Source organism: Phyllobates terribilis, unplaced genomic scaffold (assembly GCF_046119375.1).
Source record: "Phyllobates terribilis strain yellow unplaced genomic scaffold, ASM4611937v1 Scaffold_11__3_contigs__length_659146591, whole genome shotgun sequence".
Classification (NCBI taxonomy): domain Eukaryota; kingdom Metazoa; phylum Chordata; class Amphibia; order Anura; family Dendrobatidae; genus Phyllobates; species Phyllobates terribilis.
Window position 1 is genome coordinate 225,564,070 of NW_027362771.1, and position 144,179 is coordinate 225,708,248.

Sequence of the window (144,179 nt, forward strand, 5' to 3'; positions counted from 1 at the left end):
CATCCCTCCAAGTGTAAAGTGAGAGACTCTGGAGCATCCCTCCAAGTGTAAATTATGAGACCCAGGAGCATCCCTCCAAGTGTAAAGTGAGAGACCCTGGAGCATCCCTCCAAGTGTAAAGTGAGAGACCTAGGAGAATCCCTCCAAGTGTAAAGTGAGAGACCCAGGAGCATCCCTCCAAGTGTAAACTAAGAGACCCTGGAGCATCCCTCCAAGTGTAAAGTGAGAGACCCAGGAGCATCCCTCCCTGTGTAAAGTGAGAGTCCCTGGAGCATCCCTCCAAGTGTAAAGTGAGAGACCCAGGAGCATCCCTCCCTGCATAAAGTGAGAGTCCCAGGAGCATTCCTCCAAGTGTAAAGTGAGAGACCCAGGAGCATTCCTCCAAGTGTAAACTATGAGACTCAGGAGCATCCCTCCAAGTGTAAACTAAGAGACCCAGGAGCATTCCTCCAAGTGTAAACTATGAGACTCAGGAGCATCCCTTCAAGTGTAAACTATGAGACCCAGGAGCATTCCTCCAAGTGTAAACTATGAGACCCAGGAGCATCCCTCCAAGTGTAAAGTGAGACTCAGGAGCATTCCTCCAAGTGTAAACTAAGAGACCCAGGAGCATCCATCCAAGTGTAAACTAAGAGACCCAGGAGCATCCCTCCAAGTGTAAACTATGAGACTCAGGAGCATCCCTCCAAGTGTAAACTAAGAGACCCAGGAGCATTCCTCCAAGTGTAAACTATGAGACCCTGGAGCATCCCTCCAAGTGTAAACTATGATACCCAGGAGCATCCCTCCAAGTGTAAACTATGATACCCAGGAGCATCCCTGCAAGTATAAATTATGAGACCCAGGAGCATCCCTCCAAGAGTAAAGTGAGAGACCCAGGAGCATCCCTCCAAGTGTAAATTATGGGACCCTGGAGCATCCCTCCAAGTGTAAAGTGAGAGACCCAGGAGCATCCAAGTGTAAACTAAGATGCCCAGGAGCATTCCTCCAAGTGTAAACTATGAGACTCAGGAGTATTCCTCCAAGTGTAAACTAAGAGACCCAGGAGCATTCCTCCAAGTGTAAACTATGAGACCCAGGAGCATTCCTCCAAGCATAAAGTGAGAGACCCAGGAGCATCCCTCCAAGTGTAAACTAAGAGACCCTGGAGCATCCCTCCAAGTGTAAAGTGAGAGACCCTGGAGCATCCCTCCAAGTGTAAATTATGAGACCCAGGAGCATCCCTCCAAGTGTAAAGTGAGAGACCCTGGAGCATCCCTCCAAGTGTAATGTGAGAGACCGAGGAGCATCCCTCCAAGTGTAAACTAAGAGATCCTGGAGCATCCCTCCAAGTGTAAAGTGAGAGACCCTGGAGCATCCCTCCAAGTGTAAAGTGAGAGACCCTGGAGCATCCCTCCAAGTGTAAAGTGAGAGACCCAGGAGCATCCCTCCCTGTATAAAGTGAGAGACCCAGGAGCATCCCTCCAAGTGTAAAGTGAGAGACGCAGGAGCATCCCTCCAAGTGTAAATTATGAGACCCAGGAGCATCCCTCCAAGTGTAAATTATGAGACCAGGAGCATCCCTCCAAGTGTAAACTGAGAGACCCAGGAGCATCCCTCCAAGTGTAAACTAAGAGACCCTGGAGCATCCCTCCAAGTGTAAAGTGAGAGACCCTGGAGCATCCCTCCCTGTATATAGTGAGAGACCCAGGAGCATTCATCCAAGTGTAAAGTGAGAGACCCAGGAGCATTCCTCCAAGTGTAAAGTGAGAGACCCAGGAGCATCCATCCAAGTGTAAATTATGAGACCCAGGAGCATCCCTCCAAGTGTAAAGTGAGAGACCCTGGAGCATCCCTCCAAATGTAAAGTGAGAGACCCAGGAGCATCCCTCCAAGTGTAAACTAAGAGACCCTGGAGCATCCCTCCAAGTGAAAAGTGAGAGACCCTGGAGCATCCCTCGCTGTATAAAGTGAGAGACCCAGGAGCATTCATCCAAGTGTAAAGTGAGAGACCCAGGAGCATTCCTCCAAGTGTAAAGTGAGAGACCCAGGAGCATCCATCCAAGTGTAAACTAAGAGACCCTGGAGCATCCCTCCAAGTGTAAAGTGAGATACCCAGGAGCATTCCTCCAAGTGTAAAGTGAGAGACCCAGGAGCATTCCTCCAAGTGTAAAGTGAGAAACCCAGGAGCATTCCTCCAAGTGTAAATTATGAGACCCAGGAGCATGCCTCCAAGTGTAAAGTGAGAGACCCTGGAGCATCCCACCAAGTGTAAAGTGAGAGACCCAGGAGCATCCCTCCAAGTGTAAACTAAGAGACCCAGGAGCATCCCTCCAAGTGTAAACTAAGAGACCCTGGAGCATCCCTCCAAGTGTAAAGTGAGAGACCCAGGATCATCCCTCCCTGTGTAAAGTGAGAGACTCAGGAGCATCCCTCCAAGTGTAAAGTGAGAGACCGAGGAGCATCCCTCCAAGTGTAAACTAAGAGACCCTGGAGCATCCCTCCAAGTGTAAAGTGAGAGACCCTGGAGCATCCCTCCAAGTGTAAAGTGAGAGACCCAGGAGCATCCCTCCCTGTATAAAGTGAGAGACCCAGGAGCATTCCTCCAAGTGTAAAGTGAGAGACCCAGGAGCATCCCTCCAAGTATAAAGTGAGAGACCCAGGAGCATTCCTCCAAGTGTAAACTATGAGACTCAGGAGCATCACTCCAAGTGTAAACTAAGAGACCCGGGAGCATCCCTCCAAGTGTAAACTATGAGACCCAGGAGCATCCCTCCAAGTGTAAATTATGAGACCCAGGAGCATCCCTCCAAGTGTAAAGAGAGAGACCCAGGAGCATCCCTCCAAGTGTAAAGTGAGAGACCCAGGAGCATCCCTCCAAGTGTAAAGTGAGAGACGCAGGAGCATCCCTCCAAGTGTAAATTATGAGACCCAGGAGCATCCCTCCAAGTGTAAATTATGAGACCAGGAGCATCCCTCCAAGTGTAAACTGAGAGACCCAGGAGCATCCCTCCAAGTGTAAACTAAGAGACCCTGGAGCATCCCTCCAAGTGTAAAGTGAGATACCCAGGAGCATTCCTCCAAGTGTAAATTATGAGACCCAGGAGCATCCCTCCAAGTGTAAAGTGAGAGACCCTGGAGCATCCCTCCAAGTGTAAACTAAGAGACCCTGGAGCATCCCTCCAAGTGTAAAGTGAGAGACCCTGGAGCATCCCTCCCTGTATAAATTGAGAGACCCAGGAGCATTCCTCCAAGTGTAAAGTGAGAGTCCCAGGAGCATTCCTCCAAGTGTAAAGTGAGAGACCCAGAAGCATTCCTCCAAGTGTAAAGTGAGAGACCCAGGAGCATTCCTCCAAGTGTAAACTAAGAGACCCAGGAGCATCCCTCCAAGTGTAAACTAAGAGACCCTGGAGCATCCCTCCAAGTGTAAAGTGAGAGACCCAGGAGCATTCCTATAAGTGTAAAGTGAGAGACCCAGGAGCATTCCTCCAAGTGTAAATTAAGAGACCCAGGAGCATCCCTCCAAGTGCAAACTAAGAGACCCTGGAGCATCCCTCCAAGTGTAAAGTGAGAGACCCAGGAGCATCCCTCCCTGTGTAAAGTGAGAGACTCAGGAGTATCCCTCCAAGTGTAAAGTGGGAGACCCAGGAGCATCCCTCCAAGTGTAAACTAAGAGACCCAGGAGCATCCCTCCAAGTGTAAACTAAGAGACCCAGGAGCATCCCTCCAAGTGTAAAGTGAGAGACCCAGGAGCATCCCTCCCTGTGTAAAGTGAGAGACTCAGGAGCATCCCTCTAAGTGTAAAGTGAGAGACCCAGGAGCATCCCTCCCTGTGTAAAGTGAGAGACTCAGGAGCATCCCTCTAAGTGTAAAGTGAGAGACCCAGGAGCATCCCTCCCTGTGTAAAGTGAGAGACCCAGTAGCATCCCTCCCTGTGTAAATTGAGAGACTCAGGAGCATCCCTCTAAGTGTAAAGTGAGAGACCAAGGAGCATCCCTCCCTGTGTAAAGTGAGAGACTCAGGAGCATCCCTCTAAGTGTAAAGTGAGAGACCCAGGAGCAACCCTCCCTGTGTAAAGTGAGAGACCCAGGAGCATCCCTCCCTGTGTAAAGTGAGAGACTCAGGAGCATCCCTCTAAGTGTAAAGTGAGAGACCCAGGAGCATCCCTCTAAGAGTAAAGTGAGAGACCCAGGAGCATTCCTCCAAGTGTAAAGTGAGAGACCCAGGAGCATCCCTCCAAGTGTAAAGTGAGAGACCCTGGAGCATCCCTCCAAGTGTAAATTATGAGACCCAGGAGCATCCCTCCAAGTGTAAAGTGAGAGACCCAGGAGCATCCCTCCAAGTGTAAAGTGAGAGACCCAGGAGCATCCCTCCAAGTGTAAAGTGAGAGACCCTGGAGCATCCCTCCAAGTGTAAAGTGAGAGACCCTGGAGCATCCCTTCAAGTGTAAATTATAAGACCCAGGAGCATCCCTCCAAGTGTAAAGTGAGAGACCCTGGAGCATCCCTCCAAGTGTAAAGTGAGAGACCCAGGAGCATCCCTCCAAGTGTAAAGTGAGAGACCCAGGAGCATCCCTCCAAGTGTAAACTAAGAGACCCTGGAGCATCCCTCCAAGTGTAAAGTGAGAGACCCTGGAGCATCCCTCCAAGTGTAAATTATGAGACCCAGGAGCATCCCTCCAAGTGTAAAGTGAGAGACCCTGGAGCATCCCTCCAAGTGTAAAGTGAGAGACCTAGGAGAATCCCTCCAAGTGTAAAGTGAGAGACCCAGAAGCCTCCCTCCAAGTGTAAACTAAGAGACCCTGGAGCATCCCTCCAAGTGTAGAGTGAGAGACCCAGGAGCATCCCTCCCTGTGTAAAGTGAGAGTCCCTGGAGCATCCCTCCAAGTGTAAAGTGAGAGACCCAGGAGCATCCCTCCCTGCATAAAGTGAGAGTCCCAGGAGCATTCCTCCAAGTGTAAAGTGAGAGACCCAGGAGCATTCCTCCAAGTGTAAACTATGAGACTCAGGAGCATCCCTCCAAGTGTAAACTAAGAGACCCAGGAGCATTCCTCCAAGTGTAAACTATGAGACTCAGGAGCATCCCTTCAAGTGTAAACTATGAGACCCAGGAGCATTCCTCCAAGTGTAAACTATGAGACCCAGGAGCATCCCTCCAAGTGTAAAGTGAGACTCAGGAGCATTCCTCCAAGTGTAAACTAAGAGACCCAGGAGCATCCATCCAAGTGTAAACTAAGAGACCCAGGAGCATCCCTCCAAGTGTAAACTATGAGACTCAGGAGCATCCCTCCAAGTGTAAACTAAGAGACCCAGGAGCATTCCTCCAAGTGTAAACTATGAGACCCTGGAGCATCCCTCCAAGTGTAAACTATGATACCCAGGAGCATCCCTCCAAGTGTAAACTATGAGACTCAGGAGCATCCCTCCAAGTATAAAGTGAGAGACCCAGGAGCATCCCTCCAAGTGTAAAGTGAGAGACCCAGGAGCATCCCTGCAAGTGTAAATTATGAGACCCAGGAGCATCCCTCCAAGAGTAAAGCGAGAGACCCAGGAGCATCCCTCCAAGTGTAAATTATGGGACCCTGGAGCATCCCTCCAAGTGTAAAGTGAGAGACCCAGGAGCATCCAAGTGTAAACTAAGATGCCCAGGAGCATTCCTCCAAGTGTAAACTATGAGACTCAGGAGTATTCCTCCAAGTGTAAACTAAGAGACCCAGGAGCATTCCTCCAAGTGTAAACTATGAGACCCAGGAGCATTCCTCCAAGCATAAAGTGAGAGACCCAGGAGCATCCCTCCAAGTGTAAACTAAGAGACCCTGGAGCATCCCTCCAAGTGTAAAGTGAGAGACCCTGGAGCATCCCTCCAAGTGTAAATTATGAGACCCAGGAGCATCCCTCCAAGTGTAAAGTGAGAGACCCTGGAGCATCCCTCCAAGTGTAATGTGAGAGACCGAGGAGCATCCCTCCAAGTGTAAACTAAGAGACCCTGGAGCATCCCTCCAAGTGTAAAGTGAGAGACCCTGGAGCATCCCTCCAAGTGTAAAGTGAGAGACCCTGGAGCATCCCTCCAAGTGTAAAGTGAGAGACCCAGGAGCATCCCTCCCTGTATAAAGTGAGAGACCCAGGAGCATCCCTCCAAGTGTAAAGTGAGAGACGCAGGAGCATCCCTCCAAGTGTAAATTATGAGACCCAGGAGCATCCCTCCAAGTGTAAATTATGAGACCAGGAGCATCCCTCCAAGTGTAAACTGAGAGACCCAGGAGCATCCCTCCAAGTGTAAACTAAGAGACCCTGGAGCATCCCTCCAAGTGTAAAGTGAGAGACCCTGGAGCATCCCTCCCTGTATATAGTGAGAGACCCAGGAGCATTCATCCAAGTGTAAAGTGAGAGACCCAGGAGCATTCCTCCAAGTGTAAAGTGAGAGACCCAGGAGCATCCATCCAAGTGTAAATTATGAGACCCAGGAGCATCCCTCCAAGTGTAAAGTGAGAGACCCTGGAGCATCCCTCCAAATGTAAAGTGAGAGACCCAGGAGCATCCCTCCAAGTGTAAACTAAGAGACCCTGGAGCATCCCTCCAAGTGAAAAGTGAGAGACCCTGGAGCATCCCTCCCTGTATAAAGTGAGAGACCCAGGAGCATTCATCCAAGTGTAAAGTGAGAGACCCAGGAGCATTCCTCCAAGTGTAAAGTGAGAGACCCAGGAGCATCCCTCCAAGTGTAAACTAAGAGACCCTGGAGCATCCCTCCAAGTGTAAAGTGAGATACCCTGGAGCATCCCTCCAAGTGTAAAGTGAGATACCCAGGAGCATTCCTCCAAGTGTAAACTAAGAGACCCAGGAGCATTCCTCCAAGTGTAAACTAAGAGACCCTGGAGCATCCCTCCAAGTGTAAAGTGAGAGACCCAGGAGCATTCCTCCAAGTGTAAAGTGAGAGACCCAGGAGCATTCCTCCAAGTGTAAACTAAGAGACCCAGGAGCATCCCTCCAAGTGTAAACTAAGAGACCCTGGAGCATCCCTCCAAGTGTAAAGTGAGAGACCCAGGAGCATCCCTCCCTGTGTAAAGTGAGAGACTCAGGAGCATCCCTCCAAGTGTAAAGTGGGAGACCCAGGAGCATCCCTCCAAGTGTAAACTAAGAGACCCAGGAGCATCCCTCCAAGTGTAAACTAAGAGACCCTGGAGCATCCCTCCAAGTGTAAAGTGAGAGACCCAGGAGCATCCCTCCCTGTGTAAAGTGAGAGACTCAGGAGCATCCCTCTAAGTGTAAAGTGAGAGACCCAGGAGCATCCCTCCCTGTGTAAAGTGAGAGACTCAGGAGCATCCCTCCAAGTGTAAAGTGAGAGACCCTGGAGCATCCCTCCCTGTATAAAGTGAGAGACCCAGGAGCATTCCTCCAAGTGTAAAGTGAGAGACCCAGGAGCATTCCTCCAAGTGTAAAGTGAGAGACCCAGTAGCATTCCTCCAAGTGTAAAGTGAGAGACCCAGGAGCATCCCTCCAAGTGTAAACTAAGAGACCCTGGAGCATCCCTCCAAGTGTAAAGTGAGATACCCAGGAGCATTCCTCCAAGTGTAAAGTGAGAGACCCAGGAGCATTCCTCCAAGTGTAAACTAAGAGACCCAGGAGCATCCCTCCAAGTGTAAACTAAGAGACCCTGAAGCATCCCTCCAAGTGTAAAGTGAGAGACCCAGGAGCATTCCTCCAAGTGTAAAGTGAGAGACCCAGGAGCATTCCTCCAAGTGTAAACTAAGAGACTCAGGAGCATCCCTCCAAGTGTAAACTAAGAGACATTGGAGCATCCCTCCAAGTGTAAAGTGAGAGACCCAGGAGCATCCCTCCCTGTGTAAAGTGAGAGACTCAGGAGCATCCCTCCAAGTGTAAAGTGGGAGACCCAGGAGCATCCCTCCAAGTGTAAACTAAGAGACCCAGGAGCATCCCTCCAAGTGTAAACTAAGAGACCCTGGAGCATCCCTCCAAGTGTAAAGTGAGAGACCCAGGAGCATCCCTCCCTGTGTAAAGTGAGAGACTCAGGAGCATCCCTCTAAGTGTAAAGTGAGAGACCCAGGAGCATCCCTCCCTGTGTAAAGTGAGAGACTCAGGAGCATCCCTCTAAGTGTAAAGTGAGAGACCCAGGAGCATCCCTCCCTGTGTAAAGTGAGAGACCCAGGAGCATCCCTCCCTGTGTAAAGTGAGAGACTCAGGAGCATCCCTCTAAGTGTAAAGTGAGAGACCCAGGAGCATCCCTCCCTGTGTAAAATGAGAGACTCAGGAGCATCCCTCTAAGTGTAAAGTGAGAGACCCAGGAGCATCCCTCTAAGTGTAAAGTGAGAGACCCAGGAGCATCCCTCCAAGTGTAAAGTGAGAGACCCAGGAGCATCCCTCCCTGTGTAAAGTGAGAGACTCAGGAGCATCCCTCCCTGTGTAAAGTGAGAGACCCAGGAGCATCCCTCCTTGTGTAAAGTGAGAGACTCAGGAGCATCCCTCTAAGTGTAAAGTGAGAGACCCAGGAGCATCCCTCTAAGTGTAAAGTGAGAGACCCAGGAGCATCCCTCTAAGTGTAAAGTGAGAGACCCAGGAGCATTCCTCCAAGTGTAAAGTGAGAGACCCAGGAGCATCCCTCCAAGTGTAAAGTGAGAGACCCTGGAGCATCCCTCCAAGTGTAAATTATGAGACCCAGGAGCATCCCTCCAAGTGTAAAGTGAGAGACCCAGGAGCATCCCTCCAAGTGTAAAGTGAGAGACCCAGGAGCATCCCTCCAAGTGTAAAGTGAGAGACCCTGGAGCATCCCTCCAAGTGTAAAGTGAGAGACCCTGGAGCATCCCTTCAAGTGTAAATTATAAGACCCAGGAGCATCCCTCCAAGTGTAAAGTGAGAGACCCTGGAGCATCCCTCCAAGTGTAAAGTGAGAGACCCAGGAGCATCCCTCCAAGTGTAAAGTGAGAGACCCAGGAGCATCCCTCCAAGTGTAAACTAAGAGACCCTGGAGCATCCCTCCAAATGTAAAGTGAGAGACCCTGGAGCATCCCTCCAAGTGTAAATTATGAGACCCAGGAGCATCCCTCCAAGAGTAAAGTGAGAGACCCAGGAGCATCCCTCCAAGTGTAAATTATGGGACCCTGGAGCATCCCTCCAAGTGTAAAGTGAGAGACCCAGGAGCATCCAAGTGTAAACTAAGATGCCCAGGAGCATTCCTCCAAGTGTAAACTATGAGACTCAGGAGTATTCCTCCAAGTGTAAACTAAGAGACCCAGGAGCATTCCTCCAAGTGTAAACTATGAGACCCAGGAGCATTCCTCCAAGCATAAAGTGAGAGACCCAGGAGCATCCCTCCAAGTGTAAACTAAGAGACCCTGGAGCATCCCTCCAAGTGTAAAGTGAGAGACCCTGGAGCATCCCTCCAAGTGTAAATTATGAGACCCAGGAGCATCCCTCCAAATGTAAAGTGAGAGACCCTGGAGCATCCCTCCAAGTGTAATGTGAGAGACCGAGGAGCATCCCTCCAAGTGTAAACTAAGAGACCCTGGAGCATCCCTCCAAGTGTAAAGTGAGAGACCCTGGAGCATCCCTCCAAGTGTAAAGTGAGAGACCCTGGAGCATCCCTCCAAGTGTAAAGTGAGAGACTCAGGAGCATCCCTCCCTGTATAAAGTGAGAGTCCCAGGAGCATTCCTCCAAGTGTAAAGTGAGAGACCCAGGAGCATCCCTCCAAGTATAAAATGAGAGACCCAGGAGCATTCCTCCAAGTGTAAACTATGAGACTCAGGAGCATCACTCCAAGTGTAAACTAAGAGACCCGGGAGCATCCCTCCAAGTGTAAACTATGAGACCCAGGAGCATCCCTCCAAGTGTAAATTATGAGACCCAGGAGCATCCCTCCAAGTGTAAAGAGAGAGACCCAGGAGCATCCCTCCAAGTGTAAAGTGAGAGATCCAGGAGCATCCCTCCAAGTGTAAAGTGAGAGACGCAGGAGCATCCCTCCAAGTGTAAATTATGAGACCCAGGAGCATCCCTCCAAGTGTAAATTATGAGACCAGGAGCATCCCTCCAAGTGTAAACTGAGAGACCCAGGAGCATCCCTCCAAGTGTAAACTAAGAGACCCTGGAGCATCCCTCCAAGTGTAAAGTGAGAGACCCTGGAGCATCCCTCCCTGTATATAGTGAGAGACCCAGGAGCATTCATCCAAGTGTAAAGTGAGAGACCCAGGAGCATTCCTCCAAGTGTAAAGTGAGAGACCCAGGAGCATCCATCCAAGTGTAAATTATGAGACCCAGGAGCATCCCTCCAAGTGTAAAGTGAGAGACCCTGGAGCATCCCTCCAAATGTAAAGTGAGAGACCCAGGAGCATCCCTCCAAGTGTAAACTAAGAGACCCTGGAGCATCCCTCCAAGTGAAAAGTGAGAGACCCTGGAGCATCCCTCCCTGTATAAAGTGAGAGACCCAGGAGCATTCATCCAAGTGTAAAGTGAGAGACCCAGGAGCATTCCTCCAAGTGTAAAGTGAGAGACCCAGGAGCATCCCTCCAAGTGTAAACTAAGAGACCCTGAAGCATCCCTCCAAGTGTAAAGTGAGATACCCAGGAGCATTCCTCCAAGTGTAAAGTGAGAGACCCAGGAGCATTCCTCCAAGTGTAAACTAAGAGACCCAGGAGCATTCCTCCAAGTGTAAACTAAGAGACCCTGGAGCATCCCTCCAAGTGTAAAGTGAGAGACCCAGGAGCATTCCTCCAAGTGTAAAGTGAGAGACCCAGGAGCATTCCTCCAAGTGTAAACTAAGAGACCCAGGAGCATCCCTCCAAGTGTAAACTAAGAGACCCTGGAGCATCCCTCCAAGTGTAAAGTGAGAGACCCAGGAGCATCCCTCCCTGTGTAAAGTGAGAGACTCAGGAGCATCCCTCCAAGTGTAAAGTGGGAGACCCAGGAGCATCCCTCCAAGTGTAAACTAAGAGACCCAGGAGCATCCCTCCAAGTGTAAACTAAGAGACCCTGGAGCATCCCTCCAAGTGTAAAGTGAGAGACCCAGGAGCATCCCTCCCTGTGTAAAGTGAGAGACTCAGGAGCATCCCTCTAAGTGTAAAGTGAGAGACCCAGGAGCATGCCTCCCTGTGTAAAGTGAGAGACTCAGGAGCATCCCTCTAAGTGTAAAGTGAGAGACCCAGGAGCATCCCTCCCTGTGTAAAGTGAGAGACCCAGGAGCATCCCTCCCTGTGTAAAGTGAGAGACTCAGGAGCATCCCTCTAAGTGTAAAGTGAGAGACCCAGGAGCATCCCTCCCTGTGTAAAGTGAGAGACTCAGGAGCATCCCTCTAAGTGTAAAGTGAGAGACCCAGGAGCATCCCTCTAAGTGTAAAGTGAGAGACCCAGGAGCATCCCTCCAAGTGTAAAGTGAGAGACCCAGGAGCATCCCTCCCTGTGTAAAGTGAGAGACTCAGGAGCATCCCTCTAAGTGTAAAGTGAGAGACCCAGGAGCATCCCTCCCTGTGTAAAGTGAGAGACTCAGGAGCATCCCTCTAAGTGTAAAGTGAGAGACCCAGGAGCATCCCTCCAAGTGTAAAGTGAGAGACCCAGGAGCATCCCTGCAAGTGTAAATTATGAGACCCAGGAGCATCCCTCCAAGAGTAAAGTGAGAGACCCAGGAGCATCCCTCCAAGTGTAAATTATGGGACCCTGGAGCATCCCTCCAAGTGTAAAGTGAGAGACCCAGGAGCATCCAAGTGTAAACTAAGATGCCCAGGAGCATTCCTCCAAGTGTAAACTATGAGACTCAGGAGTATTCCTCCAAGTGTAAACTAAGAGACCTAGGAGCATTCCTCCAAGTGTAAACTATGAGACCCAGGAGCATTCCTCCAAGCATAAAGTGACAGACCCAGGAGCATCCCTCCAAGAGTAAACTAAGAAACCCAGGAGCATCTCCCCAAGTGTAAACTAAGAGACCCAGGAGCATTCCTCCAAGTGTAAACTAAGAGACCCAGGAGCATCCATCCAAGTGTAAACTAAGAGACCCAGGAGCATCCCTCCAAGTGTAAAGTGAGAGATCCGGGAGCATGCCTCCAAGTGTAAACTAAAGAGACCAAGGAGCATCTGTAACATACCTGGCGGCGTCCTTGCATAGTGGTCCATCTCCCACTGTGCAAGAGCGCGCACTTGATCTCCTGTCCAGAATGTCTCTCTGGCTTCCCTCCATGCTGTCTGTTTGTGTCTGTTTCTGCTGCTTAAGGGCGGCTCCCGATCACTTCCTGCTTTTTGTACCTGCTGTGGGTCACACCCCTTGTGCGTCCTCAGCCTATTGCTGTCTGTCACCTGGTATATAGCTCAGCTGCTCCCATCTATCCCTGCCTGAGCATAGTGTTTCATTCAGTGTGTGCTTGCACTCTGAAGGTGCCAGGTCCCGTTCTGTGTTCTCTTGTCTGCCTATCCTGGAGGCTGTATTTCCATGCCTGTCTGAACACGCTCCTAGCCTGTTCCTCCTGCCTTCTAGGGGCCGATTACCTAGACCCGTTCCTGTATCTTGTCTGACCTGTCTGAACACGCTCCTAGCCTGTTCCTCCTGCCTTCTAGGGGCCGATTACCTAGACCTGCTCCTGTATCTTGTCTGTCCTGTCTGAACACGCACCTTGCCTGTTCGTCCTGCCTCTCTGGGGGCCGTATTCCCAGACCCGCTCCTGTATTCCGCTGCAGTGTCGGTCTCCTCCGTACACTCAGTTCCAGTCTGAACTCTCTCCTATCCTTTACCTGTTTTGCCTCTCTGTCCGTTCCCTTCCTTTTTCTGCAGAGTCTGAACTTGTACCTAACTCCTGCTTGTTGTCTCTGTACTCCCGTTTGTGAGTTTGTGGTCCACTCGCTACTTCTCTGCTAGTACCCTGTGGGTGTCTGGCTCTGCCTTTCCCTTCCTGTCTGTTCCGTGTGAACAGAGCCCTGTCCCCCCTACTCAGCCTAGCCTGCTCTGACTCCTTTGCTCACCGCTCCTGCGGTTCTAGCCTGCCCTGCTTCTGCCCACTGCTCCGGCAGTCCTGTCCTGCCCTGCTTCTGCCCGCTGCTCCGGCAGTCCTGTCCTGCCCTGCTTCTGCCCGCTGCTCCGGCAGTCCTGTCCTGCTTCTGCCCGCTGCTCCGGCAGTCCTGTCCTGCCCTGCTTCTGCCCGCTGATCCGGCAGTCCTGTCCTGCCCTGCTTCTGCCCGCTGCTCCGGCAGTCCTGTCCTGCCCTGCTTCTGCCCGCTGCTCCGGCAGTCCTGTCCTGCCCTGCTTCTGCCCGCTGCTCCGGCAGTCCTGTCCTGCCCTGCTTCTGCCCGCTGCTCCGGCAGTCCTGTCCTGCCCTGCTTGTGCTCGCTGCTCCTGCAGCCCCGTCCTGCTCTGTTCTTGCCCACCGCTTCGGGCGTTCCCTCTCTGCTGTGGTTGTCTACCGCATCTGCGGTTCTGTGACCCAGTCTGTACTGGGTCTTAACCTTTCTGTGCTCCAGCCCGTCCTTTCGGCCAGTACCTCCCTGCCTGCATACTCGCCTGTATCCACCCATCTGCATACCTGCCGTGTTTGCTTATATCCACCAGTCTGTGCCAGCCTAACCTGCCTGTTCCTGAGTCCCAGTGTGTACTGGGTCCTATCCCGCCTGTGTTCCTACCTGCTAGTGCCTCCCTGTCTGCACTCTAGCTGTGCTTGCCTGTACCCCTCTACCTGTATTGTTCCTGAGTCCCAGTGTGTACTGGGTCCTATCCCGCCTGTGTTCCTACCTGCTAGTGCCTCCCTGTCTGCACTCTAGCTGCACTTGCCTTTACCCGCCTGCCTGCATACCAGTCGTGCCTGCCTATACCCTCCAGTCTGTGCGCCAGCCTAACCAGCCTGATCAAGTAATCCCTGTGTGGGTCAACCCCCGTGTCCGGAGTTTGACCTGGAGTAGCACCTGGTCCCTCTGCCCGGTTTCTCCCTGGTGCACTGGCGTCGTATGCCGTCGTGCCATCTTGGTCGGATCGGCCAGATACTTAGTCACGCCCCTCCAGGCACTCTCCGGTTCATGGTCCAGTGGAATCACTACAATCACACGCACACGCCGCTCAGCCCGGGCGTGTGCATAACAGCATGCTCAGGCCATGGTTCCCGTTGAGCCCCACGGCCTTCGCTCTCTGAGAAGTTTTCCAGCGAATACATGCATTAAAATAAATAAATAAATATTTTTTTTTTCCTTTAGCTGAGTTCCAGGCGAATTACGCACCCGTCCAGATGGATCTATCTGCTCTCGTTCCCGCGGATCCGCTACGTTATTATGGGGATCCTAGACAAAGTCGTGCATTTGTGGAGCAATGCATGCTACACTTCAAGTTCTACCCTCTATGTTTTCCCACCGATCGGGTTAAGGTGGCATTCATTATGTCTTACCTGGCGGGTGATGCCTTGGAATGGATCAACCCCCTATATGAAACACAGGATCCGATCCTCCTGGACCTAATGGCCTTCCTGGTGGCCTTTCTAATGGTCTTCGATGATCCTAACCCGGAGGCTCCTGCTGAAGCTTCACTTCCCAATATCCCGGAGCAGCCCCAATGGGTAATGTGTGTGGGTAGCGCAATAGTCCTCCAGCCCAATGAGACTACTGCCCACCCAGAATCCTCACAGGGTGACTACGCTTTCCGGAATACTTCTCCCAACCTCAAGAGGCAGTCCAGACGTGCTAGACGTAGAGGCAAGCCGTCACGCCAGGGTCTGTCCTCCCTGAGACCTCCTGACCCCAACCTTGAAGTCCCTACTGAAGCTTCATCTCCCTGTATCCCGGAGAAGCCCCAACGGGTAATGTGCGTGGGTAGTGCACCAGTTCTCCTGCCCGAAGAGACTTCTGCCCATCCAGACTCCACACAGGAGAACTTCCTGCACCCGGCATCAGATGCTTCACCCACTTTAACCGGTGTGCATGTCCAAGGATGCTCCAAAGCTGTGGTTACCTCAGAGTCTGTGCACCTCTACTACCCGGCGGAGGACCCCCTGTTGCCTCCTGAATCCTCCGGGATACCACTCGATGACAAATGGAGAGAGAATTCTCTACACCCGGTACTCGATACTTTGTCCGCTTCGTCCTGTGAGCCTGACAATGGGTACCCCAAAGTGGTAGTTACCTCCGAGTCTCTACACCCCTCCGACCAGGCGGAGGACCTCCAGTTGTCTCCTGAACCCTTCGGGGTGCTACCTGGTAGCGAAAGGACAGAGACTCTCCTATACTCTGTACCTGATACCTCGCTCGCTTCGTCCAGTGAGTCCAACCTAGTGTACTCCGAAGCAGAGGTTACTCCCGAGTCTCTACACCCCTCCGACCAGGCGGAGGACCTCCAGTTGTCTCCTGAACCCTTCGGGGTGCTACCTGGTAGCGAAAGGACAGAGACTCTCCTATACTCTGTACCTGATACCTCGCTCGCTTCGTCCAGTGAGTCCAACCTAGTGTACTCTGAAGCAGTGGTTACTCCCGAGTCTCTACACTCCTCTGACCAGGCGGAGGACCTCCAGTTGTCTCCAGAACCCTTCGGGGTGCCACCTGGTGGTAAATGGACAGAGACTTTCCTATATCCTGGATCTGATACCTCGCTTGCTTCGTCCAGTGAGTCCGACCTAGTGTACTCTGAAGCAGAGGTTACCCGTGAGTCTCTACACCCCTCTGACCAGGCGGAGGACCGCCAGTTGTCTCCAGAACCCTTCGGGGTGCCACCTGGTGGAGAATGGACAGAGACTTTCCTATACTCGGTACCCGATACCTCGCCTGCTTCGTCCAGTGAGTCCGACCTAGTGTACTCTGAAGCAGATGTTTTCTCTGAGCCTCTGCACTCTTCTGACCCGGCGGAGGACCTCCAGTTGTTTCCTGAATCCTCCGGGGTACCACCAGAAAACAAAGAGACAGTGACTTTTCCTCATTATGTACCTGATAACCCGTCTATTTCTTCCTGTGAGCTTGACAAGATGTACCTCGAAGCAGAGATTACCCCCAAGTCTCTGTCCCCCTCCAACCCGGTGGAGGACTTCCAGTTGTCTCCTGTACCCTCTGGGGTGCCACCTGAAAATATGTGGAGAGAGACTTCCTTGTGTGCTGTTCCTGGTACTCCACCCGTTTCGTCTGTTGCTAAGGGTGGCTGGATGGGAGTTAGCATCCTAGCTACCCAGAGGAGACCAGTTTTTCCGGTGGACAGGGGAAGTGATCTCTTCGAAGTGAAGAATTGGCCCTCGAATTCCCTGCGGAAGATTCTGGCAGGCCTGAAGAAGAGGGGGCGTAAGGGGGGGGGTACTGTAACATACCTGGCGGCGTCCTTGCATAGTGGTCCATCTCCCACTGTGCAAGAGCGCGCACTTGATCTCCTGTCCAGAATGTCTCTCTGGCTTCCCTCCATGCTGTTTGTGTCTGTTTCTGCTGCTTAAGGGCGGCGCCCGATCACTTCCTGCTTTTTGTACCTGCTGTGGGTCACACCCCTTGTGCGTCCTCAGCCTATTGCTGTCTGTCACCTGGTATATAGCTCAGCTGCTCCCATCTATCCCTGCCTGAGCATAGTGTTTCATTCAGTGTGTGCTTGCACTCTGAAGGTGCCAGGTCCCGTTCTGTGTTCTCTTGTCTGCCTATCCTGGAGGCTGTATTTCCATGCCTGTCTGAACACGCTCCTAGCCTGTTCCTCCTGCCTTCTAGGGGCCGATTACCTAGACCCGTTCCTGTATCTTGTCTGACCTGTCTGAACACGCTCCTAGCCTGTTCCTCCTGCCTTCTAGGGGCCGATTACCTAGACCTGCTCCTGTATCTTGTCTGTCCTGTCTGAACACGCACCTTGCCTGTTCGTCCTGCCTCTCTGGGGGCCGTATTCCCAGACCCGCTCCTGTATTCCGCTGCAGTGTCGGTCTCCTCCGTACACTCAGTTCCAGTCTGAACTCTCTCCTATCCTTTACCTGTTTTGCCTCTCTGTCCGTTCCCTTCCTTTTTCTGCAGAGTCTGAACTTGTACCTAACTCCTGCTTGTTGTCTCTGTACTTCCGTTTGTGAGTTTGTGGTCCACTCGCTACTTCTCTGCTAGTACCCTGTGGGTGTCTGGCTCTGCCTTTCCCTTCCTGTCTGTTCCGTGTGAACAGAGCCCTGTCCCCCCTACTCAGCCTAGCCTGCTCTGACTCCTTTGCTCACCGCTCCTGCGGTTCTAGCCTGCCCTGCTTCTGCCCACTGCTCCGGCAGTCCTGTCCTGCTTCTGCCCGCTGCTCCTGCAGTCCTGTCCTGCCCTGCTTCTGCCCGCTGCTCCGGCAGTCCTGTCCTGCCCTGCTTCTGCCCGCTGCTCCGGCAGTCCTGTCCTGCCCTGCTTCTGCCCGCTGCTCCGGCAGTCCTGTCCTGCCCTGCTTCTGCCCGCTGCTCCGGCAGTCCTGTCCTGCCCTGCTTCTGCCCGCTGCTCCGGCAGTCCTGTCCTGCCCTGCTTCTGCCCGCTGCTCCGGCAGTCCTGTCCTGCCCTGCTTCTGCCCGCTGCTCCGGCAGTCCTGTCCTGCCCTGCTTGTGCTCGCTGCTCCTGCAGCCCCGTCCTGCTCTGTTCTTGCCCACCGCTTCGGGCGTTCCCTCTCTGCTGTGGTTGTCTACCGCATCTGCGGTTCTGTGACCCAGTCTGTACTGGGTCTTAACCTTTCTGTGCTCCAGCCCGTCCTTTCGGCCAGTACCTCCCTGCCTGCATACTCGCCTGTATCCACCCATCTGCATACCTGCCGTGTTTGCTTATATCCACCAGTCTGTGCCAGCCTAACCTGCCTGTTCCTGAGTCCCAGTGTGTACTGGGTCCTATCCCGCCTGTGTTCCTACCTGCTAGTGCCTCCCTGTCTGCACTCTAGCTGTGCTTGCCTGTACCCCTCTACCTGTATTGTTCCTGAGTCCCAGTGTGTACTGGGTCCTATCCCGCCTGTGTTCCTACCTGCTAGTGCCTCCCTGTCTGCACTCTAGCTGCACTTGCCTTTACCCGCCTGCCTGCATACCAGTCGTGCCTGCCTATACCCTCCAGTCTGTGCGCCAGCCTAACCAGCCTGATCCAGTAATCCCTGTGTGGGTCAACCCCCGTGTCCGGAGTTTGACCTGGAGTAGCACCTGGTCCCTCTGCCCGGTTTCTCCCTGGTGCACTGGCGTCGTATGCCGTCGTGCCATCTTGGTCGGATCGGCCAGGTACTTAGTCACGCCCCTCCAGGCACTCTCCGGTTCATGGTCCAGTGGAATCACTACAATCACACGCACACGCCGCTCAGCCCGGGCGTGTGCATAACAGCATCCCTCCAAGTGTAAACTAAGAGACCCAGGAGCATCCCTCCAAGTGTAAAGTGAGAGACCCGGGAGCATCCCTCCAAGTGTAAAGTGAGAGACCCTGGAGCATGCCTCTAAGTGTAAAGTGAGAGACCCAGGAGCATCCCTCCAAATGTAAATTATGAGACCCAGGGGCATTCCTCCAAGTGTAAATTATGAGACCCAGGAGCATCCCTCCAAGTGTAAAGTGAGAGACCCAGGAGCATCCCTCCAAGTGTAAACTAAGAGACCCAAGAGCATTCCTCCAAGTGTAAAGTGAGAGACCCAGGAGCATTCCTCCAAGTGTAAACTAAGAGACCCAGGAGCATCCCTCCAAGTGTAAAGTGAGAGACCCAGGAGCATCCCTCCAAGTGTAAAGTGAGAGACCTGGGAGCATCCCTCCAAGTGTAAACTAAGAGACCCTGGAGCATCCCTCCAAGTGTAAAGTGAGAGACCCTGGAGCATCCCTCCAAGTGTAAATTATGAGACCCAGGAGCATGCCTCCAAGTGTAAAGTGAGAGACCCTGGAGCATCCCTCCAAGTGTAAAGTGAGAGACCCAGGAGCATCCCTCCAAGTGTAAACTAAGAGACCCTGGAGCATCCCTCCAAGTGTAAAGTGAGAGACCCTGGAGCATCCCTCCAAGTGTAAATTATGAGACCCAGGAGCATCCCTCCAAGTGTAAAGTGAGAGACCCTGGAGCATCCCTCCAAGTGTAAAGTGAGAGACCGAGGAGCATCCCTCCAAGTGTAAACTAAGAGACCCTGGAGCATCCCTCCAAGTGTAAAGTGAGAGACCCTGGAGCATTCCTCCAAGTGTAAAGTGAGAGACCCTGGAGCATCCCTCCAAGTGTAAAGTGAGAGACCCAGGAGCATCCCTCCCTGTATAAAGTGAGAGACCCAGGAGCATTCCTCCAAGTGTAAAGTGAGAGACCCAGGAGCATCCCTCCAAGTATAAAGTGAGAGACCCAGGAGCATTCCTCCAAGTGTAAACTATGAGACTCAGGAGCATCACTCCAAGTGTAAACTAAGAGACCCGGGAGCATCCCTCCAAGTGTAAACTATGAGACCCAGGAGCATCCCTCCAAGTGTAAATTATGAGACCCAGGAGCATCCCTCCAAGTGTAAAGAGAGAGACCCAGGAGCATCCCTCCAAGTGTAAAGTGAGAGACCCAGGAGCATCCCTCCAAGTGTAAAGTGAGAGACGCAGGAGCATCCCTCCAAGTGTAAATTATGAGACCCAGGAGCATCCCTCCAAGTGTAAATTATGAGACCAGGAGCATCCCTCCAAGTGTAAAGTGAGAGACCCAGGAGCATTCCTCCAAGTGTAAACTAAGAGACCCAGGAGCATCCCTCCAAGTGTAAAGTGAGAGACCCAGGAGCATCCCTCCAAGTGTAAAGTGAGAGACCTGGGAGCATCCCTCCAAGTGTAAACTAAGAGACCCTGGAACATCCCTCCAAGTGTAAAGTGAGAGACCCTGGAGCATCCCTCCAAGTGTAAATTATGAGACCCAGGAGCATGCCTCCAAGTGTAAAGTGAGAGACCCTGGAGCATCTCTCCAAGTGTAAAGTGAGAGACCCAGGAGCATCCCTCCAAGTGTAAACTAAGAGACCCTGGAGCATCCCTCCAAGTGTAAAGTGAGAGACCCTGGAGCATCCCTCCAAGTGTAAATTATGAGACCCAGGAGCATCCCTCCAAGTGTAAAGTGAGAGACCCTGGAGCATCCCTCCAAGTGTAAAGTGAGAGACCGAGGAGCATCCCTCCAAGTGTAAACTAAGAGACCCTGGAGCATCCCTCCAAGTGTAAAGTGAGAGACCCTGGAGCATTCCTCCAAGTGTAAAGTGAGAGACCCTGGAGCATCCCTCCAAGTGTAAAGTGAGAGACCCAGGAGCATCCCTCCCTGTATAAAGTGAGAGACCCAGGAGCATTCCTCCAAGTGTAAAGTGAGAGACCCAGGAGCATCCCTCCAAGTATAAAGTGAGAGACCCAGGAGCATCCCTCCAAGTGTAAACTAAGAGACCCTGGAGCATCCCTCCAAGTGTAAAGTGAGAGACCCTGGAGCATCCCTCCCTGTATAAAGTGAGAGACCGAGGAGCATTCCTCCAAGTGTAAAGTGAGAGACCCAGGAGCATTCCTCCAAGTGTAAAGTGAGAGACCCAGGAGCATCCCTCCAAGTGTAAACTAAGAGACCCTGGAGCATCCCTCCAAGTGTAAAGTGAGATACCCAGGAGCATTCCTCCAAGTGTAAAGTGAGAGACCCAGGAGCATTCCTCCAAGTGCAAACTAAGAGACCCAGGAGCATCCCTCCAAGTGTAAACTAAGAGACCTTGGAGCATCCCTCCAAGTGTAAAGTGAGAGACCCAGGAGCATCCCTCCCTGTGTAAAGTGAGAGACTCAGGAGCATCCCTCCAAGTGTAAAGTGGGAGACCCAGGAGCATCCCTCCAAGTGTAAACTAAGAGACCCAGGAGCATCCCTCCAAGTGTAAACTAAGAGACCCTGGAGCATCCCTCCAAGTGTAAAGTGAGAGACCCAGGAGCATCCCTCCCTGTGTAAAGTGAGAGACTCAGGAGCATCCCTCTAAGTGTAAAGTGAGAGACCCAGGAGCATCCCTCCCTGTGTAAAGTGAGAGACTCAGGAGCATCCCTCTAAGTGTAAAGTGAGAGACCCAGGAGCATCCCTCCCTGTGTAAAGTGAGAGACCCAGGAGCATCCCTCCCTGTGTAAAGTGAGAGACTCAGGAGCATCCCTCTAAGTCTAAAGTGAGAGACCCAGGAGCATCCCTCCAATTGTAAACTAAGAGACCCTGGAGCATCCCTCCAAGTGTAAAGTGAGATACCCAGGAGCATTCCTCCAAGTGTAAAGTGAGAGACCCAGGAGCATTCCTTCAAGTGTAAACTAAGAGACCCAGGAGCATCCCTCCAAGTGTAAACTAAGAGACCCGGGAGCATCCCTCCAAGTGTAAAGTGAGAGACCCAGGAGCATCCCTCCCTGTGTAAAGTGAGAGACTCAGGAGCATCCCTCCAAGTGTAAAGTGGGAGACTCAGGAGCATCCCTCCAAGTGTAAACTAAGAGACCCAGGAGCATCCCTCCAAGTGTAAACTAAGAGACCCTGGAGCATCCCTCCAAGTGTAAAGTGAGAGACCCAGGAGCATCCCTCCCTGTGTAAAGTGAGAGACTCAGGAGCATCCCTCTAAGTGTAAAGTGAGAGACCCAGGAGCATCCCTCCCTGTGTAAAGTGAGAGACTCAGGAGCATCCCTCTAAGTGTAAAGTGAGAGACCCAGGAGCATCCCTCCCTGTGTAAAGTGAGAGACCCAGGAGCATCCCTCCCTGTGTAAAGTGAGAGACTCAGGAGCATCCCTCTAAGTGTAAAGTGAGAGACCCAGGAGCATCCCTCCCTGTGTAAAGTGAGAGACTCAGGAGCATCCCTCTAAGTGTAAAGTGAGAGACCCAGGAGCATCCCTCTAAGTGTAAAGTGAGAGACCCAGGAGCATCCCTCCAAGTGTAAAGTGAGAGACCCAGGAGCATCCCTCCCTGTGTAAAGTGAGAGACTCAGGAGCATCCCTCCCTGTGTAAAGTGAGAGACCCAGGAGCATCCCTCCCTGTGTAAAGTGAGAGACCCAGGAGCATCCCTCCCTGTGTAAAGTGAGAGACTCAGGAGCATCCCTCTAAGTGTAAAGTGAGAGACCCAGGAGCATCCCTCTAAGTGTAAAGTGAGAGACCCAGGAGCATCCCTCTAAGTGTAAAGTGAGAGACCCAGGAGCATTCCTCCAAGTGTAAAGTGAGAGACCCAGGAGCATCCCTCCAAGTGTAAAGTGAGAGACCCTGGAGCATCCCTCCAAGTGTAAATTATGAGACCCAGGAGCATCCCTCCAAGTGTAAAGTGAGAGACCCAGGAGCATCCCTCCAAGTGTAAAGTGAGAGACCCAGGAGCATCCCTCCAAGTGTAAAGTGAGAGACCCTGGAGCATCCCTCCAAGTGTAAAGTGAGAGACCCTGGAGCATCCCTTCAAGTGTAAATTATAAGACCCAGGAGCATCCCTCCAAGTGTAAAGTGAGAGACCCTGGAGCATCCCTCCAAGTGTAAAGTGAGAGACCCAGGAGCATCCCTCCAAGTGTAAAGTGAGAGACCCAGGAGCATCCCTCCAAGTGTAAACTAAGAGACCCTGGAGCATCCCTCCAAGTGTAAAGTGAGAGACCCTGGAGCATCCCTCCAAGTGTAAATTATGAGACCCAGGAGCATCCCTCCAAGTGTAAAGTGAGAGACCCTGGAGCATCCCTCCAAGTGTAAAGTGAGAGACCTAGGAGCATCCCTCCAAGTGTAAAGTGAGAGACCCAGGAGCATCCCTCCAAGTGTAAACTAAGAGACCCTGGAGCATCCCTCCAAGTGTAAAGTGAGAGACCCAGGAGCATCCCTCCCTGTGTAAAGTGAGAGTCCCTGGAGCATCCCTCCAAGTGTAAAGTGAGAGACCCAGGAGCATCCCTCCCTGCATAAAGTGAGAGACCCAGGAGCATTCCTCCAAGTGTAAAGTGAGAGACCCAGGAGCATTCCTCCAAGTGTAAACTATGAGACTCAGGAGCATCCCTCCAAGTGTAAACTAAGAGACCCAGGAGCATTCCTCCAAGTGTAAACTATGAGACCCAGGAGCATTCCTCCAAGTGTAAACTATGAGACCCAGGAGCATCCCTCCAAGTGTAAAGTGAGACTCAGGAGCATTCCTCCAAGTGTAAACTAAGAGACCCAGGAGCATCCATCCAAGTGTAAACTAAGGGACCCAGGAGCATCCCTCCAAGTGTAAACTATGAGACTCAGGAGCATCCCTCCAAGTGTAAACTAAGAGACCCAGGAGCATTCCTCCAAGTGTAAACTATGAGACCCTGGAGCATCCCTCCAAGTGTAAACTATGATACCCAGGAGCATCCCTCCAAGTGTAAACTATGATACCCAGGAGCATCCCTCCAAGTGTAAACTATGAGACTCAGGAGCATCCCTCCAAGTATAAAGTGAGAGACCCAGGAGCATCCCTCCAAGTGTAAAGTGAGAGACCCAGGAGCATCCCTGCAAGTGTAAATTATGAGACCCAGGAGCATCCCTCCAAGAGTAAAGTGAGAGACCCAGGAGCATCCCTCCAAGTGTAAATTATGGGACCCTGGAGCATCCCTCCAAGTGTAAAGTGAGAGACCCAGGAGCATCCAAGTGTAAACTAAGATGCCCAGGAGCATTCCTCCAAGTGTAAACTATGAGACTCAGGAGTATTCCTCCAAGTGTAAACTAAGAGACCCAGGAGCATTCCTCCAAGTGTAAACTATGAGACCCAGGAGCATTCCTCCAAGCATAAAGTGAGAGACCCAGGAGCATCCCTCCAAGTGTAAACTAAGAGACCCTGGAGCATCCCTCCAAGTGTAAAGTGAGAGACCCTGGAGCATCCCTCCAAGTGTATACTATGAGACCCAGGAGCATCCCTCCAAGTGTAAAGTGAGAGACCCTGGAGCATCCCTCCAAGTGTAATGTGAGAGACCGAGGAGCATCCCTCCAAGTGTATACTATGAGACCCAGGAGCATCCCTCCAAGTGTAAAGTGAGAGACCCTGGAGCATCCCTCCAAGTGTAAAGTGAGAGACCCTGGAGCATCCCTCCAAGTGTAAAGTGAGAGACCCAGGAGCATCCCTCCCTGTATAAAGTGAGAGACCCAGGAGCATCCCTCCAAGTGTAAAGTGAGAGACGCAGGAGCATCCCTCCAAGTGTAAATTATGAGACCCAGGAGCATCCCTCCAAGTGTAAATTATGAGACCAGGAGCATCCCTCCAAGTGTAAACTGAGAGACCCAGGAGCATCCCTCCAAGTGTAAACTAAGAGACCCTGGAGCATCCCTCCAAGTGTAAAGTGAGAGACCCTGGAGCATCCCTCCCTGTATATAGTGAGAGACCCAGGAGCATTCATCCAAGTGTAAAGTGAGAGACCCAGGAGCATTCCTCCAAGTGTAAAGTGAGAGACCCAGGAGCATCCATCCAAGTGTAAATTATGAGACCCAGGAGCATCCCTCCAAGTGTAAAGTGAGAGACCCTGGAGCATCCCTCCAAATGTAAAGTGAGAGACCCAGGAGCATCCCTCCAAGTGTAAACTAAGAGACCCTGGAGCATCCCTCCAAGTGAAAAGTGAGAGACCCTGGAGCATCCCTCCCTGTATAAAGTGAGAGACCCAGGAGCATTCATCCAAGTGTAAAGTGAGAGACCCAGGAGCATTCCTCCAAGTGTAAAGTGAGAGACCCAGGAGCATCCCTCCAAGTGTAAACTAAGAGACCCTGGAGCATCCCTCCAAGTGTAAAGTGAGATACCCAGGAGCATTCCTCCAAGTGTAAAGTGAGATACCCAGGAGCATTCCTCCAAGTGTAAACTAAGAGACCCAGGAGCATTCCTCCAAGTGTAAACTAAGAGACCCTGGAGCATCCCTCCAAGTGTAAAGTGAGAGACCCAGGAGCATTCCACCAAGTGTAAAGTGAGAGACCCAGGAGCATTCCTCCAAGTGTAAACTAAGAGACGCAGGAGCATCCCTCCAAGTGTAAACTAAGAGACCCTGGAGCATCCCTCCAAGTGTAAAGTGAGAGACCCAGGAGCATCCCTCCCTGTGTAAAGTGAGAGACTCAGGAGCATCCCTCCAAGTGTAAAGTGGGAGACCCAGGAGCATCCCTCCAAGTGTAAACTAAGAGACCCAGGAGCATCCCTCCAAGTGTAAACTAAGAGACCCTGGAGCATCCCTCCAAGTGTAAAGTGAGAGACCCAGGAGCATCCCTCCCTGTGTAAAGTGAGAGACTCAGGAGCATCCCTCTAAGTGTAAAGTGAGAGACCCAGGAGCATCCCTCCCTGTGTAAAGTGAGAGACTCAGGAGCATCCCTCCAAGTGTAAAGTGAGAGACCCTGGAGCATCCCTCCCTGTATAAAGTGAGAGACCCAGGAGCATTCCTCCAAGTGTAAAGTGAGAGACCCAGGAGCATTCCTCCAAGTGTAAAGTGAGAGACCCAGGAGCATTCCTCCAAGTGTAAAGTGAGAGACCCAGGAGCATCCCTCCAAGTGTAAACTAAGAGACCCTGGAGCATCCCTCCAAGTGTAAAGTGAGATACCCAGGAGCATTCCTCCAAGTGTAAAGTGAGAGACCCAGGAGCATTTCTCCAAGTGTAAACTAAGAGACCCAGGAGCATCCCTCCAAGTGTAAACTAAGAGACCTTGGAGCATCCCTCCAAGTGTAAAGTGAGAGACCCAGGAGCATTCCTCCAAGTGTAAAGTGAGAGACCCAGGAGCATTCCTCCAAGTGTAAACTAAGAGACCCAGGAGCATCCCTCCAAGTGTAAACTAAGAGACCCTGGAGCATCCCTCCAAGTGTAAAGTGAGAGACCCAGGAGCATCCCTCCCTGTGTAAAGTGAGAGACTCAGGAGCATCCCTCCAAGTGTAAAGTGGGAGACCCAGGAGCATCCCTCCAAGTGTAAACTAAGAGACCCAGGAGCATCCCTCCAAGTGTAAACTAAGAGACCCTGGAGCATCCCTCCAAGTGTAAAGTGAGAGACCCAGGAGCATCCCTCCCTGTGTAAAGTGAGAGACTCAGGAGCATCCCTCTAAGTGTAAAGTGAGAGACCCAGGAGCATCCCTCCCTGTGTAAAGTGAGAGACTCAAGAGCATCCCTCTAAGTGTAAAGTGAGAGACCCAGGAGCATCCCTCCCTGTGTAAAGTGAGAGACCCAGGAGCATCCCTCCCTGTGTAAAGTGAGAGACTCAGGAGCATTCCTCTAAGTGTAAAGTGAGAGACCCAGGAGCATCCCTCCCTGTGTAAAGTGAGAGACTCAGGAGCATCCCTCTAAGTGTAAAGTGAGAGACCCAGGAGCATCCCTCTAAGTGTAAAGTGAGAGACCCAGGAGCATCCCTCCAAGTGTAAAGTGAGAGACCCAGGAGCATCCCTCCCTGTGTAAAGTGAGAGACTCAGGAGCATCCCTCCCTGTGTAAAGTGAGAGACCCAGGAGCATCCCTCCCTGTGTAAAGTGAGAGACCCAGGAGCATCCCTCCCTGTGTAAAGTGAGAGACTCAGGAGCATCCCTCTAAGTGTAAAGTGAGAGACCCAGGAGCATCCCTCTAAGTGTAAAGTGAGAGACCCAGGAGCTTCCCTCTAAGTGTAAAGTGAGAGACCTAGGAGCATTCCTCCAAGTGTAAAGTGAGAGACCCAGGAGCATCCCTCCAAGTGTAAAGTGAGAGACCCTGGAGCATCCCTCCAAGTGTAAATTATGAGACCCAGGAGCATCCCTCCAAGTGTAAAGTGAGAGACCCTGGAGCATCCCTCCAAGTGTAAAGTGAGAGACCCAGGAGCATCCCTCCAAGTGTAAACTAAGAGACCCTGGAGCATCCCTCCAAGTGTAAAGTGAGAGACCCTGGAGCATCCCTCCAAGTGTAAATTATGAGACCCAGGAGCATCCCTCCAAGTGTAAAGTGAGAGACCCTGGAGCATCCCTCCAAGTGTAAAGTGAGAGACCTAGGAGCATCCCTCCAAGTGTAAAGTGAGAGACCCAGGAGCATCCCTCCAAGTGTAAACTAAGAGACCCTGGAGCATCCCTCCAAGTGTAAAGTGAGAGACCCAGGAGCATCCCTCCCTGTGTAAAGTGAGAGTCCCTGGAGCATCCCTCCAAGTGTAAAGTGAGAGACCCAGGAGCATCCCTCCCTGCATAAAGTGAGAGACCCAGGAGCATTCCTCCAAGTGTAAAGTGAGAGACCCAGGAGCATTCCTCCAAGTGTAAACTATGAGACTCAGGAGCATCCCTCCAAGTGTAAACTAAGAGACCCAGGAGCATTCCTCCAAGTGTAAACTATGAGACTCAGGAGCATCCCTTCAAGTGTAAACTATGAGACCCAGGAGCATTCCTCCAAGTGTAAACTATGAGACCCAGGAGCATCCCTCCAAGTGTAAAGTGAGACTCAGGAGCATTCCTCCAAGTGTAAACTAAGAGACCCAGGAGCATCCATCCAAGTGTAAACTAAGAGACCCAGGAGCATCCCTCCAAGTGTAAACTATGAGACTCAGGAGCATCCCTCCAAGTGTAAACTAAGAGACCCAGGAGCATTCCTCCAAGTGTAAACTATGAGACCCTGGAGCATCCCTCCAAGTGTAAACTATGATACCCAGGAGCATCCCTCCAAGTGTAAACTATGAGACTCAGGAGCATCCCTCCAAGTATAAAGTGAGAGACCCAGGAGCATCCCTCCAAGTGTAAAGTGAGAGACCCAGGAGCATCCCTGCAAGTGTAAATTATGAGACCCAGGAGCATCCCTCCAAGAGTAAAGTGAGAGACCCAGGAGCATCCCTCCAAGTGTAAATTATGGGACCCTGGAGCATCCCTCCAAGTGTAAAGTGAGAGACCCAGGAGCATCCAAGTGTAAACTAAGATGCCCAGGAGCATTCCTCCAAGTGTAAACTATGAGACTCAGGAGTATTCCTCCAAGTGTAAACTAAGAGACCCAGGAGCATTCCTCCAAGTGTAAACTATGAGACCCAGGAGTATTCCTCCAAGCATAAAGTGAGAGACCCAGGAGCATCCCTCCAAGTGTAAACTAAGAGACCCTGGAGCATCCCTCCAAGTGTAAACTAAGAGACCCTGGAGCATCCCTCCAACTGTAAAGTGAGAGACCCTGGAGCATCCCTCCAAGTGTAAACTATGAGACCCAGGAGCATCCCTCCAAGTGTAAAGTGAGAGACCCTGGAGCATCCCTCCAAGTGTAATGTGAGAGACCGAGGAGCATCCCTCCAAGTGTAAACTAAGAGACCCTGGAGCATCCCTCCAAGTGTAAAGTGAGAGACCCTGGAGCATCCCTCCAAGTGTAAAGTGAGAGACCCTGGAGCATCCCTCCAAGTGTAAAGTGAGAGACCCAGGAGCATCCCTCCCTGTATAAAGTGAGAGTCCCAGGAGCATTCCTCCAAGTGTAAAGTGAGAGACCCAGGAGCATCCCTCCAAGTATAAAATGAGAGACCCAGGAGCATTCCTCCAAGTGTAAACTATGAGACTCAGGAGCATCACTCCAAGTGTAAACTAAGAGACCCGGGAGCATCCCTCCAAGTGTAAACTATGAGACCCAGGAGCATCCCTCCAAGTGTAAATTATGAGACCCAGGAGCATCCCTCCAAGTGTAAAGAGAGAGACCCAGGAGCATCCCTCCAAGTGTAAAGTGAGAGACCCAGGAGCATCCCTCCAAGTGTAAAGTGAGAGACGCAGGAGCATCCCTCCAAGTGTAAATTATGAGACCCAGGAGCATCCCTCCAAGTGTAAATTATGAGACCAGGAGCATCCCTCCAAGTGTAAACTGAGAGACCCAGGAGCATCCCTCCAAGTGTAAACTAAGAGACCCTGGAGCATCCCTCCAAGTGTAAAGTGAGAGACCCTGGAGCATCCCTCCCTGTATATAGTGAGAGACCCAGGAGCATTCATCCAAGTGTAAAGTGAGAGACCCAGGAGCATTCCTCCAAGTGTAAAGTGAGAGACCCAGGAGCATCCATCCAAGTGTAAATTATGAGACCCAGGAGCATCCCTCCAAGTGTAAAGTGAGAGACCCTGGAGCATCCCTCCAAATGTAAAGTGAGAGACCCAGGAGCATCCCTCCAAGTGTAAACTAAGAGACCCTGGAGCATCCCTCCAAGTGAAAAGTGAGAGACCCTGGAGCATCCCTCCCTGTATAAAGTGAGAGACCCAGGAGCATTCATCCAAGTGTAAAGTGAGAGACCCAGGAACATTCCTCCAAGTGTAAAGTGAGAGACCCAGGAGCATCCCTCCAAGTGTAAACTAAGAGACCCTGGAGCATCCCTCCAAGTGTAAGTGAGATACCCAGGAGCATTCCTCCAAGTGTAAAGTGAGAGACCCAGGAGCATTCCTCCAAGTGTAAACTAAGAGACCCAGGAGCATTCCTCCAAGTGTAAACTAAGAGACCCTGGAGCATCCCTCCAAGTGTAAAGTGAGAGACCCAGGAGCATTCCTCCAAGTGTAAAGTGAGAGACCCAGGAGCATTCCTCCAAGTGTAAACTAAGAGACCCAGGAGCATCCCTCCAAGTGTAAACTAAGAGACCCTGGAGCATCCCTCCAAGTGTAAAGTGAGAGACCCAGGAGCATCCCTCCCTGTGTAAAGTGAGAGACTCAGGAGCATCCCTCCAAGTGTAAAGTGGGAGACCCAGGAGCATCCCTCCAAGTGTAAACTAAGAGACCCAGGAGAATCCCTCCAAGTGTAAACTAAGAGACCCTGGAGCATCCCTCCAAGTGTAAAGTGAGAGACCCAGGAGCATCCCTCCCTGTGTAAAGTGAGAGACTCAGGAGCATCCCTCTAAGTGTAAAGTGAGAGACCCAGGAGCATCCCTCCCTGTGTAAAGTGAGAGACTCAGGAGCATCCCTCTAAGTGTAAAGTGAGAGACCCAGGAGCATCCCTCCCTGTGTAAAGTGAGAGACCCAGGAGCATCCCTCCCTGTGTAAAGTGAGAGACTCAGGAGCATCCCTCTAAGTGTAAAGTGAGAGACCCAGGAGCATCCCTCCCTGTGTAAAGTGAGAGACTCAGGAGCATCCCTCTAAGTGTAAAGTGAGATACCCAGGAGCATCCCTCTAAGTGTAAAGTGAGAGACCCAGGAGCATCCCTCCCTGTGTAAAGTGAGAGACTCAGGAGCATCCCTCTAAGTGTAAAGTGAGAGACCCAGGAGCATCCCTCCAAGTGTAAAGTGAGAGACCCAGGAGCATCCCTGCAAGTGTAAATTATGAGACCCAGGAGCATCCCTCCAAGAGTAAAGTGAGAGACCCAGGAGCATCCCTCCAAGTGTAAATTATGGGACCCTGGAGCATCCCTCCAAGTGTAAGGTGAGAGACCCAGGAGCATCCAAGTGTAAACTAAGATGCCCAGGAGCATTCCTCCAAGTGTAAACTATGAGACTCTGGAGTATTCCTCCAAGTGTAAACTAAGAGACCCAGGAGCATTCCTCCAAGTGTAAACTATGAGACCCAGGAGCATTCCTCCAAGCATAAAGTGAGAGACCCAGGAGCATCCCTCCAAGAGTAAACTAAGAAACCCAGGAGCATCTCCCCAAGTGTAAACTAAGAGACCCAGGACCATTCCTCCAAGTGTAAACTAAGAGACCCAGGAGCATCCATCCAAGTGTAAACTAAGAGACCCAGGAGCATCCCTCCAAGTGTAAAGTGAGAGACCCGGGAGCATGCCTCCAAGTGTAAACTAAAGAGACCAAGGAGCATCCCTCCAAGTGTAAACTAAGAGACCCAGGAGCATCCCTCCAATTGTAAATTATGAGACCCAGGGGCATTGCTCCAAGTGTAAATTATGAGACCCAGGAGCATCCCTCCAAGTGTAAAGTGAGAGACCCAGGAGCATCCCTACAAGTGTAAACTAAGAGACCCAAGAGCATTCCTCCAAGTGTAAAGTGAGAGACCCAGGAGCATTCCTCCAAGTGTAAACTAAGAGACCCAGGAACATCCCTCCAAGTGTAAAGTGAGAGACCCAGGAGCATCCCTCCAAGTGTAAAGTGAGAGACCCGGGAGCATCCCTCCAAGTGTAAAGTAAGAGACCCTGGAGCATCCCTCCAAGTGTAAAGTGAGAGACCTGGGAGCATCCCTCCAAGTGTAAACTAAGAGACCCTGGAGCATCCCTCCAAGTGTAAAGTGAGAGACCCTGGAGCATCCCTCCAAGTGTAAATTATGAGACCCAGGAGCATGCCTCCAAGTGTAAAGTGAGAGACCCTGGAGCATCCCTCCAAGTGTAAAGTGAGAGACCCAGGAGCATCCCTCCAAGTGTAAACTAAGAGACCCTGGAGCATCCCTCCAAGTGTAAAGTGAGAGACCCTGGAGCATCCCTCCAAGTGTAAATTATGAGACCCAGGAGCATCCCTCCAAGTGTAAAGTGAGAGACCCTGGAGCATCCCTCCAAGTGTAAAGTGAGAGACCGAGGAGCATCCCTCCAAGTGTAAACTAAGAGACCCTGGAGCATCCCTCCAAGTGTAAAGTGAGAGACCCTGGAGCATTCCTCCAAGTGTAAAGTGAGAGACCCTGGAGCATCCCTCCAAGTGTAAAGTGAGAGACCCAGGAGCATCCCTCCCTGTATAAAGTGAGAGACCCAGGAGCATTCCTCCAAGTGTAAAGTGAGAGACCCAGGAGCATCCCTCCAAGTATAAAGTGAGAGACCCAGGAGCATTCCTCCAAGTGTAAACTATGAGACTCAGGAGCATCACTCCAAGTGTAAAGTAAGAGACCCGGGAGCATCCCTCCAAGTGTAAACTATGAGACCCAGGAGCATCCCTCCAAGTGTAAATTATGAGACCCAGGAGCATCCCTCCAAGTGTAAAGAGAGAGACCCAGGAGCATCCCTCCAAGTGTAAAGTGAGAGACGCAGGAGCATCCCTCCAAGTGTAAATTATGAGACCCAGGAGCATCCCTCCAAGTGTAAACTGAGAGACCCAGGAGCATCCCTCCAAGTGTAAATTATGAGACCCAGGAGCATCCCTCCAAGTGTAAACTGAGAGACCCAGGAGCATCCCTCCAAGTGTAAATTATGAGACCCAGGAGCATCCCTCCAAGTGTAAACTAAGAGACCCAGGAGCATCCCTCCAAGTGTAAACTAGGAGACCCTGGAGCATCCCTCCAAGTGTAAAGTGAGAGACCCAGGAGCATCCCTCCCTGTGTAAAGTGAGAGACTCAGGAGCATCCCTCCAAGTGTAAAGTGGGAGACCCAGGAGCATCCCTCCAAGTGTAAACTAAGAGACCCAGGAGCATCCCTCCAAGTGTAAACTAAGAGACCCTGGAGCATCCCTCCAAGTGTAAAGTGAGAGACCCAGGAGCATCCCTCCCTGTGTAAAGTGAGAGACTCAGGAGCATCCCTCTAAGTGTAAAGTGAGAGACCCAGGAGCATCCCTCCCTGTGTAAAGTGAGAGACTCAGGAGCATCCCTCTAAGTGTAAAGTGAGAGACCCAGGAGCATCCCTCCCTGTGTAAAGTGAGAGACCCAGGAGCATCCCTCCCTGTGTAAAGTGAGAGACTCAGGAGCATCCCTCTAAGTGTAAAGTGAGAGACCCAGGAGCATCCCTCCCTGTGTAAAGTGAGAGACTCAGGAGCATCCCTCTAAGTGTAAAGTGAGAGACCCAGGAGCATCCCTCTAAGTGTAAAGTGAGAGACCCAGGAGCATCCCTCTAAGTGTAAAGTGAGAGACCCAGGAGCATTCCTCCAAGTGTAAAGTGAGAGACCTAGGAGCATCCCTCCAAGTGTAAACTAAGAGACCCTGGAGCATCCCTCCAAGCGTAAAGTGAGATACCCAGGAGCATTCCTCCAAGTGTAAAGTGAGAGACCCAGGAGCATTCCTCCAAGTGTAAACTAAGAGACCCAGGAGCATCCCTCCAAGTGTAAACTAAGAGACCCTGGAGCATCCCTCCAAGTGTAAAGTGAGAGACCCAGGAGCATCCCTCCCTGTGTAAAGTGAGAGACTCAGGAGCATCCCTCCAAGTGTAAAGTGGGAGACCAAGGAGCATCCCTCCAAGTGTAAACTAAGAGACCCAGGAGCATCCCTCCAAGTGTAAACTAAGAGACCCTGGAGCATCCCTCCAAGTGTAAAGTGAGAGACCCAGGAGCATCCCTCCCTGTGTAAAGTGAGAGACTCAGGAGCATCCCTCTAAGTGTAAAGTGAGAGACCCAGGAGCATCCCTCCCTGTGTAAAGTGAGAGACTCAGGAGCATCCCTCTAAGTGTAAAGTGAGAGACCCAGGAGCATCCCTCCCTGTGTAAAGTGAGAGACCCAGGAGCATCCCTCCAAGTGTAAAGTGAGAGACTCAGGAGCATCCCTCTAAGTGTAAAGTGAGAGACCCAGGAGCATCCCTCCCTGTGTAAAGTGAGAGACTCAGGAGCATCCCTCTAAGTGTAAAGTGAGAGACCCAGGAGCATCCCTCCCTGTGTAAAGTGAGAGACTCAGGAGCATCCCTCTAAGTGTAAAGTGAGAGACCCAGGAGCATCCCTCCCTGTGTAAAGTGAGAGACTCAGGAGCATCCCTCTAAGTGTAAAGTGAGAGACCCAGGAGCATCCCTCCCTGTGTAAAGTGAGAGACTCAGGAGCATCCCTCTAAGTGTAAAGTGAGAGACTCAGGAGCATCCCTCTAAGTGTAAAGTGAGAGACCCAGGAGCATCCCTCCCTGTGTAAAGTGAGAGACCCAGGAGCATCCCTCCCTGTGTAAAGTGAGAGACTCAGGAGCATCCCTCCCTGTGTAAAGTGAGAGACCCAGGAGCATCCCTCCCTGTGTAAAGTGAGAGACTCAGGAGCATCCCTCCAAGTGTAAAGTGAGAGACCCAGGAGCATCCCTCCAAGTGTAAAGTGAGAGACCCAGGAGCATTCCTCTAAGTGTAAAGTGAGAGACCCAGGAGCATTCCTCCAATTGTAAAGTGAGAGACCCAGGAGCATCCCTCTAAGTGTAAAGTGAGAGACCCAGGAGCATCCCTCCAAGTGTAAAGTGAGAGACCCAGGAGCATCCCTCCAAGTGTAAAGTGAGAGACCCAGGAGCATCCCTCCCTGTATAAAGTGAGAGACTCCAGGTACTATGGTGAAGTTGGGCACAGATTATGCCGCTATTGGCGCTGCTCCTTCAGCGCTAACCACAATAGAAGGAGCCACCAGTTACAGCACTCAGCTAGTGTCCCTCCCTCAGTCCTCGGCTCGCTCTCACATGACTAACCCACATTGGAGTCACCCTAATCCCGCCCTTTCGCTCGCTTAGCATCATGTGATGGTGCAATCACGTGACTGCATCATGTGCCTCCCCGCGCTCCTAACTTCCCATTACGAAGCCGGGGCTGTGACGTCACGCGTGTCATATGACTTGCGGCGGCGCAGCAGCTTTGTACAATAGCCGTCGGTTCCGGGAGTCGGAGCGGTAAGGGCTGCGTCCTGCTCTCCTCAGCGCACCGCTCTGTACGGTAGTCCCACGGCGGCACCATGCTGGCACTCATCAACAAGCTGCTCGACTGGTTCAAGTCCCTGTTCTGGAAGGAGGAGATGGAGCTGACGCTGGTCGGGCTGCAGTACTCCGGGAAGACCACCTTCGTGAACGTGATCGCGGTGAGTGCAGAGCCCCCTCCTGTGTGGCCCGGGCGCTGCCGCCATCCCTGTGACCTGTGCTCGGCCTGCCAGCAGTTGGCTCTTGTGCAATGATCGCTTTGTACCTTCCTCTTTCTTGCAGTCCGGTCAGTTCACGGAAGACATGATCCCTACTGTGGGCTTCAATATGAGGAAAGTCACTAAAGGCAACGTCACCATCAAGGTAACTGCTGGTCCTGTCTGCAGCTGCGGCTCCAGGCTGCTGTCACTTCTGATTAGAGTGCTGGATTCTGCTGTCAGTCACCGCCCGCTTGTGATAATTATGCGTGCACTGACTAGCCAAAACGGCAAACAGCGATGGCATTATACACTTGAAATTGACCCCCCCCCCCAATTGGTGGCACCAGAGGTCCTGTCTGCTTCCTCTGAAGAGGCTATTTGGATATTTAAATTCAGAGTAGCATTGCATGGCCTATAAGTCTCCTTACTCGGCCTTGGCACTCTCTGCAAGGAAAACGGTCTCTCACGTGTCAAAGGCCTCACACCCAGCCAAACCAGATCTCCTGCTTGCCACTGATGAGGGGCAAACACCCTGAAACCAATGTCTGTGTATGGGGTTTCCAGTTTGGCTTCTTAGGGTGCAGTCAGATGGCCGTATAAATCGGACTGAGATCAGTAAGCAATGCTCGGCCTGGACGGCGGCTCTCCTGACAAATGCATAGAAATACATGAAGCTGCCACACTTGGGTCTGGAGAGCCCACCGGCCAGTCCACGCGCTGCTTTCTTTTTTACATGGCCGTCTGGCTGCGCCCTTATCCTAAGTCATGTGACAAGGGTCGATATTGAATTTTAGTTTTTCTACATCCAAAAGGTGGCACTAGAGTTCCTGTTTTCCTCTCTGAAGACGCTATTTGCCATTATAAACTCAGTAAATCTTGGATGCTGCCAGACTAGTCGTTAGTAGATTATGTCCCCTACATCAGGGTTTCCCAACTCCAGTCCTCAAGGCCCACCAACAGGTCATGTTTTCAGGATTTCCTTAGTATTGCTCAGGGAATAATTCCATCACCTGCACAGGGAATAATTCCATCACCTGTGTAATAGTAAGGAAATCCTGACAACATGATCTGTTGTTGGGGCTTGAGGACTGGAGTTGGGGAGCACTGCCGTACATGTTTCCTCCTGGTCTCGGCCTCTGGGTAGCAGCTTGCTGCATGTCCACGTTTAATAATATATAGGCATTGGGAAGCGTTTAGTCAGCCCTGACTGCTGTGGGCACTGGACCGTAAATAATCTCTGCAGATCGGTGTAGTCACTTTTGAGACAGTTGCTGTTTTGCCTTGAGACAGCAGTACGCTGGTACAGACTTCCTGAGCGTAATGTTTCTAATTACACTTAATGACTCACATGCAATGATGCAATGCACATAGGGGGCATTTTCTTTTTCTACTACTTAGTCTGTCCGGGGAGGGGTGGGAATTTATTTATTTATTTTTTTTAAAGGGTAAAATTACCTTGTTACTTAGTAAAGCAGTGTTTAGAATTATATTGAAATGTATTTTTTTTTCTATTTGCTATTTGGGCTAAGTGCCCACGAAGCAGAAATGCTACAGATTTTACATGCATTTTTCCTGCCAGGTAGAAGCGTTTGTCCAGCGTTTTTGCATGAATTTCCGCTTTTCCAAGTGATTTTAGCATCACTTCGAAAAGTGCTTGACAACTTGGTCACACTATACAAATCCATGCAACCGGCATGAATTTATAAAGTGTGACCAAGTTAATAGTTAAAAAAAGAATAAAAATGGTAAAAAGTAAAAAAAAAACATTATACTCACCTTCCGATGGCCCCCGGTCTCCTCAGCGATGCGTCCTGGCTCCCCGGCAGTTCGCGGTGGTCTAAAAGGACCTTCCATGATGTCATTTAGTCAGGTGACAGGTCATACTATGGGTATTTTTTTTTTTTTCCCTCCTACTCCTTGTGTGTTACACAGACAAAATAATTTTGCCATTTTTATGTTAAAAGTTGATTTTTTTTTTTTTTTTTTTTTTAAGCTGAGAATATCTAGAATCCCAAAGTTCCAGTGATTTGCCTAATTTAACGTTGTACTCGCAACAGACGCACTATTTTATTGTTTCGGTAATGAGTGAGAATCTGTCACTAGTTTTCACAATATAGCCTGTATACCATAAGTAGATCTTAGATCTGATGAGGCTGACATACTTACTCTGAAAAGCCATGTCAGAGTGACTGATATTTGTTATGTTTAGCTCATATAGCATAATCATATTCCGCAGCGCTTTATAGACATTATCACTGTTCCCATTGGGGCTCACAATCTAAATTCACTATATAAAATCAGTATGTCTGGAGTGTGGGCAGAAACCGCAGTACCCAGAGGAAACCCCCCGCAAACACGGGGAGAACATACAAACTCCTTGCACATGTTGTTCTTGGTGGAATTTTAACCCAGGACCCCAGTGCTGCAAAGTGCTAACCACTGACCTACTGTGCTGCTATATAGAACGAATTGACTCATGAATCCAAGTGTATGCAAACTGCCTCCACTGCTTGTACTGTGCGGTGTGAGATCTCAACAGGAAGGAGGACAGTGAGCAGCTGTCAGTAAGGCTAGGTAGGTGGAGAATGAGTTAGGCTGTATAATACTTTAGAAAAGTTTTTCTGTCATGGATTTTGAAGTTAGTACAGCCTCCTTACAGGTCCATCAACCATTTAGTAATGTATTCGGTTTGTATTGTGAAATCTGTTGACTAATCCAGTCTAAATCTCTGACTTGTTTTTGATCCTTTTTGCTTACGATGTCATTGAGGTTAATAACGCTGTTATAACATTAGTCTGTTTTTTTTTTTTTTGATCAATTAATATTGCTCACCTGTCAAGAGGATAGTTGATGTCTGATCCCTTGGCACCCACTGCTGAAGACCAATTGATCACAAGAGCAGGGCTACAGAGACATTGTTGCCTTTGCATGCATGACCATAGTTAAAAGTTAAATGGAGCCGTGGAACATTTACCATCTTTGCGGCAGACTAAGACAGCTGAGAACACGTATTATCTTTCTTCTTCCCTATATACTTAGAAAGGAATAGCGTGGTGCATGCTTGACCACCTCTCCACTCATAGTTCTAGCTGGTCATGCAGTTGGGACAAACCTGGAGCCCCCGGCCTCCTGTTCTAGTGATAATGGGCTCCGTCTTTTATGCAGAAAAAAAAAAAAATACTAGTAAACTTCCAATTTTCACACTATTGTTTTTTAAACTCCTACTGCAGGAAGCATTTTCAGCAGGCTCCTTATCAGAGGCAGCTTTACAACGACAGGCTGTAGCCCGTCTATACACAGCCAATAACACAGGATCCATCAATAGGCGATGTTACACCTGACCTGCTCCCCTCCCTTCACAATGGCATTAGCACAGGCTCATTAGATGCTTCAATACAAAAGAGTTCATTGTGACAAATTCACATGTGGGGTTTCCTGAAATGGGATGTTAGTTTAAAAAGGCCCAGTAGCTTTTAATTATTTAAGTTTCTGATCTGAGCATAAAAACCCAAATAATAAAACATAGCAAAAAAATATTTAACACAAAAACCTGATTTAAGCAATAGGTAAATTTCCTGATGGTTTCTGTATGAAAGGGGTTGTACCAAGTTATCATTAGATGGTGGGCTATTTTTTAAGTCTGATTCACTTCACCAAAAACCTGTTAGTAGGATCAACACTTTTAAGCCATCTATATGGACACGTAGGTCATAGAAAGTTGTATAAAATGACACCTTGATATGTGATCTGATGTCTTATTCCAGAGAAATCCATGTTTTTCTGATATGTAGATGAGCTATTCAGGACTATGGGCCGGACACTGATCTGTATGAGAATCTCCCTCCAGAGAATATTTTACATGAAGGGGCCATTACCTGTGTGATCTCATTGCAGAGCTGTGTGTGATTATAAGGCCAGCGTCACACTAGCGTATAACACAGCTGAGTGCACTGCCATAAAACATTGCATAGCACTTGGCCCAGTGTTATACTATGGGGCAGTGCAGATCTGCAATTGTCCTCTCATGCTGAATCAGCATGAGAACAATCGCAGCATACTGCGATTGGCAGAGAGTCAGATCACACTCCTCCCATACAAGTCTATGGGTGTGTGAGAAAAATCGGACTGCACTCGGATGCCATCCCAGTGCAATCCGATAGACGCTGAGACAGGCAATGGAGGAGATGGAGAAATTACTTTCTCCATTTCCTCTGAACATGTGCTGCGATTCTCTCTTGCAAGAGGATCAGAGCACTGACACTCGGCTCATGCTCACAGCAGAGCTGGAGCCGAGTGTCCTTAGCATATTGCATCCGATGCCATATGCTGGTGTGATTCCAGCCTAACTGAATCATCTGCAGGTTCCTCTCAGCTTCCATCTCACAGGCAGACAGGGTTGTAATATTATTGCAGTACAGCAGAGCTGTGAGAGCTGCAGCTGCTAACATGTTTCTTATGAGACAGTTCAGTTCTTCTTTTCTGTCTTAGTTACATGTCTCACACTGGTAACGTCCCCCTTTTATTTAAAATAAGCTCTGGAGACCGATTCTCATGTAGACCAGTGTCCTGAACTGCTCATTTACATACAAGAAAAAAGTGGATTTCTCATTGGATCGGAGATATCAAGGTGTCATTAATGACCTTTTGTCCATTTTTTTTGTTTCTTGTAATGTTTTGCTTGGGAGCCTCTGAACATCACTGTATGTGATATTTCCCCATCCTCTTCTGATTTGTTCTGTGCAATAAGTAATAATTCCCAGCAGGGTGTAAGTTATTAAGCTCTGAGCTCAGCTTCAAATCAGTCATATGATAGTGATTTCTGATCATGTGCGAGGTTCAGATGTCTCTGGCATCAGATAGCTGGCTCGGGTAACGAATGTGCAGATTATTTTAGGAAGTATAAACTGTCTGTTTTTGCTATAGGCAAAGCGTTTATTGCCCCCCAAAAAAATGCTGCTGAAAAAAAACACCACTCTGTTTCTAAATACCTGATCCTCGACCTTCAGGCAGCACAAAGATATCAAGCTGATATGCCAGCCATTGTCTTGTGCATGGCCAGTGTTGACTTCGCTGTACAACACAATTTGTTTATTTTTATTACATGTTTTTGATGATAAAAAAATAATTTCTGACCCCTATAGAGAAGCCTAACAGGAAATTGTCAGATTGCGCTTCATACCCAGAGCATGCAGCATTTTGAAAACACCACAAGCATAAACTACTATGTGTAAATCCAAAAACAAGGCCCAGCACACTTGTTGATATACAGGTGCATCTCACTAAATTAGAATATCATCAAAAAATTAACTTATTTCAGTTTTTCAACTCAAAAATTGAAACTCGTATATTATATAGTCATTACAAACAGTGATCTATTTCCAGTGTTTACTTCTGTTAATGTTGATGATTATGGCTTCCAGCCAATGAAAACGCAAAAGTCATTATCTCAGTAAATTAGAATACTTGAGAAATATTTTTAAAATCCGAACTGTTGGCCTACTGAAATGTATGTTCAGTAAATGCACTCAATACTTGATCAAGGCTTTTTTTGCATCAATTACTGCATCAATGCGGCGTGGCATGGTGGCGAGCAGCCTGTGGCACTGCTGAGGTGTTATGGAAGCCCAGGTTGCTTTGATAGCAGCCTTCCCCTCGTCTGCATTGGTGTTCTTGTCTCTCATCTTCCTCTTGACAATTCCCCATAGATTCTCTATGGTGTTAAGGTCAGGCGAGTTTGCTGGCCAATCAAGCACAGTGATACTGTTGTGTGTAAACCAGGTATTGGTACTTTTGGCAGTGTGGACAGGTGCCAAGTCCTGCTGGAGAATGAAATTTCCTTCTCCATAAAGCTTGTCGGCAGAGGGAAGCATGAAGTGCTGTAAAGCTTCCTGGTAGACGGCTGCGCTGACTTTGGTCTTGATAAAACACAGTGGACCTACACCAGCAGATGACATGGCTCCCCAAACCATCACTGATTGTGGAAACTTCACACTAGACCTCAAGCAGCTTGGATTGTGTGCCTCTCCACTCTACCTCCAAACTCTTGGACCTTGATTTCTAAATGAAAATTGGAACTCTGGGACCTTGTAGAGCGTCAGTGACTGCCTTCTGGACATCTGTCAAGTCAGCAGTCTTCCCCATGATCGTGAAGCCTACTGAAACAGACTAAGTGACCTTTTTAAACGCTTAGGAAGCCTTTGCAGGTGTTTTTTGTTAATTATTTTAATTTACTGAGATAATGACTTTTGTGTTTTCATTGGCTGTAAGCCATAATCATCAACATTAACAGAAATAAACACTTGAAATAGATCACTCTGTAATGACTCTACAATATATAATGAGTTTCACTTTTTGTATTGAAGAACTGAAATTAACTTTTTGATGATATTCTAATTTAGTGAGATGCACCTGTAAGTGCAATTTGCAGGAGCACATGTATACTGTGGCTGTTCACAAACGTAATGTAGAATACAAACATAATGCATAGGCACACTGCAGATGGTAAGTAAATAGTAAGATGGGCTACTTGGTTTACTTTTTTTGTTTTGTAAGGTGTGCAGGGCGGTAGTTATGGACGAGGGGCTGCTTTCCCACACCCTGTCACCCCACAAATAAACAATGTCCCTGTCCATCAATGTTGTGCTGAGTACAGTGCAGTGTACTCACATTCAGGACAGAGGCCTCCGCTGTCTCCAGGCTTCTGGATCCGGGAAGAGCCGCACAAAAAATCAGGGCACGCTCTCTTAAAAACCAGTTCAACTTTACTTAACAGTGTGAGTTCAGTTGATGATACAGCACAGTATGTTTCCGTGTTCTCCATTAATTCAGCTGGAGCTATCCCTTCTCTTGATGGCTCCTTAAGCCCACAGGATACTCAATCCGGCCTTGCAGTATTCACAAGACCCGTCCCGTCTCCCTTACAGGTTTCTCTGTCCGGGTTCCACTTGTTGGAAGGGAATAAGGCACACTTCCCAGTGTCTAGTTCGGGCGGTAGGACCCAGACTTTACAAGAATGTTGCTGACGTTCTCCTACTGCCAAAACAATGTGTACTTCTTGTGTCTCCAGCCTTCTGGCCTTGAACTATTACTAAACCTTTATCTATCTCTCAATCTCCAACTGGCCTAACCAGGAAGTGGTCCACTTTTTCTATGACCAACCCCTCCCTTGTTGGGCTGGTCCCAAACATTTCAACAATATCTAACCCTGTGCAGTAATTCCTGCAACTAATATGCCCACCACTGCATATTTCCCTTTCCTAATCTAAACTATAAGCCATATACTATACTTTATGTTCTCAACCTATCTCTTCCCTATTCACTACACATTAATAACATTATACATTAATCACTATACATTAGGAGGACCGCATGCATTGGTGCCTATAAGGTTCTATGCACTTTACATTTTTGCACTCCTATAAAAATACAATAAAATCACATTTTAATACACATATTGCCAATGCTGTTTTAAAGGGGGACAGGCATATGACAGTCCCTGTCACCCCCTTACAGTTTTATCAAAAATGCTTAAAATTCATCCCAATGCGACAAGGTGTACCCAATCTGGATGGTCTCTAACTCTAGTAACTCGCCTTGCTATGTGCTGTAACATGGATTTGAAATATAGCGCTATCAGATATATACTTAAACTTTATTTGGTATCTCGACTTCTGTAAAAGTGCTATATATGAAAATAGTTATTTGACCCATACAGTAAATGCCATTAACGCTGTAATCCTACTTACCAGACATCATCTTGTTAGTTAATTTTTACTGCTCTTGCAATGCAATAAAAAATGAACTACAAGAAACACTAGTGCAATTGCATTAATTTCACACCGATATATTTTTACCATTTTTCAGTGTATTACATGGTTAAGTGAATGATGTAATTCAATACTAACACCCTCCCAAAAAAACAAGCCCTCATATATCTATAAAGGGAAAAATAAAGCTAATGCTCTTGGAAGAAATGGAAGGTATGGAAATGGTCTCAATAAAAGGTTGAAGATGAATTCCCGGCCCATTGATTAGTTCCTCATTGTAATGTGCTTAGTGAGACATGACATTTGTCTGTAATGTAACAATCACGGTGCATCACTTGCTGCGTTCTGCTTGGCTAATGCCACGTGGTGGACAAGGATCATGCTGTGCTGGGGTGTAGTATAGAATATTTTGTGCCGTCCTTCTAATACAAGAGGTATAACATTGTGTACAATGGACCTGACATGCAGAGCTTTAAAGGCCTCCACTACTTGCTTGGTCTACCGATGGGGAAAAATAGTCAATGTTACAGACTGAGGTTTAGATATAATTTATAAAGAAATAATCTAATATATTGTGCCTACGAAATTCATCCCTTATTGCTGTGTTCATTTATTTGTAGGTTTGGGACATTGGAGGTCAGCCAAGGTTTCGCAGTATGTGGGAGCGCTACTGTAGAGGTGTTAATGCAGTTGTGTAAGTAAGACACTATAGTTGATGTATAATATTTGTCAATGGTGTTAGTATGTTTGTGGTGTTTATTTTTTTTTTTTTCTTTTATGCTGTGTTGGATTTGAGTTTTGGCACTTTGAGTCTTTTGAAGAAAACACCCGAGAGCTCAAACATCTTGATTTGGAGTATTCCTTGATCTCAAACATTACTCCAAGATGCTGCAAGTCAAAGTGGACCTGCCTATTGTAAGATGCTATAGCAGCAGGGGAAGGGGCGAATTCTCCTATTACACAAGCTGTGATTGATGTAGGTTTAGTTATGATTTTCCCTCCGCCTACAGGGCCCATCATGCTTCATAAGAGCACTGCACAAAGCAGATACTTAGTAGATTGAAGAGTAAACTCCTACATATACATTTTCTATAACTTTTGCTGTACTATGACTGAAAGTTTACTCCTCTATATGAAGGGGAACGCTAGAGTATCCTTAACTCCTTCACGACATATGATGTGTATTTATGTCATGTCCCTGCCTTTGATGCGGGCTCACACACTGAGTCTGCATCTTGCCTCGCACATGACAGCTGTATGTTAAATCCCGCTGTTAATCTATGACAGTGGCATATAACACACGCCAACAGAGACGCTCGTCATTCCACGCTCTCATTGGCGCGCCCGTAACAAAATCGTGAGTCACCATTGGGTTGTCATGACAGCCGGGGGTCTTCTGCACTGCTGTGTATAGAGCAAGTGATCGGATGATTGCTGCGTCAAGCTGCCTGAGGGGACTCTTAAATACGGTAAAAAAAAAAAAAAAAACTGTACTTGTACTGACTTGGAGAATCATATTTTCATATAAAAAAAATAATAATAAAAAATAAAATATAGAATTGCACTTTTTTTTTGGAATTTTTTTTCTTGTTCTCCAATGCTATATGGTAAAATGGATGGTGTCATTCAAAAGTGCAACTCATCCCGCAAAAAAAGCAAGCCCTCATATGGCTATATTGATGGAAAAATAAAGTTATGGCTCTTGGAAGAAGGGTGGGGGTGGAAACTTAAATGGAAAATTGCCTGGGGGGTGAATTTAAAAAGTAGTTCTGGTTAGATATGTAAATTATTCCCCCCTCCCCCTTCCTTTATCTTAATGCTGACTGGTGCTTGGTAGGTACTTGATGTCCCATGCATATGCCGGTTCACTATATTCTAATTTTACCAGATGCCAGGGTTTTTCTTAAAACCTACATTTACCGCCTGTAGGTGATAAATATCTGATCATGGAGGCTCCAATCATGATGTCACAGACTTCCCGTTCCTCCATACTGCAGAGCTACTAATAATCTCCGTTGGACCTCATTTAGACTTATGAATTGCATGTACGTGTTCTATCCGTGTTCTTCACAGCTAGAACACATATCCATTAAAATTTATGCTATTATTCACATGTCCGTGTCTTTTTTTTCTTTCTCCTTTCCATGGACCATGTTTTCTTCTAAAGATCATGGAAGCATGTCCGTTTTTTTTTTTTCCCTCTATCGTTGATGGGAAGTGCTAATACAAGTCTATGGGTCTGTGAAAATCTTGGACCGCTCACAGGTGGCATCAGTGTGCAGTCCGTATTTAACATCGCAATGAGTAGGAGAAAGTTTGTAATTTATCCATAAGTGGCAAATGTTGATGACACTGGGATCCAAAACACTGATGACACGAGTACCATTTGTACTGGATGTCACACGCATACTATAGCTGAGAATCTGCTGGAACGACTGCAATCGGTGCTACTACTACTCGTGGTCCACTGTCCATAGCGGAGTCTAGATCGGTGTTTCCCAAATCCAGTCCTCCCAGCCCCCCAACACATCATGTTTTCAGGATTTCCTTAGTGTTGCACAGGTGGTGGAATTGTTATCAAGGTATCAGAACTGGCCTCAGGTTCTCACCTGTACAAGAGTTATGACTATTTGGTTTAAAGATATAATCATTCATGAAACTTGCTTATTTTTCAAAATATCAAATTTTCAATACATTTTTCTTTATTTATAAAAAATATAGACCTAAGTTGATCACTAACATAAAGCACGGCGTGCCAGGAAAAATATCATCAGAATCACTGGGATATGTAGAAGATGTATCACAATTCCCATAACATTATTTATTCTCCTCCCTCCCCCTTTCCTCTCTAGGTACATGGTAGATGCTGCAGACTTGGATAAAGTGGAAGCATCAAAATACGAATTGCACAACCTGCTTGACAAACCCCAGTTGCATGGAATCCCGGTAAGTGTGTGCAGTAGAAATAATGGCCTATATGTGTCTGTTCTCATCTGGTATAAGGCCACCATTCAGAATATATGTAGAAGAATGCACTCTTGGATCATAGTTATGTATACATGCTGTAAAATATGCATGATCAGATCCTGTTCTCATGACACATCCACAATTTTGTCCAGGCGAATTATCAAAAACTAACTTGTAAAACCACTGTTTCAATACAGGGAACAATGCACGCGAGTCACTCAGTTGTCGACACCCCGCTTCAGTTCCCGTAGACCTATCCTGAACTCGCGTTATGTCCACATGCAAACAGAACCTGATCCTGTATATTTTACAGTGACTATGTAGATGGCTTTACATTGATCTTATCCTCTGGTTTTCTTAAAGTTTTTTTATTTTCTTAATATATTGCAGTCACCATCTTATATAGCACTGTGTATTTACAATTGCTCAGTTTACCCTTCTACCCAATTAATTCTTCTCTTTTCCATTAGGTCTGACATCATGTGATTAAAAACTAACTAGCTGTATTCTTCTAAGCCAATATTTCCCGCGCTTGCACAATGACGCTCAGCTTTCCGGGCATGCGCACTAAATCTGGGTGTACATCCCAGCTTCATATACTATATGCGCATGCTCTTGAGCTGTTGAGCGACAGCGCGGTGAGCGGGAAGACAAGTGTGCATACGCGCTCACAAACTGTCATGTGGCCACTGACACTCAGCAGCTCTGGAGCATGCACACATAGTATATGAAGCTGGGATGTACACCCAGATTCAGTGCGCATGCCCGGAAAGCTGAGCGTCATTGTGCAGGCGTGCGATCTCCTGGGTGATTGCGGTGACGTAGGGAGCAGTGACTTGAAGGAAACTTAATGGGATAGGCGGGGAGAATTTCAAAACACGGTGACTGAAAAGTTACAGCTTCCCACGCCTATGACTGAATCTGAAAGTATGTGGGGCAATCATCAAAGTGTAAAGTGATTTGTGCGTTAAATAGTGGGACATTTTGCTTGAGACAAACATGTTAGTGATGCATTGTGCATCATTAACAAGACACTGGGGGCAGTTTAATAGCCATAAAGGACATGACCGGTTCCCTTTTAAAAGGTAAAATGAGCAATTGTAAGTACACAGTGCTATATAATATGATGACTGCAATATATTAAAAGGATAAAAACTTTTATGGGAGGAGTGCCTCTTTAAGTTAGCTTGACAGTTGCAATGATGATGATGGGGATGGGCTAGAAGGTAAAGGTGGAGCCTATTACCAATGCTATATAACTAGCTGTAATTTATAGAGCAAAATGTTACAAAATAAAATGCACACGTACAACGCAGGTTTTTTTTTTTTCTTTCATTGATGAGAAGTTTAAGAAAAAAAATTCTACATCTTGGACTTTTGAATGCTAATTAGAATAGGGGGAGGTGGAGATATGCAAATAAGAGGTAAAACGGTGCGTGGAGTCTCGCAGCCATGGCAAGAGTGCACGGAGCACCCTCATTTCATATGTAAATAGGGCAAGATGCAAACTATTTTATAGGGGCTAAGTCACTATAAGATTGTGTGGTTATCTTGGGAGCTGACAGACTCCATTTATTGATTAGATGTACTGTTTGTCTGACTTTGGGGCACAGCGCAGTGATAAGTCATAAGGCCTATCCTTCATCCTTGTCACAGAAATTTGCCACCATGTGTCTGCAACTGCATATGTCCATTATTCTGAATTGTGATGTTTTAGGTGAATGGGACAGATGCAGAGCTTTCTCCACAATGAAACTCCTAGCTTAGTAATTTACCTGAAGAGCTGTTCCCATGTTGGACGTGCCATAAATGTCGATCAGATATGCCATAAATATCTGCGCTGTTCTAGTTCTACCTCTGGCACATGGACATGCCTATTGAAAAGGGGGTCCTAACCCTCGTCTAGCGGCGACTGTGACTCTAGAGAGGTGGCCGAGCTTCCACAGAAATGAATAAATGGCACATGATGAGGTCATCTCTCTTCACTACTGACATCGACAATGAGACCTCATTCATATATTTTTGGGATATACAAAGATGCTGATAACCTTACAGCATTACAGTCAAAATGATGTCTGAACAACTGTTCATTTGTTCTAGTAATTTGGAATCTGCTTGTCCCCAATTAAACGTGAAATTACAAAGTGAGTGGTAAAGTTGATCTTTCCTCTGCATGTTCTCTTGGAAGTAAACCATAGCTTAATTAGGTACATGAACATCTTCTTTTCATGTCGGATATGGTTATGCGCACATACGCAGCAGTTCACCTATCCTGCCGTAAACGTCAGGAGCTTTTCCGAATGTATACTGTGACGTGCACATAGGTCTCCATTGACCACATAAACCAGAAGTACACTGGAAGTGTGGCGTTTCGGCCTCCGTCTGGCCGATATCTGCCTGCATAGAGTTTGACTGTATAGGAAAGATTAGCTGGCTGCATTGCAAACAAACATATAATGTGCAGTATAAGTATTATTTTGTTTGATTTTTTTTTTTTACAATGGATCCCTATGGTGAACAGATGGCTCATAATTAGCGATGAGTGCAATTGCTCGCTACTAGAGTTTGCATTGGGTGCTCGGGTATGCACTGAGTATTACGGGTGCTCCAGTGACATGTCCACATCCCCCGCAGCTGCATGTTTTGTGGCTGTTAGGCAATTCCCGCATTTTTTGTGGTTGTCTGACAAACACTGGCAATCCCCTCATGCTTTGGCCCTGTCCAACAGCCACGAAACATTCAGCTGCATGGACGCGAACATATCACTCAAGCACCCGTAATACTCTGTGCATACCCGAGCACCCTAGAGTAACGAGCACTTAAGCTCATCGTTGACCCAGCCTGGACTTTTTTTCTACCACGGTCATCAATTTATACTGCCCCACAACACTAAGCACACCGTGCTGGTCATCACCTTACAAATTTATTTATTAAAGGGGTTGGCCGCTTTTTTTTTTTTTTTTGTGTCAAACTCTTTTAATAAAAATGAAATAAATAAAGTTAGTCTTTAGCCGAATTCAGACGACAATGTGCATCTCCTGAGCCAAACTAAACCGCTTCATTTGTCTGTGACTGAAATATGGTGCAGGAGACCTGCTGTCAGTCTGGGCAGTTCATGCAGAACTGAGCTCAGGTCTGAATTAAGTTCTTTTACGAAGGTCGTATCGTGATGACTGCAACCAACAATTTCCTGACAAGCAAGCAAAGGGCTTGGTCGTTTGGTGAAGTGGCGGTCTGTGCTGCAGAACTGGTAATGATTCTCGGCAGCACATCATCCTGTATAAAAAGGCTCTACGTTGCCAAGAACAATGGCTGCTTATGTGCATTGATTGATTACCGATTGCTCAGCGCACATCTGAAGTATGGTTGTCTAATGTAAATACATGGTTATGTTAATGGAGAAATGGCAAATGATGGATGAAAAGTGACCGGAAATTGTGGTTACTAGGATAATAAATCAGGATGGGGTATGAATCATGAGACTGTAAAGCCCATAAGGAACCTGTCAGCTGCTCATACCACGGCTAGACTACTGTAGCCCATACGCTAAAGAGACCAGACTAGTCCGGCTCTGCCCTTGGCCGGTTCTTCTGGGCACTGCTCCTGATGATTGCAATTTTGTCAGGCTGGAACTTTAAGGTATACTTTCTCTTAAATGCTCCGGCATTGCAGAGCAAAACTATACCTGGGTGCAATTGTGCAGTCACCCTGATTCGTGGCTTGGGCAGCATGAAGCAGAAGTCAGGTACTCCCTTTAAAGAGACTCTATCAGCACAAAATGACTGTTCAATCCAAGTACAGGCGCTCTGTGCTTCATAGCGGGGCCATTCATTTATATATGACTGCCCACCTGCTTGTTTTCCCCTCAGCAATCTGCTTGTTCTGGCAGTCCCATAGACTATGAATGGGACTGTGGTTGATCATGCGCATTGCCGCTCCACTCATTTTTAATGGGAGTGCCAGAGACAAACTAAGTGCAATGCTTGGCTATCTGCAGTGGTCACAAAGAGACTGCATGGTGTGGCAGTGTGCATAATCGACCATTGCTCCATTCACACAGGCTCTTCAGAGCACCAGTTCTCGGGATCTCTGAGGGTCACAGTAGTTTACTATCTGGGATCGAGAAATGATACCCTATCCTATGGAAAGGGATAACTTTACAACTTGGTACAACCTCTCAAGCATTTTTTTTATTTGTGGCACCCTAATTGTAAGGCCTTGTGAACTCTGATAGCCGACCCCCACTAATCAGAGCCCCTAGAATATGAGAACTCTTTGCTTGCTTCCATTATATTGGATTGTATACGGTAGTGACCATCACTACATGGGATTGTGAATATAGGCTCTTACAATGGAGTACACTCTATTATTTCTAATTATAAAAGTAATATTGGTTTAGATTCTCCTCCGTTCATGAACTCATTATTATAAGGTATATTGGTATTTTCATGTATAAATAGTGAGTTCTTACCATTACATAGATCTACAGTTTTTATGACCTATATGGGCCGTTGTCAGTTATGTACTCGCACATACCCTATTTTACCCTTCTGTTAAAAATGTAGTGTTAATGTCAGCAGTTCACTGGTATTGCTGGACTTGTCTTTAAAAGATCTACATGCGCACAAATATTAGTTTGAAATGGTGCTGATAGATTCCCTGTAAGAAAATGAGGCCTTGTATGACAAAATACAAAAGTACCCACATGATGGTGCACAGGTCCCATGCTGGTTTCAATAAATAAAATCATGTTATGTGACCACTGCTGCCAATCACAGACTGCAGTTATGTGAGTCTGTTCTGAGTTCTTAGATTCCACTTTCAAAACGAGCTCTTGTTTGCTTATAACTTATTTTACTTTTTTTTCTGCTGTATTTACTCCAGATTAACAGTCTGCCAGTGCTTGTTTTGAAGTCTACACTGTTCTCACTATATTTGCATATGGAGAGAACAGCGCTTTTTTTAAACAAGCACAATGGCATAGGAAAGTTAGAGATGTGATTAGGAGAACTGCTCTGGAAACTGCCGATGCTGGTGGCCAGGGAATCAGGATTATGCAGGACTGATGAGTTTAGATCAGTCAAGAGCGGATAGGGAGATGGGGAAGGTGAATAGCTAACTGGTGTATAGAAATCAATGACCTGTAGAGAGCTGTCTGGGATCTTATGAGTTAACTCTTCACTCTTGTGGTCGATCTCTTTACTAGCAAATTGTCCATGTTGTAAGAAAAGAGCTTTTTCAGCAGGATAATGAGAGAAAATAGAAAAAGCTGAAAGCATGCTGGTTAGCAATAATCTTTCATGTAAATGTAGCTGAGCTATAACAATTTCATAACATGAGAATAACTTTAGGATACTTGCAAGTTTTGCATGGCTCTTACACTTCCAGTCAAAAAAGGGTTTTTGCTCTCAGTATGGAAACTGAGGCAGCAGAATGGACCCTTTTTAAAGGGTCCATACCAAGAGAAGTTGTCTTCCCTCCCTTCCTCCCCCACCCCCTGCCAGTGATCCTTACAACAGGGCTCTGCAGGGCCCTATATTGAGCAGAATAGAGGTGTACGTGCTCAGCCCCTGCTCAATTTATTGTCTATTGGATTGCTGTCTCCAGTGCTCCCATTTAGAGTGAATGGAGTGGCGGTGCACTTGCTCAGCCTCCGTAGAGCCCCGTTCTTGGGGTTGGTGAAGGTCCCGGCGGTTGGACTTTATTTGGTCAGGAAGTCGTCTATCCTGTGCGTGGAGGATAACTTCTCATCTTGGCAAAGTTGAAATAAACTCTCTTATATCATAGGTTGTAGTGAATGGCCACAGGCAGATTTCTACAGAACAAAACCAGTTATTGCAGCTTTTACATCAGCCAGGTTAATGTCCAGGTATTTCATTTTGCTTGTAGGTCTAAAACAATATTTGCTGCTTTTGCATAAATGATGAATTCATGAAACGTTTGTTTTTCGCAGTGTATCGTAAATGTTATTTAATGGTAGCGTGGCGCTAAATACTCGGGCAGTTTTATTTAAACTGGTGTTTATATTGCTCCAAATTCATTCAACGGCGCATGCCCCTATAAGTTTGCCATATTTTGGACTATATCTTCAAATCGCAATATGAAGTTTTGTGCATCTGCTGTTCTTAATGCAAGTTTTTCACACATTTAGCGCTAAGGTTTAATAATTATTTTTCAAAGCTGATGATCATGTCTCAGCCCCTTCCCTGGTACAATACACTCACTTCTGGCAAACAGTGTAAAAAGTAAAACTTTTAAGTTTGCAACTTTTTAGGGCTTTTTAATGCTTCTATTGAATATACTTGCCTGGTAATAACCCCAGTGCAGGCCTACACCTGGTGAGGATGAAACGATCCATTTTGACACTTGATCAGTGATCATCCATCTGCTCTGCCTATGATTTCACAAAACTCTATCCCTGAGACTATAACACTGGGCTCCTGTTTAAACCTTTATAAGAAAAATCCCCCAAATCATGTTATACTTGGGCACATCAACACACATAAGCGAGTGTGTGTGCCCATACAACTCCAAAAAAACCTATAAAGAACTGGAGAAAACTAGGAGTTTTCATGCAAAAATATGACAATCTTTACTAATACATATTACATGTATAGAACCAACATGAAAATAAAATCAATATGCAAGAGTAGACGCTGGGAATAAGACCCCCTGTAGATAGAAAAACTAGGGGTAATGGGGTAACTTGCGTGTGATGTGGACTGGAAGGTCAGAATGCGTGCAGCCAATGACAGGTGGTTTAAACTGAGGATACTGTGTGAACCCTAGAATAATAGTATAAACACAGAAATTTCAAGCATAGTGCCAAGTAAAAAGGGTTAGCTGACAAAAACCATCCGTACCATACTAGAAAACTAAGGGACCAGAACCACTTACCCACAAGTGGATGCCCCCCCCCCCCCAGAGGGGAATGAATAGGGTTGTAAGAGATGTTCCCAAGCCGCGCACAAGAAATGCGAAACGCACATTGGGAAGATTTCTTACAACCCTATTCATTCCCCTCTGGGGGGGGGGGGGGGACATCCACTTGTGGGTAAGTGGTTCTGGTCCCTTAGTTTTCTAGTATGGTACGGATGGTTTTTGGCAGCTAACCCTTTTTACTTGGCACTATGCTTGAAATTTCTGTGTTTATACTATTATTCTAGGGTTCACACAGTATCCTCAGTTTAAACCACCTGTCATTGGATGCACGCATTCTGACCTTCCAGTCCACATCACATGCATCTATCTACAGGGGTCTTATTCCCGGCACCTACTCTTGCATATTGATTTTATTTTCATGTTGGTTCTATCTATGCATGTAATATGTATTAGTAAAGATTTTGTCATATTTTTGCATGAAAACTCCTACTTTCTCCAGTTTTTTCCTATGTAAACCTATATGAAACTGCTGTGTATGTAAAAGTGCCCTTGAAGGAAATCTGTCAGTTTAAAGAGCATTTATAGTAAGTGAGTGCATGTGAACTCCAGAAGCCTCCCTGGCACAATTGTCCAAGAGACATTGCAGAGATGAGGCCACAACACTGTGCTGAAACGAGCCTCTCTGCCATGAAGGCATAATCTGCACACTGAGCATAGTGTTAATCAGGGCCTCATGCAGAACTCTGGGCTCCTGTTCAGAAGGTACAATGAAGAAAATGAAACTGAAATAAGCAATTTTACAAGTAGTGTTGAGCCACCCCCGTAGTGTTCGAGTTCGGTTCGGTTCGTCGAACACCCGTGTGTTCGCCGAACTGTTCGTCGAACTGTTCGTCGAACACCTTCGAACACCGTTAAAACCAATGGCAGGCAAACAAAAACACATAGAAACACATAGAAAACACCTTCAAAGGTGTCCAAAAGCTGACAAACTGCTCAGAAGACAAAACTAACACATGGAAAAGTGACAAGTACATATAGTCATGCGAAAAGAAAAGAGGTGGAGGAGTAAAAGGAGGGGGAGACACAGATATAGGCATGTCATGCCCTTCTAAAATCCAAAAAGTGAGAAGCCGAGACGGCCAGTCCGCTCCTGCCCGTGCCACCTCCGTGTCGCCGGGTTTGTGCCAGAGCCGCGGTGAACCCTGACGGCCAGCCCCCCTCTCCCAATACTGGTGCCTGTCCGCTGGTGGGTCGAGAGAGCCCCCCTGTGGTGGAGGCAGCTCTAAGCTTTTTAATTTAAATTGTCCCTCTAATTTGAATGAATACACTTTAAATCCATTTACAAGGATCTATTGGAGGGCAAGTCTCATGCCAGCAGCCGCGTAATTCCAGCTCCAGTAGCGTCCACTAAAGCTGCTGCAGTTAAAAAGCTTTTATAAGGATCGAGCTCGGCTGTCCACCGCAAGGCATCCTAGTGCCAGTCCCAGCCCCTATGCCTTGGGGTGCCTCCTGATGCTCTTCACTAAGTATCCCGTGGTCCCGAAGCATTTCCTTTGAAAAAATTAAGTGTCCAAACTACAGGTGGTGTAGCTTGCTTAACAGCCGGGATAATCCGCTGACTAGCAGACACTGCTACTAGGCACAAAGTATTTCCTGGGCTAGATGCAGTTAAAAATTTGTAAGTAGATACTCTCGTTGGATGCTGAGAAAGCATTCCATAGAGTCTCCTGGCACGCCATATATGATTCTCTTAAAAAGCTTGGGGTAGGGGTCTAGGGGACCCTTTTATAGCCAAAATCACGGCCCTGTATCACAATACGTCACCTAGGCTGAAGATAAATGGAACTGTAGCACCGAGGGCTCGGTTGCTACAGACGTATTGCACCTCACCCAGAGGTGTGATATCTCACTCTCCGATAAGGATGGAGTGTGGATCAGGACCCGACACCTGCATGCATTACACCACATTGCCGTGGGGCAGGGCGACCAATATGCCCCTGAGATGGGCACGACAGTCCCTGTCCCTGGCTGGAGTGGGGGGAGGGAACACTGAGGAAGGGGAACCCTGCAGTGCAGGAGCAGGGAGGAAGCAGTTCCTGGGTGCATTGAGAAGGGAGTATAAAAGGTGGGCACCATCTTAGTTCAGTGCAGAGAAGTCTGAGCAGAAGTGGCAGGGAGCAGGGGCTCTGCATGAGCTCTGCTCCGGAGGCGGGCCTAGTAACAGAGGCCCAGGCCTGCAAGAGGGAGAAGGAAGGAAGAGGAGCGGAGAAGGCTCCAGGAACGAGGAATGAAGGGATCCCAGGGGTGCGGACGGGCGAGTCGCCACCGCACGCCCGAATCCACCTGCGTGGAGGGGTCAGGCCAAAGGGGGAGACCGGTCCCCGAACTAGTGGAGGCAGGAAACGACCCTCAGCTAGAAACCGGAGGCTCTGACATTTTATGTGGCGCAGCCCCTTGCTCCACCCGCTAGGAAGGCACCACATAGGGTCAGGGAAACTGGCGCCAAGTTTACCAAGAGGAGGCCCGAGGCAGCCGGACAGAAGTGTTGGTAAGAAAGGCCAGACAAAGGACACACAAAGGGGGTCCTGTGAAGCGCTCCAAAGTTATCTGGGAGTTGTCTGAGCCCCTCACCTGGTGAGCACAGTACGACGTGGGCAGCCGTTACCTGCAGACGTGGTCTGGATAATAAGAACTGTGAGTAAAGGCCCTGAACTGCATCACTGACTCCGTGTCGTTACTGCTGCTGCCCTGCACCATCACCCCCATCCTCCGCATACACTGCCCTGAGGCTATACTCCTCCCGTGGGGAGTTATGCTACGCTCTGCTGCACCCACAACACCAGCCTTAGCGGTCTGCCCTGTAGCGGCGGTTCACTCTGACCGCAATCCACGGGTGGCGTAGTCGGACATTTAAACATCAAAACCACATAAATAGTTCCGCCACTGGTTTGACCGCCCTGAGCCACGGAACCGGATCGCCGCCACGAAGACTACAACCACCAGCATCCACCAAAAAGGGTCCGGCTCCGGGTGTCCCAAGGCCCAGGGGGTGCGTCAGAACATTTTCATCACCTTTCACAATCACCAATGGGACAAGGCAGGGATGTCCTCTGTCCCCTCTCTTATACATCCTAGTGACGGAGCACCTGCTCTCATCAATTCGCCATAACCCCAATATTAGGTGGATTGAGGTGGGAGGCACCGAGTACAAGTGCTCTCTATTTGCTGATGATGTCCTAGTATATATCACTCAATCACATATATCCATCCCTGCTGTTATGGCTGAAATAGATCACTTTGTTACATGGTAAAATTTTAAAATCAATGCAGCGAAGTCTGAGGCCCTCGATGTCTCCCTCCCTAAATCCATATAGGATTCCATCCAGTCCAACTTTCCCTTTGCCTGGCCCTCACAGGGTATCAAATACTTAGGAATTCCTATTCATAGAGACCTCTCCCATCTATGTTATCTTAATTTTGGGCCCTTTATTGAACAATTCCATACAGACCACGGTTGGCAAGTTAGAACTGTAAGATTCACTACGTGAACCACTGGTGTTTTGTGGAAAAGCACATGTACACCGCGTTCCAAATTATTATGCAAAAAGTGTTTAGGAGTGATAAGGGAAGAATTTGTTTGTTTGTCAGTTAAACTCATTGATGGTGATGTGTGTCAGGGCTCTTTATATCACTGTAAGCAATTGCAGACACCTGTGCTAATTAGTTTGGCAGGTGTGTCCAATGAAAGGCAAGACTACTTAAGAAGGCTCTCTCACATTATTAAGCAGCCTACATTTTCTGCCAAAATGGGAAAGAAAAAGGATGTGTCGGCTGCTGAGAAGCAACAAATTGTGGAGTGTTTAGGTCAAGGCATGACTACAATCAACATTGTGCGATGATCAGGATGAAGTGTCTTGGCAATCAAGAAGTATGTAGCTGATTCACAGTACACACGTGTGCGTGCTGATAAGGGCAAATTGAGGACTCTTTCCTACAGGCAATTACGTCAGGTTGAAACAGCAGCGGCAAAAAAGCCTTGTCATAGCAGCAGACAAGTTTTTGAAGCTGCTTGTGCCTCCAACGTCCCCCGAACAACAAGATGCAGGGTCCTTCAGAGGTTTGCAGCTGTGCATATGCCATCCTGTCGACCTCCTCTATCCACTTCACACAAGCAGAAACGGCTCCAGTGGGCCAAACATTACAGGAAGACTGATTTCAAAACTGTTTTGTTCACGGATGAGTGCCGTGCAGCGCTCGATGGTCCAGATGAATGGAGTGGAGGATGGCTGGTTGATGGACACCCCACGCAAACACGGCTACAGCGCCAACAAGGAGGAGGTGGAGTAATGTTTTGGGCTGGAATCATGGGGAGAGAGATTGTTGGCCCCTTTAGGATCCCTGAAGGCGCTAAAGATGAACTCCATAATGTATGTGGATTTTCTCAAACAGCACTTCCTGCCATGGTTCAAGAAGAAGAACCGTGTATTTCACAGCAAGATCATTTTTCTGCATGATAATGCACCATCTCATGCTGCACATAAAACATCTGCATCTCTGGCTGATATGGGCATAAAAGGGGACAAACTTATGGTGTGACCCCCATGCTCCCCTGACCTCTACCCCATTCAGAACCTTTGGAGCATCATTAAAAGGAGTGTCTATGATGGCGGGAGGCAGTTCACATCTAAGCAACAGCTCTGGGAGGGTATTCTGTCCTCATGCAAAACAATTGAAGCAGAAACCATCCAAAACCTGACAAATTCAATGGACGAGAGAGTTCAGAAGCTCCTTTCGAACAAGGGGTCCTATGTGAAAATGTAACATCACCTAGAATAAAGTTTTGAGTTGAAAACTGTTTGATTTCAGTTTCTAACAACCTGCTAATGCTTATAATTTCAAAAATGACCATTTTTTTGGTCTTTATTAAAATGAAAAGGTTGATCGAAAAGTTTGGGGGATCTAAGAGTGTGGCAACCCAGTAGTCATGATTACTTCGAATTCTGACAATATGAGGGTCATGCTGCAGGTAGTGCAGCAAGAAGGCACTTATGTGTCTTGCGCATCTCGGAGCCCCAAAATTATTTTCCGGGCTAGATGCAGCTAAAAATTATTTTTAATTTTAAATCTGGTGAAGCTTATTATAGATGGCCTAATAGGATCAGTGCTGCACACTGCTACAAAGCCCAAATTATTTTCCAGTCAAGATACAGATAAACATGATTAGTAATTTGAAAGCTTAAAACGGTTGGTAGGGTGATTTTAACCAATCATCAAGCTTTTACTCTCCCTAGGATGACACAGGGGTAGAAAAGTCGTTTCGGATCCATGATTTGTTCATCTTTATGAACGTGAGTCTGTCTACATTATCAGTGGAGAGCCGCGTGCGCTTATCTGTCAGCACACCACCAGCAGCGCTGAACACACGTTCAGACAGAACGCTGGCTGCGGGGCATGACAAGATCTCCAAGGCGTAAGTGGCTAGCTCCGGCCATTTATCCAGATTGGAAGCCCAAAAAGAGCAAGGGTCCAGTGACACAGTCGTGGCTTCAATGTTTACTTGGAGATACTCCTGTACCATCGTCTCTAGGCGTTGACTATGTGTCAGACTTCTTGTCTCCTGTGGCCTTGCAAAAGGTGGGCTAAAAAAGTGGTGAAATGATTCCGCAAAATTGATGTTACCAGCAGATACTGTGGTTCTGTTACGGTTTGAGTGCTGAACACTTGACGGTCCCACGGTTGGCAAGTTGGAACTGTGACATTCACTACGTGCACCACTGGTATTTTGTGGAAAAGCACATGTAAGATTCTGCAACAGTCTCTGCTGATACTCCTGCATGCGTGCATCCCTTTCTATGGCAGGAATAATTTCTGCAAATTTACTTTTGTACCGGGGATCTAACAGTGTGGCAACCCAGTAGTCAGGATTATTTCTAATTCTCACAATTCGAGGGTCATGTTGCAGGTAGTGCAGCAAGAAGGCACTCATGTGTGTTGCGCATCCAGGAGCACCAAGTCCCTGTTGTGTTGGTGGCGAGGTAACAATCATGCTTCCTTCCTCTGTCCTCTCCCCCCAACCTCGCACAACAGAAATGTGATCAAGGTCTCCCTCATCTGATGAGTCTTCCATCAGTTCGTCCTCCACTTCTTCCTGGGCTCCTGCACCTTCCTCACTAGTTTGGCTGCTACCATGCGCCCTGGTAAAACCATCTCCCCCACCCTCACATGCCTGCCGCCTTGGTGCTGCCGACCGTCTGGACCTTGCAGATGTTAGCCCTTCCGCATACAACTCCTCCTCCTCTACTTCCTCCACCTCCTCTTGTGCCACCACCTGACTCCGAATTCTGTTTAACATGTGCTCCAGCATGTAAATCACCGGAATAGTCATGCTGATAATGGCATCGTCAGCACTAAACATCTTCGTCGCCATTTCAAAACTGTGCAGAAGGGTGCATAGGTCCCTGATCTGAGACCACTCCTCCAGCGTGATTTGCCCCACCTCTGAATCTCGTTGGCCCAGGCTATACGTCAGAACGTATTGCACCAGGGCTTGTCGGTGCTGCCACAGTCGCTGCAACATGTGCAGAGTTGAATTCCACCGGGTAGGCACATCGCATTTTAGCCGGTGAAGTGGCAGGCCCAACGACTTCTGTAGAGATGTAAGTCGCTGAGCTGCGGGATGCGAACGGCGGAAGTGAGCACACAGCGACCGTGCCCTCTGCAGAAGGCCATCTAGTCTGGGATAGTGGGCTAAAAATTGCTGGACAACCAGGTTCAACACGTGAGCCATACAAGGCACGTGTGTGACATTGCCCCGGCGAAGGGCCGCACCCAGGTTTGCAGCATTGTCGCACACGGCCTTCCCTGGTTTCAGGTCCAGTGGAGACAACCATTCATGAAATTGGTTCTCCAGAGCTGACCACAACTCCTCAGCTGTGTGACTCACATTTCCCAGACATTTCAATGTAAAAACCGCCTGATGACGTTGAGCCCTACTGCCAGCATAGTAAGGAGGTGTGCAGGATCCCTTCTGCGCAGTTAGAAAGCTTGTGGCATGACCAGACAGGCTTTGGGTGCAGGTGGAAGACCGAGAGGAGGTTGAGGAGGCAGAAGCAGTGGAGGAACTTTGACATAAAGAGGATTGACGCACAACTCGTGGGGACGGCAAGACTTGGACAGCAGCCCCTTGTCCTGCTGTCACCATAGTTACCCAGTGCCCAGTCAGCGACATGTAACGCCCCTGTCCATGCCTACTCGTCCAAGTGTCTGTGGTGAAATGCACCCTGTCACACACAGAGTTTCTCAAAGAAGCGGTGATGTTGTGTGCGACATGCTGGTGGAGCGCAGGCACACCTTTCTTTGAGAAGTAGTGCCGACTGGGCATCTGGTACTGGGGCACTGCGACGGACATAAGGTCTCGAAAATCCTCTGTGTCCACCAGGCGGAAAGGCAGCATTTCTGTAGCCAAGAGCTTGCAGATGGTGAAATTCAACCTCTTAGCTTTCTCATGGCTAGGAGGAAATGGTCTTTTACTTGTACACATCTGAGGGACCGAGGGCTGGCTATTGTGCTTAGACGGGGTTGATAAGGGTGTCCCCGGCAAACTGCCGGTCTGTGAGGAAGATGCAGGCGGACATGTTAGGTTGCCTTGATCCAAAGGTGGTGCTATCGATGTCGGACAGCGCTGAAGACCAGCTGGTGTTACCACCTCCAAAGAAAATGATGACCTGCCAATCACGCTGGCTGTTGCGGGTAAAGAGGTGGCAGGTCTGCGCCCCAAAACAGGTGTGACTGCTGTCCCCCCAGTCACAGAGGATGAAGAGGCCGCGGATGCACAAGATATGGCAGACGGTGGTTGGCCCGGCCGGCTAGACCGCATTGTAGCACACTGAGCTTCCCACTGCAACTTATGCTTCATGTCCATGTGCCGGTTCATGCATGAAGTACTCAAACTATGTATTTTTTGGCCTCTACTTAGCTTTTGCTGACAAATGTTACAGATAACACGAGTTGGGTCATCTTTATCGATCTGAAAAAATGCCCAGGCTATGCAAGGCTTAGCACCCATGCGACCTGAAGAGCCACCACGACTTGTGGTGAGAGGCAGAGTTGTGTTTGAGGATGCAGTTGTTGACGTGCTTCCAGTACTACGTCTCTGTCCAGGAAGGCGCAACCTGACCTCGTCGTCACTAGCATCTTCCTCCACCTCCTCTGCTGACCTCATCTCTTGGCTGACTGTGGGTTGACAGTAAGTGGGATCTCCGACCTCATCATCATCACCCTGTGCGTTATCACACCCGTCGTCCTCAGAGCCAACCTGTTCCTGCCCTGACAAAAAACTAAAGTTGTCGCTCCAATCAGGTATTTGAGTCTTATCATCGTCTTCCTCATTGTCTCCACCAACAGGAGTTACAGTTTGGGAATGAGGGTCTACATTATGGTCAGAACCTTCTGCGTCTGGTCCTGGATCCGACTCATAAAGATTCTGGGCATCAGTGCAGATCATTTCCTCGTCTGGATTCACAGAAGCGCTGGAGTCGACCTCTGATTCCCAGGCTATAGTATGAGTAAACAGCTCTGCAGACTCAACCATCTGTTCTACCTCATACTCAGACGGGCAGCTGGAGATTTGGGAGCTGTGAGGAAGCAAGTGCGATTTGGGTGACACCTTTGAGGACTGGAGTATTTGTGATGTTGAAGTTGATGTGGAGGAGAGCCCACTTAAAGGAGCACTTGATATCCGTTGAAGCACCTGCTGTTTTTGTGCCTCATCTGGAATTTGTAGCGATTGGCGTGGCCGTAAGAAAGGGATCTTATCACATTGTCCGCTAAAAGAAGTAGACATTTTAGTTTGGCTGGAAGATGGTCTTTCTTCTGCACCTACCCCACGGACACAACCTTTTTTCCCCTTCCCAACACGCCTATTCCCCTTTCCACCAGCAGCAGGCCTTTTTCCACTCATTTTGGTGGTTAACTAATTCACAACTCTGGAGTTGTTTGCACAAAAAAACAATGGATGGTAACCGAGCAGAGCTGAGTGGCCAAACTGTGGTATTAGGCCAAAACTATTGGCTGGGTTAGATGCAGAAAAAAATTATTTTTAATTTGCAACCTGATGGAGGTCAGTATAGATGGACTAATAGACCAAGTCCCACACACCGCTAGAAGCCCAAATATTTTTTCAGAGCTAGATGCAGAAAATTTTTTTATTCAATTTGCAACCTGATGGAGGTCAGTATAGATGGACTAATAGACCAAGTCCCACACACTGCTAGAAGCCCAAATATTTTTTCAGAGCTAGATGCAGAAAAAAATTATTTTTAATTTGCAGCCTGATGGAGGTCAGTATAGATGGACTAATAGACCAAGTCCCACACACTGCTAGAAGCCCAAATATTTTTTCAGAGCTAGATGCAGAAAAAAATTATTTTTAATTTGCAACCTGATGGAGGTCAGTATAGATGGACTAATAGAATGATGCTATGCCCAAAAGATTTTACTTCACTAGGTGCAGTAAAAAAATTGGTATTCTATACACAGGTGGTATATCTTGCAACACAGATAGGCTACTCCACTGACTAACACACTCTGCAATAGGCCAAAAAGGATTAGCTTTGCTAGATTCAGCCAAATGCTGTGAAAAAAACTTGCACAGCACTGGCACAGACCTGCCTGGCAAAAACTGATAGGAACTGATGTAACCTAGTCCTGAAAAGGACTCCAATTACTATTAGTCTTTACTCCCACAACCTATCTATTTAAGAGCACAGACCTGCCTGATAAAAGTCGTAGGAAATGCTGTAACCTAGTCCTTAAAAGGACTGCAATCACAACTATTCCCTACTCCCAAGCTATCTGTATATTTGTGCGAAAATTGGCTTGAAATTAACAAGGTATAGCGCACACAGCAACAGCGGTGCCGTCTAACACGCAGCTGCAGCAGTGAGAAAATGGTGGCGACGGGGAAAATGGCTTGGTCTTATAGGGCAAGGACATGTGACATACACTGCCAATGACACATGCCCTTGCTTGTGTGAAAAAAAGCACTTCGCTCCGTGTGTGCGCTGCTGATAGGCTGACAGATTGCACCTCCCCACTGCAAATGCGGGAAAGATAAAAAAAAAAATGGAGATCTTCATTGTTCCTGCAGAGATCCATCCCCTGCCCCTCCCCCCGCCCCGCTGTACACTCAAACTGCGTATTAACATTAATTTTCATCATTACTGAGAAAAAATCGTTATGATTTTGGTGCACGAACAGTTATCGAACATAACCTCGAACAGCCGAATTTTTCTCAAATTGTTCGTGTTCGCCGACCGGCTCGAACACCGCCCAAAACAGCTCGAATTTGAGATTGGCGAACAGTTCGAGTAGAACAATGCTCATCTCTATTTACAAGTGTTCCTATGGTCCACAAAGTTGGTTCTTTCTGCTCATGTTAAGGTGGGGTCCTACTGTGACTTTATTGCAATTTTTTTTTCAATACTTTGTCTTTTACGATCACACAATAAATTTTGTATGTGGTAACCTGCAATTGAAATAATGAGAGGCAGCGAATTCAATTGTAACCGAAAATGACACCTCTGCCAGGAGTGCAACATACAGAAATATATGCAGCAGCAATTTGTGGCGACTACAATTGACTACTTCCTGCCAAGGCCAACTTTGGAGTCACCCCCAAAATTAAAGTGGAAAAACACACTACAGGCTGATCCAACTTTGATGTAATGTCCTTAAAACAAGTCAAAATGAGGCTCAGTATTGTGTGTGGCCTCCACGTGCTTGTATGACCTCCCTACAATGCCTGGGCATGCTCCTGATGAGGTTGCGGATGGTCTCCTGTGGGATCTCCTCCCAGACCTGGACTAAAGCATCCGCCAACTCCTGGACAGTCTGTGGTGCAACGTGACGTTGGTGGATGGAGCGAGACATGATGTCCCAGATGTGCTCAATCTGATTCAGGTCTGGGGAACGGGCGGGCCATTCCATAGCTTCAATGCCTTCATCTTGCAGGAACTGCTGACACACTCCAGCCACATGAGGTCTGGCATTGTCCTGCATTAGGAGGAACCCAGGGCCAACCGCACCAGCATATGGTCTCACAATGGGTCTGAGGATCTCCTCTTAGTACCTAATGGCAGTCGGGCTACCTCTGGTGAGCACATGGAGGACCTCCAAAGAAATGCCACTGCTAAACCGGTCATGCTGAAGGATGTTGCAGGCAGCAGATCGCTCTCCATGGCGTCTCCAGACTCTGTCATGTCTGTCACATGTGCACAGTGTGAACCTGCTTTCATCTGTGAAGAGCACAGGGCGCCAGTGACGACTTTGCCAATCCTGGTGTTCTGTGGCAAATGCCAAGCGTCCTGCACTGTGGTGGGCTGTGAGCACAACCCCCATCTGTGGACGTCGGGCCCTCATACCACCCTCATGGAGTAGGTTTCTAACCGTTTGTGCATACACATGCACATTTGTGGCCTGCTGGAGGTCATTTTGCAGCGCTCTGGCTGTGCTCCTCCTGTTCCTCCTTGCACAAAGGCGGAGGTAGCGGTCTTGCTGTTGGGTTCTTGGCCTCCTACGGCCCCCTCCACGTCTCCTGGTGTACTGGCCTGTCTCCTGGTAGCGTCTCCAGCCTCCGGACACTACGCTGACAGACACAGCAAACCTTCTTGCCACAGCTCGCATTGATGTTCCATTCTGGATGTGCTGCACTACCTGAGCAACTTCTGTGGGTTGTAGAGTCCGTCTCATGCTACCACGAGTGTGAAAGCACAACAAACATTCAAAAGTGACCAAAACATGAGCCAGAAAGCGTTGGTACTGAGATGTGGTCTGTTGTCCCCACCTGCAGAACCACTCCTTTATTGAGGGTGTCTTGATAATTGCCAATAATTTCCATCTATTGTCTATTCCATTTGTACAACAGCATGTGAAATTGATTGTCAATCAGTGTTGCTTCCTAAGTGGACAGTTTGATTTCACAGAAGTTTGACTTACTTATAGTTATATTCTGTTGTTTGTGTTCCCTTTTTTTTTTGAGGTGTATGTATGTATATATGTGTAATATATATATATATATATAATATATATAAAATTTTTTTTTTTTTTTTTTTTGAGTGTGAGGGCTTTTTATTGTATCCCAATTTGCTGTCCATGCAATGTTTTAATCTCCTTTTTATTGCAATATTTTTGGGGGGAATAAAACACAATCCTTTTTAATTTCAATTTTACCTCCATAGGTAGGGGCCCTTTTAGACCCTATAAAAGAACAAGTTCTTTTGGTGATCACACTGTATTGTGTCATCTCTTCAAGTAAAACCTGTTATTACTCCTAAAATAGAGGACTGCACGAAGTATTACCAGAAGTAAGAATGTTCAGTTTTATGCCAGAAATAGTTTTAATGCTAGTAATACAGCATTACGGGAATTAGATTTTAGATCTAATGGATATAAAATCTTTACACTCCTTGTGATTTAGAGGCTTTCATGTATTTTCAGGCACTTGGAGAATGGATTGAGCGTTGCAAATGTTATGTGGAAGCGAAAGCTGTATCGTTTTTTCGTTTATTTTTATTTTTTTAAAGAAAATCTGTCAGCGTGATCCCCGACCAATTTATATGTGCATTTTTCAAAAAAAAGTTCATTCTTCCATTATTGAAAAATTCATGTTTGACTTGATATGCAAATGAGACTGTAGATGTGAAGTCTGAAAAAGCTACATGTACATATAAATAGAGCTGGAGTGACGGGGACAATTCGAGCAATTCTTTTACATGGCCAGTCCATTTCTCCGTTACTGAAAAATCAGTGTTTGAATTGATATGCCCATTGCTATGGAAGATCTGAAGCCTCTGTCACTCCAGCTCTATTCCCCCCGCCCAGTGCTGCCACCCTCTGCTTGAATGACCACGTCTATACTGTGTCACTTCAGGCAAAGGAGCAGTCGTTCAAGCAGGAGGAGGGGGCACGTATGTGTGAAATCCTGCTGAAAGATTCCCTGTAAATCGTTAAATCCTTATTTATTTGCTCATTTTGCCTTTTTTCCACTCCTAACCTCCCTCTCTAATAGGTCTTGGTTCTGGGAAACAAGAGGGACCTTGCGGGTGCACTGGACGAGAAACAACTTATTGAAAAACTGTAAGTTTATGTTCAGTGACAATATTGAGTCGACTTGTATACTTTATAATGTAATTGGATCTTCATGACCATTTGTAGCCATCAGTAGGAAAATGGCCATTCTTATAGGAAAAAGAACCTGTAATTCTTCAATTATTTGACAGTTAGCAGTGGCCGTTAGCCGCATGATTTTATTTCATAACTGTGCGGCCTTTGGCCACCGTGGCTGAGTGGCGTTTCAGCTGCTTGGCTTACTGCACTATGTGGTGTCATGCTAACTTGATCAATATAAATTAAGTGTTACGTTTATCTCTTTGGTTGCTGCCATTACAGCTATATATACCGTAAATATTTTTTTGTAATGTTTTAAAAATTTGAGAAGCCAAATCCATACACCCTATTTAAAAAAAAAAAAAAAAAAAAAGTAAATTGATTCAGAACTGGCAGCAACCAGTGGGACCCAGCTAAACCCATCTACTGTTTGTAGAAGCCTGGTCAGAAGCGGTCTTCATGGAAGAATTGCAACCTAAGGCCAAACCGGCTCAAAATCATGGGAATTGGGGTGCAGAAAAATAGCAGCAGGTGCTCGGCACTGATAAGTCAAAATGTGTAATATTTGGCTGTAACAGGAGGCAGTTTGTCACTAACTGGCTGGAGAGCGGTACAATGAGTGTCTGCAGACTGTGATGAATGGAGGAGGTTCCTTTCAAGTTTAGGGCTGCATTTCAGCAAATGGAGCTGAAATTTGGTCAAGGTTCATGGTGTCCATAAAGTTGAGAAATACAGGCAGATACTTATCCATTGTGCAATAATATCAGGGAGGCATCTGATTTGGCTCCAAATTTATTTTCTCAACTGGACAATGACTGCAAACCTACAATGGCCAATGTCATTAAGCACTTTCTTCAAGGTGAAGAAAATGATGTCCTGCAAGTGATATAGAGAGCCTTGATCTCAACATCGTATCTGTGTGGGATTACAAGAGACGCAAGAATTTTTACAAGCTTACATGCACAGAAGATCTGTGGTTAATTCTCTGAGATGTCTGGAACAACCTCCCTGCCGAGTTCCTTCTAAAACCGTTTGCAAGTATACATAGAACTGATTCTGTTTTGAAAGCAAAGGATTGTGACTAGTGTTGAGCATTCCGATACTGAAATATCGGGTATCGGCCGATATTCACTGTATCGGAATTCCGATACTTAATTCCGATACTTTTATAATATCGAATACCGGAATCGGAAGTTCCCATAATGCCTGCGCTCTGCAGTGTCTCTGAAGGATGACAAGCTGGATGGCAGCGCTCAGCTGCGATCCAGCTTGTCATCAGAATGCCATCCCAGCGTGGGAGAATTCTCCTGATTGTTTAAAAGCCGGCGCGCGGTAAAAAGCCGCCGGCTTTTAAACAATCACGCAGCCCCATACTGCTTCCCCGCAGCCTCCCACCCCGATCCTCCGCTCCCCTCGCCACCTCCCATCCCGATCGTAAATTAGGACCGGGCGGGGAGCGCAGCACCAAGGAGCGAAGGACCCGGGCGGGGAAGCCGGCAGTGAAAAGACTTCACCGCCGGCTTTCCCGTTCTGTGCTGCGCTTTCCCGCCGGTTATTTCAAATGAACAGCTGAGGTATCAGGTGATGCCGATCAGCTGTTCATTTGAAGTAGCTGCGGTGCCCTTAGAGGGTTCATGTGAGTTCATGCTTGACTGCATGAACTCGCATCAACTTTCCCACGGCCGCACAGGTCAGCCTCACCTCCCAGACCCGTCATGATTAGTGTGTGCGGGGTGTGTGTGTGTGCGGGGTGTGTGTGTGTGCGGGGTGTGTGTGTGTGCGGGTGTGTGTGCGGGTGTGTGTGCGGGCAGACATAGGCCGATGTGACACTACTACTCCCATCGGCCTATGTCTGTCCCCCGTCCACTCCTGCCAGCAGGATCAGCTCAATGGGAGCAGTAGTTCCCATCAGACTGATCCTGCTATTTAAATTGCCCTACTGTGTCCCCAATAAATGTTAAATACACGTCATTGGTGGCCAGTGGTTACCTAAAAGAAATTAGTTCATACATTACCTGTCCCCGCCGATCGCCACCTAAAATAAAGTAAAAAATAAAAAACTACACCTATACTCACCAAGACACCTAATTCCCCGAAGCCATCGATCTCCTGTAATAAAATATAAAATAATAAACCACAACCTTATCCTTACCCCTCCGTAGTAGTCCACGAGTGTCCCACGAAGATCTCCAGTTCAGAGCAGCCACATAGAATGTGACCGCTCTGAACCGCTGCCGCCGCTAGAATGACGGGGCCGTAAGGGTTCACCGGAGTTCAGGCAGCGCTGCTCCGGTTAGCTCCTTTACGGCACTGCTGTATCGTGAGAAATTCCCACGGTACAGCACTGCCGTAAAGGAGGTCTCCGGAGCTGCGCTGCCTGAATGCACTCCGGTGACCTCAGTCAGTGGCTCCCGCTGCCGGGAGCGGACGTGTTCCCGGCAGCCTGAGCTTATAGCAGCCATGCACAGCTGTCACCATCTCCAGATGTGACAGCTGTGCATGGGAGATCAGCGCAGGAACGTGGACAGGTAACTATTTTTTTTTTTAGTAAACTAAGAATTAAATAAAATGGTGTTTTATTTCAAATAAATTATTTTTTTCTGGGTGTAGTGTGTTTTTTCTTTTTAACACTTTGTAGGTTAGTAATGGGGGTGTCATATAGACGGCCATCATTACTAACCTGGGCTTCATGGCAGCTGGCGCTGACATGAACCCCACCACTATTACCCCCTGCCACCGCACCAGGGCAGCGTGGAAGAGCGAGGCTAAGTGCCAGAATTGGCGCATCCTATGGATGCGCCATTTCTGGGGCGGCTGACGGCTGGTGTTTCTAGCCTGGGAGGGGGCCAATATTCATGGCACCCTTCCTGAGCTATTAATATCAGCCCCCAGCTGTCTGCCTAGCCTTTGCTAGCTATTAAAATAGAGGGGACCCCACGTCATTTTTTTTTGGGGGGTCCCCCATTTTAATAGCTAGTAAAGGCTAGGTATTCAGCTGGGGGCTGATATTAGTAGCCTGGGAAGCTCCGTGGGTTTTACCCCCTTCCCAGGCTTCAAACATCTGCCCCAGCCGTCTGCTTAACCTCCGCTAGAGACTAAAATTATGGGGGATCCCACGCCATTTTTTTTTTAAATAAATCCTTTATTTTAACACTAAATGACATTTGAGGACTTAATAAAGATGCAGTCCCTAAATTATTATTTATTTTTTAATAAATTTTTCCCAAAACTTTTGACGTGGGCTTCGCCATATTTTTGTATGCCAGCCAGGTACAGCATCCAGCTTCTATGAACGCGCCATTTTCTGGGGCGGCCGCGGACTGCAATTTTCAGCGGGGGGGGGGAGGGCAAAAAGCTTGGGCCTCCCTGCGCTGCAGATTCCATCCCCCAGCTGCCTAGTTGTACCTGGCTGGACACAAAAATAGGGAGAAGCTCCACGTTTTTTTTTTTTTAATTATTTCATGAAATTCATGGAATAATTAAGAAAAAAAGGGCTTCCCTATATTGTTGTGTCCGGCTAGGTACAAATAGGCAGCTGGTGGTTGGGGGCAGCCCGTTCCTGCCTGCTGTACCTGGCTGGACACAAATATAGTGTGAAGCCCCACGTCAATTTTTTTTTAATTATTTCAGGAAATTCATGAAATAATTAAAAAAAAATTATGTGGGGCTTCGCCCTATAATTGTGTCCAGCCAGGTACAGCAGGCAGGAACGGGCTGCCCCCAACCACCAGCTGCCTATTTGTACCTAGCCGGACACAACAATATAGGGAAGCCCTTTTTTTCTTAATTATTCCATGAATTTCATGAAATAATTAAAAAAAAAAATGTGTGGCGCTTCGCCCTATTTTTGTGTCCAGCCAGGTACAACTAGGCAGCTGGGGGCTGGAATCTGCAGCGCAGGGAGACCCAAGCTTTCTGGGTCCCACCCGCTGCAAATTGCAGTCCGCAGCCGCCCCGGAAAATGGCGCGTTCATAGAAGCGCCATCTTCTGGCGCTGTACCCAACTCATCCAGGGCCCTGGTGCGGTGGCTCACTGGGTAATAAAGGGGTTAAGGCCAGCTTGGCATTATCAGCTGGCCCTAAGCCCGAAATTCATGGGGTCACGCCAATATTAGACATGACCGCCATGAATTTCTAGTAAAGTATTTAAAAAAAACACAAACACCCAGAAAAAAGTCCTTTAATTGAAATAAAGACACAATTCTTTATTGTTCTAAATTAAACCATACTTACCGCCACACCCATTCCAGCTGAAGCCAACTATCTCCTGCAATAAAAGTAAAATAATAAAGCAACCTCATCCTTACCTTTCCATGGTTCCCAGGACAGCTTCAGCTCTGCTACATCGAGATGACAGGCTGGACCGCAGCAGAACGCTGCCATCCAGCCTGTCATCCCGCGGACACTGAGAAGCGCAGGCATGCTTGCGCTCCTCAGTGTCTTTCTGTGACGTCATCCAGATGAGCCGAGGTCATGTCCAATGAACTCAGCTCACCTCATGCACGTCACTGACAGCGTGGGAAAATTCTCCTGCACTCAGCGCTTCAGCGTGAGAATTCTCCCACGCTGTCAGTGACGTGCATGAGGTGCGCCGAGTTCATGGGACATGACCTCACCTCATGCACGTCACTGACAGCGTGGGAAAATTCTCACGCTGAAGCGCTGAGTGCAGGAGAATTCTCCCACGCTGTCAGTGACGTACATGAGGTGAGCCGAGTTCATTGTCGGCTCATCTGGATGCCGTCACAGCCAGACACTGAGGAGTGGAAGTATGCCTGCGCTTCTCAGTGTCTGCGGGATGACAGGCTGGATGGCAGCGTTCTGCTGCGGTCCAGCCTGTCATCTCGATGTAGCAGAGCTGGAGCCGTCGTGGGAGCCATGGAAAGGTAAGGATGAGGTTGCTTTATTATTTTTCTTTTATTGCAGGAGATCGTTGGCTTCAGCTGGAATGGGCGTGATGGTAAGTATGGTTTAATTTAGAACAATAAAGAATTGTGTGTTTATTTCAATTAAAGGACTTTTTTCTGGGTGTTTGTGTTTTTTTTAAATACTTTACTAGAAATTCATGGTGGTCATGTCTAATATTGGCGTGACCCCATGAATTTCGGGCTTAGGGCCAGCTGATAATGCCAAGCTGGCCTTAACCCCTTTATTACCCAGTGAGCCACCGCATCAGGGCCCTGGATGAGTTGGGTACAGCGCCAGAAGATGGCGCTTCTATGAACGCGCCATTTTCCGGGGCGGCTGCGGACTGCAATTTGCAGCGGGTGGGGCCCAGAAAGCTTGGGCCTCCCTGCGCTGCAGATTCCAGCCCCCAGCTGCCTAGTTGTACCTGGCTGGACACAAAAATAGGGCGAAGCTCCACGTTTTTTTTTTTTTAAATTCATGAAATTCATGGAATAATTCAGAAAAAAAGGGCTTCCCTATATTGTTGTGTCCGGCTAGGTACAAATAGGCTGCTGGTGGTTGGGGGCAGCCCGTTCCTGCCTGCTGTACCTGGCTGGACACAAATATAGTGCGAAGCCCCACGTCAATTTTTTTAAATTATTTCATGAATTTCCTGAAATGATTTAAAAAAAATTGACGTGGGGCTTCGCACTATATTTGTGTCCAGCCAGGTACAGCAGGCAGGAACGGGCTGCCCCCAACCACCAGCTGCCTATTTGTACCTGGTTGGACACAACAATATAGGGAAGCCCTTTTTTTCTTAATTATTTCATGAATTTCATGAAATAATTAAAAAAAAAAAATACGTGAAGCTTCTCCCTATTTTTGTGTCCAGCCAGGTACAACTAGGCAGCTGGGGGATGGAATCTGCAGCGCAGGGAGGCCCAAGCTTTCTGCCCCCCCCCCTCCCCCCGCTGAAAATTGCAGTGCGCAGCCACCCCGGAAAATGGCGCGTTCATAGAAGCTGGATGCTGTACCTGGCTGGCATACAAAAATATGGCGAAGCCCACGTCAAAAGTTTTGGGAAAAATTAATTAAAAAATAAATAATAATTTAGGGACTGCATCTTTATTAACTCCTCAAATGTCATTTAGTGTTAAAATAAAGGACTTATTTTAAAAAAAATTGACGTGGGGCTTCGCCCTATATTTGTGTCCAGCCAGGTACAGCAGGCAGGAACAGGCTGCCCCCAACCACCAGCTGCCTATTTGTACCTGGCCGGACACAACAATATAGGGAAGCCCTTTTTTTCTTAATTATTCCATGAATTTCATGAAATAATTTTAAAAAAAAATGCGTGGGGCTTCGCCCTATTTTTGTGCCCAGCCAGATACAACTAGGCAGCTGGGGGCTGGAATCCGCAGCGCAGGGAGACCCAAGCTTTCTGGGCCACCCCCGCTGCAAATTGCAGTCCGCAGCCGCCCCAGAAAATGGCGCGTTCATAGAAGCGCCATCTTCTGGCGCTGTACCCAACTCATCCAGGGCCCTGGTGCGGTGGCTCACTGGGTAATAAAGGGGTTAAGGCCAGCTTGGCATTATCAGCTGGCCCTAAGCCCAAAATTCATGGGGTCACGCCAATATTAGACATGACCACCATGAATTTCTAGTAAAGTATTTAAAAAAACACAACACCCAGAAAAAAGTCCTTTAATTGAAATAAACACACAATTCTTTATTGTTCTAAATTAAACCATACTTACCACCACGCCCATTCCAGCTGAAGCCAACGATCTCCTGCAATAAAAGTAAAATAATAAAGCAACCTCATCCTTACCTTTCCATGGTTCCCATGACAGCTTCAGCTCTGCTACATCGAGATGACAGGCTGGACCGCAGCAGAACGCTGCCATCCATCCTGTCATCCCGCAGACACTGAGAAGCGCAGGCATACTTCCACTCCTCAGTGTCTGGCTGTGACGGCATCCAGATGAGCCGAGGTCATGTCCAATGAACTCCGCTCACTTCATGTACGTCACTGACAGCGTGGGAAAATTCTCCTGCACTCAGCACTTCAGCGTGAGAATTTTCCCACGCTGTCAGTGACGTGCATGAGGTGAGCTGAGTTCATTGGACATGACCTCACCTCATGTATGTCACTGACAGCGTGGGAGAATTCTCACGCTGAAGCGCTGAGTGCAGGAGAATTTTCCCACGCTGTCAGTGACGTGCATGAGGTGAGCTGAGTTCATTGGACATGAACTCGGCTCATCTGGATGACGTCACAGAGAGACACTGAGGAGCGCAAGCATGCCTGCGCTTCTCAGTGTCTGCGGGATGACAGGCTGGATGGCAGCTTTCTGCTGCGGTCCAGCCTGTCATCTCGATGTAGCAGAGCTGGAGCTGTCCTGGGAACCATCGAAAGGTAAGGATGAGGTTGCTTTATTATTTTTCTTTTATTGCAGGAGATCGTTGGCTTCAGCTGGAATGGGCGTGATGGTAAGTATGGTTTAATTTAGAACAATAAAGAATTGTGTCTTTATTTCAATTAAAGGACTTTACTCTGGGTGTTTGTGTTTTCTTTTAACTTTGACTATGGGGTTAGTAATGGGGTGTCTTATAGACGCCTCTCCATTACTAACCTGGGCTTGATGTCAGCTGGCATTATAAGCTGACATCAACCCCAACCCTATTACCCCCTGCCACCGCACCAGGGCAGCGTGGAAGAGCGAGGCTAAGTGCCAGAATTGGCGCATCCTATGGATGCGCCATTTCTGGGGCGGCTGACGGCTGGTGTTTCTAGCCTGGGAGGGGGCCAATATTCATGGCACCCTTCCTGGGCTATTAATATCAGCCCCCAGCTGTCTGCCTAGCCTGTGCTAGCTATTAAATTAGGGGGGACCCCACGTCATTTTTTTGGGGGGGTCCCCCATTTTAATAGCTAGTAAAGGCTAGGTATTCAGCTGGGGGCTGATATTAGTAGCCTGGGAAGCTCCGTGGGTATTACCCCCTTCCCAGGCTTCAAACATTTGCCCCAGCTGTCTGCTTAACCTCCGCTAGAGCCTAAAATTAAGGGGAACCCCACGCCAATTTTTTTTTAAATAAATCCTTTATTTTAACACTAAATGACAAGTACAGTAATCAACACTGTCACTGTACTTCATATATATGTGACTGACATGTTTCTATCTATCTAATCTATGTGTGATTCTCTATTCCTTCTATTCTAAATTGTCGGGTACAGATGCTGAATTGCCGGCCGGCTTTCTTAAAGAGACGGTGCATGAAAACACTATTATTTTTTTAAATAAATCCTTTACACTAAATGACAAGTTCTGTAAGCAACACTGTCACTGTACTTCTTATATATGTGACTGACATGTTTCTATCTATCTAATCTATGTGTGAAGCTCTATTCTGTCTGTTATAAATTGTCGGGTACAGATGCTGAATTGCCGGCCGGCTTTTTTAAAGAGACGGTGCACGAAAACACTAATATTTTTTTTAATAAATCCTTTACACTAAATGACAAGTACAGTAAGCAACACTGTCACTGTACTTCATATATATGTGACTGACATGTTTCTATCTATCTAATCTATGTGTGAAGCTCTATTCTTTCTGTTGTAAATTGTCGGGTACCGGTGTATGCCGCTGATGAATTGCCGGCTTTTCATGTCATTCTACATTATTCTTAGTTGTTTTACTTCATGTAGAATTAACCTACAAGGAAAGAAAGGGTTTATTTTCATTCCGATATTTGTGTCCCATTGACTTGCATTGGTTTCCGGTATCGGAATCGGCGATATCCGATACTTTTTGGGTATCGGCCCGATCCAATCCGATACGATATTTCCTGATATCGGAAGGTATCGCTCAACACTAATTGTGACCCCAAATATTGATTTATATTTATCATTTACAGAATACGGCATGATTGATTTTAGATTTCTCTTTGTTCATTCTTACTTAACAACATTTTTTTTCCACACCAGTCCTTGATGTCTTGTATGAACCTGTAATTCAGTCAGTGTCAGTGTTTGTAGATACATATTTGTGAAAAATGAGAAAATTTAGTATTTTATCCCAGAAAATGATTGCAATTACACGTTTTGTCTTGCACTTTTTATTTCTTTATTTTTTTTTTTTTTTTTTGTGGTTTTCTAATTCATACAGAAGAAAAAATGGCAAATTGGACATGGTTTCACTCTAAACCCCAAAAAATGGGCCTGGCCTGTCCTGCATGCTCAGGGTTCATCTGTGTTAGCGTGAACTATCCGGCGACATTTGAATGGAATGAAACGCTATGGCAGGAGACCCAGAAGAACCCCAACTGCTGACACAGAGAAATAAAAAATGCTGCAGTTTGCCAAAATCCTTGTGGGAAAGAATCTTGTGGATAGATGAGACCAAGATGGAGCATTTTGGTAAAGCACATCATTCTACTGTTTACCGAAAACTGAATGAGGCCTACAAAGAAAAGAACACAGTACCTACAGTCAAATATTATGGAGTTCCAAAGGTGTTTGGGGTTGTTTTGCTGTCTCTGTCACTGGGTGCCATGACTGTGTGGAAGGCCTCATGAAATCTGAAGATTACCAAAGAATTTTGAGCCACAATGTAGTGCCCAGTGTCAAAAAGTGGAGTTTGCATCTTGGGTCATGGGTCTTCCAGCAGAACAATGACCCCCATACACACTTCAAGAAGCACCCAGAATGGATGGAAACAAAGCGCTGGAGAGTTCTGAAATGGCCAGCAATGAGTCCGGATCTAAATCTCATTAAACACCTGTGGAGAGATCTTACAAATTGCTGTTGGGGCAAGACAGTTGAGTGGTGGAAGAAGCTTGTTGATATAGGAAGTGATTAAATAACTGCAATCAATCAAAAGGGTGTACAACCAAACGTTAGAGGGTGCCAACAATTTTGCCTTGCCCATTCTTGGGGGGGTTTGTGTAAGACTGTCAAATTTGCCTTTTTACTCTTCTTTCTTTTTTTTTTTTTTTTTTGGTGTGTATTGTTCCAATACATGCAATGGAACTACCGTATATTCCGGCGTATAAGACGACTTTTGAAGACTGAAAAATCTTCTGTCTAGTCTGGGGTCGTCTTATACGCCGGTAATGCTTTTGAACTTTCAGAAATTGACATGCGGGGATACTCTGGGGGTGTTAATAAGCTGCCGTGGCCGTATCCCTGCCATGTCGGAGTTAATATAAGGTGGAGGGAGTTAAAATACGGCGGCGGTAGGTCCAGACAGTCAGCGCTTCTGTGCTGAAACTGACACATCGCTGCGTATTCCCAGCTCCGGACACAGCGCAGGACTTCTGTGCCGACAGTTTTCACTTGTCACAGAAGCGGTGCGCTGTGTCCGGAGCAGGGAAGTTCGCATCGCTTCTGTGACAATATATGAAAAGCCGGCAATTCAGCAGCGGCATAAGCCGGCACCCGATAATTTAGAATAGAAAGAATAGAGCATCACACATAGATTAGATAGATAGAAACATGTCAGTCACATATATATGAAGTACAGTGACAGTATTGCTCATTTAGTGTAAAGGATTTATTAAAACAAATATTAGTGTTTTCATGCACCGTCTCTTTAAAAAAGCCGGCCGGCAATTCAGCATCTGTACCCGACAATTTATAACAGAAAGATAGAGCATCACACATAGATTAGATAGATAGAAACATGTCAGTCACATATATAAGAAGTACAGTGACAGTGCTGGTTACTGTACTTGTCATCTAGTGTTAAAATAACGGATTTATTTAAAAAAAAATTGGCGTGGGGTTCCCCTTAATTTTAGTCTCTAGCGGAGGTTAAGCAGACAGCTGGGGCAGATGTTTGAAGCCTGGGAAGGGGGTAATACCCACAGAGCTTCCCAGGCTACTAATATCAGCCCCCAGCTGAATACTTAGCCTTTACTAGCTATTAAAATGGGGGACCCCCCAAAAAAAAATGACGTGGGGTCCCCCCTAATTTAATAGCTAGCAAAGGCTAGGCAGACAGCTGGGGGCTGATATTAATAGCCCAGGAAGGGAGCCATGAATATTGGCCCCCTCCCAGGCTAGAAACACCAGCCGTCAGCCGCCCCAGAAATGGCGCATCCATAGGATGCGCCAATTCTGGCACTTAGCCTCGCTCTTCCACGCTGCCCTGGTGCGGTGGCAGGGGGTAATAGGGCTGGGGTTGATGTCAGCTTATAATGCCAGCTGACATCAAGCCCAGGTTAGTAATGGAGAGGCGTCTATAAGACACCCCCATTACTAACCCCATAGTCAAAGTTAAAAAAAACACAAACACCCAGAATAAAGTCCTTTAATTGAAATAAACACACAATTCTTTATTGTTCTAAATTAAACCATACTTACCATCACGCCCATTCCAGCTGAAGCCAATGATCTCCTGCAATAAAAGTAAAATAATAAAGCAACCTCATCCTTACCTCTCCATGGTTCCCAGGACCGGTCCAGCTCTGCTACATTCACATGACAGGCTGGACCGCAGCAGAACGCTGCCATCCAGCCTGTCATCCCGCAGACACTGAGAAGCGCAGGCATGCTTGCGCTCTGCAGTGTCTGGCTGTGACGGCATCCAGATGAGCCGACAATGAACTCAGCTCACCTCCTGGACCTCTGTCACTGACAGCGTGGGAAACTTCTACTGCGCATGTGGGGAGCAGGAGAATTTTCCCACGCTGTCAGTGACGTGCATGAGGTGAGCCGAGTTCATTGGACATGATCTCGGCTCATCTGGATGCCGTCACAGTCAGACACTGAGGAGCACAAGCATGCCTGCGCTTCTCAGTGTCTGCCGCATGGCAAGCTGAACGGCAGCGTTCTGCTGCGGTCCAGCCTGTCATGTGAATGTAGCAGAGCTGGACCGGTCCTGGGAACCATGGAGAGGTAAGGATGAGGTTGCTTTATTATTTTACTTTTATTGCAGGAGATCGTTGGCTTCAGCTGGAATGGGCGTGATGGTAAGTATGGTTTAATTTAGAACATTAAAAAATTGTGTCTTTATTTCAATTAAAGGACTTTATTCTGGGTGTTTGTGTTTTTTTTAATTACTTTACTAGAAATTCATGGCGGTCATGTCTAATATTGGCGTGACCCCATGAATTTCGGGCTTAGGGCCAGCTGATAATGCCAAGCTGGCCTTAACCCCTTTATTACCCAGTGAGCCACCGCACCAGGGCCCTGGATGAGTTGGGTACAGCGCCAGAAGATGGCGCTTCTATGAACGCGCCATTTTCCGGGGTGGCTGCGGACTGCAATTTGCAGCGGGGGGGGGGCCAGAAAGCTTGGGCCTCCCTGCGCTGCGGATTCCAGCCCCCAGCTGCATAGTTGTACCTGGCTGGACACAAAAATAGGGCGAAGCCCCACGTCTTTTTTTTTTTTTAATTATTTCATGAAATAATTAAAAAAAAAAAAGGGCTTCCCTATATTGTTGTGTCCGGCCAGGTACAAATAGGCAGCCCGTTCCTGCCTGCTGTACCTGGCTGGACACAAAAATATGGCGAAGCCCACGTCAACATTTTTGGGAAAAATTAATTACAAAATTAATAATAATTTAGGGACTGCATCTTTATTAACCCCTCAATTGTCATTTAGTGTTAAAATAAAGGATTTTTTAAAAAGAAAATTGGCGTGGGATCCACCATCATTATAGTCTCTAGCGGAGGTTAAGCAGACGGCTGGGGCAGATGTTTGAAGTCTGGGAAGGGGGTAATACCCACGGAGCTTCCCAGGCTACTAATATCAGCCCCCAGCTGAATACCTAGCCTTTACTAGCTATTAGAATGGGGGACCCCCCCAAAAAATGACGTGGGGTCCCCCCTATTTTAATATGTTTATGAGTGACAGTTTTCCTGCTATATACCTGCATGTCATAAGAATTTAAATTAAAAAAGGACCATGTTAAATTCAAATCTGTTTTTTTTTTATTTTTACCGGTGTTTGGTATGCGTTGGAAAAGGGGTAGTCTTATACGGTGAATATATCCTAAACTCTATATTTTAACAGGAAAGTAGGGGGGTCGTCTTATACACCAGGTCGTCTTATACGCCGGAATATACGGTAAATGTGTATAACAAAACATGTGTAATTGCATTAGTTTTCTGGGAGAAATACCAACATTTTCTGGAACAATTTCAAGGGTGCCAACACTTTTCAGGCATGACTGTATAACAATGCCACAGATAAGAGTTGCTTTCATTAAATCTGCACCTTCTCTTACCTGGGATACTTGCTTTTCTGTTTCTGTGTTTTCTCTATAGAAACCTTTCAGCAATTCAAGATCGAGAAATCTGTTGTTATTCTATTTCCTGTAAAGAAAAAGATAATATAGGTAAATTATTTTTAAAATTCCATTATATTATCATTCTAATAATATACAATCTGCACAAGGTTTGTTTTTCATGATTGCACAGTTATAATTGGTGGTATATAAAAGTGCTTGCATTTAGACAACTGATTGATGGTGTCGAAACCCCTTTTTGCATTTATTTTTTTGTCATGGAATTATCATTAGAGGACTAGTAAACTTGCTGCCATGTACCTCAGCTCTGTATAACTCTGGCAGCTTTCTGCCTATGCACAGTGTACAATCAGTGGTGTGGGCAGGGCTCAGCATTCCGAGAACTGATAGATCTGCAGCATATGAAACTATGATTTTATCAGAACTGCAACAAGAAGCCCACCAAGTGATAAATTGTTCGAATCTGAGTCTCTACTCTTATATAATGCTGCTGTCAGATGGGGTAATAGAAGGCCGATGACAGATTACCTTTTATAGTGGATCGGTCACCAGATTTGATCATACAACATTAGACCCGATGAGGCTGGTGAATTTACTTAGTCCTACTCTGACAGTATTTCCTGCGTATGTAGAGATGGCTGTCACTCACGGAGTAGGACCACCCAGTGGACTCGTGCATACAAATACTAGGGAATTCAGTGAATAAAGTGCAAGGCTTACTGAAACTTATACCACAAATTGTATATCAGTCAGATCAGCTCCTTTATAACATCCTATCTGAAGATCCGATACTATTTTTTTTTTTTTAAGCCCCTACCAACATTGGGCATACTAGTATGTCTAATGCCTGCTCCCTGTTTTTGATGTGGGTTTAGTAGTGGAGTCTGCATCTTTCCCAGCAATGATGGCTGTGTTATTAAGACATCATCTACCTCTAATAGCTGCATGTGTCCATAGCAATTTACCCGTTAATGGCGCTGTCAATGTGACAGCGGTATTTACGCAACTCAGGGGCCATTTTTTAAGTACCCATCAAACTTCTCATGATGCAATGACATGCTGCTGATATTTTGCCATGACAGCTGTGAGTCTGCTGAAGACCCGTGTGCATTTTCATGCCTTTGCTCCATTGATGTCAGGCTGTGGCTAAAGGGACTAACAAGTAAAAAGGTTGAAATAAATGTGGTGTTGTGGTGTTTGGTGGGATGGAAGTGTATGATTTTTTTTTTTGATATGAACTGAAAAAAAAAATTAAAATCTGTAGAATCTGAATCCCCCGCGCACACGCTTTTTTCCCTATTAAAAATAAGGAAATAAAAACGTTAATACATGTGGTTTATCAATGTCCAAAAAACTAAGCTATCAAAATCTAAAATACTTCATCCCAATCTGTGAACACCGTAAAAAATATATATTGAAACAGAAGTGCAGTTTTTTTTCGGCCTCTGCAAAAAATGTTACATTCAGCAATCAAAATGTTGCAGCTACTCCAAATAATGGTATAAAAAATGGCCTCACAAAGCACAAATGCGGCACACTTAGACTTTTTTTTTGTCCCGTTCTCAAGTTCATCACATGGTTAAATGGATGGTATCACTCAAAAGTACAACTTGTCCTGCGAAATAAACAAAACCTGCATATGGTTATATTGATGGAAAAATAAAGTTATGGGCCTTCTAAGTAAGAAAGGAAAAAACAAAAATGCAGAAACCTAAAATCACCAGGTCAAGAAGGGGTTAATAATCTGCAGAGTATATTGTGCAGACCGGTGACAGATCCACCTTAACACACCATGCAGTTTATAAAGGATTAAGTTTATGAACTAAAGTCGCCTGTAAAAAGTGCCTGATGGTGTATGCCGCGCCGCGCACGACTTGTGTATGCCGCGCACGACTTGTGTATGACCGTACTCCTGACCACAGTAGTCTGCCTTTCTGTTTCAGACATCACATTGCAGTGGCTTATTCAGCATTCCAAGTCCAGACATTACTGAAGTCCCACCACCAAACGATCTTTCCCAATATCTTCTCTGTTCTGCCTGATGTACAGTGGTAGAAGAGGATTTCGAGACGGCTGCTACTGGAATTCACATGTCATTTGGAGTTTATGGAAGGTTCAGCTGCTGGTTTTTGATGCTTTTTGTTTTTGTTTCTCTTTACAAAACTGGGAATGTGGTTTGATCTCTTCATACTCTGCGTTTCTGACCCTTTTATCACTTGCGTATAGGATGTCCTTTAATTGAAGTCCTACTTGGTATTTGATGTACAGGTAAATTTAGCCATACACATTTTGTTCCATAATATACAGATGGTTAAAGGACCCTTCCACTTGATGGGTTAACACAGAAGTGCATTTTCCTGCCAGTGCAAACTTGATTTACCTTTTGTGCAATTACTGCTCTATCACAACCATGTATACTGGATTTATGTATTGCTTATATGAGCTATACGTGACATTGCTTTGCTTCACCAAATCCATATCTAACTTTATAGTGGAAAAAAAAAAAGAGATGGACATGAATGTGTACGTATTTGCCTTGGATACTTTTTAATTAAGTTGCTGTAAATATCACTAGGACTCATCAGGGTTGCCTTAAATATAATATGCATAATGTTGTGTGTCTGCCAAAGGTATTTTCTTAACATGTTCAATCATTGGTAATTCAGTAAATTGAATTTACAGCCTACTAGGTATCTCTTTCCAATTTAACTTGCATTTCTTTAATGAAATGTTAAAACAAAAATGTATTGCATGTGAAATGTTGGATTTACTACTTTTTATACCCTATGCAAATGTTCCCGCTATGTCCTTTCTTGCCAACTTCATAGCTGTGCACTTAGAGAACCCTTATTCATGATATCACTCTTCTTCCTTTTTTTCTTTTTTTTTTTTTTCTCATTACTCAATTTTTTTTTTTTTTTTGTTGCCCAAGTGTTTTAGCAATGTAAATCACTTATCACACTTTTGGAGATGTTTCCCACCAATTGTAATAAATTAACGCAAACATGTATGCACTACACCAGGTGACAAACTTGTGTCGGGTCACCAGGCAGGCCACCAGTATGGAACAAGCACTTTAGGAGGGTTGTGTTTCTTGCCCCCTCCGTTCTCCAGGAACAAAAATTAAGATGGACCCTGGAAATCAATAGAAGACAGTGCATTATTTAGTTTCTTATTTGTGGTGTTGCTGTTGTAGTACAGTATGTGAATGTAGTGAAAATGATTGTCCGTGCCTATAACTTGCCGCTCTATAACAAGCTGCCCTGAGGCACAAAACACAACTCTATTATACCATGGTAATAAATTATGAAGAATCTCTATTAAGTATTGATGTTTGTCCACGCATGTCAACAGCCATCAATTGTTACATTTGGATGAACTTTGTTTCAATAAAAAAGGTGGAGAGAGTTTCTGTGATCACTAGTGATACTTCTGTTTGCTTGTGTGTGTGTTCTCTTAAATTATATTTAAAAGGAATTTGTCAGCAGGTTTTTGCCACCTAATTTAAAGCAGCCTAATGTACGAAAACAGATAATGATTCCAGTGATATGTTGCTTGCTGTAGTCATGATTTCTTGCTGATAAAACAGTGAACACTAGAGGTCTAGTAAAACTGCTGTAGTCTTCCATATTCATGAGCTCTGTATTACCCTACTCACAGGAAACCCGTAAGTAATATATAGCTGAACCTGTTTGTGCCCCTATATTATGGGGTAGCCAAAACTTTGACAGTTTCCGTTTTAGGTGAGTTTACCAGCTGCATGAAATATTTCACAAATTTCGGATGATGATCTAAAATAACATAAGGAGTAATGCTACCATGCCTCTGCCACTCCTGTACAGATGCTTCCCTGGTCTTTTGCCAGACTGTTTACCCATCTTCAATGCTGCTATTTCATCTAGACATGTCACCATTGCATCAATCACTGTGCATGATGGTGACCTCCGTGATATTAAACCACCACTATAACGAACAGGTAAGCCAGATAATAATGCCTTTTAGTATAGTATATACTGGTTATCCCATTAAAAAAACTATTTTTGCAACTCTCATGATCTGTTCCTTTTGTTATTCCTCCAGGAACTGTATGAATGAATTGGGAACCAGGGGTTGTATCAATACACACTGACGGTGTCCAATTAATAGTGACTGTCACTATGTAAGGACACACTGATGACATGAAACATCTAATTACTGATCTTAAAGGTCCCATTTAAGAGGATTATCCAGTGTCTCTCCCTTCCATATTAGGAGGTGTGGCACTACTGGCTAGGCGTCTGCCAGATACTTGCCATGTATTGTGCATGTCTGCCCATAGTCAAATTAACAGGATAGATGCATGATGTGTGCCAGTCATGCACTAGAAACAACAAGAGGCTGATGGAAGTCACCTCAGTAGCGCCTCTGACTACTTCATGTGGAAATTGAGGGCTAGTTAACCATATTAGCGGGAATCTGCCTCCAGAGATTATTTAAAGTAAAAAGAGGAGTTACCAGTAGTGTTGAGCGATACCTTCCGATATCAGGAAATATTGGATCGGGCCGATAGCCAAAAAGTATCGGATATCGCTGATTCCGATACCGGAAACCAATGCAAGTCAATGGGACACAAATATCGGAATGAAAATAAACCCTTTCTTTCCTTGTAGGTTAATTCTACATGAAGGAAAACAACTAACAATAATGTAGAATGTATTGGGGGAGGTGGTTGCCCAAATTGATGGGAACAGTGCTCACAGTGAAACATGAAAAGCTGGCAATTCAGCAGCGGCATACACCTTTACCCGACAATTTATAACCGAAAGAATAGAGCATCACACACAGATTAGATAGATAGAAACATGTCAGTCACATATATAAGAAGTACAGTGATAGTGTTGATTACTGTACTTGTCATTTAGTGTTAAAATAAAGGATTTATTAAAAAAAAAAAAATTGGCGTGAGGTTCCCCGTAATTTTAGTCTCTAGCGGAGGTTAAGCAGACGGCTGGGGCAGATGTTTGAAGCCTGGGAAGGGGGTAATACCCACGGAGCTTCCCAGGCTACTAATATCAGCCCCCAGCTGAATACCTAGCCTTTACTAGCTATTAAAATGGGGGACCCCCCAAAAAATGACGTGGGGTTCCCCCTATTTTAATAGCTAGCAAAGGCTAGGCAGACAGCTGGGGGCTGATATTAATAGCCCAGGAAGGGTGCCATGAATATTGGCCCCCTCCCAGGCTAGAAACACCAGCCGTCAGCCGCCCCAGAAATGGCGCATCCATAGGATGCGCCAATTCTGGCACTTAGCCTCGCTCTTCCCACTGCCCTGTAGCGGTGGCAGTGGGGTAATAGGGTTGGGGTTGATGTCAGCTTATAATGCCAGCTGACATCAAGCCCAGGTTAGTAATGGAGAGGCGTCTATAAGACACCCCCATTACTAACCCCATAGTCAAAGTTAAAAAAAACACAAACACCCAGAATAAAGTCCTTTAATTGAAATAAACACACAATTCTTTATTGTTCTAAATTAAACCATACTTACCGTCACGCCCATTCCAGCTGAAGCCAACGATCTCCTGCAATAAAAATAAAATAATAAAGCAACATCATCCTTACCTTTCCATGGTTCCCAGGATGGCTCCAGCTCTGCTACATCGAGATGACAGGCTGGACCGCAGCCGAAAGCTGCCATCCAGCCTGTCATCCCGCAGACACTGAGAAGCGCAGGCATGCTTGCGCTCCTCAGTGTCTGGCTGTGACGGCATCCAGATGAGCCGACAATGAACTCGGCTCACCTCATGCACGTCACTGACACCGTGGGAGAATTCTGCGCATGCGGTGAGCGTGAGAGACTCGGCTCATCTGGATGCCATCACAGCCTGACACTGAGGAGCGCAAGCATGCCTGCGCTTCTCCGTGTCCGCGGGATGACAGGCTGGATGGCAGCATTCTGCAGGTCCAGCCTGTCATCTCGATGTAGCAGAGCTGAAGCTGTCCTGGGAACCATGGGAAGGTAAGGATGAGGTTGGTTTATTTTTCATTTATTGCAGGAGATCGTTGGCTTCAGCTGGAATGGGCGTGATGGTAAGTATGGTTTAATTTAGAACAATAAAGAATTGTGTGTTTATTTCAATTAAAGGACTTTATTCTGGGTGTTGTGTTTTTTTTAAATACTTTACTAGAAATTCATGGCGGTCATGTCTAATATTGGCGTGACCCCATGAATTTCGGGCTTAGGGCCAGCTGATAATGCCAAGCTGGCCCTAACCCCTTTATTACCCAGTGAGCCACCGCACCAGGGCCCTGGATGAGTTGGGTACATCGCCAGAAGATGGCGCTTCTATGAACGCGCCATTTTCCGGGGTGGCTGCGGACTGCAATTTGCAGCGGGTGGGGCCCAGAAAGCTTGGGCCTCCCTGCGCTGCGGATTCCAGCCCCCAGCTGCCTAGTTCTACCTGGCTGGAGACAAAAATAGGGCGAAGCTCCACGTATTATTTTTTTTTTTTTTTTTTTTTTTTTTTTAATTATTTCATGAAATTCATGAAATAATTAAGAAAAAAAGGGCTTCTCTATATTGTTGTGTCCAGCCAGGTACAAATAGGCAGCTGGTGGTTGGGGACAGCCCATTCCTGCCTGCTGTACCTGGCTGGACACAAATATAGGGCGAAGCCCCACATCAATTTTTTTTTTTAATTATTTCATGAAGTTCCTGAAATAATTAAAAAAAAAATTGATGTGGGGCTTCTCCCTATTTTTGTGTCCAGCCAGGTACAACTAGGCAGCTGGGGGATGGAATCCGCAGCGCAGGGAGGCCCAAGCTTTCTGCCCACACACCCCCTGCTGCAAATTGCAGTCCGCAGCCACCCCGGAAAATGGCGCGTTCATAGAAGCTGGATGCTGTACCTGGTTGGCATACAAAAATATGGCAAAGCCCACGTCAAAATTTTTGGGAAAAATTAATTAAAATAAATAATAATTTAGGGACTGCATCTTTATTAACTCCTCAAATGTCATTTAGTGTTAAAATAAAGGATTTATTAAAAAAAAAATTGGCGTGGGATCCCCCATAATTTTAGTCTCTAGCGGAGGTTAAGCAGGCGGCTGGGGCAGATGTTTGAAGCCTGGGAAGGGGGTAATACCCACAGAGCTTCCCAGGATACTAATATCAGCCCCCAGCTGAATACCTAGCCTTTACTAGCTATTAAAATGGGGGACCCCCCCAAAAAAATGACGTGGGGTCCCCCCTATTTTAATAGCTAGCAAAGGCTAGGCAGACAGCTGGGGGCTGATATTAATAGCCCAGGAAGGGTGCCATGAATATTGGCCCCCTCCCAGGCTAGAAACACCAGCCGTCAGCTGCCCCAGAAATGGCTCATCCATAGGATGCGCCAATTCTGGCACTTAGCCTCGCTCTTCCACGCTGCCCTGGTGCGGTGGCAGGGGGTAATAGTGGTGGGGTTCATGTCAGCGCCAGCTGCCATGAAGCCCAGGTTAGTAATGATGGGCGTCTATAAGACACCCCCATTACTAACCTACAAAGTGTTAAAAAGAAAAAACACACACTACACCCAGAAAAAAATAAAATGGTGTGTTTTATTTCAAATAAATTATTTAATTCTTAGTTTACTAAAAAAAATAGTTACCTGTCCATGTTCCTGCGCTGATCTCCCATGCACAGCTATCACATCTGGAGATGGTGACAGCTGTGCATGGCTGCTGTTAGCTCATACTGCTGGGAACACGTCCGCTCCCGGCAGCGGGAGCAACTGACTGAGGTCACCGGAGTGCCTTCAGGCAGCGCAGCTCCGGAGACCTCCTTTACGGCACTGCTGTACCGTGGGAATTTCTCACGATACAGCAGGGCCGTAAAGGAGCTAACCGGAGCAGCGCTGCCTGAACTCAGGCGAACCCGCTTATGCAATGACGGGGCTGCTTTACGGCCCCATCATTCTAGCGGCGGCAGCGGTTCAGAGCGGTCACATTCTATGTGGCTGCTCTAAACTGGAGATCTTCGTGGGACACTCGTGGACTACTACGGAGGGGTAAGGATAAGGTTGTGGTTTATTATTTTATATTTTATTACAGGAGATCGATGGCTTCGGGGAATTAGGTGTCTAGGTGAGTATAGGTGTAGTTTTTTATTTTTTACTTTATTTTAGGTGGCGATCGGCGGGGACAGGTAATGTATAAACTAATTTATTGTAGGTAACCACTGGCCACCAATGACATGTATTTAAAATTTATTGGGGACACAGTAGGGCAATTTAAATAGCAGGATCAGGCTGATGGGAACTACTGCTCCCATCGAGCTGATCCTGCTGGCACGAGTGGACGGGGGACAGACATAGGCCGATGGGAGTAGTAGTGTCACGTTGGCCTATGTCTGCCTGCACGCAGACATCGCACAGGCACCGCGCACACCCGCACACACTCGCACACACTCGCAGACATTGCACAGACACCGCGCACACACCCACAGACACCGCACACACTCGCAGACATCGCACAGACACCGTGCACACACTAATCATGACGGGCTGATGGTCTGGGAGGTGAGGCTGACCTGTGCGGCCGTGGGAAAGTTCATGTGAGTTCATGCAATGCAGTCAAGCATGAACTCACATGAACCCTCTGAGGGTACCGCGGCTACTTCAAATGAACAGCTGATCGGCATCACCTGATACCTCAGCTGTTCATTTGAAATAACCAGCGGGAAAGCGCAGCACAGAATGGGAAAGCTGGCGGTGAAGTCTTTTCACTGCCGGCTTCCCCGCCCGGGTCCTTCGCTCCCCGCTCCTTGGTGCTGTGCTCCCCGCCCGGTCCTAACTTACGATCGGGATGGGAGGTGGCGAGGGGAGCAGAGGATCGGGGTGGGAGGCTGCGGGGAAGCAGTATGGGGCTGTGTGATTGTTTAAAAGCCGGCGGCTTTTTACCGCCCGCCGGCTTTTAAACAATCAGGAGAATTCTCCCACGCTGGGATGGCATTCTGATGACAGGCTGGATCGCAGCTGAGCGCTGCCATCCAGCTTGTCATCCTTCAGAGACACTGCAGAGCGCAGGCATTATGGGAACTTCCGATTCCGGTATTCGATATTGTAAAAGTATCGGAATTAAGTATCGGAATTCCGATACCCGATATTTCAGTATCGGAATGCTCAACACTAGTTACCAGTGTGAGACATGTAACGAACACTGTACAGTCTAATTGAACTTGTCTTCTTACAAACACATTAGCAGCTGCAGCTCTCACAGCTCTGCTGTACTGAAACAATGCTGCAACATTGGCTGCCTGTGAGATGGCAGCTGCAGCACTGAGAGGAGAGACTATCATTTAACAATTTGCAGGTTTACTTTTTTAAAAGTTCAGGAAGATTCTTTAAGCTTAGTGTCATCTTCAAGTGTTAGTATACACTCCCAGTATCAGTGGAGCAAATGTAGCGCAGCTTCAGACACTTTTTATTTATTTTTTTTCTTTTTCTTCGCTGAGAGTATGTATTTGTGAAAGATCTACAGAGTAGCAGTCCATTTTGAGATCTGAACAGTAAGTTAATCCTTCTTGGAGATTCTTATGCTACATCCCCATATGTTGTGCTGATGTAAGAGACACCGGAAGTAATTCTGATTCTAGCCATTCAATCGTGTCTGACTCTTTAGATGCTCTATGGTCTGATGGTAAAATCCCTTCATCTTGCTTCTTTTATCTTCAAGATCAGCTTTTCAAGTCCTCATTTTCTTCCAGCTGGGTTGTATTCTGCATATCTTTTAGATTGCTGATTGTTTTTCCTAAAATTTTTATCCCAACACTTGAACATCTAAGCCCAGTTTCCTCATGATTACTTGTGCATAGAGAATGAAAAGAAAAGGAGTGCGGATGCGTTCTTGTCTTGTACCATCTTTGATCTTTAACCATTGTGCATTTCCATACCTGGTTCACACTGTATCTTCTTGATTGTCAGAGTTATCTGATTAACCTAATCAGATGCACCATCACTGCTACCTTATCCAGTGCTTTCTAAAGCTTATGCGCAACACAGAAAAGTTTAGGGTGTATCAGAAGAAGCTCTATCTGTGCTTTAACTAATTAATTCTACAAAGGCTTTTGACTATATGATCCACCTCATTTTTGAGTGGTAATAGAGTCCCTCTACCCTTACGGAATTCAGCTGGTGCATCAGATCTCTTTCAAGGATGACAGTTAGAAGCACCTTTCTGGCATGGAAAATCAGGGCTATTGTCCTGTAGTTGCCACAGTCCTTGGCATCGCCTTTTGTTGGTAGTGGGATGAAAAAAATCTTTTCCAGGCTGTTGACTGTGTGGTTCCTCTCAGATCTTCTTGCATAGTGCTGTCAGTGCAGCCCTGGGACTGGCTTGAGCAGCTTTGCAGTGATGGCATCAATGCCAGCTGCTTTGTTTTGACAAATGTCTCAGTGCCCAATTCAATTCACTTTTCAATAGGTTTGGGCCTGGTTCTTTTTGGCTTGCTAAGAAACACTTCACTTGTTTCAGTGGCATATAATTATCTGGTAAATCCCTTCTTATAAGCTTCTTCGATGTTCAGGCATTCAAGAAGCTGTTCTTGTCTTTCCTGGCTTCTCTTTAGATGTTGCATGAGGCGAGGCGACGCAATACCAACCTACCCTTTTAGTATTTTGTTTTTCTCTCATAATAGCGATTTGGATGGTAGTTGCAGTTAACTAGGTCCTATCACATATTGCTTTGATTTTTCTATTGTACATTCTCTTGAGCAGTTTCAGTGATGGTTCCTTTTGATCTCTTCCCACAGTTCATCTGGGCCCTCTTCTTCCTGTCAGAGCAGGTTGAACCTGTTACTTCAATTACATACTGCACAGGGATCTAACTGACATCACATTTCATCAAGCACCAACCATACTATGCAGAGCCTACATAGGCTGACTCTGACTTTGGGTCTGATCACCAACACCTCACAGGCACAGTCTGCATCTGATCGTTTTTTTTTTCATAGAAAATTGATTCCTTCCATTTGTGCTGGCAGAGGATGGCCCATGTGGGTTTTCCCATCTTAAGTCATCCTAGTCCTGATTACTTTGGATCTGCCTCCTCATTTCCAAGTCGCTTGATTGATGTTGTCCGACCTCGGGGGAACCACTGCTAAGCAACGTATTTCATGCACTAATTCTGATCCATGGAGTTTCATGATGAAGGTTTTATTGGGTAGGGCACCAGGTTTTTCCCCAACCCATAGCACTAAGTCACACGTCCACCACATGTTACGTGGTATGTCGTGTAGTTGCTTTCCTGACACTTTGAGCCGGCTATAGGAAGGAGAGGTATGGGAAGTATTGATTTAAAATATGAATCTGATTTCCTTTTAGTCCTGTCAGCAGCACAAGACACCCTCTCTATAATGTTCTTACTCAGTTTACTAGTAAGTTTCGCTGTAAGAAATGGGCTCCTGTCCCACCAGCTGCAGTTTTTTTTTCTTCATGTACAGGTCACGCCAGATGTGGGAAAGACTTAGTGCAACACAGAGGGAAAGGGGGAAGTGGAGACCTCCTAGACTGGTCTGGTGTCACCCTGTCTCAACTACTGTCCCTATATTGCCTCTTTAGCAGTCGCTGCACGCGTGGCTCGCCCTGTCTTTCCCTGGTGTATGGCTAAGGCTAGGGATGGGAGGAGATGAGCACTAGTTGATGTCCACTAAACTCTATAGACAACAAGGGGAGAATGCTTCGCTTTAGATGACTCCAGACCAATGCGAATTTGGCCTCAAGCTTCAGAGAGGATGAAACACTGCTCCTGCTAAGCTTCACAAGTAGAAATGAATATAGCCCGCACCTCCCTCTCAGACACACCAGGTGTATATATATACCCAGGCCAGGGAGCTAATTACCAGAGGGGGGGGGTAGCCGCTAGGTACTAGACAGCCTTTCATCTAAGATGTCTGTAATGCCAAACGTAGAGATCTCCTGCAACCAACTGCAGGGTGACTGTCACCTCTGATACACCCGTGACAGTACATGGGGCTATTGTAGAATTAATTGTAGTGTATGTAACATGGATTTAAGAAGGAAAATAAGACTATTTCTGTAAAATAAACAAAGTTGGGATTTACTGATATTAGTTTTTTTTTTATTCAAGCAAATTTATAGTAGTGGTATTGTGTATCCTTTTTTTTTTTTTTTTTTTTAAAAGTCTATGCACATATTTCATTATTTTATTACAGTCTTTAAAGGTTTTAGGGGGTACTTTTACTCCTTGGGAAGTCTGCCAAGCATTCTGGAGACCTATAGTGCTGACTGCTCCTTGCAAAATAGGTTTACAAACTAGCTCTTTTCCAAGAGGAGGACAACTCGCAGTCCTCAATTGTTGGTAGCCATTCTAAGTTAATGTCAACTATTTTACAAGCAATGCCAAACGACTTATGATATTCAGCTAACTCTCGTCTCCAAAATAAAAAAAAAATCACAAGGTAAGTTTTTACAACCATTTAAACGAACACTGAACTTATCATTAAATTTTTAAGTGAACATGAGAAAACTTTGCCACACTAGTTGTCAGAGTGCAGGAATTTTTGCATGATGCTAAAACAAAACTGTGTTGTTTTTAACCCTTGTGTTCTCAGGATTTTATCTCCAGCTGGTTTCGTATATTTCTAGTATGGTTTACCAATCATTGTCCTACAGCCTCTGCTAAAGACCGTTTTCTTACAACCAGACACAGAGTGAAGGAGAAGGTGGGACATGACTGATCTCCAAAGACGCACAAGATTTCTATATATTTTTTTCAGACTTTTTTTTTATTTTTTTCTAAATTTTTTAAATCTTTTTATTCTTTGTATAAGACAAATAACCAGACATTCCAAGAAAAACAACTATTGGTATACTCGATTACTTTTTGCCGAACATCAAAAATGTATAAGCATTAACTAAAATAGAGGAATGGCAATATGAACTCACATCCTACTGTATTATTAATGCATTTAATTAAGATGAAAAAGCAATATTCCTAATTAAGTAAAGCTGCACTACAGTGGTTTTTTTTTATTGCAGTTTTGAAGTCGTGCTACTGATCAAAGTGCCTTGTGACTAGTCTCATACCAGCCTCCATCTTCGGCTCTTCCCGGCACCATTCCTGTCAGTCTCCAGCAGTTTGTGACCTGCAAGATCGCTCCAGTGTTGGCTGGGCGAGCCGGAAGTCACAACTCAATTCAAGTCCGAGAGCCAGAACGAGACTGTCATAGACTTACGTTGAGAGCTTTTGACTGTTGCTTCGGACTTCTGGTCTGTCATAAGTTGCAGTTACAAGATGGTGGCACGGGACGAAGTGTTGACCGGAACAGCTGGAGACGGGGGAGGGGGGGTGCTGGTAAGTATTAGAAAATCCCTTCTTAAAGAAGCACTCTCATCAACATTTTTACCTCTTAATATATTGCAGTCATCATATTATACAGCACTGTGTGCTTACAATTGCTAGTTTTGCCTTTCTACACAGCTAATTCTCTTTCCCATTAGATGTATGACATCACGTGATTAAAAACTGACTAACTGAATCCTTCTAAGCTCAATGTAGAAACAGGAGGTCAATTTTCCCAATACGAGTCACTGCAAAAGCCTCTGGCAGGGGAAGGAGGGAGCAGCTGGGTCAGGAGTTGAAGAGGGGAATGATAAATGCTGGGACAAGAGACTTCCTGTTTCTACATAGAGCAGAGAAAAGAGGAGAATTAGCTGGGTAGAAGGTAAAATGAGCAATTGTTAAGTATACTGTGCTATATAATATGATGAGTGCAATATATTAAGAGGATAAAAACTTTGACGTGATCGTGGGCTGCAGATGGGTTGGCATGACAACCCGGGTTCTGCAGTAGACCCCTCTGGGTGTCATAGCTGCCCAGCGGTCAATGTTCATATCAAATGAGCACTTTTGTTACATATAGCAGGGCTGAAGCCCTGCTATGTGTAACACAGGTGATCAGATGATCGCAGCTTCTAGTCACCCATGTAGACTATTGAAGCAAGTAAAAAGTAGAAGAAAAAAATGGTTTTAAAAATATAAAAAATATATAAAAGCTCAAATCACCACTTTCACTCCATTCAAAATAAAACAATTAAAAATCAATCAAAAATACACATTTGAGATCGCGGCTTTCAGAATCGCTGGATCTATCAATATAAAAAAAAAAAAGAACTATATCAATATAAAAAACAACTCTTAATAACCTGTAGAATCATAATGGCTGGTCAGTTTTACCATTTAGTGAACATGGTAAAAAAAAAATAAATTGTGGAATTGCATTTTTTTTTTATAGCAATTTCACCGTGCTTTGAATTTGTTTTCCCATTTTCCAGTACATGATATCGTAAAACAAATGGTGTCTTTCAAAAATACAACTTGTTCCGCAAAAAAACAGCCCTCAGATGGCCATATTGACCGAAAAATAAAAAAGTTATGGCTCTGGGAAGAAGGGGAGCAAAAAATGAAAGCACAAAAACGGAGCGTGGCCCCGTCGTGAAAGGGTTAATAGGAAATCTGCTCTGAATGAATCCTAAAGACCATAGGAGATCAGTGGCTGCTGATTGGCTGCATCAGTTATGAGACAAAGTGCAGACCATGCAAGAATGGTGCTAATCCAAGACTGGAGTATTATGGTTTTTTTTTCACTTTTTAATGCTTTCTGTTACCCCAAAAGCCCTCATGACTGAGGTGGAACGGACGGACATAGGCTATGTGTGTTTGATGTTGCTACATCTCCTGCATATTCTGCAGTAAAGAAGAATTATTTTACTTGAGTGCAGCAGTTTCAATCTTCTTACTAAAGTATTATGTTTTTTTTTTATTTTGACCTGTGCTACGGAGCTATTAAGGGGATTTTTGTTAAATGAAAACTGCATATATAAATTTATCTTCTAAGCACAAATGAATGTAACTCGTACTGGTGTGTAAGGGGGCTCAGAATCTGTGAAAGGCCCCCTTCACATGTCTGCTTAAAAAAAAAAGTATGCGTGAGACTGTCCCTTTTTACTATCCGTGTGATTTTCTGTTGGCCATACATGTGTACCGTCCATGTGACATGTACCAGAATAGAATGCAGAATAGAAATTACATGTTTTTATGTGTTAAAGATGTGCGAAGATATACACTGCTCAAAAAAATAAAGGGAACACTGAAATAACACATCCTGGATCTGAATGAATGAAATATTCTCATTGAATACTTTGTTGTCAGCACATTCAACTTTGTACAGAACAAAGTCACACAAAAATCATCAATGGAAATCAAATTTATTAACCAATGGAGGCCTGGATTTGGAGTCACCCCCAAAATTAAAGTGGAAAAACACACTACAGGCTGATCCAACTTTGATGTAATGTCCTTAAAACAAGTCAAAATGAGGCTCAGTATTGTGTGTGGCCTTCACGTGCCTGTATGACCTCCCTACAATGCCTGGGCATGCTCCTGATGAGGTTGCAGATGGTCTCCTTTGTGATCTCCTCCCAGATCTGGACTAAAGCATTTTCAAACTCCTGGACAGTCTGTGGTGCAACATGACGTTTGTGGATGGAGCAAGACATGATGTCCCAGATGTGCTCAATCGGATTCAGGTTTGGGGAACGGGTGGGCCAGTCCATAGCTTCAATGCCTTTATCTTGCAGGAACTGCTGACACACTCCAGCCACATGAGGTCTGGCATTGTCCTGCATTAGGAGAAGCCCAGGGCCAACCGCACCAGTATATGGTCTCACAAGGGGTCTGAAGATCTCATCTTAGTACCTAATGGCAGTCAGGCTACCTCTGGCAAGCACATGGAGGGCTGCGCGACCCTCCAAAGAAATGCCACCCCACACCATTACTGACCCACCGCAAAACCGGTCATGCTGAAGGATGTTGCAGGCAGCAGATCGCTCTCCACGGCGTCTCCAGACTCTGTCACGTCTGTCACGTGCTCAGTGTGAACCTGCTTTCATCTGCAGGTTCCATAATTTTTTCCTCTGAATTGAGTGATTCCATAATTTTTTTCCCTCTGCTTGGTCTGAAAAAAATTACCCTTACTGAGTACCACATTTTTAATCTTGATTTCTTTTAGTGTTTCTTGAAGCCCTAAAGTTGCCATTTGAAATGACTTTAGTTTTGTGCCATGTCTGTGATCTGCTTTTTTTCAACAACATTAAACAACTGAATGAACATCCTCCGAGCCCGGTGATTCCAGAATTTTTGCCAGGAGTTGTAGTATACACATAATGCAAAAGGAGAGATGATCAACTATTAATAAAATAGAAGTGTTACAGACCCCAGTGAGCCACTGCTGATTGATCATTTTGAGCATTCAGCACTTCATTTAGGTATACCATCACTTGTTACTTTATTTTCTTTCTGCATGTCTTGTTCATGCCATGTTTGATCTAGTTATGGAATAATGGAGGTATATGAATCATATGTTATTTATACTGCCCTCTATTCACTTACCTACCCCAGATACCACTTTCTTTTGGGTTCTTTCAGTGCCTGTACTCCTACCTATTTTTTACCAATAAATTTGTTATATTAATTTTCTATATATTGTTATGTGTCATCTCTTTTTGGTTGTTAAGTAAGAAATATGTAAAAAGCCATGGAAAGTCATGATCCCAGCTGAAATCTATCAGTAATTAGAAAGCAATGCTGCCACTGAGTGAAAAATATCAGCTGGTTCAACTGATGGCCTATAAAAAGGTGTCTCATTACCAACGTGCCACACAAGAAGCATCTCACGATGGGTAAAACAATTTTATTGTTGCAATACTGATGGCATTGGTTGCAGAAGAATTTCTTAACTACTGAATGTTCCAGTGAGCAATGTTCGGTTCATAATCTAGAAGTGGTAAGAACATCATTTCACCATAAACCGACCACAACCAGGTGTTCCCCGCAAGATATCAGATGGAAGAGTAAAAAGAATAATCAGAAGAGTTGTCTAAGAGACATTTCAAAGAAAATAATAAATAATGCATTCAACCTCCATGGTCTGTACGCACGCTCACCACACAAGACTCCATTGCTGAACAAAAAGCATTTTGAAACGTGTTTAAAGTTTGCTCAACATTTAGACAAGCCTGTAAAATGGTGGGACAATATAATCTGGTCAGATGTGACCAAAATTGAACTCTTTGGATGCTATAATACACACCATGTTTGGAGGCCAAAAAGCACTGCATATCACCTTAAAAACACCATACCAACAATGAAGTTTGGAAGTGGGAACATCATGGGGTGGGACTGTTTTTTAGCATACGGCACTGGCAAACTTCATATCATTGACGGACGAATGAATGGATAAATGTACAGAGACATTCTTCATAAAAATCTGCCATATACCAGGATACTGAAGATGAAACGAGGGTGGAAATTTTAGAAAGACTATGATCCCAAACACACAGCCAAGGAAACTCTCAATTGGTTTCAGGGTAAAAATAAAGCTGCTAGAATGGCCCAGGCAATCACCTGACCTAATGTGAAAGCGATCATGAAGGAGCAGTATGATCAAAATATAATAAATAACAATTTTATTTAGATACAGTACAGTACACAGTACAGACCAAAAGTTTGGACACACTTTCTCATTTAAAGATTTTTCTGTATTTTCATGACTTTGAAAATTGTACATTCACACTGAAGGCATCAAAACTATGAATTATATACTTAACAAAAAAGTGTGAAACAACTGAAAATATGTCTTATATTCTAGTACTTCAAAGTAGCCACCTTTTGCTTTGATGACTGCTTTGCACACTCTTGGCATTCTCTTGATGAGCTTCAAGAGGTAGTCACCGGAAATTTTTTTTTTCACTTTACAGGTATGCCCTGTCAGGTTTAATAAGTGGGATTTCTTACATTATAAATGGGGTTGGGACCATCAGTTGTGTTGTGCAAAAGTCAGGTGGATACACAGCTGATAGTCCTACTGAATAGACTGTTAGAATTTGTATTATGGCAAGAAAAAAGCAGCTAAGTAAAGAAAAACGAGTGGCCATCATTACTTTAAGAAATGAAGGTCAGTCAGTCCGAAAAATTGGGCAAACTTTGAAAGTGTCCCCAAGTGCAGTTGCAAAAACCATCAAGCGCTACAAAGAAACTGGCTCACATGAGAACTGCCCCAGGAAAGGAAGATCAAGAGTCACCTCTGCTTCTGAGGATAAGTTTATCTGAGTCACCAGCCTCAGAAATCACAGGTTAACAGCAGCTCAGATTAGAGACCAGGTCAATGCCACACAGAGTTCTAGCAGCAGACACATCTCTACAACAACGGTAAAGAGGAGACTTTGTGCAGCAGGCCTTTATGGTAAAATAGCTGCTAGGAAACCACTGCTAAGGACAGGCAACAAGCAGAAGAGACTTGTTTGGGCTAAACACAAGGAATGGACATTAGACCAATGGAAATCTGTGCTTTGGTCTGATGAGTCCAAATTTGAGATCTTTGGTTCCAACCACCGTGTCTTTGTGCGACGCAGAAAAGGTGAACGGATGGACTCTACATGCCTGGTTCCCACCGTGAAGCATGAAGGAGGAGGTGTGATGGTGTGGGGGTGCTTTGCTGGTGACACTGTTGGGGTTTTATTCAAAATTTAAGGCATACTGAACCAGCATGGCTACCACAGCATCTTGCAGCGGCATGCTATTCCATCCGGTTTGCGTTTAGTTGGACCATCATTTATTTTTCAACAGGACAATGACCCCAAACACACCTCCAGACTGTGTAAGGGCTATTTGACCAAGAAGGAGAGTGATGGGGTGCTACGCCAGATGACCTGGCCTCCACAGTCACCAGACCTGAACCCAATCGAGATGGTTTGGGGTGAGCTGGACCGCAGAGTGAAGGCAAAAGGGCCAACAAGTGCTAAGCATCTCTGGGAACTCCTTCAAGATTGTTGGAAGACCATTTCCGGTGACTACCTCTTGAATCTCATCAAGAGAATGCCAAGAGTGTGCAAAGCAGTCATCAAAGCAAAAGGTGGCTACTTTGAAGAACCTAGAATATAAGACATATTTTCAGTTGTTTCACACTTTTTTGTTAAGTATATAATTCCACATGTGTTAATTCATAGTTTTGATGCCTTCAGTGTGAATGTACAATTTGCATAGTCATGAAAATGCAGAAAAATCTTTAAATGAGGTGTGTCCAAACTTTTGGTCTGTACTGTATATTAAAATATTGATTATACACAATATAGTAGATTACCAAAAAGCTATAAAATCATTGTTACATAGTGGGACATGATTACGGAAAATATATAGCAAAGCCACACACCCTAACAATCATATATGAATGATACACATTTGGCATCAACTCTATAAATATATATGGGATCAGTTGGCTAAATGCTACAGATCCACATTGTGACCTCCTGACGAAACCGCCAGCATCACATGAGATGCTCCCAATTCTGGTGCTTTGCCTTGACTCTTCTCGATGCCCTGGCGCATTGGCAATCGGGATAATGGTGCTTGAGGTTGATGTCCGCTGTGAAGTGTCCAAAGACACAGGTGACATCAAGCTCTGGTGTTAGTAATGGAGAGGTGTCCATCAGACACCCGCATTACTAACCCAGGAAAAAAAGAAAGAAACTCACAAACAAAATATTTAAATAAACACTCCCCTACACTTTAATTATTTTGTGATTTTTTTTTTTTTTTTTAAATAATTTTACAACTTATTTTTTTTTACTTTTTTACATAGTTCCTCTATGGAACTTTAACTTTTATTAGTCTGATCACTGGCATAATGCATTGCAATTGCACCAGAAGTCAGTGCTGCACTAACTGAAGGCTCTTAGATCATGCTCTGAGCATGGTATAACAGGCTTGCCTTAGCTGGGTGACCCGGATTTCGACATGATGCCCTCGGATTGCCATGGCAACGATCATGCCCTCGCAATGACGTCACGGGGGGCGCTGATTGGACAGGAGAGGGAGCCCCCTCCCTCTCCCAGTCTTCTAAATGCTGTGATCGATATATATCGATATTAGGGAGTTAAAATGTGGGCACCGCTCCTGGTACTGAAAGCCACGTCTCTGCTTTAACATAAGCCGAGCTCCTAGCGGCGATCAAGCGGGCACAGCTCCTGTGCCCCCTTACGATCGCCATGACATACCAATAAGTCAAAGGTCAGGAACCTCTTCCCATCTATAACATATGGGTACGTCCAAAGTCGTGAAGAGGTTAAAGAGGAATCGTCATATTAATTTGTATTTCATAAATCATTAGTACATGTGAAAATAAGCAACTTTGTAATGTATCTTATCAGAAAAATCTTTTTCTACCATGCTGGGCATCCACGGTAGGCGAGAGTCTGATATGTTGAGGTAGAGAGTTCCAGAGTAGGGGGGATGCATGGGAGAAATCTTGCATGTGATTGTGGGAAGAGGAGATAAAAGGGGAGTAGAGAAGGAGATTTTGTGAGGATCGGAGGTTGCGCGCAGGTAAGTACCAGGAGACTAGGTCACAGATATATAGGGGAGACAGTTTATGGATGGCTTTGTATGCCAGGGTTAGGGTTTTGAACTAGATTCTCTGGGCAATGGGGAGCCAGTGAAGGGATTGACAGAGGGGAGAGGCCAGGGAATATCGGGGGGACAGGTGTATTAGTCGGGCAGCAGAGTTTAGGATAGACTGGAGGGGGGCAAGAGTGTTAGAAGGGAGGCCACAGAGCAGAAGGTTGCAGTAGTCGAGGCAGGAGATGATGAGGGCATGCACTAGTGTTTTTGCAGAGTCTTGGCTGAGGAATGTGCGGATCCGGGCGATATTTTTGAGTTGGAGTCGGCAGGAAGTGGAAAGGGCTTGGATATGTGGTTTGAAGGAGAGATCAGAGTCCAGGGTTACCCCGAGGCAGCGAGCTACTGGAACTGAGGAGAGCGGGCAGCCTTTAACTTTGATGGATAAGTCAGATGGGGGGGTTGAGTGAGGTGGGAGAAAGATGATGAATTCAGTTTTTTCCATGTTAAGTTTTAGAAATCTATCAGAGAAGAAGGATGAAATAGCGGACAGACATTGTTGGATTCTGGTTAGTAAGGAGTTGATATCGGGTCCAGAGGGGTAGATCTGTGTGTCATCAGCATAAAGGTGGTATTGAAAGCTATGAGACTCTATTAGCTGTCCCAGGCCAAAGATGTAGATGGAGAAGAGCAATGGTCCAAGGACTGAGCCTTGGGGGATGCCGACAAGGGGTGAGATCAAGAGGTGGGAGACGCTGAATGTCCGGTCTGTTAGGTATGAGGAGATCCAAGATAGGGCCAATTCTATGATGCCAAGAGAGATGAGAGAGTCTGTAGTAAGAGGGAATGGTCGACTGTGTCGAAGGCAGATGACATGTCCAGGAGGAGGAGAACGGAGTAGTGTTGCTTGGATTTGGCGGTTAGTAGGTCGTTGGTGACTTTAGTCAGGGCAGTTTCAGTGGAGTGATGCGGTCGGAAGTCAGATTGTAAGCGTGCGGTCGGAAGTCAGATTGTAAGCGGTCGAAGAGGGTACATGAGGAGAGGTGGGAGGACAGTTCAAGGTGGACGTGTTGTTCCAGTAGTTTTGAGGCATAGGAGAGAAGTGATATGGGGCGATAGCTAGTCGGAGAGGATGGGTCAAGGGAGGGCTTTTTGAGGATGGGTGTGATTGAGGCGTGTTTGAAACATGAGGGGAAGACACTGGTTGTTAGTGACAGGTTGAAGAGGTGGGCTAGGGTTGAGATGAAGACTATGGTAAGGTTAGGGATGAGATGGGATGGGATTGGGTCAAGTTCGCAGGTGGTTAGGTGTGATTTGGAGAGTAAAGACGAGACTTGATCTTCTGTAATGGTGTAGAAGTTGGGTTTGGAGGAGGAGGGTTGAGTAGATATGAGGAGGGGCTGTGGGGACTTTAGGCAAAAGCTTTGTCTGATGTCAATATTCTGTTTGAAGAATGAGGCAAACTCTTCAGCTGAGATGAGAGGAGAGAGAGGAGGCACTGGGGTACGAAGGAGAGAATTGAAAGTGTTGAATAGTTGTTTAGGGTTGTGAGACAGGGAGGATATGAGAGATGAGAAGTAGGTTTGTTTTGCTGCTGTGAGTGTGGACTTGAAAATAGTGAGGAATTGTTTGAACGCGATGAAGTGTGCTTTGGAATGGGACCTTCCATCTCCGCTCAGCAACCCTGGAGGCCCATCACAGTTCTTTAGTCAGGTTGATGTGCCAGGGTTGCCTATTGAATATGTGAGCTTTGGAATGTGTGAGAGGGGCGACCGAGTCGAGAGCTGCAGCTGTTGTGTTATATAAAGCAGCAGCAACATCTGCGTCATGTAAGGAATTTATGTCTGTAAGAGGGAGGAGGGATTCAGAGAGTGAGTTTAGGTCAAGGGGCTTGAGGTTTCTATGAGGGTGTGCAAGTTTGTGAAGTGGGGATTGTGGGACTGGAGAGGAGAGGAAAGAGAATGTAAGTATGTTGTGGTCAGAGAGAGGGAGAGGAGAGTTAGAGAGGTTAGATAGGGAACAGAGGCGGGTGAAGATGACGTCCAGTGTGTAGCCATCTTTGTGGATGGGGGCTGAAGACCATTGAGCAAGGCTGAAGGAGGAAGTGAGGAATAGAAGTTTAGAGACAGATGGGTGGGATGTGTCAATGGGGATGTTGAAATCACCCATGATAATAGTGGGGATGTCAGTGGAAAGGAAGTGAGGCAGCCAGGTGGTGAAGTGGTCGAAGAAAGTGGTGGCTGGCCCTGGGGGGTCGGTAAATGACAGAAAGTTGGAGGTTGGAGGGGGAGTAGTTGTGCACACAGTGCACCTCAAAAGAAGGGAAAGTGACAGAGGGCGGTAGTGGGATTTGGTTGAAGGCGCAGGTATCTGACAGGAGAAAACCTACGCCTCCACCATGATTTTTCCGCTGGGCCAGAGGGTGTGGGAAAGGTGGAATCATAGAGCTTATTACTTCCCTATAGGTTTTAGTGGGCCTTTTCCCTTATCATAGGGGATTGTTTGTGCACCAGTCTTATGTAGAGTGTCAATTTCTTTGATCTCGGTGTGGTCTGTGTACTGTCATTGATGATGTTTTTACGTATATCTAATAAATATTATAGATTTAAGGAATTTCTAATGTTATATTTCACATTCCCTGAAATATTTACAGTGAGTGTTACCGGGACTGATCATTCATTCTCAGAATTCTCTAATCAAATTTTCAGTGAAGACAGACTTTTCCATTACTGAGATAGGAGATATCAGTTGCTACTGATATAATAAACGGGAGGAGGTACTAGCTCTGCCTTTAGCTTCTCCCTCCTAAATAGAATTTTATCAGGCACAACTGCCATCTATATCAGTAATTCTTCACTGAATACTGATTTTACCTGTGATTTGAGAATTCTAAGAATGAATGATCAGTCCAGAGGAGAAAGAATCAGATTTCTCTGATAAGATATGTTAGAAAGTTTCTTATTTACACATGTAATACTGATTTACAAAATACAAATTAAAACGATGGTTACTTTGTAAATAGGTAATAGCTTTTGGAGAAGGAAGAGGAGAGCAAAAAAACAGCCTGTCAGTGAAGGGGTTTATTTTACCTGTAAAGTAATGAAATATTTTTAGAGCAACACATTGTAGATTTAGATAAACCTAATAAATATTTATAGTTATTTCATTTTCACACACATACACGCATAAGATTTCTGCCAACAAAATATCAGACAGCTAATAGAACTACTAGAGGTAATCATTGGTATATCTGCAAGAGTTACATGGTGCATACCTGAGTCCCCGATGCAAACTCAAGTAGTGAGCACTTGCGCTCAAGACTAATGACAATTTATTCAATATGATGACCTAATGTTATCGAATTCTGTGTCGTACCTCTGGGTTCAAAATGTTCACTATACCTCTTGATAAAATCCTTGAGAGGTGTAGTTTCCAAAATGGGGTCAATTGTGGGGGGTTTCCACTATTTAGGTACATCAGGGACTCTCCAAATGTGACATGACATCCGCTCTTGATTCCAGCCAATTTTGCGTTCAAAAAGTCACACAGTGCTCCTTACCTTCTGAACTCTGCCGTGCGCCCAAACACTGTATTTTCCTCACATATGGGGTATTGGCGTACTCAGGAGAAATTGCTCAAACGTTTTTGGGGTCCATTTTCTCCTCTTACCCTTGTGAAAATAAAAAAAATTGGGGCTAAATTATCATTTTTGTGGGAAAAGTTTGAATTTTTTATTTTCATGGCTCCATGTTATAAACTTCTGTGAAGCACTTGGGGGTTCAGGGTGCTCACCACACATCTAGATAAGTTCCCTGAGGGGTCTAGTTTCCTAAATGGTGTCACTTGTGGGGGGTTTCCACTGTTTAGGCACATCAGGGGCTCTCCAAACGCAACATGGCGTCCGCTAATTATTCAAGCAAATTTTACAATCAAAAAGTCAAATGGCGCTCCTTCCCTTCCAAACCCTGCCATGCGCCCAAACAATGGTTTTCTCCCACATATGGGCTATCTGCTTACTCAGGAGAAATTTCACAACAAACTGCATGGTGCAATTTCTCTTGTTACCCTTATGATAATGCAAAATTGAGGGCTGAAAAACATTTTTGTGGAAAAAATTTGAAAATTTTATTTTTACGGCTCAATGTTATAAACTTCTGTGAAGCACCTGGGGGTTCAAGGTGCTCACCACACATCTAAATAAGTTCCCTAAGGGGTCTAGTATCCAAGATGGTGTCACTTGTGTTTTTTTTACTGTTTAGGCACATCAGAGGCTCCCCAAACGCAACATGGCATCCGCTAATTATTCAAGCAAATTTTACATTCAAAAAGTCAAATGGCGCTCCTTCCCTTCCAAACCCTGACGTGTGCCCAAACAGTGGTTTTTCCCCACATATGGGGTACCTGCGTGCTCAGGGGAAATTGCACAACAAATTTTGGGGTCCATTTTTTCCTGTTACCCCTTCGAAAATAAAAAAAACTTGGGTCTAAAGTAACATTTTTGTGAAAAAAGTTAAATGTTAATTTTTTTTTTCCACATTCCAAAAATTCATGTGAAGCACCTGAAGGGTTAATAAAGTTCTTGAATGTGGTTTTGAGCACCTTGAGGGGTTCATTTTTTAGAATGGTGTCACTTTTGGATATTTTCTGTCATAAAGACCCCTCAAAGTGACTTCAAATGTGCTGTGGTCCCTAAAAAAATGGTTTTGTAAATTTTGTTGGAAAAATAAGAAATCGCTGGTCAACTTTTAACCCTTATAACTTCCTAACAAAAAAAAATTTGGGTTCCAAAATTGTACTGATATAAAGTAGACATGTGGGAAATGTTATTTATTAACTATTTTGTGTGACATATTTCTCTGATTTAAGGGCATAAAAATTCAAATTTTGAAAATTGAAGTGATATTGAAGAAATTTTACCACTATCATGAAGTACAATATGTCACGGAAAAACAATCTCAGAATCAGTGGGATCCATTGAAGTGTTCCAGAGTAATTACCTCATAAAGTGACAGTGGTCAGAATTGTAACAATTGGCCCGGTCATTAACGTGCAAACCACCTTGGGTTGTAAAGGAGTTAAAGGGAATCAGGAGGCAATATTACTTTTTTAGGGGACACTCGGCATTGCTACTTGTTAAATAAACATTTGGGTATTATTACTTTTTGAAAGGGGTACTCTGGAATTTTTATATGTGGGCTGTAGAAAAATCACAGCGACATGTCAGTTTTTAATTCTAGTCACATATCAAAATTACCAAGAGAAGTCTATAGGTCCATGAAAATTGCAGACAGCATATGGATGGCATCAGTGTACAATCCATGGTTTGTCCAAGATTAACATTGTAATGGATAAAAGAAGCTTTACATTGATGGTAAAAACGTGCTCATTTTTTGCTAGATGAGTTAAAGCTTTTATTGGTACCATTTTGGACTACATAACATTGTTTATCACTTTCTTTTTTAAATTTTTGGGTGTCAGAGTCAACAAAAAACAGCAATTCAAAAATTGTTTTTTTTTCACACCATTCACCATGCTGTAAAAGCAGGGCTGTGGAGTGGGTAAGCCAAACTGCCGACTCCTCAATTTCCATGACACCAACTCTAACTCCGACTCCCTCATACATGGCTCATGTTTAAGTGATGAATTTACTGTAGCACAGATTAATCTCAGCTAAAAGTCTACACCCTTAGATCAGGAATAGGACGGACATTTATAGGACACTTTATAACTTTCCCAAATTCTTATGAAAAAATATTCCCCATAAACAGCATTGAACTACTGTACCCAATTTATTATATATTTTAGGAGTCGGAATCGGTCCATTTTATACCGACTCTGATTCCGACTCCACCAAAATGGACACCGACTCCACTACTCCGACTTCACGACTCCGACTCCACAGCCCTGTGTAAAAGTGATAAAAAAAAAACTGTATTCTTCAGGTAAGTACGATCACAGTGATAACAGATTTATATTGTTTTTGTTATGTATGATTTGCTATTTTTGCAGACTATAAATTAAATTATTTTCTTACAAAAAATAATTTGTTTACGCAACGCCATAGTCTGATAGCTGTAGCTTTTTTATTTTTTCCACAACACAAAGAGTTTTTTTTTGTGGGACAAGATGACGTTTTCAGTGATACCTTTTTTTTTATAAATTATATTTTTTATCACTTTTTATCCAGTTTGGTGTGTCAGTTTGACGAATAAGCTATATTTTTGGCGTGTTTTTTATTTATTTATTTTCATTGTGTTCACGTACAGGTTAAATAATGTGAATATTTTTTTTTATAGATTGTGTCATTCTAGAAGCGACAATACCAAAATATGTGTACTTTTTTTTTTTAGTTTATTTTCGTTTTTACAGAAAAACATTTTTATTTGCAAAACATTTTTCAGTGTTATTTTGTACTTTCTCTTTTGTTTTCATATTTTTCCAAATTTTACTTTGACTTTTTTTTTTTTTTTTTACTCTTTTACTTAGTCCCACTACGGGACTTCAACGTTCACTAGTCTGATTGCTGGTCTAATACTCTGCAGTGCTTGAGCATTGCAGGGTATTAGATCTGTCAGTCTTATATTGACAGCAGACATGTCAGGTTATGCTTTTTGTAGAACCTTACAGGCCACCGTAGTGGAGTGAGCCCACCGCCATTATTTGGCATGGGGGTCATCATAGCAACCATCGGCACTGTGCGATCACAATCTCATTGTGCCAATAAGGACAAAGGAAAAGTCCTTTCCTTCAAATAAGCAGAAGGGGGTTAAACATCCACTGCCGGTGCCAGCACCAATTACAGACATTGAAGCAGGGCTGTCATCTATAATATATATATGTGGCGGTTTGTGGGAAGGCATTGCCCGCTGCACCGTACATGTACGGCGGATATCGCAAAGGAGTTAAAGGCATATTCCATCCTGACAAAGTGAAGATACATAAAGCTGAGTTTAGCAGTTTATTCAAGGCTTGTCTAACTTCTCATTTATTAGTTGTACCTTTTTGCTTTTTCATCGGTGGGCAATACTAGTAATAGTGGCTATGTTTTTCCTGTAAATAACTAGATTATTAGCACAGCTCTTGTTCTGGTTTGCTTTATTTCACTCCACAATCTTCATTCCCAACCACTGTGTACAAGTACTGGTTGCAGAATCTTAAAGGGTTCGTCCGTTGAAATACATCAGGTGAAATAAGTATTTAACACGTCATCAATTTTCTAAGTAAATGTATTTCTAAAGGTGCTATTGACATGAAATTCTCACCAGATGTCGGTAACCACCCATCCAATCCACACCGGCAAAGAAATCACACCAGCTGTTGCTGGATGTAAACAGTGAACAGCACTGTGCAGGTCCGATCAATGTGTAGCGAAGACTGATGAATTCTGCACGTCGGCAGGTCAAATATTGATTCTTTGGGGGTCTATTACTCAGCACCCCCACGATCAGTTATCAGTGGCAGCTGGATGTAAACACTGAATGCCACTGTACTGCACAGGCTCCATTCAATGTGTAGTGGAAGCTGCCGAGTGCTGAAGATCTGCTCTTATTCAAGAGAATATTGTGCAAACATAATAAAACTATATAAATGTGGTATACCCATAATTGTACTGACCCAAATAATAAGGTTAATATGTCACTTGTAACCAAGGATGAACACCAAATCAAAATAAAGGAAATCCTAAATTAATCCAAAATAAAGCAAACCCTAACTGGGGAAGATTGTTAATGTTCACTTTTTACCATATGCTGCGCACACTATAACCTCACCTGTGCTTTGTAAATTTCCAAATTTGATATCAAATGCACATGGAACTCTTCCGCTCTTCAGCTCTGTTGTATATCCAGCTAAAACATTAGCGTATTTATAAAATTATATTTATAACATGTAGCATATTTATAAAATCAGGAAAAACCGCAAGTTATTTAGAGAGCTGTCCAACCTGGGCTCAGCAAATTAGACGCTAAAATTGTATATCTATGGGAAAATTGCAGTTTCCACTCTGCAAAATCCATTCTGTACCAATTTCTGGAAATTACCTGTTGGGCTTCATGCCTTGAAAAAAAGCATTGAGAAGTGTAGTTTGCAAAATGGAGTCACTTCAAGGATTTATTTCATTTTCTATTATTTGATTTGGTACATCTATAGAAAAAAATAGCAATGTTCACTATGCAATTCATCTGATCAATCTACAGAGCAACCTAGAGTTAATCAAAATTGTCACTATGAAAACAGAAGCAGCAAACTTCATGAAAACAACAATCTGTGTCATTCCTAATACCGTAAAAGAAAATATAAAAATGTATGCCAACATGAAGCCGACATAAGGTAAATATTATTAAAGGGAATCTGTCAGCAGGTTTTTGCTACCTCATCTGAGAGCAGCATGATGTAGGAAAAGAGACCCTGAATCCAATGATGTATCACTTAGTTTACTGGGTGCAGCAGTTGTGGCACAGAGTTCTTAGACTTAGCATACAGCAGAGCTGAGAAAGCTAACCCCACCCACACCAGGCTCTGTATGTACAGTGTCCATAGACAGTGAGCTGGTTATCAGAGGAGGGGGCGTGGTCAGACGACTTGGCATGACACAGCTAGTCCCAGCAATGATAATGTCCTAGTGATAAAACCGTTATTGTAAGTAAACAACAGCACAGAGCCTTATAATTGACACATCTTTAAATTCAGAGTTTTAACCCCTATGTCCTGGTGTCCTCAGGTTACATAGAAAAAACATGCTAAAATATTCCTTTTAAATATTATATGTGATATGATTATGTGTTTTAAGGGTAGTTATGTAGTATGGTTGAAAAAAGACACATGTCCATCAACTTCAGCCTAGGGATGGGAAAGAATAAAGGGAAGGAGTATAGGTAAATCCATAATGCATGAACCAGAGTCTGCCCTAAAAAGCAAGTTTTTCCTTCCTGATCCCAAGTGTCGATCAACAGGATCAACATTCAGTAGAAACATTAGAAGTTTGGAAACTGCTACATTTTTCAAACTGCCTAAATTTACTATTAAAGTAAAGTACAAAGTGTTAAGAAATACCATCTTAGAATCACTGGGAAAAGTGAAACATTCCAAATTTAAAGAATTAAGTTGCATCCTAATTCCCTCAATAAGCCATATATTGAGGATATTGACCTTTTACTTCAAAAAGGTATCACAGGCTTTTTCAGGGTGATCCTCCCACAGGCGAAGAAAAGAAGCTACTGTTGCTAGTATGAACAGATTGTAAAACGTTCTTTTGGGTAGGTAGGGTTAGTCTTGTAGACTCTATGAGCTAGTGTTCAGATAGTTATGTCTCGGGATAGTAGCACTCAGTTGGGAGCTTTTTCTCCTACGTTTCAGCCATTAGTGGGTATCTCTTCACCGATCAAAACTTACTATGACATATCAAAAATTTTTTGGGAAAGTGCAGTTAGTCTTTAACAAGTTAGTTTTGAGCAATCTCTTATATAGAGTTTGTCAGCCCAAAACTGGTATAGATTTAGCACATAGGATGCAGGAAATGTAGCCCCTATAAAAGTCACCACACCTTTACTACTCTAATTGCTGACTCCATTCTGCAGAAACTGAAGCAGGGTGCTCGGGGCTTTGCTTGGCATTCCTAAACCGCCCAGTGCACCATTCACCCTCCTAGTTTTGCATGCTGCCAGCTCCCTCACTGATGATTAGCAGCACTGGCTTGCCTGAGCTTCCTTGGCACTGCAGTTTTTTTAGGGTCTATATTCCCTACAAGGCTTTGCTTTATACAGTGAGTTTGGGCTGACAGACTCTTTACGATTATATAGGACATATAAAAGTTTTTTTTGCAATGTCTCCGGCTCTTGATCAACTATTGTGTCCATACATGATTCAGACTCCTATTGACTATTATGTGTGCTCATCATTTGGATTCCTTGACAATGAAAATAGGAAAGGTTCCTAAATGTGATACCACAATGATTTAAAGAGAATTTGTCACCAGGTTTATTTCTCCCCATCTGACAGCAGCATAATGTAGGGGCAGAGACCTTCATTCCAGTGGTGTGACAATTACGGAGCTTTTTCCTGTAGTTTTCATAAAACACAATTGTATCTGCTGCAGCTATACTAGTGCTCTGAGTGATGAGATTCTTCTATGTAGTCCTTGATACTCATTAGCTCTGGCTATCCCTGCTCTCAACGTTAATTGGCAGCTTTCTGCTTATTCCTAGAGTAGGTGAAAGTTGTAAATGAATGATGTGTATGGGGTTAAAGGAGCTCATCACTGAGAGGACTAGCAGACCTGCAGCAGATTAAAACAGTGATTTTATCAAAGCTACAGTAGTAACTGATACTGTTGGAATCAGGGTCTCTGTCCCTTTATTCTGCCCTCAGATTGGGAAGCATAAATCTGGTGACAGATTAGCTTTTATTCTATGCATCTACATAGTGTATTTCTAAAAAATCAGCTCTGTAAAAAAATGGTCTGATTTAATAACAGTAACTAGTGACCTTTGACCTTGTGTAATATATTATATTACTGGTATGCAGTCAGTTGCAAATGTCTTGTAAGTTAAAGGGGTTGTCTAGGATTAAAGGGAATCTGTCAGCAGGTTTTTGCTAATACATCTGAGAGCAGTCTATGTAGGCAAAGAGAAGCTGAATCCAACTATGTATCACTTAGATGACTGGACGCAGCTGTTCTGACACAATCAGAGCTTTTATATTTAGGATGAAGCAGAGCTGAGAAAGCTGCCCCCGCCCACACCAGGCTCTGTATGTACAATGTCTATAGACAGTGAGCTGCTTATCACAGGAGGGGGCGTGTCAGACCAGGGTTCACACCACCAGCTAGTCCCAGCAATGATAAGCTACTGGTGCTAAAACAATCATTGTAAGCAAACAAAACCACAGACCTTGATAAGAGCGGCATCCTTGAATTCTGTGTTTTAACCACTACCTCATGCTGTCTTCAGATTAAATTGAAAAAACCTGCTGCCAGATTCCCTTTAAAAAACATGGCTGCTTTCTGTCAGCGACAGTACCACCACAAACCATGGGTTGTGCGTGGTATTGCAGTTTAGCTTAATTCACTTCAACTGAGTTGGGACAGAGTTGCAATACCAGACGCAGTCCATGGTGAGGGGTGTCATTGTTTCGGAAATAAAGCTACCATGCTTTTCTAATCCTAGACAAGCCCTTTAACGTTAGAATCAGTATCAGAGACTATGTTGTAGATTTTATCATATGTATTACAAAAAAAAATGCCATATGCACTGCTCTTTTTTCTTGCAAAGTATTTGCTACCATAAGAGACCGAAACGGCCCCAATAATGTCACTGTGGACCATTGGGCACTGCTGGTGTTTGCATGTGATGGGACCAGCATTTCTGTCTATTTTGTGTTTCTGTTTCTATCACAGAACAGAAAATTACAAATGTGAATACATATGTGAAATTGGCCTAAATATCTATGTGTCACAAATGTCACATATCTCCTTGTTACTCTATTGTGTACAGATAGGTTTGGTATAGCTCGAACATGTTTACATAGTAAGTTTTACCAACTGTTTTTCAGAATAACTGCATTGTATGTGCGCGTCAGCTAACCAGGACAAAATGTTATCTTTTGGAAGTTAAGGCCCCCTGGACTTATGTCGGCTGTACCCGCCGATATCAACAGGTTTGGCCTATGGTCTAATGTGTGTGGAGGTGCTGGCTGACTGATAGTCAGGAGAGATGTTGTTCACACATGCCTGATTTCAGGCTGCTGATCACATTGTTCTCTTAGAGTACACAGAAGTGCTCAGCCGAACAAGCGCTAGTGTGTGGGAGAGTCGGCTGAGATGTCTGTTGGCTGAACGATTGGCCAAAGCATCATCTGACAGACAGCCATCTAATGTGTATGGTCGGCTTACAGGTGCATTTACTTGTATACATATCTGACTAATTTAGGTCCAATCAAGCCAAAATTGGTGTGTAGATGCCCACTTGATCTGATTGAAATCTGTCTCACCTGTTGGGAAATTGATTGGATGTTCATAAAAAGAACCTGTCATCAGGATCATGCATGTTAAACTAAAGCTATGGACATAAAGGTGCTGTTATACTGATCTGATAGGTACCTTCAGTGTAGAAGTCCGCAGCCTGGTTGTTGTTTAAATATCATTAGAAGTTTGAATTCAATAAGCTCTTCGTGCATCAGAGCGGGCCTGTGGGGCAGGACTGTGGGTAGGGTCTGTGACTCTGCCACTGCTCTTCACTGCCTCTGGTGTCTTTATCTTATTGTTTTAAATTTCACGCCGGTGCCATCCTAACCACGGTCGGCGCTTGCACCATTGATCCCGCGATGGGCTTCAGGAAAATGCCTCCTATGTCGGTGCATGTGCAGATTTAGATCTCTGCTCAATCACGATCCAACATCTCAGTCTGCACATGCGCTGCCACTGGTGCCACTTTACTGAAGACCACCGGGATATCAATGTGTGCAAGTGCTGCCCATGGTTAGGACAGTGCCGGCGCGAAATGAAACAATAAGCATTAAACAATAAGATGATACAGGCAGCGGAGGGGATGTGCAGAGCCGAAGACCCTACCCACAGTCCTGCCCCGATGAACGAAGAGCATATTGCACCAAAAGTTGTAATGGTAATTAAATAACAACCAGGCTGCGGATTTCTACACTGAATGGACCTATCAAATCAGTATAACAGTGCCTTTATGCCTATACCTTTAGTTTAACATGCTTGATCCTGATGACAGGTTCTCTTTAAAAGGCTGCCTGCTAAGCACAATGATCGTGAAAGGTAAGCTGATATCTGAAAGACAACTCCATTATAAGGAATAGGAAAGTTTTTTTATAGGACAATTACAACTGATGAGGAAAAAGAAAATATATGTTGGCATATATATAAAGGCCCACTTACACTTCACAATTATCGTGAACGAGTGTTCCTAGGAACAAAGGTTTCCCTATAACTGTGCTGTGTTAACAGGCTCCAATCACCCGACCAACTAGAAAAATTCTTGTTCATCAGTTGAAATGATCTTTTGGTTTACATAAAAGATCATTGTACTCAGCAGCGCATCGTCCTGTGTAAACAGGACTCGGGCTGCTGAAAACAATCTATTGCAGATTCTTCAGTGCATCTCAAGAGCGTTCTGACTCTAACTCAGACTCATTTTATAATCTGTAAGATTAGTCTGATTGGTCGGAGATCTGAGCATGTAAATGCAGCTTAAGCCATAAAGGTTCTTGTTGAATAACAGCAAGAAGAGATTTTAAAAGTTTAAAGGGAACATATAATTTCCTATAACACTATTAACCAGTTCAGCAGTGCACCAGCGTAGAGCCGGCTATCAGTCAGTGCTGTGAGCAGTGACTTTAATTGCTCTGGAAACACCTGCATGACTGAAAGCTGGTGGCTCCCAGGAGAAACAAAGTTATTATTTTCCCAGGTGCCACACTTTCAGTACTGTGGCCGAACACCTCCATAACGTTATTAACCTGCAGATTAACCCTATGTCTACCGATTAACAGTGTTATTGGATCTGACAGGTTCCCTTTAAAGATTTGATACTAAAAGTATATTAGAAAATGGTATAACTTTTCATTACATAATGAATATGCTTTCTTTGCTAAAACCGTAACACCCATTTAAAAGCTACAAAGCCCCATTATAACTGAATGCAGGCAGAATAAAACAACTTTTAGAATTGGTCCACTTTTAATTCAAAAGAAAAACCTTTCCATTATTCTGTATAAAGTAGTTTTTTTATGGTTTATAGTGTAAGAAAATATGAATTGGTAGATCACAAAGCTTGTAAATTGTAAACTGTATTGGCCTATCTGATAGGAGGTACCATGGTCTTCTACTTACAACAGTTAAGAGTTAAAAACAGCTCCTTGCACTGTTGGTTAGTTTAACCCCTACTGTGTAAAATGAAAAAAGTTTCTTGAGTAGGTTTAATATCCTCTAGAAATAGTTCAAGGTCCTTCTACTATCTCTCCTAGAAAGTCCATAAAAGTAGTTTTGTAAACAGGAGCAATAAGTAGATGTTCCTCAGTGCAGAAGTCTCCAGTGTTATACATAGCGTATTCTAAGCAGCACCTTGGACAGCAGGTCCTGGTAGAAGCTAAGAAATATCCACCCTGGTAAGTACATCAGGGTCACCAGGCCCATGAAGTTCAGAGGGTAATGAGAATAGTCCCAGGAACAAGCATTGCATGTGCGGAGCCCTAAACCCCAGGAGAACTCCCAAGTGTAAACGAAGAGGATGTAGACAGGGAGTCTTCTCCAAGCCCCCCAGCCTCGGCCATAGCACAGGTAGAAGAAGAGCTTCTCCACTATCAGACTGCAGCTGCCATACATGAAGAAGGACCACAGGGACGTGTGGCCACTCACGGGGCAGCCCGGCTTCTCCAGCAGGTTGAAGGCGGACGTGAAGAAGACTTCGTCCATGAAGCCATGCATGCCAAAGAATAGGAAGCGCAGGCTGAGGGGCAGCCGGTGGGCAGCATGGCAGCACTCTGCCCCCTGCCCCTCCCAGCTCTGGTACTGCAGCCTCAGGAAGCTCCGGAGGAACACTTGGGAGTAGTAGATAGCCAGGGCATACTGCAGCCCCAGCTCTGCCGCGCTCAGCGCCCGCTCCTGGGGGCAGCACTGCAGCAGCGTCCTCCGGAGCAGGATCTGCAGGCCCACGAACACGGAGGGGTAGAAGACGAAGTGGAATGCCGGGGCATTGTCCGGGAAGCTCTTCCTCTGCAGGTAGATCTTCTCCAGAGCCAGGTGGGCGAGGGCATGCAGCAGGCAGCGGTATGGGGAGGAGAAGCCCAGCAGCTGGTAGTCCTGGCGGTGAGGGAAGCGCCGGATGCAGGAGCTCAGCACGTCCAGGGTCAGGCCGTGCATGCCGTAGAAATACAGCCTCATCCATAGCGGCAGGGGCTGGGAGATGGCCACTGCGGGAGCCTTCAGCCGGGCTCTGACCACCTGCCGCCGCCAGGCGCCCTGGTTCCTGCCCATAGTGCCCGGTGTCAGAGCCGCATAGTGATGCCCTGTGCCTCAGTCCGGAGCGGGACCAGCGCCTGGCAGCGCATCCAGTGCCCCTCCTCGTGTGGACCGTACTTCGCCTGTGCACTTGTCAGAGGAAGCCCACCCCCAGCCCTGGCACCCCCAGCCCTGGCACCTCCAGCCCTGGCACCGGCTCCAGCCTGATGCCCCTGCTTTGTCTCATTCCTTTCTTTTATTGCAGCTGGTGTCATATTGCAGGTGACCTACAGCAGCACCACAATTTCGGGAACTCCTACCTCCGGCTATTTATACCCTGCTGCCTGTCACAGACCGGGCTGTCACCCCTCTGCCATCCCTCCTGGCTGTCAGTAATCTCATAAAATCACATTTACCTGGACTGATTACTGCTAGAAATCAGAGGATCACTGATGAGGGGCGAAGAACCAGGCTTGTGCCAATAGAAGTCATGTGCCACTCAACAAAAATGTTTAATGCGCTGCCTCATATATAGGGGGCACGGTATAACATCATATAATGTAAAGCGGCCATATAGTCAATTACATATTGGTATATTATTGTACATTGATGGGTATATTGAAAACAGAATAACAAAGAAAAAATGTTGAAACGTTTTAATTTCCCCATGAAGAATGTATCATTAGCATATGATTCCTCAATGCATACAGATGATAAGCAAAGATTAAGCTTCCTGTAAGTAAGGATCCATTGTTATACCCCCAAGAGTGACATAGTTGTTCTGGTTACCACATATTCGCCCCATATTATATCTTATTATGTGCTCCATCCTGGAATATGAAGTTTCATGTATACTTGTATATATGTACCCTCCTGGTATCGTGATGTCTTCTTCTACTGCCTATTAATTGCTGATGCATGTATCTTCTGCTTTGATTTAGCCTGATGAAGGGTGTTATATTATTATTATTATTTATTTATATAGCGCCATTGATTCCATGGTGCTGTACATAAAAAGGGGTTACATACCAGATACAGATATCACTTACAGTAAACAAAACTAACAATGATAGACTTGTACAAAGGGAAGAGGACCCTGCCCTTGCGGGCTTACACTCTACAGGAACGTGGAAGTAGACAGTAGGTTGGGGGGATTGCAGTAGCTCCGTTGTTGAGGTGGCAGCAAGCAAGATCATGGCAGTCTGTAGGCTTGTTTGAAATGATGGGTTTTCAAGTTCCGTCTGAAGGATCCAAATGTGGAGACTAATCGGACGTGTTGAGGCATCGAATATCCCCTATAGGATGGGGGATATTCGGGAGAAATCTTTGAGGCGATTGGGTGAGGAACGAATAAGTGTGGAGGAGAGAAGGAGGTCTTGTGAGGACCGGAGATTACGTGAGGGAATATATCAGGAGATTACTTCAGAGATGTACGGAGGGGAAAGGTTATGGATGGCTTTGTAGGTCAGTGTTAGTAGTTTGAACTGGATATGCTGGGCATTTGGGAGCCAGTGAAGGGATTTGCAAAGGGGGTAGCAGAGGAGTAGCGATGTGAGAGATGAACCAGTCGCGCAGCAGAGTTGAGGATGGACTGGAGGGGTACGAGAGTGTTAGTAGGTAGGCCACAGAGGAGGATGTTGGAGTAGTCGAGGCGGGAGATGATGAGGGCATGCACAAGCAGTTTAGTAGATTGAGAGTTGAGGAAAGGACGGATTCTAGAAATATTTTTGAGCTGGAGGCGACAGGAGGTGGCGAGAGCTTCGATGTGGGGTTTGAAGGACAGGGCAGAGTCAAGGGTTACTTGAGGCAGCGAATTGCCGGTACTGGGGAAAGTGTGTTGTCATTTATTGTGATAGAAAGATCAGGTGGGGATGATATGCGAGATGGGGGAAAGATGATGAGTTCAGTTTTGTGTACATTGAGCTTGAGGAAGCGAGAGGAGAAGAAGGAGAATATGGCTGATAGACATGCTGGAATTCTGGACAGCAGAGAGGTGACATCTGGGCCAGAGAGGTAGATCTGGGTGTCACCAGCATACAGATGATATTGGAAGCCATGGGATTTTATGAGCTGTCCCAGGCCAAGGGTATAGATTGAGAAGAGTAGGGGTCCTAGGACAGAGCCTTGAGGGACTCCAACAGAGAGAGGTCGGGATGAGAAGGTAGCATGGGAGTGCGAGACGCTAAATGTGCGGTTAGAAAGGTAGGAGGAGATCCAAGATAGGGAAAGGTCTTTGACGCCAAAGGAAGAGGGGATCTGTAGTAGGAGGCAGTGGTCAACTGTGTCAAAGGCAGAAGACAGGTCAAAAAGAAGGAGCATAGAGAATTGTCTGTTAGCTTTGCCTGTAAGTAAGTCATTAGTAATTTTGGTTAGGGCAGTTTCGGTGGAATGGTGGGGCGGAAGCCAGATTGTCGGTTGTCAAAGAGAGAGTTAGATGAGAAGTGAGAGGAAAGTTCAGCTTGAACTTGTTGCTCAAGGAGTTTGGAGGCAAATGGGAGCAGCGATATGGGGCGGTAGCTGGACAAGGTGGTTGGGTCGAGGGATGGCTTTATGAGCATGGGCGTGATTGTGGCATGTTTGAAGGCAGAGGGGAAGGTACCAGAAGTTAGTGATAGGTTGAAGAGATGGGTTAGAGATGGGATGAGTGTGGGGGTGAGGCTGGGGAGGAGGTGGGATGGGGTCGAGTGCACAAGTGGTGAGGTGTGGTTTGGAGAGGAGACGAGTGAGGTCTCCTTCCTTGATTTTGGAAAGGGAGGTTATGGGGGAAAGGCAATGGTCTGGGAAACAAGGGGGTTGTGGTGGTCGGACAGTAAAGACTTGCCGTGTTTGGTCAATCTTGTTTTTGAAGTGTGTGGCAAACTCCTCAGCAGAGATTGCGGAGGTCGGATGGGGCAGAGGAAGGCGGAGGAGAGAGTTAAATGTATTGAATAACTGTTTGTGGTTGTAGGATAAGGAAGATATGAGGGTTGTGAAGTAAGCCTGTTTAACAGAGGTGAGGGCTGATTTGAATGCGAGTGTTGCTTGTTTGAATGTAGTGAAGTCATCTTGCGAATGTGTTTTCTTCCAACGTCGCTCCGCAACCCTGGACGCTTGCCGAAGCTGTTTAGTGAGGTTGTTGTGCCAGGGTTGCCTATTGACTCGTCGTGCTCTGCCATGCATAAGAGGGGCGACCGAGTCAATAGCTGATGTGAGAGTAGCATTGTAGAAAGCAGTGGCACTGTCTGTGTCGTGGAGTGAGGATATGGATGTCAGTGGTAGAATAGAGTCAGAGAGTGTGTGAGTGTCTAGATGTGCAAGGTTTCTGCGGGGGGGGGGTGCTAGATGCTGGACCTGGGTGACCGGTGAGGAGGACAGGGATGAGAAAGTGAGTAGATGGTGGTCAGATAAAAGTAAGGGGGAGGTTGTGAGGTTAGAGTCGGGTGAAGATGAGGTCTAGTGTGTGTCCGTCTGTGTGGGTGGCTGAGGAGGACCAGAAACATTGCCATCTGCTCCTGTACCTATCGCAGTGTGAATAATGTATGTGAGAAATTAATAATAATACTCCCTATGTGTCACCTGTTTGTAATGAGTGGCTGTTGGGCAACATGCGTTATTCAGTATCTAAGGGACTGTCAAAATGACTTTGTCAGTCCCATGGACTGAGAATGAGGCAGCAACTTTAATGCCCGGCTCCTTAGTAATTTGATGCTACTTATCCTATTAATAGGAGATATGTTGCATTTTTGGGACATCTCAATTAAGCACTTCCTAATGTGAGACATAAACATCAGGAGTTTAGCCGGCTCCACATACAATGGATGACAACTGTGTTACACTGCCGGTATCCGCCTCTAACAGCAGTGACAGAAGGTATCTTTGATCGCTGTGATTAACTCCTTGTATTACTCTGTTAAAGAATGACAGCGGCATTTATGTATACCTCCCAACTTTTGAAGAAGAGAAAGAGGGACAGGTGATTATATGTCATGCGTAGCGCACCCTGGAAAATTTAGGCCACTGCCCTCGCCACACCCCAATCTAAACCCATTTACCATTTCTTTCTCCCCTGGCAGGAGGCATTGTCAGAGGGGCGGTGGCAGTGAGAGAAATTCAGCAGACGCTCGAGATTGTAGGGCGCAAACCCAAATCCGGGACTGTCTTTGGTATCCAGGACAGACTAGAGATGAGTGGATGGATTCTCGGGTCTCTGGTCCAGCGTCCAGGCCAGTGGTACCTGGCGGCTGGACTGGAGGCAGTGAATCTCTTACCTTCTGGCATCCCCGGCTCAGCTTTTGATTAGTCCGGGCAGCGCAACACGTCCTGCTCATCTCTAGTTGGGATTTGGGGATTATTTTTTTTCCTTCATTCACAGTCGGATCCACCAGAACTTTCTGATCTCTATGAAGCTTCACTATACGATAGCTGGCTTTTTTGTATCTGTAAGGCCGTGTTCACACAGTGCAGAAATACTGTGTTTTTTGATTCCTGCAGATGTCCGCACCAAACTATACAATAACAATCTTCTCCATCTTAGTTGATGTGTTTCTGGTGCAGAAGTGAAGCTGCTTTTTTAATGTGTTTTTTATAGTACAGAAAAGCTTTGATTCTGTACTTAATAAAGTATCTGCCTTTTTTACATGAGGTTTTTTAGGCTCCAAATATAAGACGAGAAAAAAAAGCACCAAAACCGCACAGTTCCGCAGCGTCTTTAGACCACAACAGGCGCAGTTTTATATGAAATCACATCAACTTTGCTTGGACAGTTAAACACAGCAGTATTTTTGTGCAAAAAAACAAGAGAAAAAACGCAGGTTTTATGCTACATGTCAACATGGTCTAAATTTCGAAGCAAAGTGCACGTGATTGCGTGAAATCTCCGTCCCTTGTGGTTTGAAGTATTAAAAAAAGAGTTAAAAACTCTATTTCATCTTACTAACCACTTCTTTTTCTACAATGCAGGCTATTATAAAGTTTTTATTAGAACTCAACAAACAGTATTTTACAATATTTAAAAGTTAGTATTTATCTATATGCTTGTCTCTCCATCTGTTTTTACAGGTGTTCTTACTTTCCCTTTTCTTTCCTTGCCTTTCCCATTCCTTTTCTTCCCCTCCTCCCCTTAAATGTTTTATATATAAGGTATAAGGAAGTCAGAGATCAGCTGCAGCCCATTCCAACGCACTAGGACCACGAATGCCGACACTGCTGGAACGGCACCAGCACGGGAGGCGAGTATAGGATTTTTTATTTTATCAGGGCCAAACATTTAATTCAAGAAGGGGTTGTCCTAGTTGTGGACCACCCCTTTAACTAAGTACCCTATGTTATTTACATGTACTATTACTATTTACTTATATCGGGTGAAATAAGTATTGAACACATCACCAATTTTCTAAGTAAATACATTTCTAAAGGTGCTATTGACATGAAATTCTCACCAATTTTTGGTAACAATCCATCTAATCTACACAGGCAAAGAAATCAAACCATAGATGTCCATAAATTAAGTTATGTGTAATAATGAGAAATGACACAGGGAAAAAGTATTGAACACGGTTACTGAAATTTATTTAATACTTTGTACAAAAATCTTTGTTGGTGATGACAGCTTCAAGATGCCTCCTATATGGAGAAACTAGTCACATGCATTGCTCAGGTGTGATTTCGGCCCCTTATTCCACACAAACACTCTTCAAATCCTGAAGGTTCCATAGGCTTCTTCTATGAACTCTGAGCGTTAGTTCCTTCCATAAATGTTTCTATTGGATTCAGGTCAGGTGATTGGCTAGGCCTTTCTAGCAGCTTTAATTTCTTTCTCTCAAACTAATTGAGAGTTTCCTTGGCTGTGTGTTTGGGGTCATTGTCTTGCTGAAATGTCCACCCTCGTTTTTCATCTTCATCATCCTGGTAGATGGAAGCAGAATTTTATCAAGAATGTCTCAGTACATTTGTCCATTCATCCTTGCGTCAATAACATGACGTTTGTCTGTGCCATATGCTGAAAAACAGTCCATCACCCTGATGTTCCCACATCCAAACTTCACTGTTGTTATTTTGCTTTTGGGGTGATATGCAGTGTCTTTTGGCCTCCAACCAAGGTGTGTATTATGGCATCCAAAGAGTTCAATTTTGGTCTCATCTGACCAGACTACATTCTCCCAGTATTTCACAGGCTTGTCTAAATGTTGTTGAGCAAACTTTAAACGTGCTTGAACATGCTTTTTGTTCAGCAATGGATTCTTATAGGATGAGTGTGCATACAGGCCATGGAGGTTGAATGCATTACTTATAGTTTTCTTTGAAAGAATTGTACCTGCTGATTCCAGGTCTTTCTGTTGCTTTCTACCGGTGGTCCTTGGCTCTTGGACAACTATTTTGATAATTTTTTTCATTCTTCTGTTTGAAATTTTGTGAGGAGTACCTGGCCGTGCACAGTTTATGGTGAAATGATGTTCTTTCCACTACCAGATTATTCCTCCAACAGTGGACATTGGAACCTTCAGTAGTCTAGAAATTCTTCTGTAACCAATGCTATCAGTATATTTGGCAACAATAAGGTTGCAAAGGTCTTCAGACAGCTCACTTGTTTTACCCATCATGAGATGTTTCTTGTGTGGCACCTTGGTAATCAGACACCTTTTTATAGGCCATCAGTTGAACCAGCTGATATTATTTTTCACTTAAGTGGCAGGATTGCTTTCTATAAAGAAATGCAAGAGCACAATAGAGTCTTATCCAGGTTAAATGTATGATGAATAAAGGTAAAACCGCTCACCTTGTAAGGTTGTGTGAGACACACTTAAGGAGCCTAAAGATCAGCTGTAGCAGCTTTCATAAATCTGTGGAGTCGGAGTAGTGGAGTCAGAGTTGGTATCCATTTTGATGGAGTCGGAGTTGGTATAAAATGGACTGACTCTGACTCCTAAAATATATAATAAATTGGTACAGTAGTTCGATGAAGTTTGTGCTGTAAATGTTTTCATAAGAATTTGGGAAAGTTATGAAATGTCCTATAAATGTCTGTTCTGTTCCTGATCTAAGGATCTCGGCTTTTAGTTGAGATGAATCTGTGCTGCACTTTATGTACATGCTCAGAACTGAAGCTCCTCCTACCAGTGCTGTGGAGTTGGAGTCGGAAGCCAGGGAAGTTGAGGAGTCGATGGTTTGGCTTACTGACTCCACAGTGCTGCATAAAATATCAATAAAGGTAACCGGATTGGAAGTGTTTATGCACTCTCTGGAGCAACCATACAAAAATAGCCTAGAGGTGCTTTTTGCACCTCTCTTTCTTCATGTATTCAATGCTTTTTCCCTGTTTCATTTCTCATTATTACACAAAACTTAATGTATGGACATCTATGGTTTGATTTATTTGCCTGTTTGGATTGAATGGGTTGTTATCGACCTCTGGTGAAAATTTTCACGTGTGCAATACTTATTTCACCCGCTGTATTTATTTCCTGTAGCATATATGCTCAGTTTGTTTGTTTTTTTTTTTTGTCTGTGAAATGGCCACAATGTGAACGTGTTCTTACACTTTGCACATACAGTGGGTACGGAAAGTATTCAGACCCCTTTAAATTTTTCACTCTTTGTTTCATTGCAGCCATTTGGTAAATTCTAAAAAGTTCATTTTTTTTCTCATTGAACTACACTCAGCACCCCTTCTTGACTGAAAAAAAAACAGAAATGTAGAAATTTTTGCAAATTTATTAAAAAAAGAAAAACTGAAATATCACATGGTCATAAGTATTTAGACCCTTTGCTCAGACACTCATATTTAAGTCACATGCTGTCCATTTCCTTGTGATCTTCCTTGAGATGGTTCTACTCCTTCATTGGAGACCAGCTGTGTTTAATTAAACTGATAGGACTTGATTTGGAAAGGCACACACCTGTCTATATAAGACCTCACAGCTCACAGTGCATGTCAGACCAAATGAGAATCATGAGCTTAAAGGAACTGCCCAAAAACCTCAGAGACAGAATTGTGGCAAGGCACAGACCTGGCCAAGGTTACAAAAGAATTTCTGCATTACTCAAGGTTCCTAAGAGCACAGAGGCATCCATAATCATTAAATGAAAGAAGTTTGGGACCACCAGAAGTCTCCCTAGACCTGGCTGTCCAGCCAAACTGAGTAACCGTGGGAGAAGAGCCTTGGTGAGAGAGGTAAAGAAGAACCCCACGATCACTGTGGCTGAGCTCCAGAGATGCAGTAGGGAGATGGGAGAAAATTCCACAAAGTCAACAATCACTGCAGCCCTCCACCAGTCAGGCCTTTATGGCAGAGTAGTCCGACGGAAGCCTCTCCTCAGTGCAAGACATATGAAAGCCCGCATAGATTATGCTCAAAAACACATGAAGGACTCCCAGACTATGAGAAATAAGATTCTCTGGTCTGATGAGATGAAGATAGAACTTTTTGCTGATAATTCTAAGCGGTATGTGTGGAGAAAACCAGGCACTGCTCATCACCTGCCCAATACAATCCCAACAGTGAAACATGGTGGTGGTAGCATCATGCTATGGGGTTGTTTTTCAGCTGCAGGGACAGGACAACTGGTTGCAATTGAAGGAAAGATGAATGCGGCCAAGTACAGAGATATCCTGGATGAAAACCTCTTCCAGAGTGCTCTGGACCTCAGACTTGGCCGAAGGTTCACCTTCCAACAAGACAATGACCCTAAGCACACAGCTAAAATAACAAAGGAGTGGCTTCAGAACAACTTTGTGACCATTCTTGACTGGCCCAGCCAGAGCCCTGACCTAAACCCAATTCAACATCTCTGGAGAGACCTGAAAATGGCTGTCCACCAACGTTCACCATCCAAGCTGACGGAACTGGAGAGGATCTGCAAGGAAGAATGGCAGAGGATCCCCAAATCCAGGTGTGAAAAATTTGTTGCATCATTCCCAAGAAGACTCATTGCTGTATTAGCTCAACAGGGTGCTTCTACTCAATACTGAACAAAGGGTCTGAATACTTATGACCATGTGATATTTCAGTTTCTCTTTTTTAATAAATTTGCAAAAATTTCTACATTTCTGTTTTTTTTCAGTCAAATTGGGGTGCAGAGTGTACTTTAATTAGAAAAAAAATGAACTTTTTAGAATTTACCAAATGGCTGCAATGAAACAAAGAGTGAAAAATGTAAAGGGGTCTGAATACTTTCTGTACCCGCTGTATACCAATTTATAGTCCGACTCATTTATTTGGTTTTGAAGTTTTTTTTATTACCATAATTGTTCTGACTGAACACCATAAAAAAATCTCAAAAAACAATGGCAGAATTTTTATTTTTTCATCATTTCACTGCATTTTTTTCTCTAACTTTCCAATACATCATGTCATTAAAAACTACAACTCGTCTGCAAAAAATAACCCTTCTAACACTATGTGGACATAAAAATAAAAAAAGTTATGGTTTTTGGAAGAAGTGGAGGAAAAAACAAAAGTGCAAAATGAAAATTGGCTGCGACAGGAATAGGCTAAGTAAATGTAATACGTATACATGCCCTATTGCACATTACATCCTCTCTTTCTTGATATGGCGTGTAGCAATCATTGAGCACGTTGTAGATATTTGTTCTCCCAACAATCACATAGCTGTAATATGTCAGAACATCCCGTAGCTTTATTTACAAAAACAGAGAACGTCTTTAATAGGCTTATCCCAACTGGTCAAGGTCGCTTTGGCTTAGCAAAAAAATCATTTTTATTTTAGTGAGTACAGTTCTGGTAGAGTTCGAGGAGCCACTAAGAATTAGCACTCGGATATTTCATTAAGTATAAGTAAAGCAGACTTACCCGGATTAAACTGCAAAGCCAAAGTCTGGATCAAGAGTTGGCTTCTTAAGGAAGTAATCTTTTTTTTGCATTGAGATGAGAGAGAATCTAAAGATATCTGTCAGATGATAAAAGATAGTTCTGGAGAGAATGAAGATGTAATGTATTGGGTTCTGAGGACAGATTATGGGTAAGGTTTTTAGGGGACAATGATAGAATCTCTTGATGGCTGGTGCATATCGGTGCAATAATAAGTTTGATAGGTGTAGTGACTAGATGGGGCAACCTATTTTTACAATTATTTATTTTCTTATCTAGTTTTCTATTAGTTTGTAATTCGAGCATGATCAGTCTTTAGAGTATGGAGTATAAAGAAGCACAGGCTGTTAAACAATGTAAGTATGGTGGAATATTGTGTTCGAAACGATACAAATTCCAAGTATGATACATATTTTGTTACAGTATCTTACATTAGGGAGAGCTATTCCAATTCTAAACCTGTCCTTGTACAATTCTTTCAGCTTTGTCGCCTGTTTCATTTGGGTTTTCAGACTGCTCATCACGATTAAAATGCTGGTGTTTCGAGCTGATAATAAATTTGCAGTGAAGTGTACAGATCACAAGACTTTTTCCTTTGACGTTCACAGCATTACTTTAACCAGTTTAAAACCTGGCCATTTACCGCCATTCCTGACCAGGCACATTTCCTTGTTTCTTCGTATATGTGGTAAAATTTGTTCTCGTTTAGATATTCAAGTAATTTTTTACATCTTTTTTTCATCATACATGGGGCTTTATTTTCATGTAAATGTCATATTCTCCTATTTACTTTTTTGCTGAAGTCGAAAAATAATTTTAAATTTTTTTAAGATCATTAAGGACCACTATAATACATTTAAAATTTGTTCCGCATTCTATAATTGTTTTTATATGTTGGACACTTTTTTTTCTTACTGGGGTATGGCTAGTAAGGCAAAAAGGGAAGGAGACTACCCACATCCTTTCACCTAAGACTCACCAAGGGGGACAATCAAATCCAAAATTGATAGCAGAAAAGGGGATTGTCTCAATAAAACTTAACTTTTAATGTTAAAAATTATATAACAATTCCTAAAGCTACCTATAGGCTAAGTGCCCACGATACAGAAATGATGCGGATTTTTGCTGAGCATTTCTGCATCTCCCTGGCAGAAAAAACGCATGCGGATTTTACATGCGTTTTTCCTGCCAGGGACAAGCGTAATTGAAGCGTTCTTCACATACATTTCCACATGCGGGTTGACAAGCGCTTTCCAAGCGATTTTAGCATCACTTGGAAAGTGCTTGACAACTTGGTCACACTATATAAATCCATGCAACCAGCATGGATTTATATAGCGTGACCGTAAAAGAATGGTAAAAAATAAATATTATACTTACCTTCTGATGGCCCCCGGTGTCCTTATCCGATGCGTCCCGTCTCCCCAGTGTATCGCGGTTGTATAAAAGGACCTGCCATAACGTCATTTAGCCATGTGACGGGTCACGCGACCGCCGACGTCATCGGTCGCGTGACCCGTCACATGACTAAATTACGTCATGGCAGGTCCTTTTAGACCATCGCGAGCTGCCGGGATGCCAGGACGGATAGCTGAGGAGACCGGGGGCCATCAGAAGGTAAGTATAATGTATTTTTTTTATTTTAATTTTTTTTTTACAAGTTCTATGGTACCTGGGTCTGGAGGACAGTCTCCTCTTCTCCAAACTCGGGTACCATCCGCACATTGAATCGCTTAATATCCGCTTGTGCACATGTAGTGATGCGGATATTATGTGATTCAATGCAAGTCAATAGCGTCAAAAACGCTGCGATTCCGCAGCATAATTGATAGTGCTGCGGATTTTTCCGCAATGATAATCCGCAGCGGAAATTTCCGCAGCATGTGCACAGCACATGCGGATTATCATTGGGGAACATGGCAGACCTTCTACCAAGCGTTTTTTAAGCGTTTCTGCAGCGGAATTGCCACTGCGGAAACGCTTAAAAAACGCATAGTGGGCACACAGCCTTATTCAGAAGATGTTAGTGCAGCAAAGGCATATTCAAAAAATGTTTCTCCTAAACTAATAGTGGTCAGTCAGAGAATGTTTAGATAATGACAATAAAGAAACCCAGTAAAACCAAGAGGTCATTCAACAACCATATGGCTCTGTAAATCATACGTAACTACAACCCCTGGCAAAAATTATGGAATCACCGGGCTCGGAGGATGTTCATTCAGTTGTTTAATGTTGTTGAAAAAAGCAGATCACAGACATGGCACAAAACTAAAGTCATTTCAAATGGCAACTTTAGGGCTTTAAGAATCACTAAAAGAAATCAAGATTAAAAATGTGGTACTCAGTAAGGGTAATTTTTTTCAGAAAAAGCAGAGGGAAAAAATTATGGAATCACTCAATTCTGAGGAAAAAAATTCTGGAATCATGAAAAACAAACACACAAAAGAACACTCCAATGCATCACTAGTATTTTGTTGCACCACCTCTGGCTTTAAGCTTGCAGTCTCTGAGGCATGGACTTAATGAGTGACAAACAGTGCTCTTCATCACTCTGGCTCCAACTTTCTCTGATAGCTGTTGCCAGATCAGTTTTGCAGGTTGGAGCCTTGTTATGGACCATTTTCTTCAACTTCCACCAAAGATTTTCAATTGGATTGAGATCCGGACTATTTGCAGGCCATGACATTGAGCTTATGTGTCTTCTTTCAGGGAATGTTTTCACAGTTTTCGCTCTATGGCAGTATGCATTATCATCTTGAAAAATGATGTCATCATCCCCAAACATCCTTTCAATTGATGGGATAAGAAAACTGTCTGAAATATTAATGTAAACTTGGGAATTTATTGAAGATGTAATGACAGCCATCTCCCCAGTGCCTTTACCTGACATGCAGCCCCATATCATCAATGACTGTGGAAATATGCATGTTCTATTCATGCAGTCATCTTTATAAATCTCATTGGAACGGCACCAAATAAAAGTTCCAGCATCATCACATTGCCCAATGCAGATTCGCGATTCATCACTGAATATGACTTTCATCCAGTCATCCACAGTCCACGATTGCTTTTCCTTAGCCCATTGTAACCTTGTTTTTTTCTGTTTAGGTGTTAATGATAGCTTATGTTTAGCTTTACTGTATGTAAATCCCATTTTCTTTAGGCAGTTTCTTACAGTACGGTCACAGACATTGATCCAGTTTCCTCCCATTTGTTCCTCATTTGTTTTGTTGTGCATTTCCTGTTTTGGAGACATATTGCTTTAAGTTTCCGGTCTTGACGCTTTGATGTCTTCCTTGGTCTACCAGTATGTTTGCCTTTAACAACCTTCCCATGTTGTTTGTATTTGGTCCAGATTTTAGACACAGCTGACTGTGAACAACCAACATCTTTTGCAACATTGCATGATGATTTACCTTCTTGAGTTTGATAATCCTCTCCTTTGTTTCAATTAACATCTCTCATGTTGGAGCCATGATTCATGTCAGTCCACTTGGTGCAACAGCTCTCCAAGGTTTGATCACTCCTTTTTAGATGCAGACTAATGAGCAGATCTAATTTGATGCAGGTGTTAGTCTTGGAAATGAAAATTTACAGGGTGATTCCAGAATTTTTTCCTCAGAATTGAGTGATTCAATAAATTTTTCCCTTTGCTTGGTCTGAAAAAAATTACCCTTACTGAGTACCACATTTTTAATCTTGATTACTTTTAGTGTTTCTTAAAGCCCTAAAGTTGGCATTTGAAATGACTTTAGTTTTGTGCCATGTCTGTGATCTGCTTTTCTTCAACGACATTAAACAACTGAATGAACATCCTCCGAGCCCGGTGATTCCATAATTTTTGCCAGGGGTTGTATAAAGATGGAAACTGACAGTGGTCAGTACTCACAGAGTCAGAGGTATAGCTAGTAACCACGATTTGGATTGGTAGTGGCATTGATTTACTCTTTACCTGCTATTTTTTATGTATTCATTTATTCATTTTATTTTTCATTTATTTTACACAATCTCCCCCGCCCCACACCTCCATTTAAGGTCATAAAAAAACCTTTCGAAAAGGGCATTTTAGTATTTAAATATTTTTGGTTTCATTTTATTTCCCTTGTAACTAGTGGTGGGATATTAGCCCCAGTGACAAGGGAATTGCAGCCTGCCAACTGCACAGCAGAGCTGCCTGTTTCTCCTATGACCCAGCAGCTCCTGCCAGCGATCAGATGACCACTGGGTCTAGAGTAGGAAGCTCCGTCAGCGCTTCCTATTACTGCAGCACTTGTTTAGCTCTGTGTAAACAGCGATTGAGAAGGCTGAGACGGTAATAAACAATCTGCACCTTACCTATGGGGATTTCAGCTGTTTCTGGGAGCCAGATCACCGCTGCCACAGTTACATGATTATGATTTGCTGTGCTACTTTGTAGTGACATTTTAGAATGTCACTGCAAAGTGGGAGCGGGACCGTCCGGATGTTTAAAGTCTAGCGGTTAGAGATTAACCGTCATTGCAATTTTTTTTTCAGAATTCAGCATTACACAAGAAACGTCGTTATATATCTTCTTAAATAAATCTGCTTCTTTCTCCTCCTGGGCTGATCATTCATTCTCAAAATTCTCAATTCATGGGTAAAATCTGACTTTTGTGAATACAGATTTATAGTTAGGATATTATAGTTGGTGCTCATAAATTTCTATGGAGAATTGTAACTATGGTTTCATTTGAATGTCTGTGTCTGTCTCTAGCTCCTCCTCTCCATAGAATTCTAAAAACACCATCTGCCATCTCCTATTTCAGTAATAGGAAAATCTGTCTTCAGAGAATAGAGATATTACAGGTTTTGCACATGAATTGAGTGTGAAAGATCAATTCAGGCGGATAATGAAGTAGATTTCTCTGATAGGTCACAGAGTTGCTTATTTCCACATCTACTATTGATTTATGAAATAAAAATGAAATAATTGTTACTCTTTAAGTAAAGACCTTGCTTGGAAAGCCAGAGCTGTGGACTAATGTGCCAGCAAGAACAATGTTAGTGGCTACATTTTTTAGACTACATGTCAATGAATTGAAAGGAAGCTTTAACCATGGGATCTAAAAGATCCAAGTTAGGCTCAGTGCCCACGATGCGGATTTAATGCGTTTAAACGCATTAAAATTGCTTGGTAAGATGTCTGCCATGTTTCCCAAACGATAATCCGCATGTGCTGTGCATATGCTTTGGAATTTTATGCTGCGGATTATCATTGCGTAAAAATCTGCAGCGCAACCAATTTGGGCGCGATTTTGCGGTGAAATCGCAGCCATTGACTTGCATTGAACCGCATAATATCCACATGTATACATGCGGATGTTATGCGGTTCAATGCGCGGATGGTACCCGGGTCTGGAGAAGAGGAGACTCTCCTCCAACCCGGGTACCATAGTACCTGCAAGTTAAAAAAGAATTATAAAGTAAAAAATAAAAAAAAATATTCATAGTCACCTCTCCGGCGGCCCCCGGTCTCCCAGGCGCATCCTCTCTCCTCGGCGTCCTGCGATGTACTGGCAGGACCTGTGGTGATGTCATTTAGTCAGCTGATGGTCACGCGACCGCTGACATCAGCGGTCAGGTGATAGTCGCATGACCATCAGCTGACTAAATGATGTCACCGCAGGTCCTGCCAGTACATCGCAGGACGCCTAGGAGAGAGGATGCGCCTGGGAGGAGACATTGTATGACATATCTTTACTGATCCTGTTGTCAATATAATGTGAAGATAATCTCATAAAAATGTCAAAAACAGTTAAATGGGTATTCCCATCTCCAAGATCCTATCCCAATATGTAGTAGGTGTAATAATAATAATATTAGCAAATATCTCCAATTAGAAATGTAGTATAGTAGTTTTGATTCGCTATGTCACTTACTTCATGTGCAGGTATTGCGGGACCTTAGGTATACATGGTTACGACCACTGGCAGCTAGATAACTATCATAATATCAGTGGTCGTAACCATGGATACCTAAGGCCCTGGAATGCCTGCACATGAGGTAAGAGAGATAGCGAATCAGAAAATCTATACTACATTTCTAATTGGAGGTATTTGCTAATATCATTATTATTACACCTACTACATATTGGGATAGGATCTTGGAAATGGCAATACCCCTTTAAGTTACTCAGCTTTTTGTTCTCTATAGTTGTATATATAAGTTTGGAAACACTTTGTCATACAATGGTTTTCCTTGTTCTTACAGGAATGTACACAGATTCAGACTGAAGGCAGCAAAACCACAAAAGAATACATATGGAAACAAGAAGTAAAGAAACATGTGTGCAACAAATCAAAATATGTGTAAAACCTTAGATTTCCCCCCTTTTACACTGATGACAGCTTTACATCCTCTTTGCATTCTCTCAAGAAGCTTCATCATGTAGCCACCTGGAATGGCTTCCAACAAACAGGTATACCTCATCATGAGTTAATTTGTGGAATCACTGGCCTTCAGAAAGTGTTTGTGGCCATCAGGTGGGTTTTGCAAAGACAGGATTGGTGCACATTTCCTTACAGAGCTGAGTCCGATTCCACAACTGTTCCCAGCTGGGACAAGGTAAGAACCACTCAATTAAGTAAAGAGAGATGCTGCTGCATCCTTATGTTAAGACATGAAAGTCAGTCAATCTGGAAAACTGCTTGAATCATTGAAGGTATTCTGAAGTGCAGTCATGAAAAACATCACTCGCTATGTTGAAATTGGCCCTTGTGAGGTCAGGAAAGAAGGATCAAGAATTACCTCTGTTGCTGAGGATAAGTTCATCAGTGTTATCAGCCTCAGAAACCATAAATTAACAGCACCTCAGTTAACAGCCCTCATAAATGACGCACAGACCTGAAGAAACCGATACATCTCAACATAAACTATCATAGAAGGCCATGTGAAGCAGTCCTTGGATTGCTGTATTGAAGCCACTACTGAGGACCACAAGCAAGGTGACTTATTTGGGCCAAGCATCACAAGGACTTGACATTATATCAGTGGAAATATGTACTATGGTCTGATGACTCAAAATTTAAGTTTTGTGATACCAATTGACATGTTTTTGGGAGACTCAGAAAAGGTGAGCGGATGGTTTCTACATGTGTGGTGCCCATCATGAGGAATGGAGGAGGTGTGATGGTGTGGGGGTATTTTCATAGTGAAACTTTTGTTGATTTCATCCAAATTCAAGCCATACTTATCCAACATTGCAACCACAGCATTTTGCAACAATATGCCATCTTATTTGGTTTGCACTTAGAGGGTCATCATTTGTGTTGCAAACATGCCTTTATGGACATTGCTTTGTCACTGGGGCACAGTCATGATGGAACATGAAACTGTTCCCACAAAGTTTTAAGTAGAAAATCAGCCAAGTTTTTTTGGTATGCTGAAGCATTAAGATTTACTTTCACTGGAAATAAGTGGTTTAGTCCAAGCCTTGAAAAATAAAACCATAGCCTTATTCCTCCTCAACCAACCTTTATAGTCAGGCAGCTAATGTACTCCTGGACTTCACCATACCAAGAGTAGTTCATCAGACTTTCAGATAGAGAAGCAGGATTCATCACTCCACAGAACACTTTTGCACTGTTCCAGAGTCCAGTGGCAGTGGACATTACTGCAGTCCAACAAACAGCATTGTGATTGGTGATGTAAGGCTTGCATGCAACAGTTCAGCTGTGGAAAGCTATACCACGAAGCTTCCAGGGCACAGTTTTTCTGCTGATGGTAATGCCAGAGGGGGCTTGGAACTTTGCAGTTATTGAGTCAGGAGAACACTGGCGACATCTATGCACTATGCACTTCAGCACTCAGTTACGCCACTTTGTAAGTTTACTTGGTCACCACTTTGCTCTTGTTACTAAACGCTACCTCTTTTTAATAATAACACTCACAGTAGATTTTGGAATATTTAGGAGAGAAAATAGTTTTACAAACTGACTTGTTTCATCTTTGGCTTCCTATTACAGTAGTACCCTCGAATTCAGTGACCTCTTTAGAATCACCTATTCTTACATTAATGTAAAGGCAGACTGCATGGCTTGGTGATGGATTTTATACACCTGTGGTAATTAGAGTGAGTGAAAAAATGGGATTATTTGATTAAAGCACACTTCACATGACCATGAACCGTATACTGTGCTCATATTGCAAAACCCGGCACAACTACTGGGTCTCCTTTTCTGAGCTAACTGCGTTGTATATGCCTATGAAGCATTTAGCTCAGGTGAGGAGACCTGGTAGTTGGACTAGACATTACGATGCTAGCACATTTCCGTGTTTATTCACTTATATATACAGTACAGACCAAAAGTTTGGACACACCTTCTCATTTAAAGATTTTTCTGTATTTTCATGACTATGAAAATTGTACATTCACACTGAAGGCATCAAAACTATGAATTAACACATGTGGAATTATATACTTAACAAAAAAGTGTGAAACAACTGAAAATATGTCTTATATTCTAGGTTCTTCAAAGTAGCCACCTTTTGCTTTGATGACTGCTGTGCACACTCTTGGCATTCTCTTGATGAGCTTCAAGAGGTAGTCACCGGAAATAATTTTCACTTCACAGGTGTGCCCTGTCAGGTTTAATAAGTGGGATTTCCTGCCTTATAAATGGGGTTGGGACCATCAGTTGTGTTGTGCAGAAGTCAGGTGGATACACAGCTGATAGTCCTACTGAATAGACTGTTAGAATTTGTATTATGGCAAGAAAAAAGCAGCTAAGTAAAGAAAAACAAGTGGCCATCATTACTTTAAGAAATGAAGGTCGGTCAGTCTGAAAAATTGGGCAAACTTTGAAAGTGTCCCCAAGTGCAGTTGCAAAAACCATCAAGCGCTACAAAGAAACTGGCTCACATGAGGACCGCCCCAGGAAAGGAAGACCAAGAGTCACCTCTGCTTCTGAGGATAAGTTAATCTGAGTCACCAGCCTCAGAAATCGCAGGTTAACAGCAGCTCAGATTAGAGACCAGGTCAATGCCACACAGAGTTCTAGCAGCAGATACATCTCTACAACAACTGTTAAGAGGAGACTTTGTGTAGCAGGCCTTCATGGTAAAATAGCTGCTAGGAAACCACTGCTAAGGACAGGCAACAAGCAGAAGAGACTTGTTTGGGCTAAAGAACACAAGGAGTGGACATTAGACCAGTGGAAATCTGTGCTTTGGTCTGATGAGTCCAAATTTGAGATCTTTGGTTCCAACTACCGTGTCTTTGTGCGACGCAGAAAAGGTGAACGGATGGACTCTACATGCCTGGTTCCCACCGTGAAGCATGGAAGAGGAGGTGTGATGGTGTGGGGGTGCTTTGCTGGTGACACTGTTGGGGATTTATTCAAAATTGAAGGCATACTGAACCAGCATGGCTACCACAGCATCTTGCAGCGGCATGCTATTCCATCCAGTTTGCGTTTAGTTGGACCATCATTTATTTTTCAACAGGACAATGACCCCAAACACACCTCCAGGCTGTGTAAGGGCTATTTGACCAAGAGGGAGAGTGATGGGGTGCTACGCCAGATGACCTGGCCTCCACAGTCACCAGACCTGAACCCAATCGAGGTGGTTTGGGGTGAGCTGGACCGCAGAGTGAAGGCAAAAGGGCCAACAAGTGCTAAGCATCTCTGGGAACTCCTTCAAGATTGTTGGAAGACCATTTCTGGTGACTACCTCTTGAAGCTCATCAAGAGAATGCCAAGAGTGTGCAAAGCAGTCATCAAAGCAAAAGGTGGCTACTTTGAAGAACCTAGAATATAAGACATATTTTCAGTTGTTTCACACTTTTTTGTTAAGTATATAATTCCACATGTGTTAATTCATAGTTTTGATGCCTTCAGTGTGAATGTACAATTTTCATAGTCATGAAAATTCAGAAAAATCTTTAAATGAGAAGGTGTGTCCAAACTTTTGGTCTGTACTGTACATATTTATATACATACATATATACATTCCATTGGACTACCAGATGAAGCTGCTTGAGAGAAATCCAAGAGTGTGTAAAGCTGTCATCAGAGTAGAAGGGGGGTATTGGAGGAATATAACTGTCTGACAGGCTGGTAGCGCTTTAAAATAATAAGGTAGGTTAACTTGTATACAAGTATACATATTTGTATACTTTAATAAATAAAAGGACACTACCAGGACAACATAAGGAAGGGCTTTCTACTCCATATACAAATTTAAACCAAAAAATAATGAGTACATAATGGCCCAAATAAGAACACCAAGAATGTCCATGCTAATGCTCAAAATGCAATTCCATTTATTGATCGGTTACATTGTGGACAGCTTATACAAATCTTGGAAGCAATAACGGGATAAACAAAGGACTGAGCGGAGAGGCAAGGTAGGGGGAAAAGAATAACACGAAGGCAACAGAGGGAAAATAAAGTGCATCTGGTACAGTTAAGGGTCCTTGTGCAAAGTAACAAAATTGGGTCACAATCCGTTGACATGCCCCCGGAAGCAGCATCTAGCGAAACACGTGTCGGGGCTGCACTTTGACACGGAGGGACGCACGACTCCTGTATACAGTGTGGGTGATCAATAATTTACATTTGGGGACCTGTTAGTGACGCACCCCCTGGGCCGTGTGGGGAACCCGGAACCGGGCCTTTTGTGGGATGCTGGGGGTTGTATTCTCCGCATGGCGGTGACCCGGTCCGTGGCTCAGGGTGGTCAAACTAAATGGCAGTCTATATGCTGAATGTCCGACTACGCCACCCGTGGATTGCGGTCAGAGTGAGCCGCCGCTGCAGGGCAGACCGCTGAGGCTGGTGTTGTGGGTGCAGCTGAGCGTAGTATAACTCCCCACGGGAGGAGTATAGCCTCAGGGCAGTAAATGGGGATGTTGGTGGTGATGGTGCGCGGGAGCAGCAGTAACCACACGGAGGCTGTCATGCAATTCAGGGTCTTTACTGTTGGTGGTATTAAGGGACCCGTCCGGAATACAGGTTAACAATGGAGGCCTGGTCAGTCTGAGAGCAACTGGGAAATCCTGCTGGTCAGGGGGAGTTTGTAGGCCTACCATGCTGACTTCACTCTTTCTTGGCTATCCTGCTGTAGTGTAGTGGTAGCCCACGTCTCTGAGTGTACCGTGTTGTTCTCACCCGTATAACTGGCGACTCGGGCCTTCCGTACTTCTCACCCCTCCAGGGCAGTAGTGGTCCCTCTCATGTGGCTGAGCCTCCGGGCTTCCTTGGGCCAGAGGACTTGAAGTCCCCTGCGTGGTGGTTTTCTGCTGCTGGGCTCATAACCCTCACAGCCTCGGACTCCAGTGTCCGGCTTTACAAGTCTCTGGCCAGGGCGAACTCTTCTAGTTCCCCTCCTGGCCTCGTGTTCCTCCTCTTCCTACAGGGACTCCTCAGCCTGCTGCTGACCTGTCCCTATCTGCAACTTCTCTGGACTCTCACTGTTCTGAGCTAACCCCGCCCCAGATCCAGTTTATAAAGGGCAGATTTCTCCCCTCCCTGGACTGAGGCAGGAAGTGCTGCTTGCTAATGGTCCCCAACCAGGGAACCTCCCACCTGCTCTCAGACATGACATTGCTGCCACTGTGGCAACCAGACCTCGGGGTGCCACATTCCCCCCTAGTGAAATTTAGTACTCCGGACTAAACACATTTTTTAGGAAACACAAATACAGGGTAAAAGCAATAACATAAACATATATTTAAACATTTTTAATTCTTGAGGGTCACAGCTTATCTGTAACCGGGTGTCCATGTCACCCAACAAGGTATAACTTCAGTGGTGTGGGGACCTGTTTCCATAAACCCCAAGTTCCTGGCCTTGGGCGTGGCGACAAGGCTGAGCTATCTACTTTGGGCCACAAGGGGGGGCTACGCCGGACAGGTTTTTCTTCTGTGGCCATCTTCGCAAGAGGGCACCAGGTGCAACTATCTACAAGGTAGTTCCGGTTATTCAGCGTCCATAACCTGTTAGTCCATTGAACTAGGAAGACTAGAAAAACATTATTAATAACCAGGTAACACAGACATTAAACATTTTCAATATACAGGTAGATATATACTTGGCATTTAGATTCTCCAGTGAGCGGGCATTAGACCTTTAGTGCTCCTGGTGGACCTACGTAACCCACTGTCTGGTGGTACTCTACTCGGGTCCCCTATTTCTACCCCCTGTGTACTGGGTGTGCTCGTGTCTGCACTAGAGGTGTTTGCAGATGTTACAGGTAGGTTGGGCAGCTTTCTGCGTACTCTTTGGCTCACCATGGGCATGGCAGGTTCGCTACTAGCATAGGGTTGATTCTCCTGGGCTGATGGTATAGAATCTTATGCCTCCGGGGCCACTTGCTCTTCCAAGACTACTGGCTCTTCTGCGGGCTCTTGAGGAGTTGGCTGGAGGAAGGTAAGGACGGGTACCACTATGGCGTTGTTGATTTGTGTCCAGGACCGGGGAAATTCTCTGAGCACTGTACTGACCATTTCTTCCCTTTCCTCTGCGGGTTGAGGGCTATCTTGGTCTTCATCAGCACTTTGCAGCTGCTCGGGACACCTATTCAGGTGGTCTCTGGAGACAGTGGCTGTGGTCTCTCCTCCATCCTTACTGATAACACATACCTTTGGGTTTTCATGGCTTGACGGCAGTACAGTGTACAGGTCTTTCTCCCACTCATCATCCAACTTGTGGAGCCGTCTCTTCCTCTTCAAGACCTGCTCTCCTGGTGCCAGGGGAGCAGCAGGAGCATGCTGGTTGTAATCCCTCTCTTGCCTCTCTCTGGCTTGAGACAGACTTTGCTCCACGCTCTCCTGTACTTTCCGGTACTGCTGCTGTCGTTCTGTGTCCCAGTCTGCTTCTGGTGAGGTGTCCTCGGGTGGTAGGACTCCCATCTCCAGATCAATTGGCAGCTTACCAGGTTTTGCTCTCATTAGGTAAGCCGGGGTGCAGTTGGTAGAACCCACTGGGATATGGTTATAGAAGTCCACCAGATACGGCAGTTTCTAAGGCCACAGGCTTCGTTCCTCCAGAGGCAACGTCTTGAGCAGGTCTATTACTACCTGATTCATTTTCTCACACATCCCGTTGGTTTGGGGGTGGTAAGGCGTTGTCCTTATCTTCTTGCAGCCATACAGGTTGCAGAATTCCTGGAAGACTTCAGCCTCGAATGCTGGAACTTGATCAGTCAACACTTGCTCTGGATACCTGTGTGGACGGCAGAAGTGCTGCTGAAAGGCTCTGGCGGCCGTCTGAGCTGTTAAATCTTCGACAGGGACCACCACTAGGAACCGGGAGTAGTGATCTACGATTGTGAGGGCGTAGACATATCCCGATCTGCTTGGAGCCAGCTTTACGTGGTCCAGGGCCACCAGCTCAAGGGGCTGCTTCGTGATGATGGGCTGCAGGGGAGTCTTCTGGCTGGCGCGTTCCTTCCTTCTTAGGTTGCATGGGCCACAGTCTCTGCACCATCTCTCTATAGCCCCTCTCATGCCTACCCAGAAGAACCTCTCACGCAACAGGAACTCCAGCTTCTTCCATCCAAAGTGCCCTGCGCCGTCATGGTATGCTTCTAGGACCATAGCCGCATCCCGCCTTGGGACGACTACCTGCCAGATCAGCTCATGTGTTCGAGAGTTGACCGTCCTGCGGCACAGCCTCCCCTCGTAGAGAAACAGCTTGCTCCTCTCCTTCCACAGCTGTTTGGCCTCTTCTGGAGCATCCGGATCAAGGTGGGCATCAGCCTGGGTCAGCATCTCTTTCACCAGGCGGACTGCGGGGTCACTATCTTGCGTCTCGGCCCAGCCGTGGTGGGGTAAGGGATTGAACGTAGCGGTAGCAGAGCACATCTCCTTTATGCAGTGGGAACACTGGGTGACCCCATGACGGTGGAATGCAGGGAGTTCAATTTCTTCCAGTTCTTCTGGATCCTCTCCCCCATCCTGCAAGTGAGGCTTTCTGGACAATGCATCTGCGTTGGCATTTGCGCGCCCTGTCCGGTATTTGATGGTAAATTCATAATTGGATAGCCGGGCCATCCATCTCTGCTCCAGGGCACCAAGTCTTGCAGTGTCCAGGTGTGTCAACGGGTTGTTGTCCGTGTACACCGTGAACTTAGAAGAAGCCAGGTAATGCTTGAAGCGTTCGGTGACTGCCCACACCACTGCCAGGAACTCTAGCTTGAAGGAGCTATAATTCTCAGGGTTTCTCTCTGTGGGTCTCAGCTTTCTGCTAGCATAAGCAATTACCCGTTCTCTGCCCTGCTGGATCTGGGACAGTACGGCTCCTAGCCCCACGTTACTGGCGTCGGTGTGGTGGATAAAAGGCTGGCCGTAATCAGGGTAGGCCAGGATCTCATCCCCCGTGAGGGCCATCTTCAGCTGGCGGAAAGACTCCTCCTCCAGCTTGTCCCACTTAGAGGGCGGCTTCTGACTTTTAGTCTTTGACTGACCTAACAGGAGGTCCTGCATAGGGGCTGCCATCTTGGTGAATCCGGAGATGAATCTTCGGTAGTAGCCTACCAACCCGAGGAACTGCCGCACTTCCTTTATGCTAGAGGGTCTTGGCCAGTCCTTAATCACCGTGATCTTGTCAGGGTCTGGGGCTACTCCGTCAGCACTCACCACGTGTCCCAGGTACTGTACTTTTGGCTTCAGTAGATGACACTTGGAGGGTTTCACCTTTAGGCCGAAGCCTGCCAGGGCATTGAACACCTCTGCCAGGTGCTTTAGATGGTCCTCATAGGTCTTGGAATATACGATGACATCGTCCAGGTAGAGTAGGACCGTCTCGAAATTCCTGTGCCCCAGACAGCACTCCATCAGCCTCTGGAAGGTCCCTGGTGCGTTGCAGAGTCCGAACGGCATACAGTTGAATTCACTGAGACCCATCGGAGTGGTGAAGGCGGTCTTCTCCTTGTCTGACTCTGCTACAGGAACCTGCCAGTACCCGCTAGTGAGATCCAAAGTAGAGAAGAAGTTAGCAGATTTTAATGCAGCCAAAGTCTCCTCTATCCTAGGTAACGGGTATGCATCTTTGTGTGTTATTCTGTTGACCTTTCTATAATCTACACACATCCTCATCGTGCTATCCTTCTTTTTTACAAGAACTAGAGGAGCTGCCCAGGGGCTACAGCTATCCCTGATCACCCCAGCCTCCTTCATTTCTCGTAACATACCCTTGGCATTCTGATAGTGTGCAGGGGGTACAGGCCGGTATCTCTCTTTTATGGGTGGATGGTCTCCTGTGGGGATTTGGTGTTCTACCCCCTTTACTTGCCCAAAGTCTAGCGGGTGTTTACTAAAGACTCTTTCGTACTCCTGAACCACCCGGTAGACTCCCTGTTTTTGGTGTGAGGGAGTGGAGTCGGTGCCCACATGCAGTTTCTGATACCAGTCCTCCATTTGTTTCTTGGAGCCGTTACCCTCCTCTGGTTGAGATGGAGGCAAGGGTTCCACGGCCTTTACAGAGTTCTGGTTAATGGTGAACAATTTGGCTAGAGTGGCATACAGGGGCAAGTGTACTTCTCTTTCCCCAATATTTAGGATGCGGACTGGTACCCTCCCATGGCGGACATCAACCACCCCCCATGCTGTCAAAATGGTGGGCCTACTGTCTGAGTAAACGGGTTCTACCATAGCTTGGTAGTCTCTACCTCTTAACCCAATTGCAGACCGGCACCAGATCATCATTTCACTTTTTGGGGGCATGGCGATAGGGAATAGGTCACTCATCCTAACGCTTCCAATCTCACCACCAGACAGTTCTACCTGTTGCCGCTTCATCAGGGCTCTGATCTCCTTTTGTAAGACACGCTGCTGGCTGGAGCTGGCATTCATTGCGACCTGCTGTAATATAACAATTATCTCTGAAAGACAATTTTCAATTACGTTAGTACCCAAGGTTATTTTAGGGTGACTTTCACGACGGTCAATGTCCACAATAATCAGTCCTTGCGCCGGCTGCTCAACTTTACCAATCTTGATGGTCACCTCCTTGAACCCCACCTGCTGCACGGGCTGACCATTGCTGGCGATGATGCTCAAGTCATTATCTGGGTAGCGGGTAATATCCGTGTCATCCCAGTACCGCTTGAAAAGTACATAGGGGATGGTGGTTACCTGTGACCCGGTGTCCAACAGTGCACTCATGGGAATGCCATCCAGTACCACAGGCAAGACCAGTCGTCCCCCCATACTTGTCACGCCAGTTTGACGGGCCTGATGATCTTACACCTGGGGGTTGGCCCTCTGCCCCAGGTTGGGCCTGTTTAAATTACAGTACCTCACAATATGTCCTGGCTGGCTGCAGCGGCGGCAGATGGGTTGTCCATCCTGGTCGTAGCCGTCCGTTGGCTTCCCTCTGAACGGTGGGATCCTCTTCTGTCGGCGCCATGGGACGTCCTCCGGACTGGATATTTCCTGGAGGGGATACCTGCAACGACTGCACAGTCCTGGTTAGTGCGGCAATGCTTTTAGTCAGTTCTTGGACCTGATGGTGCAGGTCTGTAGACGGGGTACTATTCTGTGCGTTGGCTCCTGCAGATTCTGTAGACTGGGGCGCCGCCTCTTGGTGATAAGTGATAGCAGGGCGCCTGGAGGCCGCAACGCCACCGGGTGCTGGTTCTCGGAGTACCCGGATGGCTCTGTCCTTAAACTGTGGAAAGTCTAACTCAGGGTTCTGCAGGGCCATCAGGCATAACTGGGTTCGGTGGTCGCTGGACAGCAGACCCTCAATGAATTGTTCAGTCAGCAGTTCATCTGCATTCCTCACACTGTCAGGGTCTGCCTGCTTGATGGCTCTCAGGGCCTCTTGCAAATTCAAAGCATAGTCTCTGATACTGTCTTGGACCCTCTGCTTGCACCCATAAAATCTCATTTTGATCTCTGCTGAGGTGCGGGTATCAAAAGTGTCCTTTAGACCGGACAAAATCTCCTTCACGATCCCTTTGTCCCTGACTGACCAGGACTTTACTTCTCGTTGGGCCGCGCCGGTTAACTGGCCTATCAGTATCGTCAGGGGGTACACCTTGAATAGTCTATATAGTCTCGCTTTAAAGTCGCTCAGGGTATGCGATTCCCCTGAGTACTGGGGCAACCAGGCCGCTCCGGGGATATAAGGCATCGTGAACGGCATCACTGCGGCAGCAGCCGCGCTGGCGGTGACAGTTCCCTCTGCTTCCGTCATCCTCTTCCCCCCTAGTCACCCGTGGCCTACCTTCCGTTGCTTTTCTTCTGTAGGCCGCGGCTCCGCAGGCGATCGTCGGGGTTGAGGACCTTGCGTCGCGCCCTGGTGACGTCAGCGTCCGCTCGGCTCCTTTCAGGACCTTGCGCAGCGTCCGTGCGTAAGGCGGGGCTCCAGTTCCCGCGCGCTTTCATCGTCCACGCCCCTCTTCTTCCTGCACGGCGTCCCAAAGATGGCGCCCGATGGCAGGAAAATGGCCGCGGATGGCGGGAAACGGCTGCGGATGGCGGGAAACTCCACCAACGTAAGTTTTACAGTCTTTCCTCAGGCATGCAGTCCCCGTTGGTGGCGGGCACCAAATCCTGCCGAGTACGCCAAAGTTGACGCGCCCCCTGGGCCGTGTGGGGAACCCGGAACCGGGCCTTTTGTGGGATGCTGGGGGTTGTAGTCTCCGCGTGGCGGTGACCCGGTCCGTGGCTCAGGGTCGTCAAAATAAATGGCAGTCTATATGCTGAATGTCCGACTACGCCACCCGTGGATTGCGGTCAGAGTGAGCCGCCTCTGCAGGGCAGACCGCTCAGGCTGGTGTTGTGGGTGCAGCTGAGCGTAGTATAACTCCCCACGGGAGGAGTATAGCCTCAGGGCAGTAAATGGGGATGTTGGTGGTGATGGTGCGCGGGAGCAGCAGTAACCACACGGAGTCTGTCATGCAATTCAGGGTCTTTACTGTTGGTGGTATTAAGGGACCCGTCCGGAATACAGGTTAACAATGGAGGCCTGGTCAGTCTGAGAGCAACTGGGAAATCCTGCTGGTCAGGGGGAGTTTGTAGGCCTACCGTGCTGACTTCACTCTTTCTTGGCTATCCTGCTGTAGTGTAGTGGTAGCCCACGTCTCTGAGTGTACCTTTTGTTCTCACCCGTATGACTGGCGACTCGGGCCTTCCGTACTTCTCACCCCTCCAGGGCAGTAGTGGTCCCTCTCGTGTGGCTGAGCCTCCGGGCTTCCTTGGGCCAGAGGACTTGAAGTCCCCTGCGTGGTGGTTTTCTGCTGCTGGGCTCATAACCCTCACAGCCTCGGACTCCAGTGTCCGGCTTTACAAGTCTCTGGCCAGGACGAACTCTTCTAGTTCCCCTCCTGGCCTCATGTTCCTCCTCTGCCTACAGGGACTCCTCAGCCTGCTGCTGACCTGTCCCTATCTGCAACTTCTCTGGACTCTCACTGTTCTGAGCTAACCCCGCCCCATATCCAGTTTATATATAGGGCAGATTTCTCCCCTCCCTGGACTGAGGCAGGAGGTGCTGCTTGCTAATTGTCCCCAACTTGGGAACCTCCCACCTGCTCTCAGACATGACATTGCTGCCACTGTGGCAACCTGACCTCGGGGTGCCACATAGCACTTAGCACTTTAGACTTAATATTAACTAACAGGCCAGACAGAATAACTGAGGTGCAAGTCGGGGGCACCTGGGAAATAGTGACCACAACATTATACAATTCCACATGTGCTTCAGTAGGGTGCCCAGCAAGGGAGTCACAAAAACACTGAACTTCAGGAGGGCAAAGTTTGATCAGCTAAGAGATGCCCTTCACCTTATAGACTGGGATAGTATCTTCAGTAATAGGAGCACGGATAGAAAATGGGAAATTTTCAAAACAGTCCTACATAGTCACTGTAGAAGGTACATACCTTATGGGAAGAAAAGGGCTAGGAATAGGAGGAAGCCAATGTGGCTAAATAAGGAAGTCAAGAGGGCAATGAAAAACAAAAAAAAGGCTTTCGGTAAACTTAAACAAGAAGGCAGCGAGAAAGTGCTGTTATCTTATAGGGAAAAAAACTAAATCTGTGAGAAACAAATAAGAATAGCAAAAGAGGAGACAGAGAGACTAATTGCCAAGGAAACTAAAACGAATCCCAAACTGTTCTTTAACTATATAAACAGTAAAAGGATTAAAACTGATGGAGTTGGCCCATTGAATAATAACCTGGGTAAAATCATAGAGGGCGATGAGGGTAAAGTAAACCTACTCAATAGCTTCTTCTCCACTGTTTTCACAAAAGAAAACAATTTATCAGAGGAAATGCAGCGTGATAAAGTAAACCCTCCGCTAAATATCACCCACCTAACCCAGGAGGAAGTTCAGAAACGCCTAAATAATATCAAAATAGACAAGTCACCAGGCCCAGATGGCATACACCCCCGGGTACTAAAAGAATTAAGTAATGTGATAGACAGACCGCTGTATCTTATATTCAAGCACTCTTTATGGACAGGGACTGTCCCACTAGACTGGCGCCAAGCAAATGTGGTACCAATATTCAAAAAGGGGTCTAAAAGTGACCCTGGGAACTATAGACCAGTAAGCTTAACGTCTGTTGTGGGTAAATTGTTTGAAGGATTTCTTAGAGATGCTATTGTAGAATATCTTAATGATAATAACTGTCTAACTCCATATCAACATGGATTCATGAGGGATCGCTTCTGCCAAACAATCCTGATCGCCTTCTACGAGGAGGTGAGCTCACAGCTGGACCGGGGAGAGTCAGTGGATGTTGTATACCTTGACTTCTCCAAAGCGTTTGATACCGTGCCACACAAAAGGTTGGTATATAAAATGAGAATGCTTGGTCTGGGGGATAATGTGTGCAACTGGGTAAATAGCTGGCTGAGTGATAGAAAGCAGAGGGTGGTTATCAATGGAGTAAGCTCAGGGTGTGTCAGGGTTACTAGCGGGGTGCCTCAAGGGTCTGTCTTGGGCCCTATATTATTTAATATATTTATTTATGATCTAGTGGAAGGGTTGCATAGTAAAATAGCAATATTTGCAGATGATACTAAACTTTGTAAAGTAGTTAATACAGATGAGGATAGGGCACAGCTACAGGAGGATTTAGATAAATTGGGGAGTTGGGCCAAAAAATGGCAAATGGGGTTCAATGCCGATATATGTAAGGTCATGCACATGGGAAAGAAAAACAGCAGTCACCCATACATATTAAATGGGAAACCGTTGGGGAAATCTGACATGGAGAAGGACCTGGGCGTCTTGGTTAACAGCAAATTAAATTGGAGTGCCCAGTGTCAAGCAGCAGCTGCGAAGGCAAATAGAGTCATGGCATGCATCAGAAGAGGAATAGGGGCATATGATGAGAACATTGTTCTTCCTCTGTATAAAGCGCTGGTAAGGCCGCACTTAGAATATTGTGCACAGTTCTGGCTCCGGTGCTCAGGAAAGACATATTGGAGCTAGAGAGGGTACAAAGGAGGGCGACTAAGGTAATAAAGGGAATGGAGGGACTAGAATACCCAGAGAGGTTGTCAAAATTAGGCCTATTTACGTTGGAAAAGAGAAGGCTTAGGGGAGACCTCATAAACATGTATAAATACATCAGGGGGCAGTACAGAGATCTCTCCCATGACCTGTTTATACCAAGGATGGTGACAAAGATGAGGGGGCACACTATGCGTCTGGAGGAAATGAGGTTCCTGCACCAGCATAAAAGGGGATTCTTTACGGTCAGAGCCGTGAGACTCTGGAACTCTCTGGGAGAGG

The 144,179-nt window shown here is 45.6% G+C and overlaps 2 protein-coding genes across 2 annotated transcripts; one reads left to right on the forward strand and one right to left on the reverse strand.

The window, feature by feature from the left end:
• Positions 1-34,012: 34,012 nt before the first annotated feature.
• Positions 34,013-81,683, forward strand: LOC141165957 (ADP-ribosylation factor-like protein 8B-A). The gene is made up of 7 exons (XM_073652080.1): positions 34,013-34,311; positions 34,433-34,513; positions 42,737-42,810; positions 44,969-45,062; positions 65,032-65,099; positions 78,295-78,365; positions 80,219-81,683. The coding sequence occupies exons 1-7, from the start codon at positions 34,189-34,191 to the stop codon at positions 80,266-80,268; spliced, it is 561 nt and encodes a 186-aa protein (XP_073508181.1). The 5' UTR covers positions 34,013-34,188; the 3' UTR covers positions 80,269-81,683.
• Positions 81,684-112,379: 30,696 nt separating this feature from the next.
• TMEM229A (transmembrane protein 229A) lies at positions 112,380-113,905 on the reverse strand. The gene has a single exon (XM_073650720.1). The coding sequence runs from the start codon at positions 113,692-113,694 to the stop codon at positions 112,756-112,758; it is 939 nt and encodes a 312-aa protein (XP_073506821.1). The 5' UTR covers positions 113,695-113,905; the 3' UTR covers positions 112,380-112,755.
• Positions 113,906-144,179: the final 30,274 nt, after the last annotated feature.

Bases quoted from the DNA above. Each gene is read 5' to 3' on its own strand.
- LOC141165957 (XM_073652080.1), top strand. From the start codon at position 34,189: ATGCTGGCACTCATCAACAAGCTGCTCGACTGGTTCAAGTCCCTGTTC. The intron at 34,514-42,736 runs GTAACTGCTGGT...ATTTATTTGTAG, and splicing joins AAGGCAACGTCACCATCAAG to GTTTGGGACATTGGAGGTCA. The intron at 45,063-65,031 runs GTAAGTGTGTGC...CCTCTCTAATAG, and splicing joins CCCAGTTGCATGGAATCCCG to GTCTTGGTTCTGGGAAACAA.
- TMEM229A (XM_073650720.1), bottom strand. From the start codon at position 113,694: ATGGGCAGGAACCAGGGCGCCTGGCGGCGGCAGGTGGTCAGAGCCCGG.